This window comes from Lepidochelys kempii, chromosome 5 (genome assembly GCF_965140285.1).
Source record: "Lepidochelys kempii isolate rLepKem1 chromosome 5, rLepKem1.hap1, whole genome shotgun sequence".
NCBI lineage: Eukaryota > Metazoa > Chordata > Testudines > Cheloniidae > Lepidochelys > Lepidochelys kempii.
In genome coordinates this window covers 104029720-104148432 of record NC_136384.1, presented here as the reverse complement: position 1 = coordinate 104148432, position 118713 = coordinate 104029720, and the positions used below count along the sequence as shown (strand labels likewise).

Below are 118713 nucleotides of genomic sequence, written 5' to 3'. Positions count from 1 at the left end.
CCTGTGCTGCTGATCGGAGAACTTCGATTTTTAGCTTCCTTTGAAACCTCTTTTTTTCCTTTTCCTCATTCTACTTTTATTTGGCTGTTGCCTAAAAAAAAGAAGGAAGGAAGGATTTCATTCCTTTGTCAACCCCCGGTGCTGGGGGGGACGGGACACCCCCCTGGACAAGGGTATGCCCAGATCTCCAGGATTTAAGAAGAGCTGCACTTGGAGTGAGGCGATCCCAGTTGCGGACAAGTATTCCAAGTGCACCCGCTGCCTTGGCGAGGGCCACATCCAACAAAAGTGCTCCCTCTTCCAGCAGCTCCAGCCAAGATCCCGCAAAGACAGAGAGCTTTGCCAAAAAAATCATCTTTATGGAGGCAGTATTCTGACCCCAACTTTCCGGTGGGTATGAGTCTTCCCCTCAGCCTTCAACTTTGAAGAATAGTGGGTCAACGAAACAGACTGAGGACTCCTCCCACAAGTAAAAAAATAGAGTGGGAAGTCCCCTCAGTGAGCCCAGGAATAGCCGTAAGCGATCACCATCTAGCTCGGTATCCTCAGCACCGCTGGCACTGGGACCACAAGCTGGTACCCATGCCTCACAGCGATGGTCAGTATCCGGTGCCACTGATGGGCCCACAGACCCTTTGGCCATGGGCACTGAATCTTCAATGCTGAGAGGGCAAACACCCTCAGGAGACGCTCCCAGTACGCGAATCCACATTGGTACTGCCAGTGACAATAGCCCACTCAGCACCGTAGAGATTGGTACAAATGAGGTCTCCATCTTCCCCAGCACCACTACCACGACAATTGGCATCGGTGGAATTCCATCAGGCCAGTGACCTGGGCATGACGGAGACACCCAGTTCTCCACCCCTCAGTACCGAAATCATGGCACTGAGCCTTGGCTGGGCAAGGGGCATATCCCTGCAATCATGCCATGGCTCTCCACTGTCAAGTCAGGGGTCGGATAGTGAGCCTGAGGAGGTTTCACAGCACTCCTTCCAAGCTCCATATGGGACCCACTACTAAGAGGGTCCAGGAATGTACTAGCAGATGGTGGCACCACCACCATCTTGGTACAGCCATCCATGGGCACCTCCACCAGGTGCTATGCCACCGCAATAACCATACTGGGATCCTTGGGTAGCACACTGCTAGCCTGCCTCGTGAGCTTTAAGCATTGCCTGACAACTCTCCAGGCACGCTCCTTCAGCCACAGCATCGAGGGCCTCAGAGCCTCGGGAAACGGAGGAGCAAGAATGGGACACAGAGGAAGAGGTAACACCTAAAGCCATATCCTCCTCTGCCCCAAACAAGACAGGCATGCCCTTACCCCCATCCATGTCAGACAATTTTCATCTGTTCCAGGAGCTGGCAAAAAGAGTAGCAGATACCCTCCACATACTGGAGGAGATCAAAGACACACACCACCTCCTCAAAAATTACCCTCCCAATCAACGAGGGATCCGGCTACAACAGTGTGGCAAATCCTGGCATCGGTAGCCCCAACTTGCAAGCATGCAGACAAGAAATATTATGTTCTCGCCAATGAATCAGAATTCCTTTTCTCCCACCTGACACCCAATTCCTGGATGCTGTAAATTCTCAAGGCTCTCACAGCAAATACGATTACACGAATTACAATAAACAGAATGACTTTACTGGTAAGCGGCCGGAAGGGTGAGAATCCTTCAAGGCATCTTTTGGGAGGGTCAACTGGTGGCAAAAACATCACTCAGCCCTTGATGCCACTGACAGGGCAGCCAGATCCATCTCTCTGGCTGTGATGATGAGATGGGCATCATGGCTCCACTTATCAGGATTCCAGAAGGAGGTGCAGACCATGGTGGAAGACCTCCCCTTCGAGGGTGTGAGGCTCTTTGTTGAGAAGACAGATGCCTTCCTCCACACCTTGAAGGATTCTAGGGCCACCCTCAGGTCACTGGGAATCTATACACTGGAACAAAAGAGATTTTCAGCCTGCAATCCCAACACAGGCCTTATTTGTCCTAATTCCCATCACAGATCCATTTATGAGCCCCAAAGAAAAAGGGGAAAATTCCCAACACGTAAGCCGTTCATTCCACAATCTTCAACCCAGCCCCCGCCTCTAAGCACCACTTTTGATGGTCAGATTGAGACACCACAAGACCACTCCCCACTACTATCTATGACCATGCACCTATTTGGCCACCACTTGGCAGCATTCTGCAATGTCAGATAGATGGGTCCTAGAGATTGTCCAATCTGGGTACTCCATCCAGTTCACCTCTCTACCTCCTCCACAACACCCTTCCCCGTCCCTCTTCAGGAACCCTTCTCATGAGAGTTTACTGCAACAGGAGATAGACTGACTCCTGAAATTAAGCGCTATAGAACCAGTACCTCATCATCTATGAGGCAAGGGGTTCTATTCTTGTTACTTCCTAATACCCAAAAGAAAGGGAGGTTGGAGACCCATTCTGGACCTCAGAGCTCTCAACAAGTTCCTCAAAGCTCAGAAGTTCAAGATGATCATCTTATCAACAATCATTCAATGATTGGAACAGGGAGACTTGTTTTTGGCCCTCGACCTAAAGGCTGCCTACTTTCATATTTCAATACTACCGACTCACAGACGATTTCTCAGATTCACTCTGGGACACGACCATTACCAGTACAGGGCCCTCCTTCGGACTCTCATTGGTCCTGTCATAAACATACAGCTAAGGGTAGCATAAAATCCCTCCTGAGCAGCTGTACTGAATCTTTACCTGTAAGGGGTTAAGAAGCTCAAATAACGTGGTTGGCACCTGACCAAAAGGACCAATAAGGAAAGAAGATGCTTTCAAATCGGGGGCGGGGTTGTTTGTGCTCTCTTTGTTTGTTCCCTCTCCGGACAGAGGGCGAGACCAGGTAGGTAAAACATCTCCTGAAAGCATACCTTAAATGATTCATCTAAGATTACAAAAATTGTAAGTAAGGCAAGGAAATGCGTTAGATTATCTTTTGTTTTAGCTTGTGAATTTTCCCTATGCTAAGAGGTAATTTCATTCCTGTTTTGTAACTGGGAAGCAGAGTCAGAAGGGAATCCTCTGTGTTTTAAATCTTTTTATTTACCCTGTAAAGTTACCTTCCATCCTGATTTTGCAGGTGTGATTCTTTTACTTTTTTCTTTATAATAAAGTTCTTCTTTTAAGAACCTGATTGATTTTAGTGTCCTAAAGATAAAGGGTCTGGTCTGTATTTATATTAAAGGCAATTGGTTGGTATATTATTCTCAAGGCTCTCCAAGAAAGGGACTGAAGGAGCTTGGGGGATATTTTGGGGTGATAGGGCTCCAAGTGCCCCTTCCCTGAATTTTTGTCTAAATCACTTGGTGGTGGCAGCAATATCGTCCAAGGATAAGGAAGGGAATTTGTGCCTTGGGGAAGTTTTTAACCTAACCTGGTAGAAATAAGCTTAGCGGGTCTTTCATGAGGGTCCCCACATCTGTACCCCAGAGTTCAGAGTGGGGAGGGAACCCTGAGAGGCTCAGAGAGTATTTTCCAAAGTTCTCTCTGTGGTAGCCACTTACTTATGCTCACAAGCAATAATGATCTACCCGTACCTGGATGATTGGCTCAATCAGCCTCCTGGAGCAACTGGGCTCTGAGGAGACATCGACACCATGATACATTTGTTTACAGAACTGGGCCTCCAGATCAACTCCCAGAAATCAACCCTTATGCCAGTGCAATGGCTGGAATTCATAAGGGCCAACCTGGACACTGTATAGGCCAAAGCCTTCCTACCTCAACACAGGTTCCTATCCCTGGTCTCACTTAGAGACACAGCTCAGTGCAGTCCTCATGTACCAGCCAGACTCTGCCTCCAAGTGCTGGGGCATATGGTGGTGGGCACGGCTGTGATACCGCATGCCAGACGCCACATGCAATGCTTCCAACTATGGTTCAATTCAGTTTACAGACCATACAGAGACAGTCGGACAAACCCCTGTCACTACCTATCAGGATCAAAAACTCGGTGGAAGAACCCAGCCAATATATGCAAGGGATCCCCTTCTTGCAGACATCACCATCGTTGCTCCTTACCACTGACGTACTACTCATAGGATGGGGCATACATTTAAACGGCCTCATAACGCCAGGCAAATGATCACCTGAGGAGATCTCTCTACACATCAATCTCCTTGAACGGGGAGCAGTCAGGAATGCCTGCGGCCATTTCCTCCAGCTGATAGCAGGATCACATACAAAGATCCGAACAGACAACGTTGCCTGCATGTACCACATCAACTGACAGGAAGGGGCCAGGTCACTTTTCCTATGTATGGAAGCAATGAGGCTATGGAACTGGTGCATCTTTCACAACGTCACCTTGTCTGTGGCTTACGTCCCGGGCACTCAATATTGTACAAGCTCAGTTGCAAATTCCCGCACACTGGCGGTGAGTGAAGCTTCCCCTTGGGGACCCTAGCTCCCTGACCTGCTTCTTCGGGCTAAGGCCAGACCCCTGCTTACTGCTCTCAGCACCCCCATGGTTGCTGAGAGCTCATTTGGGACCCTGGTGAGGCAGGGGTTGAGAGCTCAGCTGCGGTCAGGGTCAAGCTCTCAGCGTTGGCTCGGAGCACGGTGGAGCTCTCTCTACCCTGGCTGGAGCTCTGAGCCTGGAGCCCCTCCCCTGTTCTGCTCCTTCCCCCACGGCCCTGCCCTTGTTCCACCCCCACTCTGCCTCTTCCCCTACAAGGCTCACTCCCCTGGCTGCAGCCCTCAGACCAGAAAAGCTCTGGGGCTGTGGCGTGGAGCGAGAGGGGGGAGATTTTTCCAGGGGACTCCAAACCTGTCACTGCCCCCCCTCCACCCCACCCCACGGTGTGAAGTTTGGGGAGGCTTAGCCTCCCCCAGCCTCCATTTTGTGCCGCCTATTTTCACATATGATCATGAGAGGGAAATGCACCCGCCAATAGTCCACGACTTGTTCACATGATGGTGAACATTGTTCACAGACTTGTTTGCCACTTACCAGAACAAGAAGTATCAATTCTACTGCTCCAGAGCGGGGATGGGACAGTACTCTGTTGGTGATGCTCTTCTTCTCCCCTGGGACAAGGACCTTCTTTGCATCTTTCCCCCATTTCCTCTATTGCTGAAGGTCCTGCTAAAAATAAAAAAGTACAGAGCTCACGATTGCTCCTATTTGGCCGAGACAGACCTGGTACCCTTACCTGACACAGCTTACGACATACACCCTGATCTCCCTTCCAACCAATCCGCATCTCCTCTTGCAAGTCAAAAGGTGTACCCTACATCCCAACTTGGGGATTCTCTACCTCAAAGCATGGTTCCAGCACCTAGAAAGTTCATACTCAAGGGAATTACAAAAGGTTCTATTACACAGTCGAAGGTCCTCCACATGACTTAGTTTCTGCAGAAATGATCCAGGTTTCAGATTTGGTTCACGTCCCAATAAATCGCTCCAGTATCAGCATCTTCCACATATTTGGGAATATGCTCTGACCCTTAAAAAATTGAGGTTACCCCTAAGCTCTCTCAGGGTCCATCTAGCAGCTATCACAACGTTTCACCAACCCATAGAGGGGTACTCAGTACTATCACATCAAACCACTAAAAGGTTACTTAAGGGTATAATAAACATCTTCCCACAACCTCGACGTCCTACCCCCTTGTGGCACCTAAACCTGGTTCTGAAAGGGCTGACTAGGCCCCCTCCTTTGAACCCATGGCCACCTGTTCATTAACCTATCAATGAAAACGGCCTCCCTGATAGCAATTACCTCAGCAAGAAGAATAGGGGCGATAGCAGCTTTGATGGTGCATCCCCACTACACAGTATTCTTTCCAAACAAGAAGAAAAGGAGTACTTGTGGCACCTTAGAGACTAACCAATTTATCTGAGCATAAGCTTTCGTGAGCTACAGCTCACTTCATCAGATGCTGTAGCTCACGAAAGCTGATGCTCAGATAAATTGGTTAGTCTCTAAGGTGCCACAAGTACTCCTTTTCTTTTTGCGAATACAGACTAACACGGCTGTTACTCTGAAACCTTTCCAAACAAGGTTACTCTCAGGCCGCATCCAAAATTTATCCCTAAAGTAGCCTCCCCTTTCCACATGAATCAGTCAATCCACCTTCCAATCTTCTATCCCAAGCCTCACCAAGATAACAGGGAAACTATGTTACACACCTTAGATGTTAGGAGAGCCCTAGCATTTTACCTTGATAGGAAAAGAGCCTTTAGGAAGTCACCTAGACTTTTCCTCTCTATGGTGGAAAGATCCAAGGTCTCAGCAATATGAGTCCAAAGACACTAAGTGGGTCTCAAATTGCATCATGCAGTGCTACCAAATTCAGAACATGACCCCTCCAGATTCCATCTGTACACATTCCACAAGATCAATCTCCTCATCTGTCACCTTCTTTAAGGATGTCCCTATCTCAGAGATCTACAGAGCAGCAACATGGGCATCAGCCCACACCTTCGCAGAACATTACGCAACCACTGGGGCCTCTGCCTCTGATGCCATTTTCGGTTCCAAAGTACTGTCATCTGTAACTGACCCGATTCCAAAGCCCCAGCTGTCCAGGAGGGGTACTGCTCAGGTGTCACCTATCCCGGAGCACCCATAGGGACATTACTTGAAGAAGAAGAAAAAATTACTCACCTTGTACAGTAACAATGGTTCTTCGAGATGTGTGTCCCTATGGGTGCTCCACAACCCTCCCTCCTCCCCTCTATTTCAGAGTTCTTGTTTATGACTCTGTGGTGGAGAAGGAACTGAGGACAGTTAGGTCATGCGCGCTGGCTAGCCTCATGATGCAGCATGAGGCGAGATAGCAAATGTGTGGGCCCAACAAACAGTACTTCCAAAATTCTCTGATCAGCTGTACAGGGACGCAGACACACCTACAGTGAAACACCCATAGGGACACACATCTCTAAGAACCATCATTACTGCACAAGGTGAGTAACTTCTTCGCACAGCCTAAATGTATAGATTAATGCTTTCTGGACCAATTAATAGTTCCAATAACCCCTGTCCAACCTTTCTGTTCCCTGTGGAGTAAGAACTAACCATTTACTGCAGTCACTGATGCTGTGTGTGCTGCAAAGTAATAGCGGGTTGGGTTCTGATTCCTTTTGGCTGAACCATCATCCTCATTGCTGCTGGGTTGGTCTTCACCTGCCACTTGAGTCCACCTGTTCTCTGGATCAAACCCCTCCACTGCAGCTCCCAGCTCAGTCCAGCTGATATCTTGGCACACAAATCAAACTCCCTATGCTGTGGCAGTGTCTTCTCTACCCATTCCCCCAAGGACATCTGACTGACCCAGACCTAGTATCACCCAGGTGATCCTCCCACCCCACCCCCCGCTAATCTCTCCTGTTGATAGTGGAGTGACAACCATCCCCTTCAATAAAACTCAAATCACTGGCAATTGAACCCCACGTTGGTGAGATCATATAACCTTGACAGCAGCAGGTAACCTAACATCATATACTCCTGGGGGAATACTGCATCAAAAAATTAAAAATTCTGCGCACAACATTTTAAAATTCTGCACATTTTATTTGTCAAAAATAACACTACATAATCACTCCAGTTTCAATTATTTTGGTAATTTATTTCAAAATACCTGTCAGCAAGTATGTCTGTAACAATACAGACACACACAAAAATACCCCCAGGAGTAGAGAGTTAAAGAAACCCAGTTCTGCTTCGCTGCCCCTCCTGCCCCCAGAGCCTAGATGGGGGGGCAGACACCCACAACCCCTCTCCACCAGAGCCCAGTCAAAGGGCCCTGCCTTGCGCAGACACCTGCACCCCTTCCACCCAAGCCTCAGCTTCAGGACACCCAGCCCAGACACCCACCCCCCTACTCCTCAGGGCCCACGGATCCAGAGGGAGAAACAGCCTGATGCTCAGTACCAGGCTTGTGTGGCATTTCCTGCGCACTGCCACCTCCTTCCCTCAGGGCGTGTGGGGAACCGCAGCTGCCAGAAACCCTGTAGCTCCCTCCCCCTCCCCCTGACAGTGTCTTCTATGTGCTCTGCTGGGTCCAGCGGCCCCTAGTGGCAGCCAGTAGCACTTCAGCCCATTTCTGTGGGGGGGGGGGGAAGGAAATTCTGTGCAAAAACCCATTAATTTTTGCAAAATTCTGCATTGTGCAGTGGCGCAGAATTCCCCCAGAAGTAATCATAGTGTATTAGACTTTCAAAATCCCCAGTCATGTCCTCAAATTAGTATCGGGTTGTCAAACATGAAATCCTTGTTCCTTTGACAGAGTCACAAAATGACTTACCTTTTTAGCTTGACTTCAACATAGACATTCCTCGTTCCTCATGGAGTTTCTCAGAATCAAATCAAATGCTTTTACAAGCACACTTGTAATTGTAGCTAACCTTCAGATTGCTGATTCAAAAAATGGTGACTATTCAGTATGTTCAAAGAGGAGTGCTTCAGTAGCTACTAGAACTGGGAGTACATGTAAACCTAATCCTCTATTACTGATGGTCCTGCTAAAAATAAAAAAGTACAGAGCTCACGATTGCTCCTATTTGGCCGAGACAGACCTGGTACCCTTACCTGACACAGCTTAAGACATACATCCTGATCTCCCTTCCAACCAATCCACATCTCCTCTTGCAAGACAAGTGACAAAATAACCCTCCAGACTTTCCTTGTGTTTTTGGATAGAACATGGAATGGAGAAAAGAACCCAACCCACAGGAAGGGAGGGCCGTATTGTAAAATAGCTAAAGAAGGCTGACCTGACCAACTGCAATAACTGGAGAGGAATCAGATTACTCTTAATGCGTGGGAAAATCATGTGCAACATCATCTTGGAACGTATGAAGAAACAAATAGACTTGCAACACAGAGAGAAACAAGCAGGATTTAGACCGCGGATATAATTTGCAGACCATATTGTTGTTCTCAGGCCCATTATAGAACAATGTGTGAAGCACAAAATTGTTCGAGAATGCAACAAGTGGAAAATTAAAGTTAGCATCCTGAGCAGAGATGGGTGCTGATGCTTTGACAGCAAACAAGAGAGGATGGGCTGGGGGTGAGACAGGCCTTGACAGTGACCAGCAGCAGCTCTGTTTGATGAGCTAGTAAAGGGGGAAGCTCGTGGAGGGATATAAAGCGACAATGATCGATGCAGCAGCATGCTGAGGCGAGGCGAGCAGGCTAAGGCTGCATTTGCCAAAGCCAGAGCAGAGGCATTGCAGTGGCTGAGCTGCAAAATGATGACAGCAGTATTCTCATCTTGCCCGTAGCGTGCAAACACCACCACTTCAGCAAGGGGTAGCTCTGGTGCACCTGTCTCCAGCAGCACCCTGGCTGATGCCAAGCTGCTCTACCCTGAGGTTAAGGCCAGCCCCACTTTCCCTGGCAAGTGCCATCACAGTGCGCCGTCTTCAGATTGCGCACGCGCACTGATTTACCCACCCATGGGTAATGCCCCCAGACTGCGCATGTGCCTTAGATTCGCACTCCGTCCCACAATAAGTCGCTGTCTAATGACGGCATCTCAGCTGGCATCCAAAACAACCAGCGCACTGTTTCGCAGCCGCCGCTGCTATTACGCATGCGTGTTGGAGGGACTGGGGGGGCTCCTCTCTTTCTCTCGCCCCTTCCCAACCTGCCCGGGGGGCCGAGCCGATGCCCTCCGCGGCCATTAACTGACAGCGCCGCCGGCGCCAGCCGCCGCCCGCAGCCATGTCCTTCCGCGGGTAGAGGGGAGGGGGACGGGACACCCGGCCGGTCCCCGCCGCTCCGTGAGCCGCTCCCGGAGCGCAGACACGGGCCCCACAGGCAGCTGCAGGCGGAGACAGGGCTCCGCTCCGGCCGCCGCCGCGCACCCAGGCCCCGCAGCCTGGCCGAGGCGCCGTGCGACTCGCGGCTGAGGAGAGGGGGCCCCGGCCGGGCTTGGCTGCGGAGTCTGGGCCGGGCACGGAGAGCGGCCGCTTCCCCAGCTCCCGTGGGAGGTGACACAGCCTGGGAGCGGGGCAGCAGCCTCTGCCGGGCCCAGGGGAGAGCTGGGCCGGCTCGGCTCGGCTCTCTCGCCGGGCCAAGGTAGGGGCAGCCCGGCCAGACCCGAGCGGCTGCTGGCGGGGGCGGTTTCCCCTTCCCGCTTAGCTGGCTGGGGGAAGACAGAGCCGCGACAGAGGGAGGCCGATACGGGCAGAAGACATGCCCGGATATGTGCCATAGCCTCCGTGTTACCCGGGAGAGGGGAGGCCACGGACCCTTTGGCGGGCGACGGAACCAGGCACAAAGAGCAAAAGCGGCTGCCTCGGCGCTTACGAGGGCGGGCGGAGACCCCGGCAGGGAGGGAGGCTGGCGCGGGTACAGACCGCGGCAACTTCTCGGTGAACTGTGAATGGGAGACAGCCGGAAGCAGGCAGCACCTTCCCTCCGGCTGGCACCGAGGGCGGACGGGCCCCCAAGGCATAGGGCCGGACTGAGCGGTGTGGCTGTGCACAGGTGAGCCTGCCTTCCCGCCCGGCCGCTGAGTGACTGGCCTGAGGGGGCTCTGACTGAGGCTGAGGAGCCCGGTCCCAGGCTCGGTCGCCGGCGGGTAGCAGCGGAACCCGGGCCCAGCGTGTGTGGGGTGCATGAGCCTGGCGCGGCCGGAGGGGGACATGGAGTCTCCGGCCGCCGGAGATGCTTCAGAGGCTGCAGCTCCAGTCGGCGACCCGCCACAGGAGAACGAGCAGCAGCCAGAGGAGGAGAATGCGGGGGACAACAGCCCTCGCTACCGCTGGCAGCAGAACCTGAGCCCGGAGCTCCAGCAGGGTTACCGGATCCTGTGTGATTTTTTGCTGGAGAAGCACCGGCCACTGACGGCTCCTTTTCTGAAGCCCCAGGGAGACCAGGCAGCGGTCGCGGAGGAAGGAGGAACCGCCTCCCTGGCAGGTAGCAGCGACAGCGACTCCTTTCCACAGCAAGCGGCCGGGATGTGGCTGCTGAAGATGGAAGAGAGATTTTCCAATGGGCAGTACACTGCGATCACGGATTTCGTCGCCGATTTTCGACTAATGCTTGAGACGTGTTACCGGTTGCACGGAGTGGATCACTGGCTCTCCAAACAGGCCCAGAAGCTGGAGATGATGCTAGAACAGAAGCTGGCGTTGCTGTCCCGGTAAGTATAGCAAACACTTGTCTGTCTTCCTGAGACACCAAAGAGATTCTGACAGGTGCCAATTATGTGGGTATGGGGTACGCTCCTGTGTGGGAGCCTTATAGGGTTTGAGGACTAACTCCTGGCAAAAGTCACTTTCTGCCTCACTTTCCTTAAATTGTTTGTTTGTTTTTTGTGACCCAAATATGTAATGAAAACCACATGCACACTAGGGCTCAACTCTTTGTGCTTAGGAAACTTGTTTCTGAAGGAGGGGTTAAGCCCAAGCCTCTCACCTTTAATGACAGCTAAAAAATGTATTTGTTTATTTTAGTATTGCCTTCAAGCTACTTCCTCTTGGATATTTGATACTGGTAGAACCAAGAAAGGGTGCACAGCCACTGGAGAAACTCCTTGTGAAAGGAGAGCTTTACTGCTAGAGGTAGATGATGCATCTTTTAATTTTGTTTGGCACTTAGGATGCAGTAATAAGCATTCTAATGTTATTTTACTTACAGATATCACTAAAGATCCATAAACCTTCAATGTTAGGCACTACTACGATCTACAGAACCCCTGCCTGGCTGCTGTCTAATGTGATAGGCACCTAAATTCACTCAGTGCCTACGTTTCTGCTATAAAAATTCCATGCGTGGTGCGTGCAAAAACTTTGGGGGAGGCTGGGCCCGCCCCTTCAGCCCAAGGCCTCTCCACCCTCCCTGCTCCTTCTGCTCCCACCAGAACCCCGAACCCCTCCCTGCTCCTTGTGCCCGCCGGCCTTGCTTCCCCAGCCATGCTACCCCAGCTTTTGCCTGCCCCACTTGAGTGCCGCTAACCCCTGAGCACCAGGTGCTGCAACCCCAGTGCCTCCAGGACCCAACCCCAGGGTGTTGCAGCCCCGGGGTGTCATGGCCCCACTGCTGGGTGGCCCAAGCACCCCCAATCCTGGGCACTGCGGTCCCAGCGCTCCCAGTCCCAGTGCCCCCAGCTCCCCGAAGCACAGGGTGGGCAGCCGCAGAGCCTCCAGCCCTTCTGGGGTCCAGGGCCCCAGCCCTGGAGAGCCGGGTTCCGTAGACCAGTGCTGGGTGGCGTGAGCGCCAGGCAGCACGGCTCCAGCACCTGGGGGCCCCCCAGTACAAGCCGCAGGCCCAACACGCTTCCTGGAAGAGGATCAGCTTTCCTGGGCTGGGGTCAAGGGTGAAGTGGCAAGCAGGAGGGCGCCTGGGGGTGGAGCCAAAATTGGGGGTGGGAGAAGTGGTGGTGTTCACTTCATATCTTTTATCCCAGTGATTAGAGCTCTCACCTGGTTCAGTTCCTGATGGGACTGTGATGGAGAAAGGATTGGAACAGGGATCTGCCACCTCTCAGGAGAGTGCCTCAGCCACTGGACAGTAGGATAGTCTGATGTGAATCCCCCTTAGTCTTTCCTGTTGAAGCTGTTCTACTTTAGATAGTAATTGGAGCAGGGGGAATGGAGCCTGTGTCTTCTACCTTCTGGGTGGATGCCCTTTTCACCGGGTTAGAGTCATTCTCACTCTTTCTCTGTCCCAGTGACTCTTAAGTATTTATACGCAGTGGAACATCTTCAGCAGAAGAGATTGAGTACCCTCTCCGTGGCGTCTCCTGTTGGCTAGTTTAGGCACACTCTGCCTAGCATGTTGACTTTTGTGATCTCATTCTTAGGTGCTATCTTTCCTTATGCATTTTATAGGGAGACTAGGGTGCAACTAAATCAGGTTTTGTGGCTCCCATTGTTGTTCCACGGATTTTTTTCTAGGCACCTAAAAGTTAGGTGCTGCAATACCTAAGTCCCTTTGTGGATCTGGGCCAAAGAATAGAACCAAAATAAAAACTTTGCATTAGACCTCACTTCAGGGGTGCTGGAATGGATGGTGCCATAGCCCCTGCACTTTTTACTGGATGTAAGGGCAAGCGATGGGGATGGGGTGGAGAGGAGTGAATGAAGGGGTAGGGTCTTCGGGGGGGGGCAAAGGGGTGGGGTGGGCTCTTGGGGGGATGGGAGGGAAGAGGTGGTGTGAGGGTGGGGCCACCATTCGGGTGCCTCTGGTCCCCCCACTTTCAGGGTGCTTCCACCGCTCCTGCCTCACTTCATTTGGTCCATAAATTTTGTGGTTGGTGCCACAAAAGCAGAGGAAGATTCAGTACCTACTCCGAAGTCTCTAATCTAAGGAGGAGAAACAGACACAATGATATCGATAACCATATAGATCCTTAGCAGATTTCTTTTTAATATTGATAGGCATATATATCCCTAGTAGCATCTTTCTTTAGTCAAGACAACTGAAGAAAGTGATTTAATTTAATAATAATTTTTCGTCCTCTTCATTTCACATTCTCAGAAGTTTCTTTTATCAGCAAAAGTAGAGTTTAGGCTAGACTTCTTAATCTGTATCTGAAACTGGTGTGCAGGTCAGACAGTGAAAGATGAATCAGTCCTTAGTGGGAATATCTATGGGTGTCTCCTGCAATACAAGTATTAATTCAGATAGGTGCAAGTGGATAGCTCCTGGTGACTGTGTGTGTGGACTAGCTTCAGATTTATTGATGGTTTAGAATAATAATGGTTTGTAAATAAATCATTACTTGGGTGTAACATACTTTGTACCTTCTGCAGGCTGAGGTCATTGGACATCAGGGACTTCTTGCATCCCTCTGTTGTAACACAAAAGGTCCCTGTGTGCCATCCTCCCATTGGCGTCTTTCAGGAACTTTCCCCTCATCTTTTCCCTTATGCCTGGAACTCTGTGCACCTCCCATTCCCTCAAATCAATGTCTCTGTATAGGTTCCCATTCATGAGGCTTCTTGTGCTCCCTATTCTCCCCTCACTCCATACAAAGGTCCCCAGTTTCCTCTTCACCAGGGGTTCTGTATGACTCCCATTCCCTCTTCCTGCTATTTCAGGGGCCCATGTTCTCCCATGCAAAGGGGCTGAGTACACGGTCACATCCCACCTTCCCCTATCATTATTATTTGTCTAGGAGATAAGTCATTCAAGGTTAAACTGTATTGGGATGCTGGGCATAGATGAAATATAGGTATTGTTGTGCTGGAAGGCATTAGTGCCATCAACCATTTGTTTGATCAATAGGCAATTGCAGAGATGAATCCTCTATTTTCACTCTTGCAGTTTTCTGATTTTCCAGGGTTCTGGCCACTGATGCCTAAAACTGATTAGATGTGGCATTGAGGTGGATAGACAAACAGAGATATGCCATCCAGTTGAGTATATGGCCTTCGAAGCTTGGCCCGTTAACCAAATCAGATTACACAGTTATACCTTTACAAATGGCTTTATAATTGTGACAGGGATTCCCAGGGCACAATCTGGAACTGTGGGACCGCTGTGCCTCCTTAGCTCTCTAGCCTGGCTTGTCTCTCACAAAGCTATGCCAGTGACAAGAAGAAACACCCCTCCAAGCGCTGTAATCACTCAGCCATTAGCATTTGGAGCCACACACCTAGCTAAATTGTATGAATGTTCCTTGAAACACTTATGAATCATACAGAAAGAGGCACCAGCCAATCACCTCAGCCTTGCACCCCAGAAATATACCGTCTTACACTGCTCAAGACTCCCATGGACAGTGCAAGCTCATTAATAAGATTGCCACTTCTTTAGAGGAAAGTGGACCTGCCCCAGCCTTTGTAATCTGAGCTGAGATTCCCCAAGCACTTCAACCAAAACCACACTGTTTTAGGTAAAATATAAAACAGATCTATTAACTACAGAAAGACTGATTTTTAAGTGATTATAAGTAGCAGGCATAGAGATCAAAGTTGGTTATCTTAGAAATTCAGTCTAAATTTTAACTTCAACAGACTAAGCAAAATTTGAATCAAACAGTCTCTCACCCTGGTAGAAGTTACAGGCAGTTTACACTTCTCAATACTCATACTGAACTCCCTTCCAGCCTGGGACCAATCTTCCTATTTCAAAGTCATTGTCTTCCAGACTATCTTTCAGGTGTTGAGATTTGGGGTTGGGGGAGAGAAGAGGCCAAGTGATGTCATTGTATCTCTTTTATACTTCCTTCCAGCTGCTAGAAAGATCCTTGCCCTGACCTGGGAGAGTGCCCATTGCATATGTGTCCTCTCTGAGAAGTCTCTGGGATCGTGGATTCTTCGTGATGGGCCATTAACCCCAGTCTGGCCAGTGATGGTTTCTCCTTTGTCCCTATGAAGGGCCAGCTGTGGGCATCTCCCAACCTCATAAAGTATTTCAGTAATACATACAGCAATACTTCATAACTTAACATACAATGATAGTACATACAATTCAACAGGATATTAAGATTCAACAGATCAAGACTTTTAAAATGATATCTCACAAGGCATGCATTGTACAAAACATATATTAGTTAAAGGACACTGTGAATATGGGCATTCCAGGATGCTAATTTGAGGTACAGAGTGTCACAATAATGGAATGATAACAAGTGAGTTTTATCATGAGGGATGTTATACTTCTCTATTTTGAAAAAACAGGTAGTGTTAGTACTAAGAGTAATCACATTAGCTTCAAATTAGGCCATCTGAGTTGTTATGATGATGACTGAACCTCAAGAAAGCGGAATCTGGGTAATAAGTGAAGACTTGGACGTTAGTAATTTCTCAGAGGGACCTAATTCTATAATTGTTATAAAAGTATAGCTGCAACATCTAGTTAAATTCATATTCTAAACTGCTGATGAAAAAATAGGAACCCAGTTAATCCAAAATGGCAAATATAGCAGAAAATGGCAGAAGACTCTAAAAGAGCTATATAGAAACTTTTCTAGTGCTGAGTCCTGGATTTCTCACCTGCTGCAATGGACTGTGAGCATCTCTAGAACAGGAATTGAAGAATGCCTTTAGATTACTACATCTAGCCTGAGTGATGTGTACACGAGAATGGTGTGAGAATAGGATCTGAGGTTTACAAGAAGATGAAGTAATAAAAAAGCCCATTGAGGGTGTTCTCACCAATATAATCGGATGTTTTGTCTGGGTGGTGAAAGATGCCAACTTCTAATGTATTGTACTCTTTAAAAGTAGCACAGGTATGAACAGACACTAAGTTGAATCTTTGTATTAAATATTTCAGGACTGAACTGCAGGGATATGTACAGGATTTTTGTAGTCAGCTTGGTTGGGATTCATAAAATAGCATGTAGAAAGAAATGGTTGGAGGAAGGTGGTCAACTTCAGGGACAATGATTTACTCCAGAAACCTTTTTGCTTTTTAACTGGTGTATTTCAGGCCTTGGCTTGAGAACTTGGTTGCACCAGTGCCATTAGTGGGATTGGGGCTTAGTTGCTTGTGATTATCTGAAGCAGCTCCCCTTAGACAACACAGGAGACTGGTTTTGGGGTGCACTGTGTCTAGCTCTCTGCAGTTAGAAGGCTTTTCCAGTCAGATATGGGACATCTGAAAAGAGAAAAATGATTTCATATCTGTGAAGAAATGAGGTGACTCTGTAACAGAAGTTTTCTAAGTGTGGGGCACAACATACTAGCCCCCATGACTATCGGTGACCCCTTGGCCATCTGTTTCTTATAAACAAGCGGGTACTCATGGAACACTAATCTTGGAAGAGTGGTTCAGCAAAAAATGTTTTGGGAACCTTTGGTATATAAGGTTGCATTTTAGAATCAAATTCTCTATAGATCTAAAAGATACGCTGAAAACCACTTCCTAAACAAACTGACACAGTGAATTTGTTGACCTTGAATTCTGTTTCTGAATATAAGTGAATACTGGCAATCACTCAGTAACTGGCTAAATGAGGTACCATACTGTTTAATATCCTTAAGAGTTAGGGGCTGATGAAAATGTGTATAATTTTAAAGCTTCAGCTGAACTTGATGAAATACAAAACATTTAAAATCAACACAAAAGCCCCCTGTCCCCAAAAAGTCAGGTAAAAGTGAGAAGAAACTGGTCATAAAATATTAGAAAACTGCACAGCTGCAAAAGATATTTGAATGGAACACAAAAGAAGGTAAAAGAAGAAAATTCATATTGCTTTAATATGAAAATTTTCATAACAGTTGCAACCAAGGAGGAAAAAAATTGTCAGTACTATCACGCTAACAAGGATTTTTGTTGAGATTTGTGGCATAAAAAGCAGGTATCATTCTTTAGCAATAAATGGTAAAATGAAGGCTGCCTACTAGTTGTCTGGCATGTGAATATACAGATAAACAGGTGGTGAAGATCTTGTGCAGTAAAGGTTTTTTAACCTAAACACACAATGTGTTATAAAAATATTCTTTGGGTATGAAAGCATGACTTTTGATTAAAGAACAAACTTTTTATAAGGGTAGTGGGCAGTAATCCAATCCCCAACTTGAATTATACACACATCTCTGCATTTAAAGATGTTAAAAATCTAATAACTAGTTCTTTCTTCTGGTACTGCATTGGCTGTGAAATATATACAAATGGTAGGTGCTGGATTGCTTTTCTGCTAAGCACTCTAACTCCTGTGCAAGGTGGAGTATCAGAGATTACCTTGTGTTAATCACCTGTGCACTCATCTCATTGCTAGGCAGCCTAGTTGCTACCTAATTCTGTTCCTTCCTTTCACCACTCTAGATCACACTGTAATTAGAGTTAGTGTACATGGGGACACTCCAGAAAGTTAAGATGAAGTAACTAAAGTTTTGAAGCTAATGTGCTTTAGCTTAACTTCAGTTTTGATTAAGTCATCATAGCTTCTCACGTAGACAAGCTCTTAGGCCACGTCTATGTGAGGATGTTATATCCAATTAATTTGTTTGCTGTAAGTGAAGCTATTTAATTCCATTGAATTGAAGTGTGTTCACACCACTGTGTTATTCCAGATTAAGGTACTTTCCTTGCTAATCATTGTGTCCATGCAGCTCTGCTTGTTTGAATTAATCTCAGTATTCTGGATAGACATCCCATGGTGCAGCACAGCCTTCATTTTACCATTTATTGTTAAACAATGATACCTGTTTTTTATGCCACAAAATGTACATGGGTTTTCTCATGGTACATTGTGTGGTGAAACTACAGGAGTTCTGGCAAGGTTGGGGTAGGGAGCAAATTAACAAATGCCGATGATTCCTTTGTTGCTCACAATGTTTACCCTGTAGTAAGTAGAGCTAATCTTTCTTCTCTTTTTATGCCAGTTTATTGGGTTGGTGGTTCATTCCTTTTGTGTTGAGTAATTTAGGGGACTACTCTAAATATGGTTAGAATTGGACTCAGCTTTATCTCCTGTATATATGTATTTCATAATCGTGGGCTCTTCACCGAGGATAGTCTTGTCCCAAATTTCCTGAGCTCAGATTTGGATTCCAGCAGCCAAAGGATTATCACTGAGGATAAGAAGTGGGGTGGGGGTTGCAGAGCAAGTGGCAACCATTCTGATAAATTATTTTTGTTACAGCAGTGCCTGGAACAGTGGTCTTCAACCTTTTTAAGCCCAAGATCACTTTTTGAATTTAAGGGCAACCGAGGATCTACCCCGCCCCTTCCCCCAAAGTCTCGCCCCACTCGTTTCTCCCTGCCTCTCTCCCTCACTCGCTCTCTCCCACCGTCACTCACTTTCACCAGGCTGGGGTACGGGGTTGGGGTTCAGGAGGGGGGGTGGGCTCTGGGCTGGGGCTAAGGGGTTCACAGTGCGGGAGGTGGCTCTGGGGCAGGGGATTGGGGTGCAGGAGGGGGTGAGGGGTGCAAGCTCTGGGAGGGAGTTTGGGTGCAGGAGGCCGCTCTGGGCTGGGGCAGAGTGTTCGGGTGCAGGAGGGAGTACAGGGTGCTGGCTCTGGGAGGGGGGTCAGGGCTGAGGCAGAGTGTTGGGGTGAAGGAGGGGGTATGGGGTGTTGGCTCCAGGAGGAGGCTCGGGGCTGGTTTGGGGTGCTGGCTCCGGGAGGGGGCTCAGGGCACGGGGTTGGGGTGTGGCCTCCTACCTAGCAGCATTTACCTCCCTCGGCTCCCGTTTGGCAGCGCAGTGTGGCTGCCACTAAGGCAGGCTCCCTGCTTACCTTGGCCCCATGCCCCTCCCAGAAAGGGCCAACGCTCCCTGTAGGGGAGGGGGTGGGTGGCACATGGCTCCATGCGATTCCCCTCTCTGCAAGCACTGCCCCCGCAGATCCCATTGGCCACCGCTCCCCATTCCCAACCAATGGGAGCTGTGGGGGCAGTGCTTACAAGCAGGAACAGCATGTGGAGGAAGACCCCTAGGGCCGTAGTGGCCACTTCTGGGAGCGGCGTGGGGCCGGGGCAGGCAGGGAGCCTGTCTCAGCGGCAGCCCTGCTTGGAGATCATCCAGGATCGACCAGTTGATCACAATCAACCAGTTGGTGACCACTGGCCTAGAATGTACTAGGTTTTGTACAGACCTATAGGAAGACAAGCTCCCTGCCCTGCAGAGCTTACATCCTAAAAAAGAGATTACAGTCTAAAAAGTAAAATTAGGGCATTTAAAATGAGAATCAAGGGCATGAAATGGACCTGAAATGCATTTGGGAACCAATGCAGACTGTGAAGCATTGTGTGATGATCATTGCATCAGCCAGCGCTACCCTGTTGTTGCCTGCTGCATGCTAATCCAGTTTGTTTGCAGGTGGGCCTTAACAACATCCTCCGAGTAAATTGCAGTATTGTCTATCAATGACCAATATATGGATCTTTTTATTATGCTCACAGTGGAGAGGAACAAGTAAATGTAGTGTACAAGTACAGGTGGGAATGTTCCGTTCTTGACACTTCCCAGGATTACACTTTTAATTGCGTCCTGTTCGGGCCGGGATAGTGGGGAGACATTGCTTTAACTTGGGTGTTATATAAATACCTATATTTTGCTTCTTGCTCTCCTGTTCATCCTGAGTGTGATGAGTGATGTTGGAATGGCATTGTGGCTTTTGCACACCCTATGAATCTGAATGTGAGAAGTTTGTTTTTGTTGTTGTTGACAATAGCTCCCTTTTGTGCATTCTTTGTGCTCAAAACTTCTGCATCAGTATGTTAGGGAATATATTAATAATAATAAAGGTCCTCAAATATGTTGGCAGCCAATATCTGTATTTTTTGCCTTCATAAAATTTTACAACCTGAATTACTATTATTTACACTTAGCTTACAAAATATAATTGCCTAGTTTTATTAACTTGTAGCTTGTTTTCTCTGTTTTGCTGTTAATACTCATTACAAAACAACCTCTAACTCTTCAGTCTTTAACAATTCTAATATCTTGTGTATATATATTTTCTCTATTCATTTGTAGTAGAGAAAGACATTCTCTATTTTGTTAGGTCCAGTCTGGGAAATTGGTGGTGGTTTGGGTTCTTACGTTTTGTAACCCAGGAAGTGTGTGTAATTTTTCTTGATTTTTTTGACAATCTAAGATGATGACTAATTGAATAAAAATACAATGTTGTGAAAAGTATTTTTTATCATTAAACTTCATGACTTCATTTGAGTTTCCTAACACAGTGTAAGAGAGAAATCCAAAACAAGAAAAGATTATTCTTTTGTTTTCAGCTATTTCATTTTTTAAATATTTCAAAGTAAAATATTCCCAATTTTGTAATCTAAAATTTAAAATTTTGGCAATCTGTCCTGTTGAGTTTGCAACAAATCTTTTGTTTCAGAATGCTTTTGTATGTTCTGAAAATGGCCTTATCTGAGCTCAAGTATATAATATTTGTGTGTCTAGATGTTTACAAAATATATAATGTAGAAATTAATTTTGAAAATCTAATTATTATTTATTTAGGAGATAGCTATTCACCATTTTTAATAGTGTAGGTCTTGGCATGTAAGTTTAATATTTTGTAAAGAAGTGGTTGTTTGATCTCTGAAGAATTTGGCAGTTCAGTTGAGGATAGTAATGACACTGTAACAATATCAGTTTTTTCTGACCTAACCCAGTTGTACATTTTAGAGGTGTAGGTAGTGGATTACTGCTGGTCAGGAAAAATTATTGTGCATTGATCTATTTTTTTTTGCAAGGCACTTGAGAGAGAAGACAACAATAGCAGTAACATCCAAAGGGTACTATGGGTTGGAAGATGAGAAAGGAACAGCATGCACTTCAACAAGGCGTCGTTCCACACCTCGCAGTTTAGCAGGCTTGGCAACAGGCATTTTTGAGTCCATAATGGTTCAGGTTCTGAGACAAGAAGAGCAACAGAGAGCAAAAGAAGAAAAGAGGTAAAAGGAAAAAGTTAATTTTTTTTGTAGTCTTGCCTTTCCATTTCTCAAATGTTTCTCTTCTGGAACACCAAATACATCACCTATTGTTTTGTGATACAGAGTTCACTATTGAACCCTGGACTACAATATAGTTAAGAATGCAATTACATCATGGTGATTACTACTGTCACAGAACCCATGAATTTTGCCATATATTTGGACTTGACTCTAAAAGGTCACCACTGTCATGGAACCATTTTGACATTTATATGGACCCTGTGGCTACACATTAGCAATTTGTTAGTTTTGTATCAGTCTAGTTCTCAGTGAAAAAGGGCCAGATCCAAGTAAACTAACATACAGTTCATGTGCAGCAGATGGTCAGTGCTTACTAATAAGCTGTTCATGTAGACCCTGCTGCTGCACAACAACAGGTCATAAGTTTGCCTTGATCAGCTGCTGTGCCTTAACAGTTGATTAGTTCACCTTGATCTAGTCCCATTTTAAAGAGAACTAGATCAAAGTGAACTAACAAACTGTTAGTGTGCGACTGCAGGGTCCACAAGGTTACTGTGACCATAGTGTGAAATTGTTTGTTTGTTTTTTACTGCGACTGTGCCATGAATTACACACGCTTTTACCATTAGAAGGTATCTGCAAAACCCTAGTTAGTCTTAATTCACTTTTGTTATTGGAAAATTTCCCAAACACCATAATGGTGTAAATCATTTTAAAACTTCTGATATTTTAATATCATAAAATTTGTAATAGCGTTTGAAAGCCAGTAGTCTATGGACATATTCCTAGTTTGCTGAATCCTGATTTACCGAACTTCCCCATGACCATTTTTTTTTGTATGACTATAGCAGAACTATAAGCAGTCACGACTGAAGTACTGAAAGCAAGTAACTTGAAACATTCTTAATCCATGTTTGTTGAAATAAAATACTACATATAATTTTTAGTCTAGAACAACACATTCCTTATAATGGAAGAGTATGTTGTTTCTTAATTAAATACATTTTGAGAAGTTATATTGATCCTGATACCAATAGCATATAATCACCTTTTTTTATTCTCTCTGTATGGTGTGTGTATGTCCATTTATATGTTTTAATGTATTCAATAAATATTTCATTCTGTGGCGTACTTTGAAAGAGGTCCACTTATGGACTGTCTCCTATCAATCCCTAACTTATCCCACAGAATTCTTTTTCTGTTCTGGGGCTCTGTGAACTATGTTTGAGGATCGTTCTTAAAAGGACTGTATGTTGATAGGGCATATCGCTTGTTCTCCTTTTCATTTGTCATAATGTGTAGTAGTTCAAGGTCATAGTATCCACTAAAAGAAAACAGGGGAAAGGGAGAACATACTTATTAAATCTGAAGTCTTCTTAGGGAGCCTATTTCTGTGCTATCATTCTGCTCCAAATGTGAAAACAGTAGACTGGAAAGGAACTAGGCTGGAGAGCTGCAGGATCTTGGCTCATGTACCTTCATGATGCCTCTGCATAGTTCCCAATTCTCTTCTCCGGATCCCTCAATGGCAGCATGACCATTAAGGTTATCTATGCTGGAATTGGCTCACATCTATTGCATATGACTTTTTAGTGGGGACCACCATTAGGAGAAACTAATGAAGCTTCAAACATCAAACAACATTAATTTCCGTGGTTGCTTAGTCCCCATTTCTGCTTCCTTGGGAGTAGAGTATGCTGTGTCAAGTGGTTATTCTCTGACTCTAACTTCTTGGGTAGTTAAGGTTGTTGGGGGTGTGTTGTTTATAAACACCAGTTTCGGGCCTTAAATATCTGAGGGCAAGTCTACACTACAAAATTAAGTTGACCTAAGTTACATCGACCTACAGCCACTGGAGTAATTAAATTGCTTCTGCATGTCCACAGTACGCTCCTTGTGTCAGCAGTGCCTCACCAGGAGTGCTTGGATTGATTTAACTGTCAGTGTAGGGCATTGTGGAACGGTTTCTGAAGCAACAGTCTATTTAAGCAACTCAGTGTCTACAATGACATTGAGTCAACCTAACCACATCAACCTATGCACTTCGCCTCTTGTGGAGGAGGAGTTAAGTAAATGTAGTGGGTGAGTTTTATCAGTTGGAGCTACATTTTAGTGTAGACGCTTACAGAGTTAGGTCAATGTAAGCTGCCTTATGTCAACCTAACTCTTAAGATGAAAGCACTGCAGAAAAAAATACTAAAAAAAATAAAACCTGCATGCATGCTAATAACCTTACCAGCGATTCTACCCTTCCCCAGCTCCAGTAGGGGCTCTCGTAGGAGTCAGTCCTTCAAACCATGGAGTTTTTCTGTGCTTACTAGTTAATAACAGCTTTAGCTCAGAACAAGCAGATCATCCTGTTTGTTCATGCAGCTTGGACCTTTGTTTTCAACCTTCAGGAACAGATAACCAGCAGAAAATGGTTTGTTCTTCAGGGTGTAGTATCAAAAACTTTGGGTTTTTGATTAACTGAAGATGGGGTGGAAGGAATTTGCATTCAACTCCCTCTAGACATTTCCCAGGAAATCTACTTCATGTGTATTACCCTCCAGAAGCCCATTCTGGTCTGCCTCGTTCAGTATAGTTTTTTGATAATCCATATCCACAATAATATATAATCTTTGCATTTAATAGGATGGACTCCAAAGATACTAAAACTTAATTCAGTAGGGTTTTTCCAGGATATTGCCACATCTGCTACTTATCCATGTAAACAGCAATCACATCAAGAAAGAGTGCTAGATGGGAAATACTTTGTTTAAAACTAATAATTCATCTTAATGTAACCTTTCTGCCAGTCAGAGTTGGCAGCAGCAAGGGCTGGCTTCAGTATCTAAGGATTCCTTTTCAATAACACAATGCAAAACCATCTCGAGCCCCTACCCAGTGACCTGGGACACTTCTGTACCACCCCCCTGGGTGCCTCTAAGAGGCAGTACTTCCCCTCTTGCAAGCAGTGAGTCTGAGTGTAGCAAAAGCCTTTTAAAGAGGAGGGAAACAATGTGGCATTATCTGGGGAAATACCACAAACAGGATTCATAATACAAACCATGAGCAAAAGATCTGCCCTCAAGTAAGTTTGGCAGTGTGTTGTACCAATAAAATAAAAAGCAGGATCTTATTAAAGAGGAAAAGGCAAAATGCCACATTTGTAAATACAGAAAGAAGCATAGTAAGCAGTTATAGCTATAACATTCCATTCAATTTCATATTTATTCACACATTCATACACACACAGGTTCCGCAAGGTTGTTATCATAGTTACCAGCCTTAGAGTTGCTCATGCCAAGCCACTGCCCAGGTGGCCTGGACATGAGGAGGGAGCAGGGCCTTGTCAGATGCTCATCTGATGCTCCTGGAAGTTGGTTTGCAGAATCAGACCCCAAAGTTCTCACTTTCTAGAATCCATTTTTATAGGAATTTCTTCCTATGCCAGTCTATGGGAATTGCTTCATCATGCTGTTGCTGAATCAATCAGCAGATGGCACATTTCTGATGGCTCCATGCTGCCAGATGTTATCTTATTCTTTGGTTCTCCAATCCTTGAGGCTGTTGGGTGGATTCCAGTCTGCCCTCCGGGGGTCCTCTGGTTGTTTCCACTTGACGCCTTCTTCAGCCGATGAACACTGGATTCTTAGGCTGGCACCTCCCTGATCATTCAGTTATTATCCACACCAAGCATCCATCCACATACATCCTCTATCTCTATTTTAATCACAATTGTTAACAAAGCGAGATAAATACAACAAAAGGGCGGGGAGTCTCTGTGTGCTGTTTCTGTTGTTACAAAGTATCGCTTTGAGTCTCTCTCTGTGTGAGTAGTTGTTACAAAGTATTGCTTTGAGAACAGACTCTGTTTTAGGATGTACTAACATGATTCGCAGCTTGCAAGATTCACACAGAGAGGGAGAGAAACAGTAAAAATAAGAGACCAAGAGACCTCTCAGTTAGTGATACCCTGGAATTTAAACTATGGGGAATTAAACTCATTTGTGATTTTAATACAGAACTTCTTTAATATGATCCAACAAGTGGCATTTTCTCCTCAGGGTCTCAAGTCCAGCAACCTAAAAGGCACCCCTCCCACAGTTTCTGTCCTTGGTCAGTGCAGCCCCTAGAGTTCAGAAGTTCATCTGCAGCTTGTATCCCCCAGCTTGAGTGGAAGTGTGTGGAGGTATGGGGGCATCTTACATGCTCCCCTGCTTGGGTCACCGGCTGATTGCCATGCCTCTCTGTGGGGTTCTGCTGCAGTCTTCACCACCAGTCACACCTCTCCGCCAGCTGTCCTGCTAGCTATTCCTCTCACTGCTCACCAAAATGTCTTCAGCCCCCCCTTCCACTTAACACAGCTTTCAGCTCTTAATGATTTCACTATTAGTAGGGGAGCCTCAGTGATGGCACACTCAGAACCACTAGCCCAGAGTAGGTGTAAGGCTTAGACCTAGGAGTTAGTGATTTCAGCTCTGCAGCATGTAACAAGATTATCCTAATGGAGTCAAAATTAGCTTTGTTATTAGACCCTGGAGAGAGGAGGGGTCAAAGTGCTGTTTGGGGCCCATACTACCAGGTACACATATCTATTCCTAGCCTCTCTCAATTCACTGGGTTTTGGAACCCATGTCCCTTGCCTAGCGAGTGCTACTTAGTTGAGGATGAGTCCCTTATAAAATGCCAAGTACAGTTCTACTGTCCTTGATTCAAATAACCAGGATAACAACACTTTACTTCTGTTTCCCTAATAACAAAGAGATCGTGGATCCCACAGCAGTCAAAGTGACCATTTGGGCAAGCAGTCCCATCATGCTAGGCAGGGTAGGTGTGCCCATGGAAATGAGGTTAGCCTCTGAAGTCCTTTTCCACAGCTCACCCCCAGAAGTCAGGGTAGAGCTCATTTTGACTCTGTTTACATTAAGAACAATTTAATAACATTAAAGATCATTGATATTTTTACCAAAAGATTAATCAGTCTTTTTCAGATTACAGAAAATTAGTTTACCATCCCTTTTCCCCCCATGCAATGTTAAGTATGCTAATAAGGAACATTCATGGTATAAAACTGGATGCCTGAAGAATGCTCAGGGTCTACTTGAGAGGGATTCAGCTAGCCATTGTTACTGATTATTTCATTTCATTAAAGGTGTAAAAGGAATGAAATTGTCAAAATCTGTTATCACAGGATGGATCAGATGTTGTATGTCAGAAGTATAATAATCTATGGATAATCCTACTCAATCAGGCATTAATGTACTCAGTCTTATTTTGGGCAGTAAGAACCTTTCCTTTAGTGAAAGAAATATATAAAGTAGCAGCTTGGTTTTCCATTTGTGATTTTGAAGAATGTTACAAATTGCGTTTACAAGTGTCTTGGGATACATCTTTTGGGAGATGAGTACACCAGACTGATGTGTTTTCTAAGGTTATTCATACAATACTACCATTCCTTTTAGTGATTTTTTGTCACTTCCCACTTAGAATGTATTCACAGATAAGCCATGAGGAAGAAAAGAGCAGGCAAGAAATGTATTTTTTTTTTCTTTCTCCTCTCTGAGTGGCATGTTTACTAGTGGACCCAATCTGAAAAGAAACCCTTGAAGAACCAATGGGTGTGAACATTTTTAATAGAATGTGTTTATTTACAGTAGTTTTTTACTTTATTAAAATTGATATTTTGTGTTCTTGTTACATTGGCATCAAATTTATATTTTGTTTTCAATTGTGCATATACATGTAATAACCTCTGACCATTTTTTGTTTAGTCTCCTTGTGTTCAGTTTTCCCCCATCTTCCTGATTCTGTGGATTATCAGCTCTGTGTTGTGGGAGCTTTGTAAGACCCCATTGACAGCTTGCTTGAATTAAGAATTAACAAGAATATGTTGTAAAACTGGGTTTAGAGATGTAGAGCCAGATTTTCAAAGGTATTTAGGCACCTAGTGGAATAATCCCACTAGGCACCTGTCTGCATTTTAGACACCTAGTATTTTTTCAAAATCTGACCTTTAGCTATTTTATAGAAAATTGTTTTTAAAAAACTCAACTGTGACAGGTTGGATCACAGAAACCCCCTTGGGGCTGCCAACGGATGTGCCACAACTACTTCTGCCCCTGCCTTCCCTACCAGTTTGGGACTCCAGAATCCTGCCTGGTTGTGCCAGACATGCTTGCTGGCTACAAACACAGACCTAGGTCTGAACCATGTCCCACAAACTGCAGGCTTAACTGAAAGCAGCTTAAGAAATGTTCTTGTCCCTCACACTCAGATACCTAACTCCCAATGTGGTCCAAACCCCAAATCAATCAGTTTTACCCTGTATAAAGCTTATACAGGGTAAACTCATAAATTGTTCACCCTCTATGACACTGATAGAGAGAGATGCACAGCTGTTTGCCCCCCCCCATATTAATACATATTATGGCTTAATAAGTAAAAAGTGATTATTAAATACAAAAAGTAGGATTTAAGTGGTTCCAAGTGATAGACAGAACAAAGTAAATTACCAAAGAACACACACAAGTCTATGCCTAATCCAGTGGGAAAACTGAATACAGATAAAACCTCACCCTCAGAGGTTTTCCAATAAGCTTCCTTTTACAGACTAGTCTCCTAGTCTGGGTCCAGCAATCACTCACACACCCTGTGGTTACTGTCCTTTGTTCCAGTTTCTTTCAGAGATCCTTTGGGGTGGAGAGGATATCTCTTGAGCCAATTGAAGACAAAATGGAGGGGGTCTCCCAAGGTTTTATATAGTGTCTCCTTGTGGATCTAAACTCCTCCCTCCACCTGTGCAGAATTACAGCTACAAAATGGAGTTTTGGAGTCACATGGGCAAGTCACATGTCCATGCATGACTCAGAACTTTACAGGCCAAGCCACATAGCCAGGAAAGCTCAGATGTGGATTGGTGTCTATCAAGGTCTATTGTCAGCTTAAGTGTTCCTTGATTGGGCACTTAACTTGCACATTCCTTTCTAAAGAAGGGGACTAAATGCCTTACTAAGGCTACTTAAAATCAACAAGTAAACAGCCAATATTCATAAGTTTGAATACAAAAATGATACATGCATACAAATAGGATGAATATGTGCAGTAGATCATAACCTTTCCAGAGATATGTTACATGGCATATGTAGCATAAAACATATGTGGCAGAATTAAGGTGGTGTGGTCAATCATAATTCTAGTATTTCAGAACTATTGAGTGCTTGATTGAGCAACATAAACAACGTTTAACATAGTAATATTGAATATGATTTCCTAATTTGTATTTTTAAAGAACAAACATCCAATAAAATGTATTCTGTACAACTGTAACATGCACAGGGCATGGGCATGGCACATGTTTGTTGTGCCAACCTGCACTATGTACCAGTTTAAGGGCCACGCATTAAACTAGCTCAGTGGTCCCCAACCTTTTTGTGGCCAATAGCACATTCATGTTTTCAGAAGAATGTGGCGGACACCGAAATTTTTCAAGGCTTATTTTGTATTTGTACATTAAATAATATATTAATATTACATAATATATGAATCCATAAGATAAAAAAGGTAATTTTACTTGTAAAAGGTATTAATTAAACTATGTGGCAATTATTCTTTCACCTTACCATGTGAATTTGCTCTTTTTTATCTACCTGTAAGAAAAAATTATGATTTATTTTGTAAAAACTCCTTAACAGTTTTCATCTTATTTATTTTTAAAAAAATAAAGTTATTTTTGATTGGACAGTTTTTTGGAAACATTTAGACTAGCTGAAGCAGAAAGTGAGGCTAGTAATATTTCAGTCCTATATATAAAACATTGTTGAACTGCTGGTCCAGATATATTTATTATTCTTACTTTAACATAGATAGCCAGTTATGGTTAATTAAAAAATATTCTTTGTGTTACTTTTAACTGGATTTAAATAAACAAACAAACATTTTAAAAAAAAGTTAAATACAAGTTAATCATATGCGCTCATCAGCACTTAATGGAAAATAGGTATCATTAATTCATGTGTTTTTTTTTTCTAATAAAGTCAATGTGATTTTTGGCACTGCATTTCTTCAGCCAATTTTTCATAGTTGGGAGAGTAGGATGATATTCCCATTTGTAAGCAATCATCAAGATGGGCATCTGTATGCCGAGATCTGTATTTTGATTTTATGATGTTCATTGTTGAAAACAGAACTTTGCATAGATAAGTGGAACCGAAATAAGATTTTATTTAGTGTGCTACATTTTTTAAGGCAGGAAACTTTTTTCGGTCAAAGTTTTCATCTGTTGCGCAGGATTTTAGAACAATATCATTTTGAAGGTCCAAAATCTCCCATTCCACGTCTTCTATTCTTTCTTGAATGAGACTCACAATTGATGTAGCCATTTCTGTTACCTCTATTTGGCAAGTGAAAGGATTCACAAGAAAAGCAACTACAGGCTCAATGGTGGTGAACTGTTGAAATCTCTTTTCAGATTGTTCTAGAAGTGTTTGAATGTGGATAACAAATGGTGATGGGTTAAAATCACTGTCACATACCACTTTCTTCATACTTGGGAAATGTATGAGAGACTTCGTCTTCATATGTGACATCCACAAGATCAGTTTTGCTTTGAATGATTTTACAGAACCTATCATTTGAGCCACATTTGTCTTTTCCCTGGAGCTCAAGATTTAAAATGTTCAATTTGTCAGTGATGTCGGCAAGAAAAGCCAAGTCCATTAACCAGCTGGAGTCTTCTAGGTGCTCAAAGTTCTGATGTGTGGACTTCAGAAATTCTTTGATGTCTTCAATTAGGCTTAAAAAACATGCGAGACCTTTACCTTTGCTCAGCCATCGTACTTCTGTGTACAAGATAAGATCAGATTGTTTATCATCAACATCTTCCAACAGGGCCTTAAAAAGTCGGTGTTGCAAAGGTTTAGCTCAAATAGTGTTAATTATTTTAATAACGACATTCATGACGTGTTGAAAAGAAAGAGCTTTGGCGCACAAAGCTTCTTGGTGGATAATACAATGATAGGACATAAAGTTCGGAAAGGATTCATTCTTCTTGCAGAGTGCAATGAATCCATTGGTGTTGTCCATCATTGCTGGTGCCCCATCAGTGGTGATTGCAGACAGCTTGTGTAGTGGCATACTAATTGAAGTTGCATATGGTTTGAATAAATTACAGATGTCCTCACCCTTTGTTTGCCCTTTCATAGGCAATACTCTGAGTAACTCTTCTTTTATGGTGAAGTCACGAAATACCATCCTCACCATAGCTGCCAGCTGCGCTGTATCTGATATATCTGTCGACTCATTGAACTGCAGCGAAAACCAGTCACATATTTCCAAGTCATCCTTTAGCTGAGTTTGCATGTCGCTTGAAATTGCATGTATCCTCCTCATAACTGTGTTGTCTGATAACTGCAAGTCTTGTATTACCGACAAAATCTCACGTTTGTTAGGAAATCCTTGAAACAGGCAATCAGCACCAGTCAAAAATGCTTCCTTCAAGAATTCACCATCTTCGAAGGGTTTTTCTTCTTGCAAGCAGATGAGCAATTTTAAAGGAAGCAATAGTAGCACTTTTAGACTTTAGCACTTGTCTAGTGAAAACAGATTGCGGGGCAGATAGGTTTGATTTGAGTTGATTAATTTTCTTCTTTCTCAACTCCAGATTTAAATGGATGGCTAATGTCAAAACAGCCATGATTAGTTTGGAAATGGCGTTCGACATTGTTTTTTCGGCACTGCAACAGTACCACCGCACAATAAGCAAACATATTTCCCTTTATTTTCAACAAAACAATGGGATTCTTCCCACTCTGCGTTGAAATAATGCGTACGTTGTCTTTTATTTGAACCACTCATTTTGGGGCAAAATGTTAAAACAATAATAAATCGCAAAGCGCGAGAAAACAGCAGTATGAGTGCAGCAGAAGAATACTCACAGGGCTGGCTTCAGGTACCAGTGGAGCAAGTACATGCTTGGGGCGTCACATGCTAAGGGGCGGCATTTCGTCCATTCTTGTGGTGGCAGAGTCTGAGCGGGGTTTTTTTTTTTTTCTGTTTCAGCAGTTCGGGCGTGATGCGGTGTTTTTTTGCGCTTTGGCAGTTTGGGCGGCGGCAGTCCGAGACACTTTTTTTTTTTTTTTTTGGGCAGTTCTGGGCAGCGCGGAGAGAAGCTGGAGAGAAGCCGTGGCCCCGCGCCGGCCGGGAACAGAGAACACCAGCGCCTGCAGCCCCAGAGTTCTCTGTCCCCGGCAGGCGCGGGGCCGCGGCTTCTCTCCCCTGCTGGGCATTACCTTTCACACCGTGTCACTAGGCAGGCACGCATATATGCCCTGGCGGGTGCCATAGCACCTCTGGGCACCACGTTGGGGACCACTGCACTAGCTGACTCTACACAAGGTGCAATCAAGTGCACAAAATAAACAGAAAAAATAAATAGTTTTTTAATTGCTTTCTGTTACACTTTGTTACTTTTAAAAGTATCAGATAAATAATTTTCAGGGAGAGTATGATTATTTTTTTCTACATGTAGAGTTTTAATGCTTTGCTTTCTTAATTTGTTTCAGATCGATTTACCATCCAGCAGTTATTTTTATGTTAATTTCAAATAGCTAAAATTTTGAAAGTTCTCTCTCCACACAAAGCATAGGAGGAATCTTTAGGTACAAGACCCAGAGTTGACAAGTTCGTATGGCCGCTAAAATTCAGCTAGAGCCCTTATTCAGTGTAAATCCAGTTGAAGTCAGTGGGAATTTTTGCTTGTCTAAGGAATGTAGGATTCCAATATAAGATGAGGAAATCTATTTGACAGTTTGTCGGACATGTCATTCAGAGAAATATGTTTGGATCAGATATTTTTATTTGTCAGATAATAGTATCGTTTTGTTGCAGCCACTCTTTACAGTGATTTCATCATGTCAGTGTTTTGACATTACCAAATGTACAGTGCTTCCCATTATTACCAATGTGATTTGCAAATAAAAATATAAAATACAGCCTCCTTTTTAAATGTTTCTTTATACACAATCACACACCAAGTATTGAAATCATGTTTTAATTTTATGTTTCTCTTTCCAAACTAGATATGTAAGACTGGAGATAAAATGTGGCCACAGGAAAATATTGTGTGATAACATGGAATGGTGGAAAATATGGAAAGACTTTGTGCAATAAATATTTATTAAATGATGTAGATTCATTCTCAAGAACAGGTTTTAAAAACAATAAAATTTACACTAGTTTCGTGGGTTTTTGCCAAGCAGTAAGCAAAGGTGTCTTTAGGATTTTTTTAGTAATAAAGGGAAAATATTTTGACAAAAATGATATAGTTTAGTGGAATTAGAGTATAAACGTTGCACTAACAAGTACACGATGGCATACTTTTTGTAGTTTGTTTTAGTAAAACCCATCATAGTTCCGTGTAAACTGTGCAGGAATCTTATATATACAGCGCAGATCAGAAATCACGCTGCTCGTGTCTCCTCTGTGCGGCCCCAGCAAGGCTGTGGTGTGGCTCTTTTAAGAATCTGCTTGTTCCCTCCCCTGTGACGGTGGGTTTGGACTTCTCTCCTTACTGCAAGGGAATGCAAGCCCTTCTGTTTTTGTGTCATGCTTGGCTGAGCCAAGAGGAGGTAGTGGCTCTGAGATGCCCCTTGGGCAGGAGCTCAGATGGGGCCTGTCTGGGTTCTGTAGTGCTGGCCTGGGTTAGCGGAAGTTCCAAAGCTGTGGCCTGAGGGGCAGAAGCACACACCCCATACCCACATCTCATCTGCACAATAGTTGGTGTCCAGGGACATGGCAGTTGCTGCTGCCAAGAGGCAGCAGGGGAGTGAGCTCCAGCCTAGCCCCCTTCCTGGGGGTCCCCAGTGGGCATGTCTGGAACCCCTGGCCCAGGGAACTTGCGGGGTGTGTGTGTGTGTGTTTGTCTCTCCCTGTCCCTCCCTCTCCCAGGCTCTTAAGACAGCTGCTGCATAGCAAATCATTTCCCTCTGGGACATCATGAATGGGTGTAATAGAGACTAATGTGTGAGACTGGGGAGGAGCCACCCTGGAGCAGCCCTCCCTGCACCCTATTCTCCTGGCTGCCCCCCAGAACTTCTCCTAAACACTCTGTAGCTCAGACACACACAACCCCTCCTATACATACCCCTCACTGCACACACACAATCCCCCTCCCATGCTCACCCCTCACTTTTTTTTTTTTGTTTGGCTGGAGGACAAAAATGTAATGTTCAATGGAGTTTGTGGCCCCCTCAGTACAAAATAATAACAACAATTGAGGGAATATTGATGCCAATACATTTCACCAATGCAGTACAATGCAATACAGTAAATATGCTTTTTCCTACTGATACACTGAAAAAATTTATATAGCCAAATTTATTATTTATACTCTGCATGGGTGTGCCTGCATGCAATCTTTAGCTGTAATTTCAACATCTTTAATAAATTAAAGATTGGTTTTGGTTATTAATAGCTATTCTTAGTGATTGGCCCCCTTCACCATCTGCTAAACCAGACCATTCCCTTCCCCTCCCATCTCCAAGGTGCAGAAACCCTTTTGGTCCCACCTTTTTTCAAGCCCAAGTGCTCTAATATACACAACTTACCTGTACATTTATTTCAATGTAGAGTTCATATATTCAAATAAACACATTACCATATGTTAGAGTATTTAGCTGCCTAAGGCATTTGGAAATAAGGCATTTGGAAGCCGCCTTATGTAGTTGCGAAGGAACGGCAGGCTTCTCGCAGGTGGAGGAGAGGTTTAAGAGTGTGTGGCAATTGAGTGGGTGTTTGGATGGGAGCACTTCACTTTTTTTAAAAAGAAAAGGAGTACTTGTGGCACCTTAGAGACTAACCAATTTATTTGAGCATAAGCTTTCGTGAGCTACAGCTCACTTCATCGGATGCATACTGTGGAAAGTGTAGAAGATCTTTTTATACACACAAAGCATGAAAAAATACCCCCCATTTTAACTTTAGGAACCTATAGTTAGATAAGCTTTAACCAACAGGAGGTTGGGTTTGTGTGTGTGTGTGTGGGGGGAACCTGGATTTGTGCTGGAAATGGTCCAACTTGATTATCATACACATTGTAAGGAGAGTGATCACTTTAGATAAGCTATTACCAGCAGGAGAGTGGGGTGGGGGGAGGTATTTTTTCATGCTTTGTGTGTATAAAAAGATCTTCTACACTTTCCACAGTATGCATCCGATGAAGTGAGCTGTAGCGCACGAAAGCTTATGCTCAAATAAATTGGTTAGTCTCTAAGGTGCCACAAGTACTCCTTTTCTTTTTGCGAATACAGACTAACACTGCTGTTACTCTGAAACCTGTCACTTTTTTTACTTTCTTTTTTCTATTCTACTGCCCACCCTCAGGAAATTAACTGAAAAAACCCTGTGTTAATACAATATTGAGGTATAACATTTCAGTGGACAAAAGTTAGAAAATGTAGACGTGAAGATTCCCAATTAATTCGGACACCTTTGTATATGTGTGTTTGTTAATGGCATATATTTAACAACTTAATAGAGGCACTCATTGGACTTACAACACAATTGGTTCCTGAAAATTGTGTCATAAGTCGAAATGTCATAACTTGGAACCACAATACACTCCATTGTGGGACCAAGGGTTGTAAAGTCGAAACCAGTTGTTGTAAGTCAAATCAGGGGGTCAATTCAGAAACGTTGTAAGGTTGTAATTCGAACGTCGTAAAGTCAGGGACTGCCTGTATTTGCTAACCTTGAAATATAATGCAGGACAGATACAGCTCACTCTACTCCTGTAAGTAGTCCTATTTACTTCAATGGACTTAATCATCCAAGTAAGGCAAGCAAGATTTGACCTCATATGTATAACGTGGCTGTATTAACGCTGATGTGGAAACATCAACTTTTGAATTTACTGACATTTTTTAATTTAAATTTTTTGGTGTTGCATTAATATATCTTTCTGCATTTAATAGGTAAATAAATAACAAATACCCAACAATATAGTATTAGGAAACTTCATCTTGGGGTTTCAGTTACAAACCATTTGAACTTTCTTCGTGATTTGTCTCAGATTAAACTTTCATTGGAATTACATTTTGATGGCTACTTCTCTGTAGTTCTTGCACATTCATAAATACATATAGCACACTCACTTAGTGAAAAGTGCTGGTCTGTGTTATATTACTCCCTTTTTGCGACAAAGATACAATCTAAACTAGGCTATTAATGCAATACATATACATAAAAATGTATAAAGTGGCAGAGCAAAGTCTATTTTAGAGCAGTGGTTCTTAACCTGGGGTGCACACACCCCCTGGGGGTGCAAGATGCTCTTTCTGGGAGTGCGAGACATGCCAGATTTTTTTAGAAGGTAAATCATCGAAAACACAAATTAAGCACAGGCACCTAAGTACAACTACTTTGTTTCATCAAAACTATGTATTTATTAACATTATATATTTTTTAACGATTACTGTAATATACAAACAAAAAATATATCTAGGTTTAAAGAACTGACCTACTTCAATGATTTTTGATAAGAGGTGAGAGAACATATTTTGAGAACCGAAGGGGTGCAGGCTGCAGTAAAAGTTAAGAACCACTGTTTTAGAGGCTAGTACTCATTAATAGCTTTCTGTCATCAAATGGAGAAGTCTGTGTTTGGTTAGGGTCTTTTGGCTTAATTGGGAGGAGTTTATCCTTTCAATTTATATTTCATATTAATTTATTTGTGTGTAAGAGGGAGAATTGGGGCAAATAGTTTGAAAATAAATAAGATAATAGGAACTGCAATATTGGGTCAGATGAGAGATCGGGCTAGCTCAATATCCTTGTTTCTGACAATGGTCAGTACCAGATGCTTCAGGGGGAAAGTGTAAGAAACTCTGTAGTAGGCAGTTATGGAATAACTTTTCCGTAGGGAAAAATTATTCCTAAACCTATGAGTTAGTCTAGTGTATGCCCTCAAACAAGAAGGTTTATACCCCATTCAAATTTAAAAAAGAAATCTTTACTAATGAAACTCTGGATGTTCTCATTATTCATATATATGTCCAGTTCTTCTTTGAAATCTGCTACCTTTTGGCCTCTATCCTATCTTGTGGCAATTAGTTCCACAGGCCAGTTTTGTGTAGTGAAAACATTTCCTTCAATCAGTTTTAATTGTGTTGCCTTTGCATTTTATTGAATGTACGTATATACTTGCATTATGAAAAAGATAAATAGAAGTGCCCTGTCTGTCTTCTCTATAGTAGTTATTATTTTGTATACATCTATCAAATTCCTTCTTATTAGTGTGTTGTATAAAGTAGTTTTGCTCTTTTCAACCTATCGAAATTTTTCTAGGTAGGTTTCTATTTATATCACCTGTTGCTGAATACGCACTATTTCTGCTGTATCCTTTTTGGTGTGGCACCAGAACTGAATACATTATTCCAGCTGAGGGCATACTATTTGTAAATGTAATATCATTATATTTTCAGTGTTATTTTCCATCTCATTCTTTATGCGTCCTCACATTTTATTTGCTCTTTTTAACCCACATTGCACATTGATTAGTAAAACACACATGGAAAAGGGGCATGTATACACTAGAATACCTTTTGTTAAGTGTGTATATTTGTGTATAAATCAGAAAGATGTTAAATGAAAACAAGAGACAAGATAGCTGTTCGAAGTCACAGTACAGCAGTGTGAGGGTAAAGTCTCAACAGGTATGCAGTTGGATAGGATTTTAATTGGATACTTGATGAGAAAACAGTGTCTGCTGATAAAAGGGCTGTAGAATTGTTATTGGGGGAACAACTGATGGTATCTGCCAAGATTTTCTCATCCCCTCACCTCTTTTTCCAAGTGGCAGCAGTAAGAAGTGTAGGTAAGATATAATCACCTATACGTTCCCATTTTGAGTACTGATGTGTTATGTAATCCATCTTAAAGACCAACTGAATTCTGATTTTACGTGCTGTGTTCATTGTTGCTTTAAACAAAATCTATTGGTTTTTCATTCTGTATTTCTGACTTTTCTCCTTCACTATTTTTTAAGGTAAATCAGATATCTTAATTTTTGTGACATTTCTTTTATTTCAATAGGCTACGAGAGCAAGAACGAAAAGAGGCAGAAGAAGCTAGTCAGAAAGAAATAGAAGAATGGGAAAAGTCACTTTTAGCTGAAGCAGCACCTACAAGGATGGAGACCATGTGGGAAATTCCAGCTATTGGTCATTTCCTTTGTTTAGCACAACAAATTCTAAATTTGCCTGAAATAGTCTTCTATGAGTTGGAACGTTGTCTTCTAATGCCTCAGTGTAATGCTTTTTTATCCAAAATAATGACTTCTTTGTTAAGTCCTCCTCATCGAAGATCTACCTTGCATCGAAGACCAACTCTTCCTTACAGGACTTGGGAAGCAGCACTTAGACAGAAAGTGCAACAGTGGTACACTGTTGTAGGGCAAACTGACAACCCTGATGGCTGTGCAGAAAAGCTTGGGCTGTGCCCCCAGTTTTTTAAAGTCCTTGGGGAAGTTAATCCTTTGGAGGGAACACCATTTCATGAGCTCCCATTCTACCAAAAAGTATGGCTGCTAAAAGGCCTCTGTGACTTTGTATATGAAACACAAAAAGATGTTCAAGATGCTGTGCTTGGGCAGCCTATCCATGAGTGTAGGGAAGTGATCCTTGGTTATGATTTCTTGGAGAATGCCTATGTTCATTTTCCACAGTTCTGTGGTGCTGATGTACGGATTTACAAACAGAAGCCTTTTCAAGCTCCTGCATTTCCAGCTCCCCCCATCAAAGTAAAAAAAGTACCACGGATTAAATTGGAGAAAGTGAAATGTGAGTATGTCAGCAAAAGCAACGGGGAAGTCAGATTTGGTGGCAGAGAAGAGCTGCTACCTCACTGTAAAATAGAAGCAGGGAAAAGTATGGATTCTCTTATTTGTTGTCCAGCAAAAATTCACTTGGATAGTTTCAGTATCACCACGGAAAAAGAAATGAAACCCAATTGTGAAATTAAAATGCATACAGCCTGTGACATAAAAAAAACTGGCTGCTGTAAAGAGAACCAGGAGAAGCCAATTAGTCCAGGAGAAATTGTTGGCTTTGGGGAACCTCTCAGCCCAGGAGAAATCAGGGTTGTAGAAAATGGAGAGAAAGATCATGAAGCTTCCCTAATAAAAACTGAGCCCAGCCCATTAAAAACAAATACCCTTAAAACCTGCCAAGTGCATGTGAATGGGAGTCATAGCAACAATCCAGACATGAATTGCCACAAAGTTGCTAGAGAAATGTTTCTGGAGAATTCACTATGGAATAATAAGAAACTAAAACTTACTAAGATGCGAGCAAAAAAGAAGAAAAAGAAAAAAAAGAAACTGAAAGACATTTTGAATGCACATCTGCAGAGAAAACGTGATGACCTGCAAAGAAAGCGTGAGATTCTTCCTCACCCATTCAAGACTTACAAACCTGAGATCCAGAATAAGTTGTTCATCATCAAAAAGAAAGCAAAACACAAGAAGCACAAATCTGGTAAGTTGATTTGATTATACTAAAAGTGAGAGGAAGGGTGATAGTGGCGTGTTCTTAAAATAGACTTTGTAGCTGTATTTGTTATATTTTATTTTGTGAATGGGAACAGTATCATGCCTTTTAAGTTTCTGATATTAATTTTAGATGGAAGAGTTTCACATCCAATATATGGTATGCACAGAGCAGGTCCGTCAATTGATAAAACTTGACAAAACATGATTCATGTACAGTTTTCAGGGTAGCCTGTAGTCAGTGTAGTTTGCTGTGAGACGTTTTACTTGACGCAAAAAGCATCTGAGGCTATATTTACACTTAGGGCGGCGTGTAGAGCACAGATACCACACGCTCCATACCACAGGTAAAATAGCAGTGTGATATTTAAACAGGATATAAATTGCGTAAGCTATTTTACATGTTGCTGCTATACTTATATTTGTCAAACTCTTTAGCAAGGTGGTCATCACTAGCAGTGCTCTCAGAAATACCAACTGTATTTTAAAGAAATGATTTTACAAACTAGTTTGCCATGTGTACATAGTGAAAAGTTTTTTACATTTTCAACATTCAGATTGTTGGGCTGAGAAAAGGGCCTGACCTTGCATCGTTGAAATCAGTGGAAATAATGCTATTGACTTCAAAGGGAGCAGGAGCAGGCCCTTAAAAATTATTCTGATTTTTTTTTAACTAACTATTGTTACAAGTAATACTATTTTTAATATGATTACTTGATTACTGTAAAAGAGATCAGGGAAAAATTGCAATTTTCTGTTTGTTCACTTTGTATAACTTATATATAGTGCATTGAGCATTAAAAATCTTACTATCACAAATTCCTCATCTGTGTTAGCTGCTATAGTGTAATTTGATGCCCAATGTTTGTAACATACTAACTTTTCATTTTGTTTTAATGCTTAAAACATAAACAACATTATCTTGCTTAAGGCAACTTCATAAACTAGGATGAGCAGATGAGTCTGCAGACAGTTGATGTAATTTGTTTGATTCTATTTTAAGGGCTTCTTTATTTCTACTAATCTTTATTAAGGTATATTTTGGGTACCAAGCATGTTATGTTGGGAGAGCCTGTTGTAACAGAAATAAGTATGCTAGGCTGCAAATTAAAAAAAAAAAGTGGGCAATGAAATTGTATTATATTAGTCATAAAATGAGCTTCTGTAACTAAGTAGTAAATCTAGCTAATGGAAGTACCTGGTTATTTATATCAAATTGCACTTGTGTGGTAAGGAATCCTAGTTTCACACTGGAATTGTTATGGTGAATTTGTCAAGGGAAATATTAAAGAATATAAATGATTTGTTAAAAAATACATTTCCCTGTAATTCTAGTCTAGTAACTACACTTTCCCTTCATAGATTCCCACTCTTAAATTGTGGGCTCCAGCAGATGTCTTGGGAATGCTCTCACACATTAAGAGTTTTTCAGAATTTCCTGTATCAAGGAGACTGTTGGGAATGTGGGAGAGAGTGTACAGAGTCTCCATATGTTTTGTTTGTGTAATACATTTATAATGTGCTTATCACAAGGCATCTGAGTACCATGCAAAGGAGACAAATACTAAAGCGAAATCAGCTAAGAGTACAATGTGCTGCATAAAAAAAAAACCCCCAAAAAACAGAACACCTCCAAAGGATCAGTTTCGAAGTGGTAAGAGGAATAAATAAAAGGTAGACAGTTAATTTAAAAAAAAAAAAAAAAAGCTCAAGGAGGGAATCCAAAGACTAAAAAAATGAGTCAACTGAAGTAGATGAAACTTCTAGTATGCACTAAAGCGGGATCTAAACCACAAGGGCCACATGAGGACTAGTACATTGGCCCGAGGGCCGCATCACTGACCCTCCCCCCACGCTGCCCCTGGCCTCGCCCTCACTTCACCCCTTCCATGAGGCCCTGCCTCTTCCCACCCCTTCCCCGCCCCATTCCACCCCTTCCCCAAATCCCCGCCCCTGCCCCACCTCTTCTCTGCCTCCTCCCCTGAGCGTGCGGCTCCCTGCTCCTCTACCCCCCCCCCTTCCTGGAAGGCGTTAAGCCCTGCCAAACAGCTGTTTGGTGGTGGGAAGTGCCTGCAGGTAGGCAGAGGAGCGGGGATGCGGCGTGCTGGAGGGAGGGGAGCCTGGCTGGCCACAGGACATAACTCCAGGGGGGCACGGGGAGCTTGGTGGACAGCGTGGCGGGCCGCAGGAAATAACCCCGCAGGCTGTATGCAGCTCGTGGGCCGCGTGTTTGAGACCCCTCACTAAAGAGAGTGAGTGAGGTGCTCTGTGGACCTCTTCTAAGAGGAATTTCCACAGTTGAGACCCTCAGACAGACGTGGAACTTCCCTACAGCCTTGTCCTGATTGAACCTAGAGACCAAGGGTATGTCTACACTATGAAATTAGGTTGAATTTGTAGAAGTTAGTTTTTTTAGAAATCGTTTGTATATAGTCGATTATGTGTGTCCCCACACAAAATGCTCTAAGTGCATTAAATGCATTAACTCGGCAGAGTGCTTCCACAGTACCAAGGCTAGCGTCGACTTCTGGAGTGTTGCACTGTGGGTAGCTATCTCACAGTTCCCACAGTCTCCGCTGCCCATTGGAATTCTGGGTTGAGATCCCAATGCCTGATGGGGCAAAAAAACATTGTTGCGGGTGGTTCTGGGTACATGTCGTCAGGCCCTCCCTCTGTCTGTGAAAGCAACGGCAGACAATCGTTTCGCGCTTTTTTTCCTGAGTTACCTGTGCAGACGCTATACCGTGGCAAGCATGGAGCCCGCACAGCTCACTGTCACCGTATGTCTCCTGGGTGCTGGCAGACGCGGTACTACATTGCTACACAGCAGCTGCAACCCATTGCCTTGTGGCAGCAGATGGTGCAATAGGCCTGAAAACCATCCTCATTGTGTCCAAGGTGCTCCTGGCCGCCTGGGCAGACTTGGGCACAGCGACTAAATTAGGAGTAACTCGACCAGGTCATTCTCTTTAGTCCTGCAGGCAGTCCTATTGTACCATCTTATGGTGAGCAGGCAGGAGATGAGGATGGCTAGCAGTCCGATTGCACCATCTTCTGCCGAGCAGCCAGGAGATGTGGATGGCTTGCAGTCCTACTGCACCGCCTGCTGCCAGCCAAAGATGTAAAAGATAGATGGAGTGGATCAAAACAAGAAATAGATCAGATTTGTTTTGTATTCATTTGCTCCTTCCTTCCTCTCTCCCTCCCTCTGTGAAATCAACGGCTGACAGTCGTTTTGGTGAGGTCTGTCAGGGGCACCTTGAAAACTTTAATGGAGATACAGTCCTGCCTGAAATACCAGAGGGAGGGATAGCTTAGCGAGTTGAGCATTGGCCTGCTAAACCCAGGGTTTTGAGTTCAATACTTAAGGGAGCCATTCTGTGTGACAGTTGTTTTTGTTTCTCCTTGATGTAAAGCCACCCCCTTTGTTGATTTTAATTCCCTGTAAGCCAATCCTGTAAGCCATGTCATCAGTCGCCCCTCCCTCCATCAGAGCAACGGCAGACAATTGTTCCACGCCTTTTTTCTGTGCAGATGCCATACCACGGCAAGCATGGAGCCCGCTCAGATCAGTTTGGCAATTAGGAGCACATTAAACACCATGCACATTATCCAGCAGTATATGCAGCACCAGAACCTGGCAAAGCGAAACCGGGCGAGTAGGCGACATCAGTGCGGTGATGAGAATGATGAGGACATGGACACAGACTTCTCTCAAAGCATGGGCCCTGGCAATGCGGGCATCATGGTGCTAACGAAACAGGTTCATGCGGTGGAACACTGATTCTGGGCCCGGGAAACAAGCAGAGACGGGTGGGACTGCATAGTGTTGCAGGTCTGGGACGATTCCCAGTGGCTGAGAACTTTCACATGCGTAAGGGCACTTTCATGGAACTTTGTGACTTGCTTTCCCCTGCCCTGTAGCGCATGAATACCAAGATGAGAGCAGCCCTCACAGCTCACAAGCGAGTGGCAATAGCCCTCTGGAAGCTTGCAATGCCAGACAGCTACCGGTCAGTCAGGAATCAATTTGGAGTGGGCAAATCTACTGTGGGGGCTGCTGTGATGCAAGTAGCCAATGCAATCAAAGATCTGCTGATCTCAAGGGTAGTGACCCTGGGAAATGTGCAGGTCATAGTGGATGGCTTTGCTACAATGGAATTCCCTAACTGTGGTGGGGCCATAGACGGAACCCATATCCCTATCTTGGCACCGGAGCACCAAGCCGGCGAGTACATAAACCGCAAGGGGTACTTTTCAATAGTGCTGCAAGCACTGGTGAATCACAAGGGACGTTTCACCAACATCAACGTGGGATGGCCGGGAAAGGTACATGATGCTTGCATCTTCAGGAACTCTGATCAAACTCTTGCATCTTCAGGAACTCTGATCAAAAGCTTCAGGAAAGGACTTTATTCCCAGACCAGAAAATAACCGTTGGGGATGTTGAAATGCCTATAGTTATCCTTGGGGACCCAGCCTACCCCTTAATGCTGTGGTTCATGAAGCCATACACAGACAGCCTGGACCGTAGTCAGGAGCTGTTCAACTATAGGCTGAGCAAGTGCAGAATGGTGGTAGAATGTGCATTTGGACGTTTAAAAGCGTGCTGGCGCAGTTTACTGACTTGGTTAGACCTCAGCGAAACCAATATTCCCACTGTTATTATTGCTTGCTGTGCGCTCCACAATATCTGTGAGAGTAAGGGGGAGACGTTTATGGTGGTGTGGGAGGTTGAGGCAAATCGCCTGGCTGCTGATTACGTGCAGCCAGATACCAGGGCGGTTTGAAGAGCACAGGAGGGCACGGTGCTCATCAGAGAAGCTTTGAAAACCAGTTTCATGACTGGCCAGGCTACGGTGTGAAAGTTCTGTTTGTTTCTCCTTGATGAAACCCCCCGCCTCTTGGTTCACTCTACTTGCCTGTAAGCTAAGCACCCTCCCCACCTCCCTTCGATCACCGCTTGCAGAGGCAATAAAGTAATTGTTGCTTCACGTTCATGCGTTCTTTATTAATTCATCACACAAATAGGGCGATAACTGCCAAGGTAGCCCAGGAGGGGTGGTGGAGGAGAGAAGCACCGGGAGGGGTGGTGGAGGAGGGAAGGACAAGGCCACACAGCACTTTAAAAGTTTAAAACTTTAAAACTTATTGAATGCCAGCCTTCTGTTGCTTGGGCAATTCTCTGGGATGGAGTGGCTGGGTGGCCGGAGGCCCCCCACCGCGTTCTTGGGTGTTTGAGTGAGGAGGCTGTGGAACTTGGGGAGGAGGGTGGTTGGTTACACAGGGGCTGTAGTGGCGGTCTCTGCTCCAGCTGCCTTTTCTGCAGCTCAACCATACGCTGGAGCACATTAGTTTGATCCTCCAGCAGCCTCAGCATTGAATCCTGCCTCCTCTCATCATGCTGCCTCCACCTTTCAGCTTCTGCCCTCTCTTCAGCCCGCCACTTACTCTTTTCAGTCCGCCACCTCTCTTCCCGGTCATTTTGTGCTTTCCTGCACTCTGATATTGTCTGCCTTCACAAATTCGTCTGTGCTCTGTCAGTGTGGGAGGACAGCATGAGCTCAGAGAACGTTTCATTGTAAGTGCATTTTTTTCGCCTTCTAATCTTCACTAGCCTCTGGGAAGGAGAAGATCCTGTGATCCTTGAAACACATGCAGCTGGTGGAGGAAAAAAAAGGGACAGTGGTATTTAAAAAGACACATTTTATAGAACAATGGGTACACTCTTTCACAGTAAACCTTGCCGTTAATGTTACATACATAGCACATGTGCTTTCATTCCAAAGTCGCATTTTGCCTCCCCCCACCACGTGGCTAGCTCCTCCCCCTTTCCGTGGCTAACAGCGGGGAACATTTCTGTTCAGCCACAGGCAAACAACCCAGCAGGAACGGGCACCTCTGAGTGTCCCCTGAAGAAAAGCACCCTATTTCAACCAGGTGACCATGAATGCTATCAGTCTCCTGAGGATAACACAGAGAGATAAAGAACCGATATTGTTTGAACGCCAGCAAACATACACTGCAATGCTTTCTTCTACAATGATTCCTGAGTACGTGCTACTGGCCTGGAGTGGTAAAGTGTCCTACCATGGTGGACGGAATAAGGCTGCCCTCCCCAGAAACCTTTTGCAAAGGCTTTGGGAGTACATCCAGGAGAGCCACGAATGCCAGGGCCAATTAATCATTAAACATGCTTTTAATCCATGTATACTATTTTAAAAGGTACACTCACCAGAGGTCGTTTCTCTGCCTGGCGGGTCCGGGAGGCAGCCTTGGGTGGGTTCAGGGGGTAGTGGCTCCAAGTCCAGGGTGAGAAACAGTTCCTGGCTGTTGGGAAAACCGGTTTCTCCACTTGCTTGCTGTGAGCTATCTACAACTTCATCATCATCATCTTCCTTGTCCCCAAAACCTGCTTCTGTGTTGCCTCCATCTCCATTGAAGGAGTCAAACAACACAGCTGAGGTAGTGGTGGCTGAACCCCCTAAAATGGCATGCAGCTCATCATAGAAGCGGCATGTTTGGGACTCTGACCCGGAGCAGCCGTTTGCCTCTCTGGTTTTCTGGTAGGCTTGCCTCAGCTCCTTAAGTTTCACACAGCACTGCTTCGGGTCCCTGTTGAGGCCTCTGTCCTTCATGCCCTTGGAGATTTTGACAAATGTTTTGGCATTTCGAAAACTGGAACGGAGTTCTGGTAGCACGGATTTGTCTCTCCATACAGCGATCAGATCCTGTACCTCCCATTCGGTCCATGCTGGAGCTCTTTTGCGATTCTGGGACTCTGTCATGGTCACCTCTGCTGATGAGCTCTGCATGGTCGCCTCTGCTGATGAGCTCTGCACTCACCTGCAGCTTGCCGCACTGGCCAAGCAGGAAATTGAAATTCAGAAGTTCGCGGGCCTTTTCCTGTCTACCTGGCCAGTGCATCTGAGTTGAGAGTGCTGTCCAGAGCGGTCACAATGGAGCACTCTGGCATAGCTCCTGGAGGTCAATACTGTCTAATTGCGTCCACAGTACCCCAAATTCGACCCGGCAAGCCCGATTTAAGTGTTAATCCCCTTGTCAGGGGTGGAGTAAGGAAATTGATTTCAAGAGCCCTTTAAGTCTAAAAAAAGGGCTTCGTCGTGTGGACGGGTGCAGGGTTAAATCGATTTAACGCTGCTAAATTCAACCTCAACTCCTAGTGTAGACCAAGGCCAAGAGCAAATCAAGGCATCCACGTACCAATGGGTTTGATGTAAGCACCTAGAGAGTAAAAAATATTCACCCCAGCCAGTGTCTGACAGAAACATAGAGCAAGAGATACTCACTGAAGTTAAATTCCAGAAATTGACGTGGCAGGGAAGAGGGAAGGAAAAGATGGGAGGGATCATCCTAGCTGGGTTTGGGGAGAAATGTGACCTACATTTTTTCTCAGCTTGTTCTCTTGTACGGTGAAAATCCTCATCTTCATAAACAGAGGAACTGGTGCTGTGGAGATACTGTTCTATGAAACATGGATCTCAAAGCAGTAAGAAAACCCCTTCTCCTTAGCCTTAGGAATATGGCACAATATGGAATACATGACCACGGGCCATGATGAGGGACGTATAGGATCAGGAAGATAGCTTGAGTGAATGAGATGAGAGATTGTTCTGTTTCTGCCCTAGCCTGTTCAGGATTTATGGCCCAGAGTGGTAGATACATGGGGTTCCAACACTGGTAGGCTCACCTCTCTGGCTCCCTCTTCTCCATCTGCTCCCAGCCCTAACATCAGCCCTTACTTACCCCATTCTCACCACATCAACAGGGGAGGGAGAAGAGGTTACAATAAACTGTGAAGGAGATATTTGGCATCCCTCTCACCCCATCAACACTAGAGATGCTTGAGAGAGGGAAGGTAGGGTGAAATCTGCCTTGCAGAGCTCTGCTTCTGATGAACCATCTTAGGTTTGTTGAAGTGAAGATACGCAGTCAGGATGCTCTGCCACAGCAGATTTTGTAGCTACTTCAAGGCACAAAGAATGGAGAATAGTAGTTAAAGGCAGATGCAGAGTGGATCTGTAAAATCTGCTGGTACAGCTCTTTCAGACTGTCAGCCCTTTAATGAGCCTCAGATATGGCTTGTTTACTCCTGGGGGAATTCTGTGCCAAAATGAAAGATTCTGTGTACAATATTTTAAAATACTGCATATTTTGTCAAAATAACACAATATAATTGCGCCAATTTAAATTATTTTGGTAATTTATTTCAAAATACTTGTCAGCATCTATGTCTGTACCAATACAGACAGCAAAAAAGATTCAAGAAATGTTTTTTGACAAACAGATTTCTTACTAGGCATATTAATACAGAACTCTTGAGTAATAATTCATTTAAACTACAATACAGAAATGTGTTTCCTGCACTCCTCAGAAGCAGTGAAAAGGCTTGGGGGAGTCAGGGATAATGTAGGAGCTGAGGAAGAGGGAAGTAATTGCTGGGAAGGAGCCTGGATGTGAACTTGGAAGGTTGTTGCGAGTGAATGGGAGAAATATGGAATAGGGATTGTTAGGGAGCCTCCACCAGGCAGACCCTGGGTGGCCCTGAGCCTCTCTCATTCAGTCAGGCACATCTCCTCTGTCCCCATGCGTCCTTGCACCGCCACTCAGCCATTCCTACTCCCCCATCCCCAGGTGGCCCTGCACCCCCTCCTCTTGTCCCCATGTGTCCTTGCACCCCCACTCAGCCACCCCTTCCACTCATGTGTCCCTGCTTTCCGTCCCCCATGTGGCCTTGTGTTCCCACTGATATACTGCACCCCCACTTATGTAACTGCACTCAAAAACAAACCAGTGTAAAACTTTAGAGCTTACAGGTCCACTCAGTCCTACTTCTTACGCAGCCAATTGCTAAGAGAAACAAGTTTGTTTACATTTACAGGAGATAATGCTGCCCACTTCTTATTGACAATGTCATCTGAAAGTGAGAACACATGTTCACATAGTACTTTTGTAGTCTGCACTGCAAGGTGTTTACGTGCCAGATGTGCTAAACATTCGTATGCCCCTTCATGTTTTGGCCATCATTCAAGAGGATGTACTTCCATGCTGATGACACTTGTTAAAAAAATAATGCGTTAATTAAATTTGTGACTGAACTCCTTGGTGGCAAATTGTATATCTCCTGCTCTGTGTTTTACCCGGATTCTGCCGTATATTTCATGTGACAGCAGTCTCGGATGATGACCTAGCATGTTGTTTGTTTTAAGAACACTTTCACTGCAGATTTGACAAAACACAAAGAAGAAACCAGTGTGATATTTCTAAAGATAACTACAGCAGTTGACCCAAGATTTAAGAATCTGAAGTGCCTTCCAAAATCTGAGAGGTACAGTGTGTGGAGCATGCTTTCAGAAGTTTTAAAAGAGCAACACTCCAATGCGGAAACTATAGAACCCAAACCACACACAAAAAAAGAAAATCAGCGTTCTGCTGGTGAGATCTGACTCAGATGATGAAAATGAACATGCATTGGTCTACACTGCTTTGGATCGTTATTGAGCAGAACCCATCATCAGCATGGATGCCTGTCCTCTGGAGTGGTGGTTGAAGCATGAAAGGACATATGAATCTTTAGCGCATCTGGCACATAAATAACTTTCAACACCACTGGCAACAGTGCCATGCAAACAGCTGTTCTCCCTTTTGGGTGACGTAAACAAGAAGTGGGCATTATCTCCTTGTAACAGTGTCCCTGCAGGGTCCTCCTGGCTCCTGCCCCCGCTGGGCTGAGAAAGTCACAAAGAGACCTTTTGGTGCAGTGCCCACCTGGTGCTTTTATTTACAGACTGTGCTCCCACCACCTTTCCACCATACAAGTAGTCCTCTTCTTGCAGTCAACCAGCAGGAGAGAGGGGGCAAGCTATCTCTCTCTGCTTCCCCTCAGTGCCTTTCCTCTGCTTCAGCTTTCCTCTTTTGGCCTTCCTTCCCCTGGGGCTCTTATTCAGCCCCAACTTGATGAGGCAGCAGCTGTTCAAGCTTCCTCAGTCAGGGCCAGGTGGTCTGCCCAGCTCCAATTCACCTCCCTTAATTGGAGCTGGAGTGACAGAGGGTTGGCTAAGCAGTTTTCTGCTTAGCACCCTGTCACACTCCTGCAAATGTAAACAAACTTGTTTGTCTGAGAGATTGGCTGAACAAGAAGGAGGACTGAATGGACTTGTAGGGTCTAAAGCTTTATATTTTATTTTTGAATGGAGTTATTTTTTGTACATAATTCTACATTTGTAAGTTCAGCTGTCATGATCAAGAGATTGCACTACAGTATATGAAAAATACTGTTTTTTATTTTTACAGTGAAAATATAATAAAAATAAAGTGAGCTTTGTACACTTTGTATTCTGTGTTGTAATTGAAATCAGTATATTTGAAAATGTGGAAAACATCCAAAAATATTTATAGAAATGATATTCTATTATTGTTTAACAGCGCGAATAATCACACAAGTCAGACCGGCTAAGATATATCATACAGGAGACTGCAACTCAGGGCCTGGTCTGAGTGTGGGACAATTGTGTGAATCCACATTAAGTGGTGACAGCTCCTGTGGCTTGAGATCTAGAAGGGCTTAGAGAGACCAGGAGAGATTAGAGGTGCAGTACCGTGACAACTCTGCTAAAGTAGAGATTAAAATAATTGTTGTTTTGATTCTTGTCAGTCTGATTCATTGATGTAGAAAGCCCATTCTGGGATAGTGTGGCAGCTCTGTCAGAATGCAAGAGATTCCCTGAAATAATTTGTTTCAAAGGAGCTTTGATATAAATCCTGAACCTCGTAATAATGTTCTAAGAGCTTCAAACTAATACACTTGCTGAGTATTCACTGTTTCTCCCTTCTTTGTAGTTGTCATACACATACAGCTAAGGATAGCATAAAATCCCTCCTGGGTAGCTGTACTGAATCTTTCCCTGTAGGGGGTAAGAAGCTCAAATAACCTATTTGGCACCTGACCAAAAGGGCCAATGAGGAAAGAAGATACTTTCAAATCTGGGGGTAGGTTTTGTGTGTGCTCTCTTTGTATTGTTCCCTCTTCTGAATGGGGAGCGAGAGACCAGGCAGGAAATATATCCCCTGAAAACATACCTGAAATGAGCATCTAAGATTACAAAAAATTATAAGTAATGGCAAGGAAATGCTTTACATTATCTTTTGTTTTAGCTTATGAATTTTCCCTGTGCTAAGAGTGAGTTTTATTCCTGTTTTTTTTGCAACTTTGAATCTGATCCTATAGGGAAATCCTCTGTGTTTTAAATCTTTTTATTACTCTGTAAAAAGTACCTTCCATCCTGATTTTTGCAGGTGTGATTCTTTTACTTTTTTTTTAAATAAAATTCTTCTTTTAAGAACCTGATTGATTTTCAGTGTCCTAAAACCTAAGGAGTTTGGTCTGTGCTCACATTATACCAATTGGTGAGGATATTATTCTCAAGCCTCCCCGGGAAAGGGGGTGAAGGGGTTTGGGGGAATATTTTGGGGAAACAGGGACTCCAAGTGGCCCTTTCCCTAAATCTTTGGCTAAATCACTTGATGGTGGCAATAATATCGTCGAAGGACAAGGAAAGGATTTGTGCCTTGGGGAAGTTTGAACCTGAGCTGGTAGAAATAAGCTTAGGGGGTCTTTCATGCGGGTCCCCACATCTGTATCCCAGAGTTCAGAGTGGGGAGGGAACCCTGACAGTAGTCAAAATTGCAAATACTTATGTAGAACATAAAGATGGTTTGTGTTTGGTATGGAATTCAGACTCTGAGATTGAAGTATTAATTCCTTTTAACATGTATGTAATTAAGCTGGTGGTGTTCAGTATAAATTCCATCCACACCCTCAACTATGTTCTCGGAGTTGTAAAAATTATGTTACAATAGCATCAGATGTCATCTAGGTCAGTGGTTTTCAAACTGCGGGTCACAACCCAATAGTGGGTTGCGGAATGTAAGGCACTGGATCATGGTGACTCTGGTTAGCACCACCTACTGGGCCATTAAAGTCCCGCTGGTGGTACTGCCCAGCTAAGGCAGGCAGGGTAGTCCCTACCTGTTCTGACACTGTGCTGTGCCCCAGAAGCGGCCAGCAGCAGATTCGCCTCCTAGGTGGGGGGGCCATATGGCTCTGCGCACTACCCCCACCCCAAGCATTGGTTCCTGCAGGCGAGAGCTGTGTGGAGCTGCTTGCGCGCCTCTGCCTTGGAACTGGACCTGCAGCTGGCTGCTTTTGAGGCACAGCGCAGTCCTTGGTGCCAGGATAGGCAGGAAGCCTGCCTTAGCACCCCCGGTGCGCTGCTGACCGGGAAGTGCCCGAGGTAAGTCCGCGCCCCAATCCCCTGCCCTAGGCCTGAGCCCCCCATCGAACCCCTTCCTGCACCCCAAACCCTTCATCCCCAGCCCCACCCCAGAGCCTGCACCCCCCAGCCTAGAGCCCTGACCCCCTTCCACATTCCAACCCCCTGTTCCAGCCCTGAGCCCCCTCAAATCCGGAGCCCCCTCCTGTACCCTAAACCCCTCATCCCCATCCCCACCCCAGAGCCTGCATCAAGCCCAGAGCACACTCTGAACACCTCATTCCCGCCCCACCCTGCAGCCCTCACCCCCGCAGCCCAATCCATTGCCCCAGCCCAGAGCCCCCCAAACCCCTCATCTGCAGCTCCATTCGGTCGCAGGCATCAACAATTTTCTTCAACTGGGTCTCCAAAAAAAAAAGTTTGAAAACCACTGATCTAGATTTAGAAAGGCCTATCAACTAGGTTATGAGCATATAATGAAATACTGTAGGACCACTTTATTTTTCTAAGTTGTAACAGAGTTCTTGAAGCATCAGGCCTCTGTGTTTGTCATTCAGCACCAATGTCCTCAGAAATATGTGTCACTGAGATTTCATTTTATTTGCTAACATCATTCTGTGTTGTGAGTCAGTTAATTATTCATTTGTTGTAAGACCTCTGCTGTTTTGAGACAAGGCAGATGCAGACCATGTCAGCACAGAAACCCCTGACGTGCACTCTGTCTTGCGATTTGCTGGATTCCTGAACCTTGTGTATTTCTAGATGAGGAGCTATTGGGTGGGAATAGAATAGTCTACATTTAAAAATAAGCACCTAACAAATATGAGATTTCAGTTGCCCTCTGAACTTCAGGGAACAACAGGAGGGGATAAAGTGTGTCCTATGCCCTTGTAATGGTAACTGGGTGTTACTATTTCTGTTAACAGATAGTTCAGGCTTACAATTCAATTTAAGATCTGGTAGGGCAAATCAAATTTTTTGATGGAATTTGGTTGGAAATGTTAGAATTCGTGGAGTTAAAGAGGCCTGAGGACCAGGTGGCTGTATGAGTTCACCCTTAGACCTGGTCTACACTAAGAAATTAGGTTGGTGTAACTGTGTTGGTCAGGGGTGTGAAAAATCCACACTAACCCCTGGTTAGATAGTGCTAGAATTCAGCTGCAGCATTTTAAGTGTAGATAAGCCTGTATTTTGCCATGGCTAATGGCAAAAATTAGCGTGATTTAAGACACTCCCTGTTTTTAGTCCCTCCTTTTCTGGACTTCAGGTCTCAAACCATATTTTTCTATGCAGCAAACCTTCACCTCACCTCACCCTTTGTTATTATAAGAGGTTCCAGATCTTGTAAACCATTACAATTTCAAGTCAAGAGGAATTCCTCACAGGTTACAGGTGAATAGCAATTGCAACATTTTGTCTAAAAACCTTTTCCAAAAGCTAGGTTTTGAGCATTGTTAAAGAGTCTCAGTTAAAAAAATCTTTCTGAGATGTTCACTATATTTGCCATTGTGAGAGATTTTGAGAGAATTGCATCAGTGACAGCTTACTGTGAAACTTACAAATACAAGTAGTCTTCTTAAAAATAGGTCAGAATGGTAAATATGATCTCCATTGTCCCTGTTAAAATAAATCATGGTTTTCAAAAAAACACATGATTTAATTATCAGATATTATTTTAGTGGTGCATCACTTGATAAAGTTCCTTTCTAGGCTAGTGTCAGCTCTATCTCATCTATTCAGTGAGTGAGAATGTACATTTTCAAACCTGGAAATTTGGCTCATCAAAGAGAGCTTTGAGGAAGGGATTAAAATATCAGAATATAAAAGCTGCAGAGTGTAGAAGTTATTCGGGTATTTGATAAATTTTTTTTGCTTAGACTAGCTATAAATTTATCTTATTACTCTGTCTTACTGGACCTCTGCAGAGAGGTCAAGGTATATCAAGTATAGGACTACACTATATTCTTGCATTTTAAAGGTGTTCTTCTAGGTCAGAGTGGAGGCCCATGGACATGGCATTACGGAGGAAACTTGTACTCTTATTGCCAATGCCCGATTTGTGTAGTAGTCCCCAGGGCTGTCAATATGGTAATTTAAGCACTAAAACTTAAGAAAAAATAAGGTCCTTTTTTTAGAAGAGACCAGTGGAACTTTATATAGTACATATTACTCCAGTTCAGAATAAGGAAGGAAAGCTCTCTCTGTATATTGGAGAAAAGAGAGAGCTGCAATTCGATGTTTCCAGGCTGGGGAAAGTGAATTCTGATGATTTCTCCACAGGCACCTCAGACTTCAAATTTAGTAGTCCAACAAGAATTTTTGTTGTTGTTTTTCCCGTTTGTTGGGCCTTGGTCTCATTCTCACAAATAAAATAAAATATTGTTACCACTGGAAGTTACAAAGGATTGGAAGAAAGCTAATGTAGTGCCAATATTTTAAAAAGGTAAACGGGACCAACTGGATACGTATACATCGGTTAGCCTGACATCAGTCCTGGGCAAAATAATGGAATGGCTGATATGGGTCTTAGAATCATAGAATATCAGGGTTGGAAGGGACCTCAGAAGGTCATCTAGTCCAACCCCCTGCTCAAAGCAGGACCAATCCCCAATTAAATCATCCCAGCCTGGGCTTTGTCAAGCCTGACCTTAAAAACTTCTAAGGAAGGAGATTCTACCACCTCCCTAGGTAACGCATTCCAGTGTTTCACCACCCTCCTACTGAAAAAGTTTTTCCTAATATCCAACCTAAACCTCCCCCACTGCAACTTGACTAATAAAGAATTAAAGAAAGGTAATAAAATTAATGCCAGTCAACATGAATTTAGGGAAGGTAAATCTTGTGAAGCTAACTCTTTGAGATATAAAGTTTGGGTGATAAAAATAGCTGTGTTGATGTAATATACAGGCAGTCCTCAGACTTAGGACACAGTCATTGGTTCCTGAAAATTGCATCATAAGTCAAAACGTTGTAACTCAGAACTGCAACCCACTCCCTTGTGGGACCGAGCGTTGTAAAGTTGAAACCAATTGCTGTAAGTTGAATCAGCGTGTCAATTCAGAAGCGTCGTAAGTGTTGTTTGTCGTCAGTTGAACGTCGTAAAGTCAAGGACTGCCTGTACTTAGACATCTGAAAAGCTTCTGGCTTGGTACTGCACAACATTTTGATTAAGAAACTAGAATGATACAAAATCAACATGGCACACATTAAATGGATTAAACTGGACAGGTTTCAAAATGTAAATGGGGAATCGTCAAGAAGCAGTTGTGCTTCTAGTGCTGGTCCTATACTAGTTATTTTTACAAATAACCTGGAAGAAAACGTAAAATCATTACTGATAAAGTTTGCAGATGACACAAAGATTGTGGGAATGGTAAATAAGGAAGAAGATTGTTCTGGATCTGTGACCTATCTGGATCGCTTGGTCAGCTTTGGCACAAGCAAGCAATATCCATTTTATTATGGCCACGTGCAAAATCATACATTTAGGAACAAATAATGCAGGCCATACTTATGGGATGGGGGACACAGAAGCTATGACTCTGGAAAAAGACTTGGGAGGGTCCTGGTGGATAATAGCTGAACATGAGCTCCCAGTGTGAGGTTGTAGCCATAGATGCTGACTTTTGGTTTCGCCAGTGGGTGCCCCATCCTGGCTCTGCCCCCTACCCCAAGGCCCCACCCTCACTCTGCCCCAGTCCACCTCTTCCTGCCCCTGCTCTGCCCCCTCCCCTTAGGTCCTCTCCCCAGAGCATCTCCTACCCACTGCTCACTCCTTTCTTCCCTCTCCCGCCTTGAAGGCGAGGTGTGTGTGTTTGGGGGGGTGGGTTCAGCCTCCCCCCAAAACTGGCAGTGTTCAGCATATTTATACATTTGTTCCATATTCTGTTATTGAATGTGTGTCTATCATTGGCATCTTAACAATGTAATCATTATTAAAATAGTAATGAAATATATCATTACATTATCATGAATTACCGTATATTAAAATCATTACACTCAGCTACAAGCTGTCTTCACTAACGTCCTAGTTTAAAGACATTATGTTCACTCTGGGCTTTACACCTGCTTAGGGCCTGTTTGGGAGCTGAGGGCTGCTGCTGGCTGTGGGAAGAAGGTGGATGAGAGGGACAAGCAGTGGAGAGTCTTTCCCCTCTCCGTGCCCCTTTCTCCTCTCCCTTCTTTCGCTCTCCCTGCCCCTTTCCCTTTCTCTTGTTTCTTCTCTAAGTCCTTGCTCCCCTTCCTGATGTTTCCCCATTCTTGCTTCTCACCCATGTCCCTTTTTCCATCTCTCCTCCCCAATTCCTGGTGGCTCTATCTAGTGCCTGCTCCCACCCGCACACTCAAAGTGGCAGAGGAGGTTCCCCCTCCTTGGGTGGGAAGGTTGCCAGTGGTTAAGGCGCAGGCCTCGGGCTCAGGTGTTCTGGGTCTGCTTTGCCACAGACTCCCTGCTTAGCCTTGCAAAAGTCACTTCACCTCTGTGTCCCCTAGATCCCACCTGCCAAATGGGGCTAATGCTAACCCTGCCTCCTAGGCTAAATCCATTCATTGCTGTGTAATGATGGGGGAAATGGAGATATAAAGGTGGGGAGATTTGGGCTGAATTTCTCCACAGCCTGGGAGTGAAAGCTAGCTCCGTGCAGGGGGGATGGGGGAGAGAGGAGCTCAGGCCAGCTCCACACAGAAGGGGGTTGGGGCCTCAGCCCTGCAGCTTCTGCCACTAGGGTTCCTGGGGCTCCTGAGCTGGGGACTTCAGCCCCACATCTTCTGCCAGGGTCTGGGGCTTCTCCTCCCCTCCCCCCCACCCAGTGCAGCTCCTGCCGGGGTCCGGGGCTTCTCTCCCCCTGCCTCCCCCAGTGCGGTTCCTGCTTGGGTCCAGGGCTTCTCCCCTGCCCCCCGCCCAGTGTGGCTCCTGCCGGGGTCTAGGGTTTCTCCTCCCCCACCATCCATCACAGTGCAGCTCCTGCTGGGGTCAGGTCTCCTCCTCTGTTCCCCAGCGTGGCTCCTGCCGGGTTGAGGCTTCTCCTCTCCCTAATCCACCACTGCACCCAGCCCTAGCCTAGCTGGGCTCCCGTGGATCACCTGATGCCTGCTGTGGCTGGAGTGGAGCCTGGCTGGTAGGGAGCAACCATATACATAGACGCCATGGCCATCAGCCCAAGAGGTGTGGGGCAACCCTAGGTGAGTAGGGGCTGGCTTTGCTGCTACTGTTAGCCCAGCACTCCCACCCACACCTAACCCTTAAGATTTTTTTTTTTTGTGAGACTCACTCAGCCCCTGTGGGAGCAGGGAGGTGAGAAACAGCTGATCTAAGCCTGCCCACCAAAAAGCTGATCGCAGTTGTGCGCAGGCTGCCCCTAGGAAACAGCTCATAAGTCGAGGCACCCGCAAAACAGTTGATCCTTGGCTGCCAACAGCTGGTCATCCCAGTGGGTGCTGAGCACCCCCTATTTTTTTTCCGTGGGTGCTCCAGCCCCGGAGCACCCAGGAAGTCAGTGCCTATGGTTGTAGCCGAAAGATCTGATGCTATCCTTGGGTGCATGAACAGATGAATATCGAATAGGAGTAGTAAGGAGGTTATATTACTTCTGTATTTGGCACTGGTATGACCACTACTGGAATAATGTGTCTGCTCAGTCATCTCATTGGCTTACATTTTTCAGATATTTAAAACAAAAACCATATATAATTTTTATACACTTGTGTTTGAATAAGTGTGTAATGCAAGGAGTGATTTGCAAATTAAACATCTTGGCTCTGACAGCACAATTGCAAGGCTGTCACATAGTATTAGAGGCTTGCCCCACCCTACATGTGCCATGGCTCCGCACAGCTCCCAGAAGCAGCGGCATGTCCCCGCTCCGGTTCCTACGCATAGGGGCAGCCAGGGGGCTATGCACACTGCCCCTGCCCCAAGCACTGCCCCTACAGCTCCCGTTGGCCAGGAACCACGGCCAGTGGGAGCTGCAGTGGTGGCGCCTGCATATGGGACAGTGTGCAGAGCTGCCTGGCTGTGATTCCACATAGGAGCCAGAGAGGGGACATGCTGCTGCTTCCGGGAGCTGCTTGAGGTAAGCGCCACCTGGAGCCTGCCTCCCAACCCCCTTCCATATGCAACCCCCTGCCCCTGCGTGGTCCCCCTTCCGCCCTCCTAACTCCGTGGTCCCAGCCTGGAGCACCCTCCTGCACCCCCAGCCCCACCCCAGAGCCCGCACCTCCAGCCAGAGCCCTCACCTCCCCCCCTGCAACCCAACCTCCTGTCCCAGCCCAGAGTCCCCTCTCGCATCCTGAACTCCTCATTTCTGACCCCACCCCAGAGCCCGTACCCCCTCCAACACCCTAACCCAATCTCATGAGCATTCATGGCCCGCCATACAATTTCCATACCCAGATGTGACCCTCAGGCCAAAAAGTTTGCCCACCTCTGAGTTATGAGGTTTCTGTAGATACATTAGGATATGTCTGTACTGCAATTAAATACCTGTGGCTGGCCCGTGTTAGCTGAAAACAAAATGTATCTAAGTGCTTCTCGGACATTAACTAGGGATAGAGCTGTACGTACAGCGCTGTAGCAGTAGGGTTGGCAGGTGTCCGGTTTTTGATTAGAACACCTGGTCAAAAAGGACCCTGGAGGCTCCGGTCAGCACTGCTGACGGGGCCTTTAAAGTCCGGTCGGCGGTGCAGCGGGGCTAAGGCAGGCTCCCTGCCTGCCTTGGCGCTGCATGGCTCCTGGAAGCAGCAGCATGTCCTCCCGTCCTGCTCCTAGGTGTAGGGGCAACCAGGGGGCTCCGTGCTCTGCCCCCACCCTAAGTGCCAGTTCCGCAGCTCCCATTGGCTGGGAACCCATCGCCAATGGGAGCTGCAGGGCGACACCTGCGGACCGGGCAGCGCACAGAGACGCCTGGCCGCCCCTCCGCATAGGAGCTGGGTGGGGGGACATGCTGCTGCTTCCAGGAGCTGCCTCAGGTAAGTGCTGCCTGGAGCCTGTACCACCTCCCGTGCCTCTCCCCCTGCCCCAGCACTAATCCACCTTCTGTCCTCCAAACCCCTCAGTCCCAGCCTGGAGAACCCTCCTGTACTCCAAACCCCTCATCCCCATTCCAGAGCCCACACCCCCAGCCGGAGCTCTCACCCCCCCACTTCCCTGCCCCAGCCCTGATCCCCTCTCCCGCCCATCGAACCCCGATCCCAGCCCAGAGCACCCTCCTACGCTCCAAACCCCTCATCCCCAGCCCCACCCCAGAGTCTGCACCCCCAGCCAGAGCTCTTACACCCCTACCCCAACCTCCTGCCCCAACCCGGAGCCATCTCCTGCACCCTGAACCCCTCATTTTTGGCCCTACCCCAAAGCCTGTACCCCCAGCCGGAGCCCTCACCCCCTTCCGCTCCAAACCCACTGCCTCAGCTCAAGTGGTTAAAGTTGAACAAAGTTTTATAAGCAATTGAAAACAGAGTCTGGTAATGGGAAGTATTGGACAACCTTAGCAATAGGTGATGCTGCCAGCCCCACCTATAATTAACCACATCCCAAACATTTGTCTTTGGGTAATAATCCCTCGTTTTGTACTGAAGTGTGGGTTCAGTAAATCTTATAGAATATTGAATAGCTTTAGATAGAAGAGCATTTCCTTTGATACTTTACTATCAGTGATATTATTCTAATCAGTTTCTAAGGGATTTTTTAGGTCAGTTTCTCAAAGTAAATTCTAGCTCCTGTTTTTTCTCCAACCCCTGTATTTATATCATCCAGTGTCTAAGTGATTGAAGCAAACAATGCTCTTTAGAACAGCTATTCTCAACTGGGGGTCCGCGGCCCCCGGGAAGCCATGAACAGGTTTTAGGGGGTCCGCCAAGCAGGGCCATGGTTAGACTCACTGGGACTTAGAGCTGAAGCCCTTGGAGTCCTGCCTCCCCTCTTGGGCATGAAGCTGAAGCCTGAGCAACTGAGTTTTGTGGGGTCCTGGACAATTGCCCTGCTTGCTACCCCCTGATGTTGGCCTTGGCTTTTATATTCAGAAAAACACTTTTGGTGGCACAGGTGGGTCATGGAGTTTTTATAGTATGTTTGGGAGGGAACCTCACAAAGAAAAAGGTTGAGAACCCCCACTCTAGAAGATATTTTTTTCTGAAACAAACGTGGATTAAAGTAAAAGGGAGTTTTACATAAAATTTAGTAGTTATAGCTGAAACCCTTAGTCTTCTACAAGTGTGCATGATAAAGTTGGATCTTTTAGTATGGATTTCAGGTAAAAATGTACTGAAGGGAAACTGGATTTGACAGACTTAATCTTAGAGTGGTTTGGTTTAGTTCACTTGGCATTTCATGGGTAGCCTCAGATTAAAGGTAATAGAGAGCCTGGGATTAGGCTCAAGTAGGTTAAAGTCACCTAGAGATAGAAGAGGTTGATGTCGTTAAGGGCCATCCAGGATCTCTTTCCACCCCATAAAGAAATGAATAAACAACCTATCTTCCTTTTTAGAGATTGATTCAGAGATTGACAAGGCAACATGTTAATTTGGTAGATTTTTTTTTAAGTCTTTTTATTCACTTTAATAGTATTTGTGTGCTTCTCTCATAAAAACATATCTTTCTTATCGCTTTATGCCCTTATCAAATAAGGTAGGAAGTTCTCTTTCACAGTGTTACTCTATTCATCAGTGATCGTAATGTCCAGATTTTTAATTTTGTCAGATTGCCAAGAGCGGTCACATTGCAACAATGGCTTGAAGGCAAGCCCTACACAGCATTGGGTTGAATATCAGCAAATCAGTTTTTTTGGATTCAAAATTAGAGTAATCTTCAATTATTTCTATAACACATAAGATTGAAATATTATGGTTTGGGAACTATAGCATAATCTTTGCAAATTGCCAAAAGTCACTCCTTCAATGTACATATATCTAGATTTTAGCAACCAGTTGTATAGCTGCTAAAATATAAAATAAAGAGAGAACATACATGACATGTTTTAATTTAAAAGAAACATGAGGAGTAACCCATTTAATAGTTCAGAAACCCCAGAACATGTTATTCAGTCCTTCCATGTCAAGGGAAAGGGGTACAGCAGGGTGCTAAGCCTTTTTAGCTCAGTGCCAGTATATCAGAAATCTCCTTGTGCTTTTGGTTAGCGTATCTTTCATTCTTCAATACTGTTTTTTCTAAGTATATTAGATAATGTATGCAGAATTCAAGTTGCATCATTTCAGAGGATTGGGCTTTATGTTAATCAGTAAAATGGGCTGCTATACTCTACAGCCCAGGCTTGGATTATGTTTTTGAAAGATAAATAAGAGAAGTGCTATCTTCATTCTATGGGAGAATATCCAGAATATTTAGGGTTTTTTAAAATGTCTATATTTTTATAAAAATTTGAGGGAAACCCTTCTGGTCCCAGAAATTTCCTGATGAGAACATGCTAACTACTGATTTTCAGTGGGAGTTGTGTGCCCTTTATGCTTTTGAAAATGTCTCCTCTTCATATCTGTGGGTGGGTGGGTGAGGAGCCAGCCAAAGTTCTACTTTTGGTAATGTAAGACTCCTAAAACGTAGCTATAAATTCAGCATGTGCAATTTCAGATCTAGGAATAGCTTTAATAGATCACACCAGTGGTCTGTTTAGTCCAGTATCCTGTCTCTGACAGTGGCCATTATTGGTTGCTACTGAGGAAGGTGCAAGAAACTGTACAGTGGGCAATTACATAATAAACGGCTCATTAAACTTGTCAGGAAGAATTTTCCTCTATCAGTTATTGGTTAGCATATATCCAGATATCCAGAAGCATGAGGGAGAATCCCTGGTGAAAAAGGAGAGAGGACTAATTCTTGGGTGAGTTTGTCTGTTTCGTTTTTCTTTTGACTTGCTTAAAGTTTATAGTATGGTTACATGGTCTGTTGTGGATTGTGTGTTTGAGAGCTGTGTGGGAGTGGGGGCCAGAAGCCTGCTAGATGAGAGTGCACTAGCAAGTCTCTAGCCTCCTGTCCTTTAATCCTTGATCACCTTTCCCCTGTGTGTTAGAGGGGACAGGGCTGACCTAGAAGAGAGAGACTATGGGAACTAGCGAACAGGGGAGTTTGCGAGGGCATTGGTAGGAGGGAGAAAGAATAAAATCACCATGGTTTGGAAAGGCCACGTTGCCAATGCCAACACTGCTCCTGGCTACTCCACCAGCACAGGCAGACACAGAACCCGACCGAGGATGCTTCTGCCCAGAGCATCCATAGCCTGCATTTCCTTGTCATATAGATAACCAGGTTGGGGAGACCACCAGAGTGAGAGGCGCCTAATGGTAGAATCTCTCAGGAAGGAGATGGGAGAGCTACAGGAGGAAGTGGCTAGGTTGAGGAGCATCTGTGCACATGAGGAATTCATTGAAAATATGCATGCAGAGTCCTCCAAGGTTGAGGAAGCAATTCAGCTGGAGGAGGAAATGGCTCCTTCAAAGGTTGAGGAAGCAGGCTGCTGGTTACTTCTGGCAGCAGACAGTGCTCTACTCTGCTCCCAACCTTCCGTCCATAGAGACAGGATGCTGCCCTGACAATAAGGGATAAGGAATTCTTCCTGAAGGTGGAGGAGAAGAAGCTGTGTACCCCCCAAGGCTGGGGGGATTGCAGCCACTGCTCCCAAGAGGAAACAAAGGCAAGGTTTGATGAATCCCTTCTAAGTGGAACAGAGGCATCCATCTGCTGGCCTGACATGGCATTCTGGGAGGTATGCTGCTGCCAGGGCCCATATCCAAAACATTACAGAAGGATTGCTGAGGATCTTCTAGCCCTCTGACTATTACTCCATGGTGCTCATCCATGTGGGTACTAATGATAATGCAAGATATGATCCTGAGCCACTCAGAAGTGCCTACAGGGCTTTGGGAATGAGGATGAAGGAGTTGGGAGCGCAGGTGGAGTTCTCATTGATCCTTCCGGCTAAGGGTAAGGTCTCAGGCAGAGACAGGCACATCTAGAGGTGCATGCATAGGCTGTGCAGGTGGTGTCACCATGAGGGCTTTGGCTTTTTCAATTTTGGATGCTGTTTCAAGAAGGACTGTTAAGCAGAGATGGGTCCACCTATCAAGGAAGGGGAAGAGTATCTTTGGATATAGACTGGATAACCTAGTGAGGTGGGCTTTAAACTAGGTTTGACAGGAGCAGGAGACAGGAGCCCATGGAGACCTAGGTGAAGGATCGGAATCTGGGAGCAACATGGGCAATCACAGCAGGGACAAAAGAGAGATGAGAGAATATAGAGGGCAGATCTAATGAACATCTTATATGTCTGTATACCAATGCAAGAACAGGAAGAACTAGAGAGACTAGCGAATAATCACAAGTATTACATAACTGGCATCACATAGACTTGGTGGGATAGTTTATATGACTGGAATATTGGTATAGAAGGGTACAGCTTATTCAGGAAGGGCAGGCAGGGAAAAAAAGGAGGAACTGTTTGCTTATATATCAAAGATGTATATGTTTGCTCTGAGGTTCGGATAGAAGTGGGAGGCAGAGGTGCTGAAAGTCTCTAGGTAAGGATGAAAGGGGTAAAAAACAAGGGTGATGTTGAGTAAGGGTCTCCTATAGACCATCTAACCAGAAGAGGAGATGGATGAGGCTTTTTTTAAACAACTAACAAAATCATCCAAAGCACGGGACTCGATGGTGATGGGGGACTTAACTACCCATATATCTATTGGGAAAATAATACTGCAAGGCACAGATTATCAAACAAGCTCTTGGAATGCATTGGAGACAACTTTTTATTACAGCAATTGGAGAAAGTGGCTAGGGGAAAGGATGTTCTAGATTTCATTCTGACAAATGAGGAATTAGTTGAGAATTTGAAGGTGGAAGGCAGTGTGGGTGAAGGTGATTGTGAAATGATAATGTTCATAATTCTAAGGAATGGCAGGAGGAAAAACAGCACAATAAAGGCGATGGATTTCAGGAAGGCAGACTTTAGCAAACTCAGAGAATTGATAGGTAAGATCCCATGGGAAGCAAGTTTAAGGGAAAAAAGAGTTCAGGAGAGTTGGCAGTGTTTTAAATAGACATTATTAAGGGCACAAGAGCAAAGTATTCCAATGCATAGGAAAGACAGAAAGTACAGTAAGAGACCACCCTGGCTTCACCAGGAGATCTTCAATGACTGGAAACTCAAAAAAAAAAAAAAAAAAAAAAAAAAAGAGTCATACAAAAAGTGGAAACTACGCCAAATTATGAAAGGTGACTATAAAAAAAAACAACACAAGCATGTAGGGACAAAATTAGAGAGGCTAAGGCACAAAATGAGACTAAACTAGCTGAGGACATAAAGAGTAACAAGAAAACATTTTACAAATACATTAGAAGCAAGAGGAAGATCAAAGATAGGGTAGGCCCATTACTCAATGAGGAAGGAAAGATAATGACAGACTATGTAGCAATGGCTGAAGTATTAAATGCCTTTTTTTTCTTTCAGTTTTCACTAAAAAGGTGAGCAGTGATCAGATGACTACCATCGTGAACATGAGTGTAAACGGGGTAGGATCTGAGGCTAAAATAGGGAAGACTAAGTTAAGAATTAATTAGGCCATGTCAGTACATACAGTGCTGCAGCAACGCAGCTGTCCTGATGCTACTGCAGCACGTCCGGTGAAGATGCTCTATTCCGACTGGAGAGAGCTCTCCCATCGGCATTAAAAAAACCCCCACCTAAGCCAGTGGCAGAAGCTATGTTGGTGGGAGAAGCATTTCTGCTGACATAGTACTGTGCACACGAGTGGTTATATCGGTGTAATTTCTGTTGCTCCGGGGAGTGGTTTATTCACCCCCGAGCGACATAAGTTATGCTGACATAGGCTGTAGTGTAGCCATAGCCTAAGACAATTTATATGTTTTCAAGTCAGTAGGGATTGACAAAATACATCCTAGAATACTTAACAGTGTGATGAGAGCTCTGAGCCATTAGTGATTATTGTTGAGAACTTGTGGAGGACAGGAGAGATCCCATAGGACAGGAAGAGAGCAAATATTGTACCTGTTTATAAAAAGGCAAATAAGACAACCCAGGGAATTATAGACCAATCAGCTTAACTTCGGTACCCTGAAAGATAATTGAGCAAATAATCAGTCAATCAGTTTGTAAGCACCTAGAAGATATAAGTTATAAGTAACATTCTATATGGATCTGTCAAGAATAAATCATGTCAGACTACCCTAATATCCTTCCTTGACAGGGCAACAAGCCTTGTGGATGGCAAGGGCTGGTGAGGAGGGGAAAGCAGTAGATGTGATAAATCTTGACTTTAGTAAGGCTTTTGATACTGTCTCACATGACTTTCTCATAAGTGAACTAGGGAAATATAGCTTAGACAAAGTTATTATAAGGTGGGTGAACAACTGGTTGGAAAACCATACTCAGAGTAGTTGTTAGTGGTTCACAGTCAAGGTGGAAGGCAATAATGGGTGGGGTCTGTGACATTGCACCCCATATTCTTCACAGTGAAGATATGATATGATTATGACATAATTATGATGCATTTTATGCAGGGTCGATTTGATTTAAATCAAATTGATTTAAATCTAATCAGGAAGACTCGATTTAATCATGGATTTCTACATAAAAGTGCATTCTTGTTGGTTGTTTTAACCTTAATACATATTCTTCACAACTCAGAGATAGATATAGGTTTCATTTTTAGAAGGTACACACTGTACACTTTTAAAGTGATTTATTTTGAAAACTTTTCAGATTAGTTTTACGCTATATCAGAAAATGAAAGATTATTTGGTTACTTCATTTCCCAAAGGTAATTGAAGCAGATATTTGTGAAATCATTGGGAGGTGAACTATCTCCAGTTCAACAGGTTAATCATTAATATTTGGAGGATTTTCTTGCTATAGTGTATTTGGAGGAGAACATCACCAGACAGACATTTAAATTGTTTTATTTAACTAAAACAACAATATTACGTATTCTGGATTTTTTTCTTCAACAGCAAACATAATATTTGAACAAAACAAATATTCAACATTTTAAATTTAGTTAAAAGAAAAGGAGTACTTATGGCACCTTAGAGACTAACAAATTTATTTGAGCATAAGCTTTCGTGAGCTACGTGAGCTGTAGCTCACGAAAGCTTATGCTTAAATAAATTTGTTAGTCTCTAAGGTGCCACAAGTACTCCTTTTCTTTTTGCAGATACAGACTAACAGGCTGCTGCCCTGAAACCTGAATTTAGTTAAACATTCAAGTTTTTTAAAATCAGGTTTGTTTTTGTTAAAATTGTTTTTAACTAAAATAGTTAAATGAAATATTTTAAAAAAAAACAACAGAAATCAACTATGTCAGCCAGGTCAACATGAGAAACTTAAAATATTGGCTTCTGCAGCTAACTCGGTCGTCTTCACCTTCATTTTCCTGTTCGTTCATAATCTGGAAAAGAAAAACAAGCTTTCCTGCTTTTTCAGGTCCCAAGCGATTTCTCAATTTGGAATGAATTAGCCCAAAGGAAGAAAATATTCTTTCTACACCAGCAGAAGAAGCTACTGCTGTTAAAAGTGAGATTGTCACTTCAGCAGTCTCTGAATCCAAGTGCTTAAGTGACTTCCACCAGTTCACTGGTGTGACTTTCTTTAAAACATCATCCGCAAACATATATTTCTTGAATGGTTCACCCTTAGTTCAGAAGTTCATTATAGTTGCCATTATGGAGGGATGGTTGCTGGATATCCATGTCATAGTCCACTCCTCTTCTTCAGCAGTTAAGGTTTGACCCTGGTACCGAGTATTGAGAATCATTGTAAGAAAATGAGCTGCTGATAGTGCTTGTCCCATTCAGTTTTTTAATGCTTGTAATTTAACTTTGTCATTGCATATTTCTCTTTTTAAGATCTCACTGAGTTCCTTCCAAATTTCAACAGTGTCAGCAATAAAACAGCTATTTCCCTGCATTTTATTCAAGGTTACAGAACTAGGCTTCAGGGTACTCAGCATGTGTTCAACATTTCTCTTACGCCCAATGTTGAGAACTTTGGCTGTGACCGTTCCATCTATTTTTTCACGATTTTGTTCACAAACTGTCATCAGATTAGGCCAGTTCTTGATATAGTTCTCAAAACAGTCCACTACTGAGTTCCATCACACGTCTTGTGGGAGTGTTAGCTTGGTTTCTCCCACTTTTTTCAGAGCAGTTGCTGCAAAGTGGTTGTTATGGAAGTATTTTGAAATTTCAGCAACATTAGCCTTTATTTCTGGAACACTGAAGTCTTTGGTTAGGAGGTGCATCAAATGAGCACTGCAACTGTATGTTGGGACTTGTAGCTTGGGACTTTTCATTTTCTTCTAAATTTCTTCTCGTCTTGAATACATTTGCAGCATTGTCTGTGACCAAGCTGCATACTAGACATTTGAATATTTTTTCACAGTTTGTTATGGCTTTTACTGCTACTACTTGCAAGTATTCTGCTGTTTGTGCATTTCCTGATGTATCAATTGTTTCTGTAAGGAAGACATTCCCTTCTTCTGTTGTCACACAAGCACATACAACAGGATCATTGTGGACATTGCTACCCCCATCAAGACTCAGGTTAACAATTTTACCCTCTAGACCTTTTGCACACTGCTCAATTTCTCTTTCATGCACTTTATCCAGCAATTTGCCTGCAACATCTGCTCTGTTGGGTGAACTGTATCCTGGTCTTAATGACTGAACCAAATTAATGAAGTGTGGGTTCTCAATCATACGGAAAGGAGAGATTGTTGCATAAACAAGCCAGGCAATTTTTTCATCAATTACCTCGTTTTGTAATCTGCTGGTTCTTATAGCAAACTTATCTATGGTTGTTTCTGGATGATGATTTTTTTTTTCTTTTTGCTACAGGTGATATACTGTGGCTATATGACATACATGATGTGACTGAAACGCTATCATTGGCAGATAACTCTGAAACTATAGAAAATTATGGTGATCTTGAAGGTGGATAGTCTTTAGAATCCTGTATATTGAGGTTGGATTCTCCTAAACAAAATAAGTCAATGCAGTTATTTAATTATTGTTACCATACTGCTCATTTAGTATTACTCATTGCATTCACTGACATTCAATACTACTTTAAAGGTGAAATTGTAAAAGGAAGATCTTCTCTTCATTTTTTATCACAACTGCATCTAAAAAGATAGTACCAACTATATTTTTTGCTCAAACATGAGAATTCAAGAATAGTCCAGAAGGAATACAGGCAGTCCTTAATAAAGAAGCATGAAATAAAAAAGTTTACCAACCTGAAGATCCTGTATGTTCAGACACGTTCCTTTCATCATCTTCCAGTAGAGATAAGGAGGTTTTAGTACCATTATACAAGGCACTGGTGAGACCTCATCTGGAATACTGTGTGCAGTTCTGATCTCCCATGGTTAAGAAGGATGAATTCAAACTGGAACAGGTACAGAGAAGGGCTACTAGGATGATCCGAGCAATGGAAAACTTGTCTTATGAAAGGAGACTCAAGGACTTGGCTTGTTTAGCCTAACTAAAAGAAGGTTGAGGGGAGATATGATTGCTCTATATAAATATATCAGAGGGATAAATACCGGAGAGGGAGAGGAATTATTTAAGCTCAGTACCAATGTGGACACAAGAACAAATGGATATAAACTGGCCACCAGGAAATTTAGACTAGAAATTAGATGAAGGTTTCTAACCATCAGAGGAATGAAGTTTTGGAATAGCCTTCCAAGGGAAGCAGTGGGGGCAAAAGACCTATCTGGCTTTAAGATTAAACTCGATAAGTTTATGGAGGAGATGGTCTGTTGGGATAACATGATTTTGGCAATTAATTGATCTTTAAATATTCATGGTAAATAGGCCCAATGGCCTGTGATGGGATATTAGATGGAGTGGGATCTGAGTTACTACAGAAAATTCTTTCCTGGGTATCTGGCTGGTGAATCTTGCCCATATGCTCAGGGTTTAGCTGATTGCCATATTTGGGGTCAGGAAGGAATTTTCCTCCAGGGCAGATTTTCGCCTTCCTCTGTAGCATGGGGCACAGGTCACTTGCTGGAGGATTCTCTGCTCCTTGAAGCCTTTAAACCACGATTTGAGGACTTCAGTAGCTCAGACATAGGTGAGAGGTTTTTTGCAGGAGTGGGTGGGTGAGATTCTGTGGCCTGTGTTGTGCAGGAGGTTGAACTAGATGATCATAATGGTCCCTTCTGACCTTAGTATCTATGAATCATCTTCAACGCAGCTTCCTCCTGAGAAGGAACACTTCTCATGATATTGTTTCGTTTGGGGAGCCAGGCCTTGCATTTCTTTGTTGCACTGTTTGCATTTTGCATGCATGCCTGTCTTACCCACAGGTAGAGGAACTTCATTAAAATATTCCCAAACTGGGTCTCTTTACAGCCTACTGCCATTATAGGTTTTCCCTTCTAGTGAGAGAAGGTATAGTAAGTAGATCTCAAATCAATGAAGGCTACACTCAGAAGGACCTCAAGATTTCTGGAATATGCTGCTCAAACAGTTTCACTTTTGTTTCTACTACCTGTCCTTCGCTTCTCACATTTATGTGCAGACTTCTTCTCCTTGTCCACATGTATTCCACCCCCAACAATCTTCTATTCATTGAACTTTTTGAAACTTTACACTTTTAGAGAGAGGTAAGGGATTGACTGTGTGTACACAAATTTGCAGAGGGACAGTAGGGTTGAGGTCTGTTATTTGTCACCTCTCTATATTTATTTATTTATTTAAAACATTTTTGCTGTTAACAAGCATGTTATCTCTGGAGACACAAATCTACAGTTTGAGAACTGCAAAACTAAGCATCTCTGATGGTATCTTCTAGACTGAGCTCTGAGTCCCATTGGGTAGATAGAAAGATTAACCTAAATAATCTATACAGAAGCCCCTGGAATGCTGTAAAATTAATCCATGAACTATTGGAACTCATTTACAAAACTTTTCTTAAACATTTCATGAATATATTGTCTCAGACTATAGAATTAGAATTTATAATCCCTATTCCATGATGAGATATCTTTGAGCTATAATGTATCTTAATTAAAACTCTCTTTAGATAGGTTTTTTCCTCAAAAAGCATTTTATCAAAAAAAATCCAATTTAAATATAAAAGATCATTGATTTTTATCCACCCTGATTTTATGCAAGAGAAGTCATGTGAAGTGTCATTGGAAAAGTTATGCATATTGACTATGTATCTGTATTTCAAATGTCGTTAAACCCGAGTAATATCCAGTACACAAGATGCTTTCAGGCTAGATCCGTGGTTCCCAAACTTGTTCCACGGCTTGTGCAGGGAAAGCCCCTGCTGGGCCGGGCCAGTTTGTTTACCTGCCGCTGTTTGGAAAGCCCCTGTTTGGCCGATCGCGGCTTCCACTGGCTGTGGTGTGCTGCTCCAGGTCAATGGGAGCTGCTGGAAGTGGCGCGGGCCGAGGGACATACTGGCCGCCGCTTTCAGCATCCCCCATTGGCCTGGAGCAGTGAACCGCGGCCAGTGGGAGCTGTGATTGGCTGAACCTGTGGACGCGGCAGGTAAACAAACCAGCCCGGCAGGGGCTTTCCCTGCACAAGCCGTGGAACAAGTTTGGGAACCACTGGTGTAGATAGTGGGTGGGGAAGGGCCTATTCATGGCAATGGGCCATTAAGAAGCTTATCTCCCACATAAGCCTTCCTGAGAACACTCCAAACAGCCTGTGAATAATGGCTGCTATGAATCTACAAGGACATGTGATCAGACCACATGATGCTAGACTCCATCTTGGGATGTTAGTATTTTTCCCCAGACTGGTCTGGGAACCAAGCTTTGAAACAAAGGGTTCCTGCCATATGCAAAAGCTATATAAGGCAAGGAGTGATATCATCTGGGGTTCTTCACTCCCCACAGAAGAAGACTCCTGGAAACCCTTGTGGAACAACTGAACTTGGGGAAGTGCTGGGCCGAAGCTAAAGGGATTTGTAGCCTGTGAATGAAACACCTGGGGATTTCAAGCTGTAAAGCAAGTGCAGCTTGCCCCCTAAAGAATCTGCAGCCTGCTTGTATCATCTCTTAGGGCGAGAATCTGCTAATTCGTATCCAATCTATTTAGTATATTAAGATTAGTTTGCATTTTTTATTTGCTGTGTAATCTCCTTATCTGTTTGCTATACCTTGTAATCACTTATATCTTTTGTAGTTAATAAACTTGTTTTTGCTTTATCTAACCAGTGAGTTGGAGTGAAGTATATGGGAATCTTAGCTCAAGAGGCAAATGCTGTTGCATATTCCTCTCCACATTGAGGGAGGGGGCAAACTTTATGAGTTTAAGCTGTACAGTTCCCCGTGCAACACAAGACGGTATAATTTTGGGTTTATACTCAAGAGGGGATGCGTGCCTGGGAGCTGGGAGTTGCCTTAGCTGTGGCCTTCCTATGCAGGGGCTGGTCAGAGAGCCTGCAGAGAGCCCCAGCTGCAGCTGGGTGTGTCCCTATCTGTATGTATGCTGGTGAAAGTGCAGGCTGGAGGACTTGGCAGCTTGTCATAGCAGTACCTTGTGAGAGGGAGCCCAGGCTGGTGGGTCAGGGGGCTCAGTGGTACACCAGTTCCAGGTGGCACCCTGGGGGGGGACCCATTATAGGGTCCCACAGGGATTTGTCCTCTGTCCAGTTCTAGATATCTTCATAAATAGGGATAATGGCATAGAGAATACTCTATGGAAGTCTGTGGACAATACAAGCTTGGAGAGGTTGCAAGCACTTTGGAGGATAGGATTAGAATTCAAATGATCTGGACATAAATAAATAGGATAAAATTCAGTAAGGACAAATGAAGAGTACTCTGCTTAAGAAGGAATAATCAGTTGCACAAATACAAAATGGGAAATGATTACCTAGAAACAAGTACTACAGAGGAGGATCTGGGGATTATAGTGGATCACAAACTAAATCTGAGTTAACAATGTAATAATGTTGCAAAAAAAGCAAACATCATTCTGGGATGTATTAGCAGGAGTCTTGTAAGCAAGACACAAGAAATAATTCTTCCACTCTACTCAGCACTGATAAGGCCTCAACTGGAGTAATGTGTTCAGTTTTGGGCACCACACTTTGGGAAAGATGTGGACAAATTGGAGAAAGTCCACAGGAATGCAACAAAATTAATTAAAGATCTAGAAAACATGACCGATGAGGAAAGATTTATAAATTGGATTTATTTAGTCTGGAGAAGAAAAGACTGACGGGGACATGATAACAGTCTTCAGTTACATAAAAGGTTGTCAGGAAGATAATAAATTATTTTCCTTATCCATTGAGGACAGGACAAGAAGTAATGTGTTTAAATTTTATCAAGGGAGATTTATGTTAGACATTAGGAACAACTTCTTAGCTGTAAGGGTAGTTAAACACTGGAACAAATTACCTAGGGAGTTTGTGGAGTGGCTGTCATTGGAGGTTTTTAAGAAGAAGTTAGACTAACAGGGATGGTCTAGATAATACTTAGTCCTGCCTAAGTGCAGGGGACTGGATTAAATGACCTCTTGAGGTATCTCTGGTGTTACGTTTCTGTGATTCCACAAGGTTTATAAATCCCTCATATTAAAATATATATAATTTTTATGTAACTGTGGATGTTCACATTATCCATATAAATGTGTAATCTGTTTTTGAATCCTATTAAGCAGTTGGCCACGATGAGACATTGTGACAATGAATTCCACGTATTCTTTATGTGTTTTGAAAAAAAGGATTTCCTTTTAATAGTTGTGTAATTTGTCACCTTTCAATTTAATTGAATGTCCCCTTGTTCATATGTTGCTATAGCAAGTAGGAGTGCTTAGTCTTTGTTTATACTATTAATTATTCTGTGTTCGTCTGTCATGTCCTCTTTTATTCATGTTCTTTTTAAATTATAATATCCCAGCAGTTTTCAGCTTCTTCTCAGATGGAAATCTTTCCACATCCACAATTATTTTTGTCTCCCATCTCTAGACCACTTCTGTTTCTTCTATATCTTTTTTGAAATAATGTGATGAGAACAGAATATTCCCTAACAGAGTATTCCAGGTGACAATTTATCATTGATATATATAAATAATATTTTCACTATTATTTTCTATGCTGTTCTGGATACATCGTAACAGGAGCCATATCTTTGTATTTGTACTACAAAGCATATTGCACACTAAAATAGTAATTAAAATTTATCAAACCAAATTTGGAAAAATATGGACCAAAATATGGGTAATGAAATTTTAATCACCTCATAATAAAACCCGAAACACTTACTCCAGGCAAGTCAATGAGAAGAATTTGGTAATTTTTTACCTGATCCATACTAGAGGGGGGAAAAGGGAACTTTATGTGGTAGGTTGTTTTTAAATTATTTGGTTATTTTTGTTCATTTGCAGCTTTTTGAAATTACTCTGAGGTTTGGAATAGTAATAGTAGTCTTGGCAGAGATGGGTTAATGGTTAGAGTGCAAATGAAGAGGTCAGAGATGTTAAATATGTACAGTTGTATGTGATTGTAGAAATAAAGAAATTTATCCCTGAGTATCTTGCCCACATGTAACATTTATAGCTATTTTGTTAGATTGAGAGGTTACAAGGAATATTATCCCTGATATTTCAAGGGTAAACTGATTGCCTTTAAAGTTGAATAGGAATTTTTCTTCCATATCATTACATTGTGCAGTTGGGCAGGAAATGCATTGTGGGGAATGTGTTTGCCTTATTCTAAAGCAAGATTAGGTTTTGGCTGCTGCCAGGTACAGGTTGCTAGACTAGACTAAGCAGTGGTCTCTTCTGGTATGGTAACTCCAGTGTATCCATGAGGTGATTTCTAGAAATTGCTTGTGCTCTGAGAGCACACTTAATATCACATGCCAGGGCCCCAGGCATAGTGTGTGGATCAATGTGGGATACTAACATCAGAGAAGAGTTTTTGTAGGTAAGTTTTTTTTTGTTTTGTTTTTTGATTTGTTTCTGGTTTAAATTATGGATTCCCCCCGCCCCCTTCACAATGGTAGTGTGAATGTTTCTTTCATAGTTTACTAATGTTCTTGCAGTAATACCTTAATTTTCATTTGGTGTGTGTTGGCGTTTATAGTGGTTTTGTTCATTGTTGAAATAAGGCTGCCCCGCACACAAGTACTTCTAGTTTAATGTTTGCTTTTGCTGAGTCTGGTTCTGATTCATTATGTTTACATGACTCACCATCAGCCATCTGTTAGTTATAATTTAACTTTCAAGGTTGTATGTAATTTGGTTTTATTTAATGAAGTGCAATAAACAGCATTATGAAGCTTTTCTCTTTTAATCTTACAAGGAAAAAAATCCATATCTAAAAAAGCAATTACAAAGAAGAGGAAAGGTGTCACAAAGCCTACGGTGCCAGAATTTCAGGTAAATGTCTCAATTTTTGTTCTATGTACTTGAAATCTAAATGTCTTTAGAGCATGTATCTCCTACTGCAATTTGCTGTGACTCTAGAAGTTATGCTTGCAATTAATGAGGAGTGACTCTCTTATTTTCTTCCCACCACAGACAAGCAGATCCAAAGAATTAATCTGATAGAATTCTCAAATGTGTGTGCTGCTTTTTGTAGCAGTAAATGTTTTCATATATATTTAATTATGTACAGCCTTACATAGCGTTGCCGAGAGATACTTAAGTAAGATTGTCAAGGAAAAAATACAGAACATGCTTTGAAAAACTAATAGTGATTCATGTAACAGGTAATACTGTGTACATATTAACAAACCTGTAGTTTCCATGGGTATAATTAGTTGCATTTTTACATGTTGTGTGACACTGCATATCCTTGTATAAGGGAGACCTTGCTTGATTTACTCTGAGTCTGAAAAAAGCCAGACTTGTGAAATCTTTTTTTTTTTTTTAAGTTTTAACTCTTATCTGTACATGAACTTTAGACTGGAGAGCTCAAAGAGAATGCTAACTATAATAGTGTTGTTTTCTTGTGCTACTACAGCTAAAGTCTTTCAGCATTTCTGTTATAAATCATGATTTATGTATGCATGTTCACTTGGATTGGAGTGCTCCTGTAACTACAAGACTGTCTTTTTACTCTTTTATATCTCTTACCTAAAGAAAGGCATCAGTAGTATTCTTAGCACTAAGGCCTTACGTAAGTTATAATCATTCTGGAAAACCCACAAATAGAACCATTTCTTCTGTGAAGATGCAGTGTCCCAGAAGGGGTCACAGATAGAATTTCTAAATGGTAATGCCTAGTAACTAACCCTAGATGCTAGATCACTACCTATATCTAAACATTTTTGTTATGTTCCTAGTATTAGGTACTAGAATTGCAACTAGCATCTGTAGAAGTGTTAGATTATGGAGGAGGAAAGGGTACTGATAAAAGTCCGGGGGGGGAGTATGTCAAGTATGCCACAAAAATTATATTTTCTTGGCACATTATTCACATGTATATTAATTCACAATTAAATATTAATAAGGCCCTGCCTGCGCTATTGTTTTTAAAAAACTGTTTCAGCTAGTCAAGTTTTGATTCCAGTGTAGACAAGACATAAGTTATCTAAAATGTCTTCCAGATAATGTGGAGCCCAATGAGTTTTAAAACTATTTTAACTAAGTTATGACCTGTCAATAATGGCAGTACAACCTTACTAGGAAATCTTTTTTTAATACCAGTATGCAGGCAGGGCTGAAAAAGAGGAGTCCTGTCCAAGAATATGTACATATGAAAGGAGGTATAGTGGAAATACTGCTAAAGTTTTTGGATATGGCAGGGTAAAGTGTGCCTTTATAATGCTCTCCTGGTGCCCTGTACTCTAAATATGTACTTAAGAAATATTTATAGCATTTCATTAATATAGTGGTAGTCTTTTTTAATTAAGTGAGGCTCTGCAAGCCTGTTTTAAGGGTATGAAATATGCAAAGTGAGGCACTTTGATAATCATAAGAGTATTGTTATCCTTGCACATAGACCTATTGTAAAATAAATACATAAAGTTCAGAATTTTTTTCAGAAGTTGCTTTATATACGTGAGACATATCTGGCAATATAGAAACACTTCAAGCTGTACAAAATCATAATGTGGACATAGGAATTACAGTATTATTTATTGAACTTTATTTCATCAGGATAGATCTTATTGGGGAGATGCTTTAAAAAGAATCTCAGTGGCTGAGCAAATTATTATTCATACCTTGTAAAAGCCACAACCTGCCCAAAATACAAACAAGTACCCAAACTATACATTACAAATACATATTGGTAAATATTTCAAGCATAATTCTAACATCAAGTTGGAGGGAATACCATGAGGAGGAACAACATGAGAAAATGTTTCCCAGTTTCACTGCTCTCTGTTCATAGTTTTAATACCAAAGTGAGTATGAAATCACAGATTTCATAAAATTTACTGCCAGACATGTAAGTATAATTTAAAAGAATGAAGAACAGAACATAAAGACACTTTCAAGTCAGCGACCATAAATCCTCATCTGTAATGATTTGCCAACTCAATTTTTCTTAACAGTGTAAGTGATAAATCTTATCATTAGTTTGAAATAAACGAAGTTTTTAATTTGCCTGAAAAGATTTGCTCTGGATTGTTACAGTACTTGTTTTATAAGATTTGAGCTCAGGGCTGATTTAAAAAAAAAAATTAAAAGCTTCAAGAGCAGAGTAGGCAGGGGAATGCATTCAGCTGTTTTCTCATAATAGTGCATATAAATAGAAGTCAAGCTTTTATGAATTCTGAATATTAAGATCTGATAAAGCAAATTTGACATGCCATAAATCATGAGATTCAAAGTTAGATATTGCATGTCCCATTTTTTTTCAACAACTTTTAGAGCAAGAGTCCTAAATTCATAATTACTCTAATAAAAATTGTGCTTGAATAATTTTGTTTCAGAGAAATTACAATAGTTAAATTGCTTAAACAGGAAGGAGACATTGTTTTCTCATGTAAATAAAATATGTTCACCTTCCATTACACAATTTTTTGTGTAAAATATTTTTTATTTTAAGAACATAGGACCAGCTCTGCACAGCTCCTGGAAGTGGCCGGTATGTCCCAGGCTCTGGTTCCTAGGCAGAGGAGCCAGGGGGCTCTTCATGCTGCCTGCGCCCACAGATGCTGCCCCCACAGCTGTAGAGCCAGAGCTCAGGGTGGGGGCAGTGTACGGAGCCCCCACGACCACCCCTGCACCTAGGAGCCAGATATGCCAGCTACTTCCGGGAGCTGCGTGGAGCCAGAGAGCCTGCCTTAGCCCCGCCGCGCCACTAACCAGACTTTTAGCAGCCCAGTCAGCAGTGCTAACTGGAGCCACCAGTGTTCCTTTTCGACTGGGCCTTCCGGTCGGAAACCAGATGCCTGGCAACCCTAGCTGGGCAGAGGTCATTGTCACCGTGCCTCCGTGGGTCACAACTGAAAATACCAAATTCAGGACAAACTGCTGAGAAATAGGGCAGACACCCCCCCAAAACTGCTGGTTATTCTCCCATACGATATAATAAACCAGCAACAAAAGTAAATTTCTGGGTCACCACACTGGCTAACAATAAGTCAAAAAAGCAGTCTCTTTAAGCATTCCAGTCTTGGATTCAACACCCAGACCCTAGACTTAAAGATGAATCATTATTTAAAACCCATTTAATCAAACAAAAGGGTTCTTCTGATCCCAAAGGACCAGCCACATACTCAGATCATACCCAATACTCACGCTGTTGCCAATCCTTTAGTATCTAAAATCTAAAGATTTATTTATAAGAAAGAAAGAAAGAGAGGTGAGAGTTAAAATTGGTTAAATAAATCAAATACACACTATAATTGCCAAGTCCTTGGATCAGTCTTGTAGCAGTGATGGAATAAACTGCTGGCTTGTTAAGTCTCTGGTTGCTTCCAAATCATTGGAAGGTCCTCAGTCCTTTGGTTAGAATGCTCCCATTAGCATAAGTTCATAGTTCAGAGGATTGAGCCGGAAAGATGCAAAATGGAGATATTTCCAGGACCTTTTATAGCTTTTGGCAATTGAAGGGAAACCCATTGTTCTCACTGTGGAACATTACAGGTAACAAGATGGTGTTTGGAGTCACAAGGGCAAGTCACATATCCATGCATGTTGTCGCTCAGTCATAGCAGAAGCCATTACTGGTACTCTAGTTAGAAGTACATCAGGTGTGGATGGGCTTCTTCCATGGTCCCTTGTGAGTTAAGTGTTCCTTGATGAGCCATTTAACTTGTATAGTCCCTTCAAGACGTGCAGGATAAATACCTTGTGAGTGTTACCACAGGAGCAAACGTATCTGAAATATAGGTATACAGCCAATACTCATAATTTCAAATACAAAATGATACATGCATACAAATAGTATAATCATAATCAACAAATCAGAACCTTTCCATAAACACCTTACTTGACACACTTTGTATAAGATGTGTTGCAATTATATAACAGTGGTAGCAACAATGATCTACATCAGAGGTGGGCAAACTACAGCCCGTGGGCCACATCCCACCTCCTGTCCGGCTCTTGAGCTCCCGGCCGGGGAGGCTAGCCCCCAGACCCTCCCCCGCTGTTCCCCCTCCCTTGCAGCCTCACCTCACTGCGCTGCCAGCTCAATGTTCTGCGAGCTCCTGGGGCAGCGCAGCTGCAGAGCCTGGCCTGACCCAGTGCTCTGTGGTGCGTGATGTGGCTGCCTGTCCTGGTGTAGCCGTGTCGCCAGGCACCGGTGCTCCAGGCAGCGCGGTAACGGGGCAGGGAACAGGGGAGATTGGATAGAGGACAGGGGAGTTCAAGGTGGTAGTCGGGGCGGGGGTGTGGCTTGGGTCAGAGCTGTCAGAGTGTGGGGACCAGGGGGTTGAATGGGGGCAGTCAGGAAGGAGATGGGGGTTGGATGGGGTGGTGGGGGGCAGTCAGGGGCAAAGGTTCCGGGGGCAGTCAGGGGACAGGGAGTGTGGGGGTGGAGCAGTGGATGGGGCAGGGGTCCCGGGGGAGCTGTCAGGAAACAGGGGGGCTTGGATGGGGCAGGAGTCTCGGGGGGGGGAGGTGCGTCCAGGGTTGAGAAGCAGGGTGAGGGAGCGGGGGCTGGGCCACACCTGGCTGTTTGGGGAGGCACAGCCTCCCCTAACTGGCCCTCCATACAATTTCCGAAACCCGATGTGGTCTTCAGGCCAAAAAGTTTGCCCACCCCTGATCTACATGGTCATATTTTAATTATATAATGTCACAGTCGCCTCCTCTGTATGTCACAAGCAAACTTACAGCATATTTCAGTAACAGGCATGCAGAAAAATCTCATAACTTCATATACACTAATGATATACATATTTTGGCAGAAAAATGGGTTTCAGCAGATCATGACCTTTCATATGAAACCTTACATGGCATGAATATGTGGGTTCCAGGGTGCTGCTTTGAGGTACAGAGTGCCACAGTAATTGGTCAACAGTTCTGAAAATCAGGCCCATATATGTTAATCAACCCAAATCCTTGATTCTTTTTTACGTACATGTTTAACTTCAGTGTGCATAGACTTCAGTGGACCTATTCACACCGCTTAAAGTTTCAGCACATACATAAATATTTGCAGACCAGGTGCCTGAAAGACCCAAATTTTATCTTCAGTCGCCACCTGCAAAAACCATAAAGGGCACAGCTTTTTTCCCACATTCTTTTTCTTGTTCAAAATATTTAGTAGTAGAAAGTGTGTTGTTTTACATGCCTCTCTTGAAAAAGAACCAGCAATTAGCTATAGGATGTGACAACAGGAATCAAAAGATAGGTATTCTGGTTTCATTAGTGGCATTTTCCCTTAAGCTGAGTGGCAAAAACTTTGCAACAACTTAGAAGGCAATATTATCACAAAAAATGAAACACTGAATTAAGCCTACTAGCCCTTCCACCTGAGGTTTTTTTGAAAAGAATGCTGCGGTGATGTTTATGCTGTTTATGCAGTCAAGTACCCAAAATGTAGGAAATTTCAAAATTAAGGTAGCCCGTGCAACCTTAATTCTTCCTCCTTGCGCTTATACATCATGATACAGTCTATAATTACATCATCACATACTTTTTCCCTCCATAGAATCCTGTTTTCATTCAGTGCACAGAATTGATGGTGTTCACTGACTGAGCTGCTTTTCAATATTTTGTTGTATCCTCATTCAGTGTGTAGCCTCAGGCATTTATTACTATAGTATCTGAGTGCTTCACAAGCATTAACTAATTTACCTTCTCAGTACACCTGGGAGATGAGGGGATGGTATAATCCCAATTTTACTGAGATACCTAGAGATTAAAATCAAAAGTATCCACTTTGGGTGCCCAACTTGACACCTCTAAGATCTGATTTTTCAGACTACTTCGCTTTATACAGCCTTTTATATATTCAAAGCACATCTCCCATTGACTTCACGTACAGCTATAAATGCTAAGTATTTCTGTATATCAATCCCCAGGGTCTCAGTTTGGGCATCCAAGAGCACACAGTTAGTGAACATCTGTGAGAAGTTTGGATGAAGTGACTTGACTAGCATCACATAAGAACTCTGCAGCAGAGGCATGGATAGAATCCAGTTCTCTAGGGTAACATTCATGCCTTAATCACGAGACCTTTTTTTCTCTTCCTGCAATTCCTTGCCTCATTCACTGCACATCTTTCAACTTCTGCAACAAATGAGATAGGGGTATTACAGCCTCCTTCACTACATAACTCTGATTCATCCTGAGAACACAGTACATCCTGTACATTGAATGATGCAGGAATCCTGTGAAAGAGATAGTACATGATCAGGGAATTAAAAACTGTATCATAGTGCATATGCACAAGGAGGCTGCATGGACAATCTTAATGATGGCATTTCTTAACTTTTGAATGGTTGAATTTGGAACCTCAGTGTTCCTTAAACATGTTTTTTTGTGTGTAATTTCCTAGGTTTTTAAAAAGAAAACTGAAAAAATAGAATTAATCATGGGGAACCATATTGATACCCGCATGGTTCATCAGCAGGGTTGGAAACTTCTCCTTCGAGTGCTGTCCCTGTAGGTGCTCCACTCCAGGTGACGGTGCATCCTGGAGGCGTTGATCGGAGATCTTTGGTAGCAGTGCCTGGCTGGGATGCACGTGCTCAGCTGCTGTCTTGCGGCATCATTAGTCTGCCTGAGCGTGCACGTCCCACAACCCCCCAGTTCCTTCTCAACCGTCCTCGGCTGAAGACGGGACTCGGGGCAGTTCTGATCCTCTTCCCTGGTCACTAAAGGAAATAAGTACAAAGACACAGAAATAGTTAGTTAGAAACATCCCAGTTATTTCCCTTCCTTTAGAATAGTTAACTAGTTTAAAAAAAAACAAAAAACTTTATTCTTTTCCTCAAGTTTGTCTCCAATTGAGACACTCTACCCAAGCATTCCTAGTGCAATAATGCCAGGGTCTTCAGGATTTAAAAAATGTGACTCCTGTCAGGAGCCTATGCCATGGTCTGCCGGACACTCACGCTGTGTGAAGTGCCTCGGCGAGACACATGTCCCTGCCAAGTGTGTCCATTATGCCAGCCTGAAAACCAGGGCCTCGTCGTGGCAGAGACCTGTGGCTGAAAATGCTCCTGATGGAGAAATCCCTACAGCCGCCTATGGAGACGGGCAATAGCAGACCCTCTCCCTCATGCTTCCTGGCCAGGTCGGAACCAGTTGGGAGCATGGCTTCACCCTCTCAGGCGAAGAGGCAGGAAGCCCAACTGTCTCCTTGCAGAGACTTTCAAAAGGGTAAAGAGTCTCCTGCGAGATCCTTACCTGCAGTGCTGACAGCCCCGAAGGCAGGCGCCTCCAACCATCCCAGCACCTCAGCCACAGCTCCCGCGGAACACAGAGGCAGGGACCCGATTTCCCGTAGCAGGAAGGTCTCCTCGGCACCGGTCTCCTTGGCACCAAAAATAGATCCGGTGCCGACAGTGCATTCTGCCCTGGTGCCAACAAGAACGTTGGCACCGAGCCTGCCTATCATTCCAGCAGCAGGAGCAGACCTGCAGGGTGCCTACAAACAGCCCACTGTTTGTAGCCCGCGGTACCCACAAAAGCAAAGCGGAAGTCAATACGTGCTTCTGATCACATATCTTGCTCAGCTGGATCACAGCCCAGGGAGCAGCAGTAATTCTTAAATCAGGACTACATCTCAGTGGCCCCTAAGCCTGACTCTCCACTCCTTGACACCAGTGCTCACTGTTTGACCAGCCGCTCTCCCCACCTGACCTGGCTACCTTCACTGACAGCGAGCCCGATATGCAGCAGCGGGCAGAGTTCTCCCAGCCTGCCTCTCCTCCTCCGCCAGAACCATTTATACCTCAGGACATGGCTCACAAGCACCAGCCTCAGTTTCCCTACTTCGTCTCCCCGTGGGCAGGACCTCACTTCTCTTATCCTATGCCTTGGCCTCAGTGGTACCCTTGGTCGGCTCTTCCTGCCACTCATCCTTGTGACTCTTCCACCAGACCATGAACTTATTCTGTGCCTCTATCTCCAGCTCCATCTTCATCTAAATTGCCTGAAGCCGCCCCCCCCCAAAGAGGTGAGCTATGAACCATACCCTGATTCACCAACTCCTAACTCTCCATCAGCTCCAGATGGAGCCCTCATGCCTCTGCCTCCACAAAATGTGGACAACTTTAAGAAATTCCAGGAACTTTTCAGAAGGGTGGCACTCAGCCAGGACATCCCTGAATGTAGGTCCAGGAGTCACAACACAGACTCCTCAAAAAGAGGAGGAGACCTCCTCCTGGTCTCCTCTGTGCCCTCAAAGATCACGCTCCCCATAAATGAAGCGCTCCTAGAACCAGCTGGTACCCTCTGGCAGACCCCAGCCTCTATCCCACCAACTTGCAAAAAGGCTGAACGTAAATACTATGTTCCTGCTAAAGACTTCTTATTTTCTCATCCACAACCGAATTCTCTTGTAGTGGATACAGCGACACACAGGACAAAACAGCCACAAAACAGCCGACCCACCCTGCAAGACAAGGACCTCAAACTCCTTGACCTCTTGGGCTGCAAGGTTTATACCTCCTCCACTTTGCAATTCAGAATCACAAACTATTCTGCGCTATTTGCAAGCTACAACTTCGACAATTACAATAAGCTCTTTGATTTTACCTCCTGTATCCATGAGGACAGAAGAGCAGACTTTGTCAGTTCTTGTCATGGGCCAGTTGGTGTCCAGGATGGCCCTAGAAGCATCTGTGGACATGGCAGACGCAGCAGCCCGCACTACCGCAACTGCAGTGGTTATGTGCAGATCTTCCTGGCTGTCTGCATCCGGTATCCCCAAAGACCTGCAGACCAAAGTGGAGGACCTACCTTTTGATAAAGATAAGCTTTTTTCCAAAAGGCAGACAAAGTCCTTCACACTATGAAAGACTCTAGAGCAACCCGGTGTACACTGGGCATATATTCGTCCATCCCCAGGAGACAACGGTATCAACCTTATCAGAGGCCACACACACAACAATATCACCGGCCCCAGCCCAGACCATATGATATAGCCAGGAATCATGCTAAACCTCCTAGGTGCAGACAAAACCAGGCTCAACCAGCTACCTCCCACCCATCGGGAAACAAACAGCAATTTTGAAGTGTTGGTTGAGGGTTTGAGCGACCACCCCTTGACTCCACTGCTTATTTGGCCACCACCTCCAGGTTTTCCACCATGCCTGGCAGCAGGTCACACAGGACCGTTGGGTCCTGGAAATAGTTCAGTCAGGTTACTCCATCCCTTTTCTATGCTACCCGCCCACCCTTCCCCCTACCCCGTCCCTCTTCAGGGACCCCTCTCGCGAGCACCTACTTCGCGTAGAAGTGGCTCATCTTCTACAGATAGGTGCAATGGAACCTATGCCAACATAACATTGAGGAAAAGGGTTCTACTCCCACTACTTTCTGACCCAAAAGAAGGGCGGGGGATGGAGACCTATACTAGACCTATGCCGACTGAAGAAATGTGTACGTGTCCAGAAATTCAAGATGGTCACATTGGGCACAATAATACCCACGCTGGAACAAGGGGACTGGTTCACAGCCCTCGACCTACAGGACACCTATTTTCACATATCCATTCATCCAGCACACAGATGTTTCCTGCAATTCACACTCGGACACAACCATTTCCACTACAGGGTATTCCCACTGGGACTCTCCACAGCACCGAGGGTATTCTCCAAGACCCTAGCCATAGTTGTGGCCCACCTCCGCAGGCACGGGATTATACTTTCCTCTTACCTAGACTACTGCCTCATCAAAGGCAGCTCATACGGGACATTACAAGCTACCCATTTCGCCATCTCCCTCTTCTACAGTTTGTATCTACAAATAAACTTTCAGAAATCCACCCTGACACCCACACAGCGGATCAAATTCATCGGAGCTCACCTGGAGTCAGTTCAAACCAGAGCCTCGCTCCCACACATCAGATTCCTAGCTATTACACATCTCATACACATGCTTTCCGTTCACCCCAGGATACAAGCAAGTATTTGCCTACAGCTTCTTGGCCACATGGCAGCCACCACCTTCGTGGTCAAGTATGCCAGGCTGCACATGAGATGTCTTTAGGGTTAGCTAAACTCCAACTACAAACCCAGCAGACACACCTTCTGCATGATGCTAACTCTTCCAGCGAACGTATTAGCCTCCCTACAATGGTGGACAAAATCAGACAACCTATGCATGGGTGTTCCCTTCCAGCAACGCTCCCCGACACTCATGCTCACCACGGACACTTCCCTGATCGGTTGGGGAGCGCACCTGGGGGGACACAGGGCCGCTGGTCCCTGTCAGAGACGCGTCTGCACATACATCTCCTAGAGCTCAGAGCAGTCACACATGCTTGTCTTCACTTCCTCCCCCTTGTAAAGAACAAATTCATCCGGGTCCTAATGGACAATATAGCATGTATGTTTTACATCAACAGACGGGGGGAGCACGATCGCGCTCCCTATGTATGGAGGCCATCCGGTTAGGTATTGGTGCATACGACACCACATAGAAAATACTGCCTCATACCGACCCGGCTGTCACAACACTACCGCCAACACACTCAGCAGACACTTCTCCGAGAAACATGAATGGGAATTACATCCCATGATACTACGACACCTCTTCTCCCGCTGTGGCACCCAGTCGATAGACCTCTTTGCCACAATCCAGAATCGCAAATGTCACCTACTTTTGCTCCAGAGTGGGACTTCGTACTGCATCGCTAGGGGACATGTTCCTCATCCTGTGGAACAACTCACTTGTGTACACTTTTCCACTGATCCCTCTGATACACATGGTTCTCTGCAAGATCAGAAACAACAAGGCCCAGGTCATACTTATTGTCCTGGCTTGGCCCAGACAGACGTGGTACCCTTACCTGCTATGCATGTCCATCCGTCCTCCAAGGACTCTCCCCAACAGACCAGATCTGCCGTCTCAGAACAAGGGCCAACTTCTTCATCCGCAGCTCCAGAAACTTCATCTGATGGCGTGGTTCCTTCATGGTTCCAAACCCACGAACTAGCCTGTTCTGAGCAGGTCCGATATGTCCTCCTGCACACTCCACTTGTAAGACTTACCTGTAAAAGTGGAAATGCTTCTCTGTCTGGTGCTCCCATAAACGCTTGACGTTCCATGCCATGACCCTCCCTAACATCCTAGACTACCTTTTGAAACTAAAACATAACCGGCTCTTGCTCAGCTCCATGAGAGTACACCTCGCGGCCCTTACCACCTTCCGTGACTTACTGGACGGATATTCACTTTTTGCCCACCCCACAATAAAACGCTTTCTCACGGGCCTGCAAAATCTCTACCCTGAGATTCAGCCACCGGCAGCCACCTGGAATCTCAACCTAGTTCTTTGTGGTCTTTGAGCCCTTAGCTGGTCTTCGAGCCCTTCGTGGTCTTCGATATCTATGAAGATAGCTTTCCTAGTTGCCATAACGTCATCGAGAAGAGTAGGGGAAATAAGTGCCTGCTGGCCTACCCTCCCTACAAACCTTCTCTAAAGATAAGGTTGCCTTGCAATCCCACCCTAAATTTCTCCCGAAGGTGGTGTTTACCTTCCATCTTAATCAACCAATATAATTACCTGCATTCTATCCCAAACCTGATAAGGCTCCAGAAGAAGTGGCACTACATACCCTCAACGTCAGACGGGCAATCGCCTTTTATCTAGACAGGACTAAAATATTTTGTAAATCACCTCAGCTATTTGTCTCCACTACCGACAGATCGAAGGGGTGGCCATCTCTAAGCAACGACCTTCCAAGTGGATCTCTGACTGCATCAGATCCTGTTACCGAACTCAGAATGCCCAACCACCTGAGGGCATCAGAACTCATTCTACTCGGGCGATGTCAACATCCTTTGCCTTCCTCCATAACGTACCTATTACTGACATCTGCCAAGTGGCCACATGGACATCTGACCACACATTTGCCAAACATTATGCTATCACACAGGATACCACGGCAGACACCATAGTAGGCCACATAGTACTGTCTACAGTTGTCACTGCTGCAACTCCAAAGTCCCACCAACCAACTGCTTCACATTCACCTGGAGTGGAGCATCCACAGGGACAGCACTCGAAGAAGAAGAGAAGGTTACTCACCTTGCAGTAACTGAGGTTCTTTGAGATGTGTGTCCCTGTGGGTGTTCCACTACCCACCCTCCTCCTCTCTACTTTGGAGTACTATTCTGATATCTCTACGGTAAAGAAGGAACTGAGGGGGTGCGGGATGTGCGTGCTCAGGCAGACTCTAACGATGCTGTGAGACAGCAGCTGAGCACGTACGTCCCGACCAGGCACTGCTACCGAAGATCTCCAATCAACGGCGCCAGGATGCACTGTCACCTGGAGTGGAACACCCACAGGGACACACATCTCGAAGAACCTCAGTTCTGCAAGGTGAGTAAACTTCTCTTTAGATCCACACAGAGGTGAAAGTAAGCCAGTACGGGCTGGTACGCCGTACCAGTAAGTAAGTGGCTCCTGGTATGGGCCGGTACACGGCCTTCATTAAAGTGCTGCCATGACACTTTAAGCACCATACTGGCAGGGCCTCTGATGGGAGGGGAAGGGGCAGCTGCCCTGGGGCCCAGCAATTTAAAAGAGCCCGGGGCTCCTGGCAGCGGCCGGAGCCCCAGGCCCTTTAAATCACCGCTGGAGCCCCAGGTGGCATGGGTCTAGCAGTTGTTGAAGAGCTGGCTGGGGGAATCTGGCCCCAGCCCCACGCCTTCTGCCCGAGGCCCCGCACCTTCCGGGGGCCCAGAGCCAACCCAGAAGTACCGGTAAGTTCTTTAAGTTACTTTCACCCCTGGATCCACAGCACAGATCTTCACTACTTGAGCTAGTATAGTAACTGGTGGTGGTGGTAGTAGCTGTAGTAGGTTGTCATCCTCTACGTGGACTAGCACTAGATGGGGATTAGGTGCACACTTTGCCAATGGGTTCCACAGATATTTTCAGACAGCTGAGTAATGGTGAGACTCAGAAATCTTGGGTTCCATTCCAGGTTCTAAAGGGGAGTGCTCTCTAGTAGTCACAGACCCTTCTGCTCCTGTTCTCCCTAAGCCTGACCTTTTCTGCCCCGTTCCCCTCATCCAGTCATCATATTCCAGTCTGTTTTCTCAACTCCACAGATCCTCATCCCAGTGTCCTCATCTAGCTAATCCCAGTCTCCAACTGTGGGTAACTTTTCCAGTCTACATGCCCACCCAGTTCTAACTTCTTGATCTGAGTTCCAGTTAGCCCTTCTCCCTCACAGTCCATCTTCCTCCATGTAATCTCCTTGCCAAATTTCAAGCTGTTGCTCCCAACCATGGAGGTGCTAGAGTTTTATACAAAACAGTTGTGTTAATTTGTTCAGCATGGGCCAAACAATGTATTTTCCCTATTTTCATTTGTGGAAGTGGTTGGACCCTTTTTGCTGAAACTTAAAAAAAAATCATCAGCCTGAGGCAGAAACCTAGCATTGGAAACTTCAGCCCAAATGGTTCAAGTTTTGGCCAAGTTATAAGCAACTGAACATATTTTTATAATGGGAAGAGTTGGGCAACTTAAGAATAGTTCGTGCTGCTAGCTACCCGAAGAGCAGATTGTGCAAACATATACTTTTTGTTTTTGCAGTAAAAAAGGAATACTTTGAAAAAGCCTAAGATAGCTTGATCATTTGCTCACTTATTCTTTCATTTCTACTTTGTTTAATAAAGTTAGAGTTACTCCACTTTCTTAAAAAGAAAAGGAGTACTTGTGGCACCTTAGAGACTAACCAATTTATTTGAGCATGAGCTTTCGTGAGCTACAGCTCACTTCATCGGATGCATACTGTGGAAACTGCAGAAGACATTATATACACAGAGACCATGAAACAATACCTCCTCCCACCCCACTCTCCTGCTGGTAATAGCTTATCTAAAGTGATCATCAGGTTGGGCCATTTCCAGCACAAATCCAGGTTTTCTCACCCTCCCCCCCCCCCCAAACTCACTCTCCTGCTGGTAATAGCTCATCCAAAGCGACCACTCTCCCTACAATGTGCATGATAATCAAGGTGGGCCATTTCCAGCACAAATACAGGTTTTCTCACCCCCCCACCCCCATTTTTTTTCTTAAAAAGACCCACTGAAGTGTGTATAAAAATTCTCTTTTTTCAGTAAAATGTTATGGAAAGTAATTATTGCCTGTATGCATTAGCTGTCTTTTAAACCTCGGTATCTTGACAAAAGAGTCTATGCTGTATTTTATTAACAAGGCTATTTTAAAAAAATAGAATTGGAGAAGGGAAGTATCAGAAACAACAACAAAAAATTGTATTGGAGAAGGTAGGCATAGGGACACTTGGAGCCTAAAATTGTCAAATCAGTGTACATAAATTTTATTTTAACTTGTTCCCATTGTAAAATTTCCTGGGTTAAAACAACTGAAATCAGAGTGCATTAGAATAATTTGATGATTTGCCATAAATATTAGTAATTGTATTCTGTCATTTTTTATTTTGTGTTCTGTTGTTAAAAGATTTAATTATGTTTGTAATCATTAGTGAACATTTTGAAGACAGACTTGAATGTTTTTTGGTATCACTTATTTTGATATTTTAAATCCAGTGACCAACCGTGCAGGGTTATAGCCTCTGGAAAAAAGTTGTTGTCAGCTGATATCTTACCCACACACCCCCTCCACCAAGACCTAGAATTCTTAAAATTCAATTATATGAGTAAAAAAATTATAGTTTTATGGTTTCTAGATTAAAAGCCTATTGTTGACATAAATGTTAGTAAACCAGAATTCTTCTGCTAGTTGCTCACATTATGTTTGTGCTCATAGGCCTGGTCTACACTAGAAAATTAGGTTGGTTTAACTACATTAGGGTGTGAATAATCCACGCTAATTAGCAGCATAGTTAAACCTACCTAAATCCCCATGTAGACAGCGCAAGCTACTGCCTCTTGGGGAGGCGGGTTCCCTATGCCAGTGGGAGAATCCCTCCCATTGGTGTCGGTGGTATCTACAGAGCCACTTCAGCAGCGCCGTTGCAGCGGCACAGCCTCTTTAATGTAGACAAGCTCAGTTAATCAGGAAATTAACAGCCAGAGTCTGAAAGGAAATATTAAGAAAACAAGCCATCTGTTGAAGAAATTAGTAACAGGAATGTATACATTATATTGGGTTACGTTATATTGCGTGCTTTATTTTTGTTCAAATCATGTTACTTTGTGAAAACAGCTGTGTTTTTTGGATTACCTTTCATGGGTGTATGGTGTAAACATGTGCAACTCAATTAAAATCGGTGAAATTGTACTTCCTTATACCAAGGCTGAATTTGGCCCATTGTCTTTTGTTGACTTTCTATTTTAAATGATAGTTACACTTATTTACTGGTACTTTGTATAAACAAACAAAAATAAGGTGTAATGACCTTACTAGCTCAATTGCAGCTCAGTGCTATGGAATCGTTCGGAGCATGCGTAAAGGTATTCACAGGCACAGTTAAAACTAGGGCAAGTTTCCTGGTCTGTGTCATTCTGCACTGCAAGTTTGTCTTTTAGAAAGTACCTGGACTCTGACGCAGGCATTTACAAGCGGGGAAGTGTAAATTATGTAAGAACATATGGAGATGCAGCCAGCGGTATCAAAATTTCAGCTGCTCCATCTTTATGTAAGCTTGAAGACTGATGTCTGCTAATAAGATTTTTCTCTAAAAGTTATGGGGATTTTTTCCTTGTTTGTTATATATTAATTGCAGAAGTAAAGAAAAGATCAAGTGGTAAACTTAAGCATTAAAATGTGTTTTTAGATGAGTTTTTTTTTAACTTCAGTGTGTGTTTTTAAATGATGCATTACCAAGTCTTTTTTTGTTTGTTTGTTTGTTTGTTTTTAGCTTATTTGCACTAATCTTGATGAACTCAGGGAATTAATCACAAAAATCGAGAATGAACTCAAAGATCTGGAGAACATTAGAAAGAAATCGGTATGTGATGTTCAAAAACTTTCTTTTGTATGGGTATAAAATTGTTCCAGTTATTTTCTGGAGCCTGTCAATTGTTAGAATTTGTGTCTTATGAGTAGCTGTATGGAAGCCTCTAGAGTTAACTAGCTAGAAAGATTTTATTTTTTCTTTCCATCATATCTTTATATTAGTGTTCAGTTCACAATTACTGTCAAGAATCAGTGAAATTAATAAGTATATAGCAGTCTAAGCATTTTTTCATGGTTTTGATTCAGTAAAGCTTCGGGCAGGGCAATAGTACCTTAGACAGAGAAGGTTTATTTGTACTTATTCTGTGAGCACCTTTTCTTGGGGCCACATTCTGATACTAATTCAATGTATGGAATCCTCACATATTTGTGGTCATGCTTAGATTTCCAGCCACACACATGGTTACTCAGGGCCCTGTGATGTAGCCACATAATGTCTATGCTGATGTCTGACTCCTCCCCTTCCACAAATGTGTAGTCAGATTCAGCTTAGCCTGACTTTTGTATTTATAGTCAGCTGCTGAAGTGTTCATTCACGGGAGGCAACGCATTACGATCATTCCATCTGGCCTTGGAGTGGGGATTGAGGGACAGATTCATACCTAGCAGACACTGGGCCACATAACCCAAGACGCTGTTGCCAAGAAGCCAAAATCAGATCCATTGGTCCAAAGAATCCAGCAGATATTGGGTGTGGTGGCAAAGAGGGAGAGTCTCCCACCAAGATGAATGTTTTTAAAAGCATAAGTGGTGGAACCCATTTGTTTTCTTGACTCTCTGGCTCAAACCCCTTCTACTATTGATCTCTGTTCTCCTTTCCGCCTCTTGATAAAAGTTTCATCTATGGCAACTGTGATCGATAGAGTTCTTAAAAATGCCACGGAAATGCCTAACAATTTTAAATGACTTTGTCTCTGTATTTTAGAAGGAAAATTAGGCTATTCAGCTTATATTGCTTTAGGTGCTTGAAGACATATGTTCAGGTCCCCTTAGGTTATTGATACAACAAATGTTCTATTTGCAAAAAAAAGAAAAAAAGTGGATTTGGTAGGTTTAGAGAAATGGAAGAGGTATTAAATGTTAACCTGGACTATGAAAAATAGGGACTTTACTTTAAAAACTCAGAATGATGCCTAGAACAACACTCAAAGCTGAGTTATGGACCCCATTTGAAATTATTTTGCAGCTGCAAGACTGCAGCTTGGTTTCAAGACTAATAATGCGAGAGAGGTTTACCAGAATGGCAGAGATTAGTAATATAGAAGTAATATCTATGTATGGCAGTACAGATTAATAGCTATATGTGTATTCTGCTGATGTTCCTCCTATAATGGATTATCTAATAACAGCAAGGCTTTTAGAAGAGTATGTAAATATCTAAATTTTTCATAATTGCTCATTAAGCTGAAATGTAACAATGCCTTTATATATGCTGTGCTCGGTTCTGGTCGCCCTGTCTCTAAAAGAATATAGCATAAATCCTGGGGAGTACTGATACAAATAATGCACAGAGTCAGGAAAAGACTTCCATGTAAAGCTTTCTGAGGGAGGGACCATCATATTCCATATGTTTGTAAAGGTCTGCCATAATGAGGACCTGATCCGGTTGGTCTCTAGGGACTACAGCAATGTAAATGTTACATAAAAATAAAATAAAAATTTAAGAACATGAAAAGACTGGGACTGCATTTAGTTTCGTTTAAAGAGGAGATTACTAAATGGGGAATTAATAAACAATAGCGGAAATGATACAAAATAATGTGATAGAAAAGGTAAATCATATGCTCTGTTTACTCTTTTTCATTATGCGAGAACAAAAAGATATTCAGTGAAATCATAAGGCAACAAATTTAAAACTGATAAAAGGAAGTAATTCTTTACAACACATGATTAACCTGTAGAGTTTATTGCCAGGAGATGTCATTGCAACTAAGAGTTTAGGAGGCGTCAAATAGATTTATGTTGCTAATAAGACCGGCACAGTTGTAACATCCACAGTTAAATTAGATAAGGAATTTAAAAAATAGAATTGATATAAATTTTAATTCTTCAGGGAATGGGCCAGTCTCTGTCTGACAGAAGTTAAGGGATTATCCACATGGAAATTTAGTGAGTGGCAAGCTGGAGTGTAAATCGACAGCACACTGGCCTGCTATGCACTAACTGGCCTTGTGACCCTGCTACCATGCACTAAAAGTTCTGTAGTGCGTAGCTCAAAGTGTACTATTGGACTTCTAATATGCAGTAGCAGAATCTACAGAGCCAGTTATTGCATGGCAGGCTAGTGCCACTAAGTCTTCCTGTGGATAAACCCTAAGAATAACATTCCCTTTTTGGGAGGCAATTCCATAAGTGTTTGCCATGAGGTTTCTTGCAACTTCCTCTGAAACATCTAGTTCTCTCAGAGACAGCACACTGCACTAGCTGAACCATTGTCTGATATGGTATGTCAGTTCCTATGTTATATTGCGTGTTATCACATCTTGATAGTTTAAACCAAACTCTTTTAATTTGTTGCCCAAAAAAAGTTCAGTAGCTTTTTATATCTGATGGTCTTGGGCTGAGCTGTACTCTTCTTGAGGCCTGTTTTGTTTTTGCCCCTCTCTGTGTGGCAGTCCAAAGAGTGACACTGAAACTCTTCTTGCAGGATCATTGGAAGAAGCTGAATTATCAGAGGCCTTTTTTTGGAGTTATGACCCCTTTGAAGCAACTGGAATTTCTCTCTCCTTCATGACATTCTCCCTGCTGATCCCCACTGTAGGAGTTTTTTTACCTGCCACAGTGAAACATTGCTGGGGGGAGGATGTATGTCCCTCAAACCCATTGTTTTAAAACAGTGTATAAAATCTCCTACCCACAAGTCATCCCTCAGTTTCTCTACACTAATCTGTTCTGTCATGTAATATAACTCTCTCCCTGTGTAGTTGTTGTATTAAATTTAGTTAGATTTTTCTTATCTTACTCTGTTAAAACTTGGTCACTGCTACAGCGTGTTGCGTAGTCCATAGTTGTGCAGGTTACTGCTTTTTGTAAATATTAGGATTTTGTCTACTCACTTCCTTTTGGTTGTAATCAATGCTGCTTGTAGGCACACAACTATGAAATTCTGGTCTGTCAATAAAGATGCAGGCAAAGGTGATAGGCCTGCTATTTGAAGGGAAGAAAAGGGTGAATCAGAAGGGCCAATTCCATCAGTTGCTTTTCCTCCTTAGGTGGATTCCAGTCTTACGAAGGATCTAGGGCTAGTGAGCTGGAAAAGATAAGGGCTATTGGAGGCATAAACGATCTTTTTGATTGGTCTCAGGGCCATCAGGTTTTTGTAATGATGGCTAAAATGCTAGTATGAAGATTTACCAGAGGACTTTGGTAGCCTTACCCTTATTCTTCCATTTAGGGACCATCTGTCCTCATTTTTGCCAGATTTGGAAATGTTTCTTAAGACCAGAGAGTTATTGAGTTTATCTGATGATGGGAGGAGCACACCCTCTAGTTCAAAACCAGCTTCCTCACATCTTAAGAGATTTTTTTCATGAGAGACTTTTATCAGAAGAAGTTAACTTCTTAGAAACTGCAGAATTGATGCCAGAGCCTAACTAGGCCAGGGATTTTTATTCCTGATATTTAGTCATTCCAGACTTCTTTCTTCATATTTACATACTTCATACATACATCAATACATTCATACATCTTCCCTCTCCTTGCTGCTTGGGTGCTAGCGACAGGAGCATTCAGAACACAGGAGAGACAGTACTCCTACTCTCAGTATTCCTAGTAACTGACCCCTGTCAGCACTTAGGAACTGTAAGGAAAATGGAGCATGCTCAGTGCAGAGTAAATCTTCAGAGAATTTAGTTGCTAAGCTAGCATACTTCTGAGCACATGCAAACTACAGTTTTTAGAGTCTTGTAGTTTGGTCAAATTTGGGTGGATTTTCACAGGAATAGCAAATAAGCACATCCTTGATACTAAGGTAACTGTGCTGCCAAGTTTCAAGTCCCTGCTCAAAAACATGGAGGTGCCAGAGCCTCTTAATTAAACAGTTGTAAGATTTCTTTAACATAGGAAAAACAGCATATTTTACTCAGATGTCATTTTCTGAAATGGCTAAACAATTTTATCTGAAATTTCCAAGACAGTTCAGCCTGAGTTAGACTTCTGGCATGGAAAATTTCAGCCCTTATGCTTTTAAGTGTTACAAAATTATAAGCAACTGAAAATGGGTTTGTATAATGGAAAGTGTTAGGCAACCTTAATTTAGCTATCAGTGTTGCTATCAGCTGCTCCTGCAATAATGAAAACAATGGACCTATTGAAAAAGTTTTTCACTCATTCTGTGTCTGGATGTATCAAGCAGCTTGATCCTAGACACCCTGTACAATTTAATATCTTTTGCTTTAGTCGTGGGTAATGTTCTTCCATCAAGAAAAGCTGTGCAGAAGAAGATCAATCTCCTGATTACTGCTAGATTTGTAGCAGCCTAATGGCATAGATCATTGGTGTCCAACATGTGGCCCTTGAGGATGACCTGTTAAGAAGAAAATGTGTATTTGATTATGAATTGCAAATAAGCTACTCCATTCATTTTTAAACTGGAGTTGAATCAGCCCCATCGCTGCATCCTGCCAAATTGCTGCACACCACTTTCCTTGCTGCCCCAGCCCTTCACAGCAGTACCTCTGATGTGAGCTAGGTGCTCCCTGAGCAGCTGCTGTCCTTTCCCTGCTGCAGCTGGTCAGCAGCTCCCCTACTAGCTTACCTGTTGCATTGCAGGGAATATATCTGGCTAATCCATTGCTTGCTTTCTTGCTGGGCTGTGGGAGTCAGAGAGATGCAGGAAAAGGAACTTGAACAAATCAGCTTGAGCCTAGGGGAGTAGCTAGCAAAGGATGCTGGCTCCCCTTCCCCACATAGGCCAGGGCAGCCCCAGAGAGGGTAAAAAGAGGAGAAGCTGAAAACTATAAACCAGTTACAGCTCCCTAATTCTCTGCCCCAGCCCAGGTTGGTGCATCCTGAGGCTGCTTTTGACTCATGCTAGCTGGCAGTATCTTATAGGAGGGACCATACATCAGCTAGGGATAGCCAGAGCACAGTGCACTCCACCCATTTCCTCTTCTCACTTCCAACACACGGTTTGTGCCAGGGGATGTAAAAAGGGAGGCACAGGAGCTGGCTATACTAGCTGTAGTTCCAGGGGAATCTCCAGGTTGAGGCTAGTGGGTGGTTTCTCCTCACTTTCTTTGCCTGAGTGGTATAAAGGGAGTAGAATAGGGCAGAGAACCTGCCTCAAAATATTGATTTTGCCCCCTTGAGCTTTCAGAAACTATGTTTGTCCCTCAGGATGAAAAGGGCAGACATGACTGATGTAGATTTTGTGATTTTATTTTAGTCAGTTAATGTAAAGCATGTGGTGTTCAGGATTCGGGTCCATTTACAGTAACTAGTTTCTGTCCAGAAGAGAGGACTGGGAAAAGCAGAACCACTGGGTTTCCTACCTCTCTGATTCCAGCACCAGACCATGTATTATCACAGTTATACATGGACCATTTAAGTAACCAAATTTTACAGAGGGGAAAACATTCCATTTTGTAACCGACTTGCTACATCTTGCTTGCTGAAATTCTTGGAATCCTAAATAATTGATTGGGGTCCTACCAAAATTTTAGTGAATTCACTGAAGCACCCTAACTGATAAACTAAGGAATCCTATGGAGTCTTCTCATTCAGCAGACATGGAAACCCAATTGTTGCTTGTTTTTTATGAATGTGCGGTCAGAATACTTTTGTTGTCATTCAGTTGCTTCTTAGTTTCATTCTCTTTGATTTACTTTTGTGAGCTGTGTATTACATGTTAGGTCATAACATTTATAACCTATGAAACACAGTTGTTCTTTGAGTACCACCTCCATAATATTTGGTCAATGTAGTTATAGCAGGTTCTTGTTTTGATAAACCTATTGATTGTGGTACATGTTGCCAGTGATACGTGCATAATACTTTGAGAACCACTGTCATAAGGAGTTGCCTGTTATATTTCTTAATTTTCTTCTATATTATTTGTGAAACTTAAAAGATAGGTAAAGCTATTGCCTGAGATAAATATGGAAAAGTAAATAGTTGGAAAGGTGAATGGACTTTTATCCCTCTTAAAAATAGCAGGCTGTAACAAACTGAAAATTAAGATGATCTACTAACAAAGTAGAACCACAAAGGGCAAAATCTGGGCTTGCTTTTGGGTTACATTGTGGTGGAGAGTAAGGGATATATTTTCCTCTTAATGTACAGGGATTTATACATGCAACTCACTTTCCATTAGAATAAAAAAAACTGTAAAAATTATCACACCCTTGAAACAAACAAACTGGGCAAACTTTTTGGCCCAAGGGCCACATGTGAGTATGGAAATTGTATGGCGGGCCATGAATGCTCATGAAATTGGGGTTGGGTGTGAGAGGGGATGCAGGCTCTGGGGTGGGGTCAGAAATGAGGAGTTCAGGGTGCGGGAGGGGACTCTGGGCTAGGACAGAGGGTTGGGGTGCAGGGAGGGAGGTGAGGGGCTCCGGCTGGGGGTGTGGGCTTTGGGGTGGGGTTAGGGGTGCAGAAGGGTGCTCTGGGCTAGGATCAAGGGGTTAGGAGGGCAGGAGGGGGATCAGGCTGGAGCAGGGGGTTGGGGTATGGAAGGGAGTCAGGGGGCAGGCTCCAGGTGGCGCTTACCTCAAGCAGCTCCCGGAAGCAGCAGCATGTCCCCTCTCCGGCTCCTATGTGGAATCACAGCCAGGCAGATCTGCACACTGCCCCGTATGCAGGTGCCACTGCTACAGCTCCCACTGGCCATGGTTCCCAGCCATTGGGAGCTGAGGGGGCAGTGCTTGGGGCAGGGGCAGAGTGCAGAGACCCCTGGCTGCCCCTATGTGTAGGAGCCGGAGAAGGGACATGCCGCTGCTTCTGGGAGCTGTGCGGAGCCACGGCACACACAGAGTGGGGCAAGCCCCCAACCCTGCACCCTGACTGGAGTGCCAGAGCAGGGCAAGCCCCCAACCCCACTCACCAACGGGAGCTTGAGGGCTGGATTAAAACATCTGAAGGGCTGGATATGGCCCATGGGCCATAGTTTGCCCACCCCTGTTCTAGCCTTATATATCTGAAGGTATATATTAATCTTCAAAAGTAGTTAAGGCAACATATCCAAACATCAGCAGTAGTTATAATTAAATATCTAACTTTTCTTTAAAATATTGGCATGAAAAGAGGTAGGGAAATGTTTGGTTATCAGCAGTTAAGAGGGTGGAAGATTCAACTACTGGAAGGGAATTTAACAGGTTTGTTAGTATCTATAAAGGAAAACCCTGTAAAGCTTCAAGAGATGACATATAGTACATGTTGTAATGTGTTAAGAGAATGAATGTTGGTAAAAACCAGGAGCTTCTTTTGACAGAGAGCAACAAATGACTAGTCCAGTGTTGAAGAATCTTACAGTCTCAGGTTAGTTTATAACAGTGGTTCTCAACCAGTGATGTATAGAGATCTTCCGGGGGTACATCAGCTCAGCTAGATATTTGCCTAGTTTTACAGCAAGCTACATAAAAAGCACTAGCAAAGTCAATACAAACTAAAATTTCATATAGACAATGACTTGTTTATACTGCTCTATATACTACACAGAAATGTAAGTGCAATATTTATATTCCAATTGATTTATTTTAGGATTATATGGTAAAAATGAGAAAGAAAGCAATTTTTCGGTGATAGTGTGTTGTGACACTTTTTTGTATTTTGGTGTTTGATTTTGTAAGCAAGTAGGTGAAACTTGGGGGTATGCAAGACAAATCAGATTTCTGAAAGGGATACAGGAGTCTGGAAAGGTTGAGAGCCACTGGCTTATAAAATTTACAGAGCTGATACTGTTTTTTAAGACCAATTTCTGAAAGAAAAGTGCTGATGTAATCAGTTGTATTTTGCATGATTCTGAAAGTGTATTAGCTTGTTGATCTTTCATGATAAAACTTAGTTGGCAGTAGTTGTTTAAGGATTTAGTATAGCAAAGGTCTAATGCAGCTGTTCTCAAACTGTGGGTTGGGACCCCAAAGTAGGTCGCAACCCTAATTTAATGGGGTCGCCATGGCTGGTGTTAGACTTGCTGGGTCCTGAGACCAAAGCCAAAGCCTGAGTCCCACCTCCTGGGGCCAAAGCCCGAGAACTTCAGCACTGGGTGGCAGGGCTCAGGTTACAGGCCCCCCAGCTGGGGTTGAAGCCTTTGGGCTTTTCCCCCCACACCTCCCAGCCCTCGGTGATGGGGCTTGGGTGTTGCTCCCCCACAGTGTAGCTTAGGCTTTGACTCTTCCCCTCCTCCCCTCACTGGCCTGGGATGGCGGGGCTCAGGCAGACTCAGGCTTCGGTCCCCCCTCCTGGGGTCATGTAGTAATTTTGTTATCAAAAGTGGGTCATAGTGCAATGAAGTTTGAGAACCTCTGGATGTATAGCGCTATCTTCACTGAGGAGACCACTGTTGAGGTTTGGTTGTTCCAGATAGTCCAGCAATCACTTTGTTGGTAGTTGTACTCTTCTCAGGATTCTGTTATGTGGAGAACGTTGTTGTAACTAACCAGGTAAAATTGGGGTGTGCCACTGATGAGGAAAAAAACAGTTAACCATTATGTGAGGATCTACAGAAGTTTTTTATTGTAGTGTGGTACATTTGCCTGCTAAGAGAGCACATGAGAGCTAAGAGAAACAAATTATTACTCATTTTGTATTAGAAATTAAGTCTTATTAACAGTATTTCCTTTAAGAGAAAATATTAGTAGACAGCCACTGAAAGGCTGAGGCCTCACTTGTAGGAACAGCTTGGTTTTCTTGGCTCTCCCTGCACGTCTTGAAGTCCCAACCAGATATTTTTAAAGAAGCATATTGAGCTGAAGTCTGATCATTTCCCTGCCAATTCCATAGCCACAGAATAAATTCTTAACTATATAATTAATGCAGAGATGTGCAATGAGTTTTTTAGAAGTTCTTCTTTCTGAATATGAAAGACCGTTCACAGATTTTTGTTTGTTTCCAGTTCTGTTCCTCAGATGACAACTAAAGCCACATATTTTATACATAATTTTTATTTGGAAATTATGTTGCAGACATTAAAATGCATGTCATTGACATGCAGCCACTTTTCTTGTTAACTAAAATGGAAGCACCTGTGTTTTATATTTTGAATGCCCCCATAAGGTCAAATCCTGCATTTTTAGTCACTCAGAAAGCCTGTTGAAGCCAGTGGGACTGAGTAAGAATTGTTGTAGGATTTTGCCCATAACTAAGGTAAGAAGGGCATTCAAAACATTCTGAACTTAAAAGTTACCAATTTTTTTCTTTAGGTGTCTGATGTCCAAAGCAGCTGCAGTTCACCAGCTCCCTCTCCGTGTAACATCACTAGAAAACGGTAGACTGGTGATGTCACACATTCCACCGAACCCCGCTGCAGAATGGAGCAGGCCTATAAGGGTAAGGTAAGTTTTCTCCTTCCACCACCACCCTTTTTGAACAATATTGCATGGTTTTGTAAGATTACTAATATTCTTTATTTTATGTCCCGTAGGATATAAAATAAGAATTTTTAAAAATCTTATAAAACTGCATAATATTGTGGTTGTGTGTGTGTGTTTATTTAAAAAATAAAAGTTTAGTCCTTACCCCCTGTATACATATCCTGGCTCCAGTCTGCTTTGGGGTTCCATGATGAGTATGCCATTATCAGACTAGTGTATGCTGGGGCATCACGGAGAGCGGAGTCAGCATTCCATGGCTGCTCTGGATGTCGGAATCCTAATTTTTTTTAAAAAAGGTAAGTTTTAAGTTCAGAATTTGTTGACTGTCTCTCTAACCGTAGTCATATGGGAACATTCAGCACATAATTGTAAATGGTATTTTCCTTTTGTTAAATATAGTTATAAGCCACCAATAAAGAGCACATTTTACACTTTCCTTTATACAAATATTTGATCATTTGTTCAAAAGTCCAAATATCATAACTTATTGCTACCAGAACAAAAATACTAATTTTTTGCCACTACCTATAATTAGGAGTCACACTGGGGAGAAAAGCGGTCGTATTGGTAGTCTCTTCCAGCTCTGCCCCAGTTTAAAGCTCTGCCTACAATCCCAAAGTTGCTGATATTTATGTTAAAATGATCAGCAGAGAAATAGTTAAGAATGTTGATTGTAAAGTGTTATAATCATGCTCTACAGTAAGCTCAAGGAAACAAATTGTAAGAGTTCACATTTCTCTTAAGAATAAATGTTGGACCTCTGCTCAAAAAGTGTTTGGGGGAAAGGATCCTTACCCCTCCAGTACAGTGGCTTGATGTGGAGCATCTCCACTTCCGCTAATACAACTCATAGGATTTGGTAATGTTGAAACCCATATGCCCATCTGTCAAGGCTAAATCCCCACTCTGGCACTTGGGGTGCAGAAGCTGGGGGCCTGCAAGGATTCTAAAAATTAGTATTTGCCACTCCAGGTTTGTATTAAACTCCCAAGGTTACAACTTTTCTCTGACCTTGGCTTGGTAAACGCTGGCACCACCCAAATGTAAAAAACCCCCTTGAACTCAGGAAGGAACACTTGGGAATTCTTCCCTGTGGGGTACCCTCAAGCCCATTCACCCCCACCTCCGGGGAAGAGCTGAGAAAAAACAACAACAAAGGAAATTAGCTGTTGCCAGCAGCTAATCAAACAGCATATGCACAAACCTCTTGGGACACCAAAAAATCAATCCTGTTCTTCAAAAAGGTAAATTTTATTAAAAACATAAAGGAAGAAAATACATCTAGAACTTAGGCTTTTGCTAGATTTTAAAAGAGCAATTCCAAAAATTAAGCACCCAAACTAGCTTTCTTGGGGGTTCATCTTAAAGGTTACAAGCAGTAGCATAGCCGGGAGGTGGGGGGAGTGGCTGCTCCCCCTCTGAGCACAAGTGGCGCCTTTTTAATTTATAGGCTCCTTTTTTAATTTTTACTCTCCTGGTAGCGCTCCGGTCTCCGGTCTTCGGCAGCGGGGGCCTTCACGCGTTCCAGCTCCTCGGCGGCAGGGGCCTTCACGCGCTCTGGCTCCTCGGTGGTGGGGGCCTTCATGCTCTTCAGGTCCTCGTCAGGGGCCTTCACGTGCTTTGGGTCCTCGGTGGGGGCCTTCATTCGCTCCAGGTCCTCAGCAGCATTTCAGCGGCGGGGGCCTTCAGTGCCGCCGCGGACCCGGAGCGCCGCTTGGTGAGTACAAGTGGGTGGCACCTTTTCTTATGTCCTGTTCGCTCCACCTAGGTACGCCACTGGTTTCAAGCAAACAAAGGCATAAGGGGTTAGCACAGAGGAGATCCACAAGCCACAATAAGAAATAAACCTGATTGTGTCTAACTAAACATTCCCTGTCCAAATAATTTCTTCTAGGTTTGGAAGATACTTTTTCATACCTGGTTCAAACATTACTCAGCATTTCTGCTTATAGCGTTGCTGCTCCGTGTCCCTGCAGCCCAGAGAACAACAGTTTCTTTCCCAATTTTTAAAAGTTCTAGCCTTCCCCCTGGCTCTTTTCGTCAGGTGCCCACTTTTTTTTTTCTTTACCTCGGGGACTTTTTAACCCTTTACAGGTAAAGCAAGTAAAGAACAGCTATCAAGAGGGATTTTACAGCTAACTGGCTGGCTGGGTATCCATCAAAGGGAGCTATCCCCCCACTTTATTTGTTACATGCCTCCCAAATCACATACGGTGCTGGCTAGCCTAGTTCAGGTCAGCTGGGATTTCTTCCTGGAGGCTTAGAAAACAGAGTTAATAAGATACATGCACCTCTAATGTTACTAATAATTACATGAAGAACTAAACAGTACTTTTTACATTTCAAGGACTACAATGACTTAGAATGCAGGGACATTTTTATGCAGCTGTTCTGGGAACCCTTCCCAAGAGAGTGCATCAGCCACTTCGTTAGAGGCTCCTGAAATGTGTTGTATTTCAAAATCAAAGTCTTGAAGAGCTAAACTCCACCGAAGAAGTTTTTTGTGACTATGTGAAGCCACTTCAGTGCAGCATTGTCAGTCTACAGGTGGAACCACCATCCCAAAATGTATCGGCGTAGCTTCTCCAGAGCATACACAATGGTGTAATATTCTTTTTCTGAGACTGACCAGTGGCTTTCCCTCTCAGAAAGTTTTTTGTGGAGAAACACGACAGGATGGAATTGTTGATCTGGTCCTTCCTGCATTAAAACTGCTCCTACACTGCGCTCGGACGCATCTGTGGTTATGATGAACAGTTGGTCGAAGTCCGGGGCCCTCAGTACAGGGTCAGACATAACGGCCACCTTAACCTGGTTAAAGGCTTTCTGACACTTGTCAGTCCACTGAACTGCATTTGGCTGTTTTTTCCTGGTGAGGTCTGTCAGAGGGGTGGCAATTTGGCTGTAGCGTGGTACAAATCGTCGGTAATACCCAGCCAAGCCCAAGAAGGATTGGACCTGCTTATTCATTCATAGATTCTAAGACCAGAAGGGACCATTGTGATCATCGAGTGAGTCTGACCTCCTGCATAACACAGGCCACAGAACTGCCCCAAAATAATTCCCACAGCAGAGCTTTTAGATCTTGATTTAAAAATGGTCAGTGATGGAGCATCCACCACCAGGATTATTATTAGTGAACATCAATAAATCCGCTGGTGAGGACAGGCCAATTTTGGATAGCATTTACCTTAGCCTGTAGGGGGTTGATAGTACCTTAACTCACCTGGTGTCCAAGGTAGGTCCAAGGTAGGTTAGGCCTATTTGACACTTTTTGGCCTTAACGGTTAATCCTGCCTCCCTTATGCGCTGGAAGACAGCTTGGAGGTGTTCCAGGTGTTCTGCCCATGAATCTGAGAATATAGCCACACTGTTGAGGTAGGCAACTGCAAATTCCCCAAATCCATCCAGAAGGTTATCTACCAGTCTGTGGAAGGTGGCTGGCGCATTTCGCAGTCCAAAAGGGAGCACATTAAATTCATACAGCCCTACATGGGTGATGAAGGCTGACCTTTCCTTGGCTGGGTCATCTAGCAGCACTTGCCAGGACCCCTTAGTTAAGTCTAAGGTGGAGATGAACTGGGCACGTCCCAGTTTCTCCAACAGTTTATCTCTGCATGGCATTGGATAGTTTTCTAAGCGAGTTACAGCATTTAGTTTATGATAGTCCGCACAAAAATGGATTTCCCAGTCTGATTTGGGAACCAGAACCACTGAAAAGGCTCATGCACTTTCAGAGGGGCAGATTACACCCATATGTAACATGTCCTTGGTCTCCCTTTCTATTGCAGTTTTGGCTTGAGGAGCCATCCGGTAGGGTTGGGCTCTAATTGGGAGAGCATCACCTGCGTCATTGGAGTGGTACACCCATTCTGTCCGTCCTGGGGTGGCTGAAAACATTGGTGCGAAGCTGGTGCACAGCTCCTGGATTTGCTGTCACTGCTTATGACCAAGGGTCATGGAAAGGCTCGCCTCTTCCACACCACCATTGCTTTTTCCTTCATAGTATACTCCTTCAGGCCACTCAGCATCGTCTCTCTCCTGGGTGGTAAACTGGAGAACCTTGATTTTTCGGGAATAAAAGGGCTTTAGAGAATTAATATGGTATAGTTTAGGTTTTAGGGTAGGGTCTGGGAATGCTATGAGGTAATTAACAGCTCCCAGGTGCTCTCGGACCATAAATGGCCCCTCCCACAACGCTTCCATTTTATTGGCCTAGAGTGCTTTCAGGACTGTGACTTGGTCACCTGCTCTGAAGGAATGCTCTCTGCCATGTTTATCGTACCAGGCCTTTTGCTCTTGTTGAGCATCCTGTAGGTTTTCTCGAGCAAGGGCTAGAGTAGGGGTTCTCAAATTGGGGGTCAGGACCCCTCAGGTGATCACGAGGCTATTACATGGGGGGTCGTGAGCTGTCAACCTCCACCCCAAACCCCGTTTTGCCTCCAGCATTTATAATGGTGTTAAACATATAAAAAATGTTTTTAATTTATAAGGGGTGGGGGTCACATTCAGAGGTTTGCTATGTGAAAGGGGTCACCAGTAAAAAAAAGTTTGAGAGCCATTGGGCTAGAGAGTCTTTGAGGGTGTTTTGTAGGTTGGTTATAAAGTCCAAAATGTTAGTTCCTGGAGAAGATGTAACCTCCTCCCATTGTTGCTTCACCAGTTGTAATGGTCCCTTAACTTCATGGCCATAAACGAGTTCAAATGGTGAAAATCCCAGACTGTGATATTGTACCAATCATTGGAGTGCTCATTCCCAAATTTCTGTATCATGGCCCCCAAAGTCCCTTTATATTTCTCCACTAGGCCATTTGTTTCATGGTGGTAAGGGGTGGCCACCCAGTGGTTCACCCCATGTGCTTCCCAAAGATGTTTCATGGTCCCTGACAGGAAGTTAGTTTCCAAATCCATAGGGATGTCAGAGGGCCAACCTACCCTGGCAAAAATGTCTGTCAGTGCCTGGCTCACGCTTTTAGCCCTGGTGTTGCTTGGAGCTACTGCTTCCAGCCATCGGGTAGCAAAATCCATGAAGGTCAGAATGTATAGCTTTCCTCTGGGTGTCTTCTTAGGAAAAGGACCCAGAATATCCACAGCTACATGCTGAAATGGAACCTCAATGATGGGGAGTGACTGGAGAGGGGCCTTGACCTGGTCTTGGGGCTTTCCCACCCTCTGGCACACCTCACAAGACTGGACATAGGTAGAAACATCCTTGCCCATTCCCTCCCAGTGGAAGGACATCCCCAAACGTGGTGGTCCTGTTCACCCCAGCATGGCCACTAGGGTGATCATGGGCTAAGCTCAAGAGCTTTTCCCTGTACTTAGTTGGAACTACCAACTGTCTGAGGATGCCAGTCCTCCTTGTGCCACCAGAAAGAGTCTCCTTGTATAAGAGTCCTCCTTCTATAACAAACCTGGACCTATTAGAAGAGCTGAGAGGCGATGGGTCACTCCATTCCGCTGTCCAAGCTCCCTTGATTCTCTCATCTGCTTCCTGCTCTGCCTGGAACTGCTCCCTTGATGCTGGAAACATTAGTTCCTCGCTGAGTTGTGGACTTGGGCTTGGTCCCCCTGGAAGTGATGCAGGTTTTTCTGTTGACTGTGAACCACTCTCTGCTGGTGCACTAGATGCTATTTCAGGCTCCGGTTGAGCCTCTTGCGCCGATTTAGCTGCTGCTGCGGCTGCAGGCTCTGTGGCACCCCTTGGTGCTGGCTCCCTGACTCTGGTGGGGTTGCAAGCATGGGCACTGGTGCTGACTGCTCTACCAGTTCCGATCCTTGGACTGGTTCGGGCTGGGTCCCAGGAATTGGATCCGTCATAGACTCTGTCATAGACTCTGGTCTGGGGTCTGGTTTCAACACCTCTGGCTGGGTTCCTGTAGGAGGCTCAGGAATGGAGTTAGGTGTGGAGACCTGTTTAGCCTGGCTGTGGGTGACCATCAAAGGGAGCTATTCCCCCACTTTATTTATCACAATATGCCCCTCACTGAGGGAAGGAGTTGTGCATGGAATCATAAAGTGACAGATTTATTAGTCACTCCATGAAATCGCTTCTGTAGAGTTCCCTGAGCAGCCAAACCCTCTTTCTTTGTGCAGTAGAATCATAATTGTTCCACTGCATTTGGCCCTTTCTGTGCCCACGGAAGAAGAGCAGCATTTGGTTGTAACAGTAATTTTTCATTCCATTTGTCTGTAGATTCAGCACTGCATCAAGTCACATTCAGAACATTATCTTTGAGAGAACAGGGACTAGAAATAATTATTTTTAAATGAATGCTGAATTTCTGTAGAAACTAGTAGGCCACCAAGGAATTGCTTATATAGGCATAATACCATGAGCTGACCCAATCCGATCCCTGTCTTCAACTGTGATTTAGTTTTCTCTGTAATAAAGAATACAAGGCTATATGTTCTATCATAGATGTGAAATAGAGTCCTGGTTATTTTGCACTTGTGTAGGAAGTAAAATGCTGGGGTTTGTAATGTACCTCAGAAAACATGTTTTCTGTTTTCATTGTTTTTGACTAGTTTTATGTCTGAAGTTTGCTAACAGATCATTTATTCCGCAAAGGGTCTTCTCACAAATCGCACTCTCTGTCTTGAAAGCTACATTGAACTGCACTGATAAAAAACCTGGCCCAGTAAAACAAATGGCCTTGTACCTTTTTTTCTTATCTACTGTGTGCTTTAAACATATGTGAGGAAAGAGTACTCTGCACATTCTATTCTACTTGTCATTATGCATTAATACCAGTAGGTTTAGCTCCAACAGCTGTACTCCAGGATCCTGAGAAAAATGAACAGTTGGGATTCAAGAACATAATTACATTTCAAATAAGCCATGATATTTTGTATCATAGTCGCACAGAAATGATTGGGAAAACAAACAGAATGTGGGGTTGTCCAGAAATTTTAATCTGGATGACATGAATTTTCTTAAGAAATTGAAATTAGAATTTCCCATCTTGCTTTTTAAATTAGAGGAATGTGACCTCTACACATCTGATGTTCCCTCCTCAGGTGATTTTAATCTAATAAAAGCTCGTAGTCCATTCTTACACTAAAGCCTATGCTTGTGCCAATTTGGTCAGCACATTCTACAACTTTTTACTTTAAAGTTTATTCAGTGGCCCAATCCACCTAAGATAAATTCTACTTTCCCTGCCCAAATCAGACTATCAGTCATCTCTACAGGTAAATGAGTCTCAGAAAAATCCGTTTATTCCTTCATTCTTTGTTCCACCCAAGCTACATTTCACATATTAATCCATCATCTTTATCTTACTTTTATGTGTCTTAATCTGTGCTGAATTCAAGACATGTACAATATCTCAGTGTCCTGAAGTCAGTGAGATTCTGTTTACTTATTTTAATGTTTTGTTTTCAGTATTACCCATTTTATGTATTCCAATAGTACTATATGATATACAAATGCATTTATGTCTGTAATTCTCTATGTGGAATTTTAAATATACTCTTTAAAATGAAATAAATCGCTCAAACTAATTGTTCTATTGTAAATAGTTCTATTGACTACTCTTATGAGTAACCAATAGCAGGATTCTAATTAGGCTATATTGCACATATATAACTTTTTATTATAGTATCTGTTGACAGTTTTTTACTTCAATATATAATATGAGCAGTGTGACCAATTTACACATGGGGGAATTAAAACACATAATTTCCTGACTTTTCTGTGTGTTAAATCTTAGTCATAATTTGGCATTAATGTATAGCTTTTCATTCAAGTACCTTGTTTTTTGTAATTTTAATTAAAGAATAAGCAATAAGTAGTCATTCATTCTGCTGTATAAAATGCAAATGATTGCACATCATAGTAAAAACAGTGGACTGTTTTCAAACAAGCTAGCAACCTGAGTGATCATACTGTGCACTGGGGAAGTCTCCTGGGGATAGGTGGAAAGGAATCTTTCCAACAAGCCATGGAGACTACTGTAGACTCTTGAAGGGCTGTAACTTCAGGCCCTAATCCAACGCTTCTTGCAAAAATTCCATGCATTCTGGGGTACAGGTAGCCCTTATAGAGCAGAGCTCTGCAGCAAACTAAGGGTGCAGATCAAATGTGGAGATGAGTTCCCACCAACTCCTCTCCCTGTTTTTGCAGCAGAACCATGCCGTCTTTCCCTGTCTCAACATCATCTATGGCAAGATTTGGCCCACTGAGTCCAGTTCGTTCCTATAGTACACTGAACTTAGTGAGGTGGCAAAAGTATGAGGGCAGAGTGTGGATATCCAGACTCATTTTTATGACTACCTCAATAATTAAGCTCTTGTGGCAAATATATATAAAGCATATATGTCCTGCTTTGTAAAGTGCCATGTAAATGTATAGTGTTAAATTACTATTTTTTTTTAATAATCACAATCGATGCCCACTTAAATAACTAGTAAGGAAAATAATGTACTGTACATGCACATTACTCTGTTTAACATGCATTCTTCATGGAAGATTATACAAACTAAGGTTCAGTTTGGAAAAGAAAACCGTTTTTGAGTTATCTGACTGGAAAAATTACGGCTGTCGATTAATCGCAGTTAACTCAAAAAAATTAATCGTGATTAATCAGTTTTAATCGCACTGTTAAACAATAGAATACCAATTGAAATGTATTAAATATGTTGGATATTTTTCTATATTTTCATATATATTGTATTCTGTGTTGTAATTGAAATTAGTGTATATTATTTTTATTATAAATATTTGCACTGTAAAAATAGTAAAAGAAGTAGTATTTTTCAGTTCACCTCATACAAGTACTGTAGTGCAATTGCTTTGTCATGAAAGTGCAACTTACAAATGTAGATTTTTTTTGGTTACGTAATTTCACTCAGAAACAAAACAAAGTAAAACTGCAGAGCCTACAAGTCCACTCAGTCCGACTTCTTGTTTAGCCAATTACTAAGACAAATAAGTTTGTTTACATTTACGGGCGATAATGCTGCCCTCTTCTTATTTACAGTGTCACCAGAAAGTGAGAACAGGCATTTGCATGGCACTTTTGTAGCTGGCATTGCAAGATATTTACATGTCAGATATACTAAACATTCGTATGCCCCATCATGCTTCGGCCACCATTCCAGCGGACATGCTTCCATGATGACGCTCGTTAAAAAAATGATGCGTTAATTAAATTTGTGACTGAACTCCTTGGGGGAGAACTGTATGTCCCCTGCTCTGTTTTACCTGGATTCTGCCATATATTTCATGTTATAGCTGTCTCGGATGATGACCTAGCACATGTTCATTTTAAGAACACTTTCACTGCAGATTTGATAAAATGCAAAGAAGGTACCAATGTGAGATTTCTAAAGACAGCTACAGCACTTGACCCAAGGTTTAAGAATCTGAAAAGCCTTCCAAAGTCTGAGAGGGATGGGGTGTGGAGCATGTTTTCAGAAGTCTTAAAAGCGCAACACTCCAATGCGAAAACTCCAGAACCCGAACCACCAAAAAAGAAAATCAACCTTCTGCAGGTGGCATCTGACTCAGATAATGAAAATGAACGTGTGTCAGTCCGCACTGCTTTGGATTGTTATCGAGCAGAACCCATCATCAGCATGTCCCCTGGAATGGCAGTTGAAGCATGAAGGGACATACAAATCTTTAGCGCATCTGGCACTTAAATATCTTGTGACACCGGCTACAACAGTGCCATGCAAACGCCTGTTCTCACTTTCAGGTGACATTGGAAACAAGAAGTGGGCTGCATTATCTCTTGCAAATGTAAACAAACTTGTTTGTCTGCACGATTGGCTGAACAAGAAGTAGAACTGAGTGGACTTACAGACTCGAAAATTTTACATTGTTTTATTTTTGAATGCAGTTTTTTTGTACATAATTCTTCATTTGTAAGTTCAACTTTCATGATAAAGAGATTGCACTACAGTACTTATATTAGGTGAATTAAAAAATACTATTTCTTTTGTTTTTTTACAATGCAAATATTTGTAATAAAAAATAAATATAAATTGAGCACTGTACACTTTATATTCTGTATTATAATTGAAATCAGTATATTTTAAAATGTAGAAACATCCAAAAATATTTAAATAAATGGTATGCTATTATTGTTTAATAGTGAGATTAATCATGATTCATGTTTTTAATTGCACAATTTATCGTGATTCATGTTTTTAATTGCTTGACATCCCTAGAAAAATTGTAAAAGTCTGTCACAGAAAGAAAGTGCTCCTCCTTTTATTTTCTGATAACTCAGATATATCCCAGGTATAGAAGGTTTTGGAGTAGCAGCCGTGTTAGTCTGTATTCACAAAAAGAAAAGGAGTACTAGTGGCACCTTAGAGACTAACCAATTTATTTGAGCATGCATCCGATGAAGTGAGCTGTAGTTCACGAAAGCTTATGCTCAAATAAATTGGTTAGTCTCTAAGGTGCCACTAATACTCCTTTTCTTTTTGCGAATACAGACTAACACGGCTGCTACTCTGAAACCTTCTGTACCTGGGATATATCTGAGTTATCAGAAAATAAAAGAAGGAGCACTTCCTTTTTGTGACAGATTTTTACAATTTTTCTAGGGATGTCAAGCAATTAAAAACATGAATCACGATAAATTGTGCAATTAAAAACATGAATCATGATTAATCTCACCACGTATAGAACTTTCCCAAGAAACTCGCCTTTGCATAAAATACAATTGTAAGACACGTTAGCCCCAAAAGTAATTTTCTGGGAAGTTTATAATCTTGAAAATTATAAAATATCTTTTCTTTTTGTAAAGTGTCTATTTCAATCTGATTATTCATAAAATTAAAAATAGTGTTTAGGTTTGCTGTAATACAATTTTAAGTCCTAATCTTGTAAACATTTACACATGGAACTTTACACATTTGAGTCTAGTCCCTTTGAGCCCAATGGGATTATCTCACATGTTTAAAATTACTCATGGAAGTAAAGTTAAGCACATGTTTAAACGTTTGCAGGAGTGGACCTTAGTCCCTGGAAAAGTAAACATTTTGGTAAGAGACCTTTATTTATGAGGATTTTGTTTCTGGGTTTGTTTTCAATAAAAGTATTCTAAATAAGATTAGAGTTTGCCTTACTAAAGCTGAGACTGGACTGCATTGTTAAAGTCAAATGTAATATATGTTTAGTTTTGTATTTTCTTTTTTATATGTTGCATGGAAGTACACTGACATTGGTGTCAGACTAATATATTTATTAGATGCAGCTGTAATGCAATAATAAAGAAATGTTTTTATGTTTGCAGGGAAGATGGTACCATCGGAAACAAGCAGTAAAGGAATTGCACTGTACATTGGTACGACTGCTAAATGAATTGTTACCATGGGAACCAAAACTAATGAAGGCTTTTCAGAGAAATAGGTAAATGGGGTACTCTTTGGAACAATGTGAGAGAGATGAACAAAACACAAAAGTTACATTTTTTAAAGTAATAATTGATGCTAACATCCTGGTAACAACAATACTTTAAGGTTATGTGTGAGGTATAGACAATATTTCAGTTTAAAGAGCTAGATGTTTTCATGTTATGCAGGAGTGCTAATGACTCCATAGATAAGATTAAGCAGAGCTTTCTGTCTAACAACTGATTTTTCAAAATGCCCTAAAATTCCCATGCATACTCCAATTGTTTTTAGAATTACTATGCCAAGTCAATGTCCAGAGTAGAGTTAATTATGCAAAGTTGGATTCATTTGGACCCATGGGTCCTGAGATACAACACCTTTTAACTGTGAATAAAATTTTCCTGTTCTTACAAATTTTTTTGCACCCACTTGTTGCTCAAACTTTGGCAGTGATTTGCACAAAACTGAGATTACCTGATTGGACTGACCTCAGCTGGTGTCAGATTTGACATCAGCTGCAGACCAGCACCAAGATCCACATCAAGGAAGCTGTATTTAAAATGTTGTTAATAGGTCTTTCCAGCTCTGTAAATTACACTTGACCACTTTACCTGTTCTAGGCAAATCTCCAAAGACTTGCTAGTTGTTAACACCTTGTACTAAGGATTCCCTCTCGGTCATCACCTTCAGTTACCGATGTCTTATCCTTCTGATTCACTTTGATATATTCCAACAAACTGTAGAACTTCTCAGAGCAGTAGTGCAGAACAGAGGACAAAGAGAGTGCCTGGTAGTGTGTGAATGCTAAGACAGATGTGGAATTCTGGTGGGCATTGAGAATATGTAAAATTATGTTAAAATGGGGTGAAGCAGTCTTATGGTCCCATCTTATTGACATACCTAGTGGAATATCAGGCACTGGAGGTAAATAGCAGCTGTTCTAGCAGCCCTGAGACTTGAGACATTTTAAAAATTCTTTCAGGCATTCTTAGATTTTTAGAGCCAAGAGGAAACATTATGATCATCTAATTGGACCTAGTATATAACACAGACCAAAAGCAGAGATCCCTCATGTCTCTAGCTGCAGCTGTGCCTCAACTCAGATGTCAGGGTGAGTTCAGGGAACTTGCTGCAACTGATTCCTGAACCAATACAGCTGCACCTAATACAGTGAAGGTCTCTGAGAGAGTATGAAAAGGAATGATGGCATAGAATTGTGTTGGATACAACACAAAAAGTGGCAGATACTGTTAGCAATAGGTCAAATTTGATTTGGTCCCAGTACCTATTGCCAGCTCCAGGGGGACAGAATTTTGGTTGTGGCAAGAAGGGAGCCGTAACCTTAGATCTGTATTTCCTGGTTTTCAGAGGGTTAAGTTTAGTCACTGTGCTCAGTTTGGAAGGGCACAAGCCTGTGCTAGGGAATCTTAACTATGTTAATTAAGTTTTTGGGCGGTAAGTATAGGTACAAGTATGAACAGTTAAGTATTTCCTTAATAAAATATTTAAAATAGGTTGCAGAAGTTAGTCATTATGTCTGATATTCTGTTCAAGGTCTCGACTGAAGAAGGACTATGATGATTTCAAAAGACAGCCAGACCATGATAAATTTGCCAGAGAACTATGGAGTAATGAGGAAGGTGAAGTTGATAATGGAAAAGAATCTTTCAATGCAGTAGCCAGTAAATCTTCAGAAGCTGCAGAGCATCTGGAGATCCTGCAAAAAGATCGTTCAGAGTTTGGTAAGCACTTAGCTGGGATTTAGTGACCATGTGGACGTGCTACAGGGCCTACAGTTTTCCTGTGTTTGGTGTTGTGGTTTTTTGGTTGTAGCTGTGTATTACATGTTATTTTTACTATGGTAAATTATATTGGTCTAGATTCTGTGCTGACCTTCTTGGAAGCAGAGCTGAGAGAAAGGATGGGCAAAGGTGGCTTTGTGCTACATTTGTGCCCTCTGGATTCTGGCCTGTGGTGGGTGCTGAAATGGCACCCAACGTGAATTAGAGCTTAGAACTGACAGCATCTGCTACAGGGCTGTCTGTGGATAGCACAACACCACAAATTCCTGTTGCCCTCAGTGTTATGGGCATGTACCCTTCTACTCCTGATCCATCCCTAGCATTTTCCCTGTGCTCTTTAAATAGTTGGGATGAATTGGGATGAAAGGCAGTGGATCCATAACTATCTATTGGTTTTGTATAAAAACTTCTGGATTTCTATTTTTAATTCATGAATTTGCTTTAAATTAAAGCATTGTAACATCAAATCCTGGAAACTGCTGTGACTTAGAATGTTGTAATTTGATGCATTCATAAATACAAATTTGGGACTTAATGATTTTTTAAATGAAATTCTGTGCCTCCTCAATAGGATTTGAAATGTAAATTGGCTGGAGGCTAAGTTATTATGGTTTTTTAAAATTATGTTTAAGCATGTAGTTAATGGGATGATTAGTACTGTCATCACATCAGAAACTATTCTTTACATGACAGCATACTTATAAACTACTGCATTGCTTTTAGCTAAACACTAATAAACTATCATATAGCTGTGTCAGTTGCAAACATTTAACTTGTGGTATATTTACGATTACTTGTTTAATTCTTTCTGCAGATGAAATGAAACTGTTAGAAATGGATTTTCCTGCAGGAAGGAGCAGGCTACTGAAGAAAGAATTGACTTCTAAAGAAATACAGAAGACACTGTCCAAATCTATTAAACGTCAGTCCAAGCAAAATAGTTCCCTGGATGATAGCACAAAAGACCTTTCACCAAGGAAGAAAACTAAATTAAGCACAAGTGAGGCTACAGTCCAGAGTGCCAAAAGTGAGATGCAGACTAACAGTTGTTTGAGTGAACTGAAACAAAGCGAGCTATCATCTCCAGAATCATTTGCCCTGACAGATTCTGCAATGTCAGTATCAAACTTTCTGAAAGGGACCAAACCCATCCAGGCTTTGCTTGCTAAGAATATTGGGAACAAAGTGACCTTAACAAATCAGCTGACACCCCCTATGGGTAGGGACATATTTGCTTCTGAAAAGGCAGTTATGTCGTCTGTGGAGTCATCCTCACTAAAGCCAGCATTGCCCTGCCAGACCAATTCAAAGAGTCCTTTACAAATGGTATACAAAATTCCAAGTGGCCATTGTGTACCAATAGATGTCCATAATAGCTCAGTGAAGATTCAAATGCAGCCTGTGATTGATCCTAAAACAGGAGAAAAAGTCATGCAGCAAGTTCTTATTTTACCCCAAAATTTTCTCATACAACACAAAGAAGGAAAAGCTGTGGCAAAGCTGCACTGTACATCTTTCCCACAGGCAGCACATGTTAATGATTCTTTAGCACCGGTTCTTGTAAACCCAACTGTAAATGCTACCACTCAACTGTCTTGTACAGTTTTTAACAAGAGTGTTACACATTTGTCACAAGTGACTAGTCCAGTGAACAGACCACAACCTTTGTCCTCTGTAACTGCAACAAGTAACTTACTAGCATCAGCAGTTAAAATTAGCCAAAGTGAAGCTGGCAAAACGAAGACTACGGTTTCACCTGACACATTCTCTGTACCTTTACCTTCATCCACTGTTTCCACATTAGGTCAGCCTTTGACATCAGCAACAACACTAAGTGGATCTGCAAATACTACTTGTTCCATTCACAGTCTAGCACCACAGCAGGCTAGTGACTCCTGTGAAGCTAAGCAGGAGCTGAAAACAGTGTGTATAAGAGAATCGCAGTCCATTCTTGTCACAACACGAGGGGGAAACACTGGAATTGTTAAAGTACAGACAAACCCAGACCAGATTTCACCTAATACTTTATCTCCAAATTCAGTTTTCACTTATGCACCTCAGCTTCAGGCATTTTTGGTTCCAAAATCCACTACGTTGTCAACCTCTACTTTTTCATCTGTAGCGACGGCCGCATCTAGTCTCCCACTGTTTGGTCAGTCTTTTGTTTCTGGGTTTGCCCCCTCAACAACATCTTCTGTTACCATTCCAGCCGTTCCTGCAGGCTTAAACCAGCTAATAGGGAAAAATCTCAAATTTCCATTAGGGCAGCTTCCGACTAGTGGCAGTTTGGATCAAGTAATAGAGAAAACTCAACAGGTATCATCTCCTACTTTCTTGTCCTCCATTTCATCAACTAGCACTTTGGTGCCAGCAACTCCAAACGGTACTGTTAATGTTGTTAGCATTTCTTCAGGAAATATTGAACAAAGTAGCACAGACATTACCCAGACTCCTTCAACACAGCAACAGGTTGATATTAAAACTAAAAAATATCCTGTTACACAATCTGAGACTGCTACAGCAACAAATGGAGATGTGATCCGTGGTACTCCGATTCAAAAACTTATGTTGGTCACAAATCCACCTATTCTTTCTCCTTGTGGAGCTACAGGAGTAAATATAATACCAACATCCACTGGTGTTAGTGCCCAAAAATTGGTTTTAATTAATACTCCAATTCCCAGTAGTCCATCAAACACCACTCTAGTTGCAGAATCATTAAAACAGGCCCTGCCTTCCTCCATAGGCAAAACATATGTTAACACCCCAGAACAACCTCAGTTACTTCTAATTCCATCTACAATGGGAGCACCAATAAAGGCAAGTTCATCACCTACTGTGTCTCAAATAAAAGATGTTAAAATTGGACTAAACATAGGTCAAGCCATTGTAAATAGCTCAGGCAATGCACAGCATGTTCCACCAATTAACATACTGAAGTCTGCAGCTCCCAAAGGAATAGATGACATAAACAGCAAGGGTTTTATTTTGCCTTTGTCAACAAGTGGTAGTTTGGTTCCAGGATGTTCAGGTTTTGTGAATCAAAGTATTACATCTGTTAATGAATCTATAAGTGTTTCAGCAAAAGCTTTTATAGTAACAACAGCAAATGTATGTTTAGATTCAGTTTCAGTGACACCAAGTGGGACTTCTATTGGGACACAACCCGCTGTTTTGGTTAGTGGAAATGACACTTCTTCAAGAATAAGGCCAGTTGTAACTAGTCGACTGTGTACATCAAATATTGGAAATACTATGGCCATATCAACTGTGAAAACAGGACATCTTGCTTCATCTGTTCTTATTTCAACTACACAACCAAGAATATCTTCTCAAAGTGTACCTTCTCCTTTGCAGTTTCCAGTTACCTTGCCTGGACCTGTGGCAGCCTCCACTAAAGTCATTCAGACAGTTCCTCGCTTGACAGCAGTTCCAGCTGCTGCACAATGTCTGCCCCTTCCAAAAGGACAGCCCCCCACACTGGTACAATTTCAGTCACCAGGAATTTCAGCTGCAGTGCCAACTAATGCAAACTTTCACAAACCTCAACATGTATTGCCATGTGCTTCACCAACTACAGGTAAAATAATTAGTTTTTCCAACTTTGCTTCTCTCCCATGCCAGCAGATACCTCCTAGTTTAACAAAACCAGCTCATGTTTACTCTTGTGCTCCAGGTGCCTCTGTCATTCAGACTGCTACTGCTTCACCAACTGTAACTAGCCAGGCAATGGGTCAGTTGAATGAAACGTGTATTCAACAGAAAATAGTTATTAACACATGTACACCTTTGGCACCTGGAACTCACATCATGATTAATGGCACTCGATTTATTGTTCCACCGCAAGGCCTTGGAGCAGGCAGCCATGTTCTTCTCATCTCTGCTAATCCAAAACATGGGCCTCCTTTACTTATTAACAATGGCCAAGGGGCTCGAGGTCTACCATTTGTTAATCATATTTCCCAGAACATCACACTAGCGCCAAGTAATTCATTAAGTTGGCAGACATCAAAACATCCTCTGAAAAGCTCTACAAAAATTGTGAACTCTCTTGGGACAGCAAACGCTCTGCCCATCGTACATGCAACACCACAGATAGTAAACACTGCTGCTAAATCAAGCGCTCCACCGTCTACAGCAACACTGTCTATGTCTTCAGTGATAAAACCTCCAGTTAATGTTTTAGCTAAAACTTCTTTGGTTCCTGCCATAAATGCTGGTAACTCTCAGTTACCAAGTAGCACTTCAGTATTTCACTTAGATACATCTATCAAGAAACTGTTGGTCAGCCCAGAAGGGGCCATTTTGAATGCTATAAATACTCCAGCATCAAAGGTGGTTTCTTCTCTGTCTTCTTCCCTGTCACCCATTGCAGTGTCCAAAAGCATAAATCCTACTAGTGTCTTCCCTGCTTTTCAGTCATCTGGCCTAGGTAAATCTGACAAAGCCGCATCCTGAATTTGGAGTGAATGAGCCAATTTCACATGTTTGGGGCATTCTTTGGACTTTGGAAATCATTACAACTGTTGAACATTTCTTACACTGTTTGAAACATACTTTAAATAGTTGATTTCTTTAAATCTAATCTTTGTATTAGATTGCAGCTGTTTTCAGTTTGCTTGTGGGAGATGTGAGAGGATCTGTTTGTTTTCCCTCTAAGCTAAGCTTTCAATGGGTTATTTAATAAAATGGTCAAAATGACCAACTTGTTAATATACACAGCAAAGTGTAAAATTCGATTTTAGTTTAAAGGAATCTAGCATTTTGCACATTTACATTGACATGTTTCATTTTACAATTTGAACCATTAGACGGCACGTTTATAACAATATGTGTCTTTTTTATTTTTGTCAAATCTTATTTTTGTTTGATTTGTTTCTGTAAAAAAATATATTTATGCATTGTAAAAATCCAGTCCATGGTGTAAAATTGTACATATTTCTGATCCCTAACAATCTGTACTAAACTATATGTACAAAGAACTATGCTGTCTTATTTATGTTTTGTTTACATAATGTATAGTTTTTTAAGTATTTTAGTAATTTTGGACCAGTGTACTGTTAAGCAACAATAACATGTAATAAATCATGTTGCTGTACTGCTTTGTTTTGACAGTATTTTAAGACTGTATCTATTGCATCGTGGGAGAAGAATTTATACATGCACCTCTTTACAGTAGACATGCATTAATACAGAAAAATCTTGCAGAGTGGAACTTTGCCAAAAAGAATTATTTAAGCCACCAAGCTTTGAGCTGTGATTTGCATTACATATAGGATTTCAATAATTAGGAACAGGTTTCCTGTTTACAGATTTCATATTTCAAAGAAACTCTCATTATTAAGGCTTCAAGTCTTTCACGAAGGTCATGGAAGTCACTGATTCCGTGACTTTCCAGGACTTGTGCAGCTGCAGCGGCTGGTGTTGCTGACCCAGGGAACTGGTCCTGGGTGCTGCCCCAGAGCAGCCATCTGGGAACAGCACCGCCGCCCTGGGCCGCCCCTGCCCAGAGCAGGAGTGGAGGCGGCAGGGCCCCTGGGCTTCCCCACGCCCAAAGGAGCAGTGGCGGGGCTCCGGGCCACCTCCTGCCCAGAGGAACAGCAACGGCAGGGCCACTGGCTGCCCCACCTCCAACCCGGATCAGCAGCCCAGCAGGGTCCTGGGCCACCCCTCCCCTCAGGAGCAGCAGCGACCGCCGGAGCACCGCCCCCACCCCCAGCAGCAGCGTCCGCTGAAGTGTCCCCAGCACTTAAGATTTAGTAGTTTAAAACTGTATCTATTGCATCGTGGGAGAACAATTTATACATGCACCTCTTTACAGTGTATATGCATTACATTTAGTGACTGATTTAGCACCTGTGACCTGTCTGTGACTTTTACTAAAAATACCCGTGACTAAATCGTAGTCTTACTATGAAGTGATTTTTGACCTTTTGCTTTCTCTCTTTGATGTTGCAGAAGAAATAATTTTCATTAGTTTCAAAATGGTGTTTCTGTCAAATCTTTTCTTTCATGTGTTTATGATGAACTGTTTTTTCCTGTTTTCCTATAGCAGATTCATATATTTTTGTATGTATATGAATATTTATCAGTATATGGTTGGGGGGTGGGACGACACACCAAACAATACATAAACTTAACTTTTACTAATGTAATTTTGATATAGCCTTCAGCATGTTTAGTTATTTGGACATGCAAATATATGACTATCTAATATCCACAGTCTTTGCTGAGATAACGTCGGATGCCATCAAATGAAGTTCTGCACAAGGAACATGGATAGAATATAACTCATATGGATTTTTGTTTCTGCTTGGGCTAGGGCTCCACCGATCCAAATCCAGTGGACTGCTTCTCCTTCCCATGTATCACCATATAGCCATCCAGTCAAAATCAAGAATACTCAGTAGTGAGTT

The 118713-nt window shown here is 43.1% G+C and overlaps 1 protein-coding gene and 1 long non-coding RNA gene across 4 annotated transcripts; one reads left to right on the top strand and one right to left on the bottom strand.

The window, feature by feature from the left end:
- Positions 1–1662: 1662 nt before the first annotated feature.
- On the bottom strand, positions 1663–8920 carry LOC140912101 (uncharacterized). The gene is made up of 3 exons (XR_012159225.2): positions 8298–8920; positions 4999–5133; positions 1663–1951 (listed from the first exon to the last, which is right to left on the bottom strand). It is a non-coding gene; the product is annotated as an uncharacterized LOC140912101 (long non-coding RNA).
- Positions 8921–9581: 661 nt separating this feature from the next.
- Positions 9582–118197, top strand: BRD10 (bromodomain containing 10). 3 transcript variants are annotated; one of them, XM_073345280.2, is made up of 8 exons: positions 9583–11147; positions 21110–21310; positions 37382–38823; positions 73432–73508; positions 89510–89599; positions 110396–110511; positions 112050–112237; positions 113112–118197. In XM_073345280.2, the coding sequence occupies exons 1-8, from the start codon at positions 10621–10623 to the stop codon at positions 116753–116755; spliced, it is 6285 nt and encodes a 2094-aa protein (XP_073201381.2). In that variant the 5' UTR covers positions 9583–10620; the 3' UTR covers positions 116756–118197. The 3 variants fall into 3 exon arrangements, with proteins under 3 accessions (XP_073201382.2, XP_073201381.2, XP_073201384.2); XM_073345283.2 differs by lacking the exon at positions 21110–21310 and adding an exon at positions 11461–11568 and having other exon boundaries at positions 11062–11147; XM_073345281.2 differs by lacking the exon at positions 21110–21310 and having other exon boundaries at positions 9582–11147.
- Positions 118198–118713: the final 516 nt, after the last annotated feature.

What these genes read in the sequence shown, in the direction of transcription:
- BRD10 (XM_073345280.2), top strand. Translation starts at nt 10,621, where the DNA reads ATGAGCCTGGCGCGGCCGGAGGGGGACATGGAGTCTCCGGCCGCCGGA. An exon ending in AGAGCAAAAGAAGAAAAGAG is followed by an intron (nt 21,311 to 37,381) that starts GTAAAAGGAAAA and finishes TTATTTCAATAG; the next exon opens with GCTACGAGAGCAAGAACGAA. An exon ending in ACACAAGAAGCACAAATCTG is followed by an intron (nt 38,824 to 73,431) that starts GTAAGTTGATTT and finishes TAATCTTACAAG; the next exon opens with GAAAAAAATCCATATCTAAA.